General features: G+C 60.0%; 6 protein-coding genes across 14 annotated transcripts in view; 3 read left to right on the top strand and 3 right to left on the bottom strand.

Moving 5' to 3' along the window:
* The window catches only part of PRICKLE4 (prickle planar cell polarity protein 4), a 9,590-nt gene extending 6 nt beyond the window's left edge, over positions 1-9,584 (bottom strand). Inside the window, exons 1-11 of the mRNA XM_071817930.1 lie at positions 9,445-9,584; positions 8,214-8,373; positions 7,781-7,864; positions 6,718-6,975; positions 3,008-3,178; positions 2,710-2,817; positions 2,499-2,636; positions 2,206-2,406; positions 1,760-1,946; positions 1,269-1,580; positions 1-1,001 (exon numbers count right to left, since the gene is read on the bottom strand). The exon at positions 1-1,001 is cut by the window's left edge and continues 6 nt beyond it. Of these exons, the coding sequence (XP_071674031.1) occupies positions 511-1,001; positions 1,269-1,580; positions 1,760-1,946; positions 2,206-2,406; positions 2,499-2,636; positions 2,710-2,817; positions 3,008-3,178; positions 6,718-6,975; positions 7,781-7,864; positions 8,214-8,373; positions 9,445-9,584 (2,250 nt within the window). The 3' untranslated portion in view covers positions 1-510. The remainder of the gene's footprint in view (positions 1,002-1,268; positions 1,581-1,759; positions 1,947-2,205; positions 2,407-2,498; positions 2,637-2,709; positions 2,818-3,007; positions 3,179-6,717; positions 6,976-7,780; positions 7,865-8,213; positions 8,374-9,444) is intronic.
* On the top strand, positions 9,335-19,517 carry FRS3 (fibroblast growth factor receptor substrate 3). 3 transcript variants are annotated; one of them, XR_010652688.2, is made up of 8 exons: positions 9,335-9,541; positions 10,607-10,741; positions 10,935-11,023; positions 11,540-11,726; positions 13,666-13,827; positions 14,403-14,560; positions 14,922-16,430; positions 16,560-19,517. XR_010652688.2 is itself a non-coding variant. In XM_065854590.2 (7 exons), the coding sequence occupies exons 2-7, from the start codon at positions 10,732-10,734 to the stop codon at positions 15,843-15,845; spliced, it is 1,530 nt and encodes a 509-aa protein (XP_065710662.2). In that variant the 5' UTR covers positions 9,335-9,541; positions 10,607-10,731; the 3' UTR covers positions 15,846-19,517. The 3 variants fall into 3 exon arrangements, 2 of the variants coding, with proteins under 2 accessions (XP_065710662.2, XP_071673726.1); XM_065854590.2 differs by having other exon boundaries at positions 14,922-19,517; XM_071817625.1 differs by lacking the exon at positions 9,335-9,541 and adding an exon at positions 9,875-10,098 and having other exon boundaries at positions 14,922-19,517.
* PGC (progastricsin) lies at positions 16,619-25,908 on the top strand. The gene is given in 11 exon segments (XM_065854649.2): positions 16,619-16,697; positions 19,665-22,332; positions 22,334-22,434; positions 22,702-22,840; positions 23,278-23,395; positions 23,967-24,085; positions 24,398-24,597; positions 24,742-24,864; positions 24,944-25,088; positions 25,333-25,431; positions 25,586-25,908. Coding segments are annotated over 10 exon segments (1,266 nt in total). The 5' UTR covers positions 16,619-16,697; positions 19,665-22,263; the 3' UTR covers positions 25,739-25,908.
* Positions 25,909-28,003: 2,095 nt separating this feature from the next.
* TFEB (transcription factor EB) lies at positions 28,004-42,496 on the top strand. Of its 3 annotated transcripts, none has more exons than XM_065854616.2 (9): positions 28,004-28,105; positions 37,222-37,466; positions 37,542-37,796; positions 37,885-37,965; positions 38,631-38,751; positions 38,961-39,017; positions 39,432-39,507; positions 39,606-39,753; positions 40,090-42,496. In XM_065854616.2, the coding sequence occupies exons 2-9, from the start codon at positions 37,272-37,274 to the stop codon at positions 40,522-40,524; spliced, it is 1,368 nt and encodes a 455-aa protein (XP_065710688.2). In that variant the 5' UTR covers positions 28,004-28,105; positions 37,222-37,271; the 3' UTR covers positions 40,525-42,496. The 3 variants fall into 3 exon arrangements, with proteins under 3 accessions (XP_065710688.2, XP_065710686.2, XP_071673765.1); XM_065854614.2 differs by having other exon boundaries at positions 28,024-28,105; positions 37,197-37,466; XM_071817664.1 differs by lacking the exon at positions 28,004-28,105 and adding an exon at positions 31,697-31,711.
* Positions 42,497-60,962: 18,466 nt separating this feature from the next.
* On the bottom strand, positions 60,963-77,801 carry MDFI (MyoD family inhibitor). Its single transcript, XM_065854743.2, has 6 exons — positions 77,585-77,801; positions 76,796-76,916; positions 74,238-74,325; positions 65,466-65,639; positions 62,535-62,789; positions 60,963-62,120 (listed from the first exon to the last, which is right to left on the bottom strand). Exons 2-6 carry the CDS (start codon positions 76,862-76,864, stop codon positions 61,864-61,866), a joined length of 843 nt encoding a protein of 280 aa, XP_065710815.1. The 5' UTR covers positions 76,865-76,916; positions 77,585-77,801; the 3' UTR covers positions 60,963-61,863.
* A 2,056-nt stretch (positions 77,802-79,857) lies between these two features.
* Positions 79,858-134,854, bottom strand: FOXP4 (forkhead box P4). 5 transcript variants are annotated; one of them, XM_065854737.2, is made up of 17 exons: positions 134,639-134,854; positions 115,313-115,517; positions 108,608-108,697; positions 101,210-101,332; positions 99,387-99,473; positions 95,276-95,423; positions 94,588-94,792; positions 94,199-94,303; positions 91,924-92,011; positions 89,956-90,045; positions 89,289-89,490; positions 89,110-89,186; positions 88,800-88,901; positions 85,107-85,228; positions 84,916-84,982; positions 84,631-84,797; positions 79,858-84,413 (listed from the first exon to the last, which is right to left on the bottom strand). In XM_065854737.2, the coding sequence occupies exons 2-17, from the start codon at positions 115,499-115,501 to the stop codon at positions 84,269-84,271; spliced, it is 2,007 nt and encodes a 668-aa protein (XP_065710809.1). In that variant the 5' UTR covers positions 115,502-115,517; positions 134,639-134,854; the 3' UTR covers positions 79,858-84,268. The 5 variants fall into 5 exon arrangements, with proteins under 5 accessions (XP_065710809.1, XP_065710810.1, XP_065710812.1 ...); XM_065854738.2 differs by having other exon boundaries at positions 89,962-90,045; positions 134,639-134,852; XM_065854740.2 differs by lacking the exon at positions 108,608-108,697 and having other exon boundaries at positions 134,639-134,853.
* Between the last annotated feature and the right edge of the window lie 206 nt (positions 134,855-135,060).

Here is a 135,060-nt window from a genome sequence, read left to right as displayed (position 1 = left end):
TCTCAGCTGAGCTTTATTGGAGCATCGTCTGCATCCCCTCCCACCCCTCCCCCGCTGTGCCAGGGGCACAGGCTCCCCCAGGGCTGGAGAGCATCTGGCAATGGTGCTTGTCCTTCCAAGAGGTGTCCCAGGGAAGGCTCCGGCCCTGGCTGCCAGCACCCCTCCTGTCCCATGGGTCCCTGCAGCAGGGCCATGCAGGCAGCTGCCCTTGTCTGGAGCACCCGCGGCTGCCCCCCCGTACGTGGCTGCTCTTGGAGCTGCCGCCTTGCCCGAGGTGGGAGCCCCGGCGCGGGCTGCGGCTCTGGGCTCCCTACCTGCTTTACCTGTTCCTAATTGCAGGGGAGGCCGGCAGGAATTGCAGGCTGAGCTTTGCCAGCAGCCGCCAGGGGGAAGGATCCCAGCGGCTCCCACCAGTCTTGGGCTGCGTCCAAAACGCACTTGGAACACGGTGAGACTGCGGCAGGACCCGGCAGGATGGCAGTGCCGGGCGAGGACCCCCTGTCCCCTCCGCTAGGACACACTGCAGTGTTTGCTGCTGCCCCACGGCTTCGCCGTCCTGCCCACAGCCCTCCCCGGGGGCTCCCTGCCCAGGGAGCTCATCCCAGGCTTGGGGATGGGCTTCCCGAAGAAGAAACCCTCCTCCTCCGAGTCTGAGTCCGAAGATGAAGAGCAGGTGGGACACCAGGAGTCATCCTCCTCCGTGATGTCCTGCAGGTCGATGTCCTCTGGCCATGGGCCGTGTGGGGCAGGGCACGTGGATGGGAAGTGTGGATTCCCATGGCCTGTGGGTGTTCGGGGGTCAGGGCCCCCCAGAGATGTGTGGTTGAGGGCTCCAGGCCCACTGGGACCCTCTGTGCTGGGCTGGGGGGCAGAGGGGTCTCCAGCCGGAGGTCCCAGCATCCCTGTGTGTGCAGCAGCATCCCTGCTCCGCTCCTTGGCTGCCCCGCGGTCCTCTGGGCTCCGGAACGCTGGATGCATGGATGCCTGGTCCAGAAATGCATCTAGAAGAGGGAAAACAAGGCTGGGTGAGGAAGGGGAAGGCTGAGCCAGCTCTGCCACAGCCCCTGGTGCAGGGACAGAGGGGTGTACCCACCAAACCCCAGCTGCCAGTGCTCACCCTCCCGCGGGAGGCGGCTGGGGGCTCGTCACCGCTGCCCCAACCCTGGGGTGGGCTGTACCCATAAAACACACCCCATAAAGTACCCAGGGGACAAGCAGAGCTGGGTTGTGCTCCCACACCCCCCTAGGCAGAGCAGCAGGATCCCTACCGGTCCCTTCCCCGCGCCGCCTGCAGCCCCCGGCCGCCACGGTGCCGCCCGTCCCTGGCGTGGTCCTGCCCGTGGGGCCAGCTCGGGGTGTCGAATTGGGGGACGGGGCTGAGGTGAAGGCCGAGTCCGAGGAGTCGGAGGTGGTGGAGGACGCGTCCCGTCCCAGGCTGCAGGTCTCGGAGCAGAAGAGGCGGCCGCGGCGGCAGACGAGGGGCTGCCCGCGCAGCGGCTGGCGGCAGCGGCTGCAGCAGAAGCAGGCGGCGCGGGCATGCCAGCGCAGCCCTTGGTGGGTGGCCTCCTCGCTGTCGACACCTGAGGGGCAACCTGGGGTGAGGGGGAGGCTCTTCCCACCGCCCCGTGCCAAAAACCTGGCCCCCGCAGCGAGCCGCGGGGCTCTGGCTCCGCAGCGCTGCCAGCCCACGTCCCACCTGCCCGGGTGGGGATGTCCCGCTCTGCCCTGCCCTGGGGACACGGGGACAAGGGGGCAGTACCGATGGGGTCCCCGCAGGCCTGGCAGGGCTCGGCAAAGAGGCTCTCGAAGCAGCTGCAGCAGCAGGGCCGGCCGCTCGTCATCACGTAGCGCTGCCCGCGCAGGGGCACGTCACACTCTAGGCAGCAGAAGTGCTCCAGGTGCCAGCGCCGGCCCTCCGCCTCGATGCACTCCTCCATGAAGATCAGCTGCAGGGGGAAAAACAACCCGTCCTCTCATCCTTTAAGCACCCAGCGAGAAAACCCGTAGCCTGGAGGACGCTTTGCTGTGAGGAGGAGTGAGGGGGAGCCCCCGTGCCTTGGCACGGGCACAGGGCTCTGCAAGGCTCAGAAGGAACTTTCCTCCTGCCCACCACAGCTCTTGATGCCTTTGCAGCCCCCGGCCAGGCACAGGAGCTTTAATCAACAGCAAAAGGGGGGTGAAAGCCTCTCCCCACTCAGCACCCACCTGGTCGCAGGAGGCACAGCGCGGCCGGAAGAGCTCGGCGTGGTGCCGGCCGCAGTAGATCCTCCCGTCCTGCTGGAAGTAGATGAGGTCGACCAGGGGCTGGTGACAGAAGTGGCAGGAGAAGCAGGACGGGTGCCAGAACTGGTCTCCCAGCCGGGATGCTGAAATCCCTGGGTCGCCTTTGTTCAGCCTTCTGCCGCACTGCAAGGCAGAGGGACGCGGGGTTCGGAGTCCGGTTGGCTTTTGGGGACAGGTCCCCACTCAGGAGTGGGTGCCTGGGGGGGATGTCTCACCTTCTTGCAGGGACAGCCATGGCAGGGACCTGGCACGGGACACGCCAGCCCCTGTCCCAGCGCCTCCCGTCTCCGTCGGGCGCTGAACGCTCGGAGCTGCCTCCTCTCCTCCTCGGCGAGGTCGGGGCAGAACCGCTCCTGCGTGGGGAGGGGGGTCAGGGGATGCTCGGTGGGGGAGCGCGGGCGCAGCGCCCACCCACCCGTGTCTCACATCGCAGTCCTGCGGCGGCAGCTGCTGCAGGAGGGCTCTGGCGCGGAGCCGGATCCTGTCGGCGGCCGAGACGGGCTGCGGCGAGCGGCTGCCGGGGCTCAGCAGGACCTTGGGGTGTTGCATGGAAAAGAGAAACACCAGCAGATTTTTAGGGGGATTAAGCTGCATCGCTCGAGGTTGCTAAAATGCATTTCATTCTGGGGTGCTGGGCTGCAGGTGCCACCCATGCATGGCACCCACAGGGCTGGGGGAGAGCAGGGAGCGAAGGGAGCCCTGGCAGAGCTGGGGTGCTGCCCACCTCGGGGGGTGCGGGGTCTGCGGGGGGCGCGGGGTCTGCGGGGGGCTCCGGGTACTCTTCCAGGGCACAGCCGGAGTCGCTGTCGGACGAGGCCGGCGGGAGGCCGGTGGCGGTGCCGCAGGGTGGTGCCTCGTCTCGCTGGGGCCATGCGGGGCTCGGCCGGGACATGAGCTGGGGAGAGAGCGGCAGAGCTGCTGAGAGCCGGGGGAGCAGGGTCCGCCCCAGGACACGCGTCATTCCCATGGCAGCGGGACAAGCAGCCCCTTGCCCACCCCAGCCAGGGTGATGCTCGGTGCCACCACAACCTCAAGGCTCTCAGTTGAACCCCTGCTGAAGGCCACGGGCTTTTGGATGCTGTTCCTTTCTCTGCAGGGGTGATAAGCAAACCCACCCCAAGGACATGGGTGCTCGGCAGGGCAGCGGTTTGTCTGCAGAGCAGGAGCAGTTGAAGGGATGGTGATGGAGAGAAAGACCCTGGGTGTCTGTGCTGAAGTTGGAACAGGTTTTTGGGAAATAGCTCTGGCCATTCTCTCGCCTGCAGCAGGAGATTTTCCCGGCTCCCGCCAGCCCTTTGCCGGCACGGAGAACCCCTGGTCTGGTGGCCAGTGAGCAGGGCCGTGGGAGGAGACCGAGGTCTATCCCAGTTCAGTGGAAAATAATTTATTCCCCTCGGGCTGCTATTGTTCTGCCCGGAGCGGCTGTTCCTGCTCGGGCAGCCAGCTCGCCCAGCCGTCCCCATCTCGCCTGGCTAATGGTTACCGGTGGAAACCCGGCCGGTCCCGTCCCCTCCTCCCCACGCCTCCCCACACCATGCTTTCCACCGCTCGCTTCCTTCCTGCCTTGGCTTTCCACAACACAGGCGAGATGGTGATGGGGTGGCTCCTGGGGCTCCCTGGACACCGGCCCAGAGCCCAACGGCCTCTGCCCAGGTTTCCTGCCCTGGCATGGGGAGTGAGGGTGGGATGTGGGTGGGATGGGGCGGAGCCGCTGCTCCAGGGGACAAGTCCCAGTGCTGCAACCCAACAGCCCCAGGACACCCCCGGATTCACCCCATACAGTGCCCACTACGGACTGATAACTGCTCTGGAAAGCGTTTTATACAGCAAGTGGCTTGGCAGGAGTTCAGGCTGAGGTGGTGGTAACCCCCAGGTCCTCCTGCATCTCTGCCACCACAAGGACCAGTTCATCCTGCACTGGGATGGTATTTCTGCATGTCTGGTTTATCCCCTGGCCAGCACCAGCACCTGCATCCCCACTGCTCCCACTAAACAGCTCCAACACCCCCAGCTCAGCCCCTGCTCCCACTGTGCTCCCGCCTCCACAGCTGCCCATTTTTGGGGTGCTGCAGCGGGTGGGAGCAGCTGGGGCAGCTCAGGTTTCCCTGCCACGCACCTGGGTCAATGATTAACGCTGCAGATTGGCTGATCAGCGGGAGAAAACAAAAGCACTGCTTGCTCCTTCCTGGGGTTTGGGGTCTGCCAGCCCTGGGGTTGATCTGGAGAGGCTGCAGGGGGCTTTCAAAGCTGTGCTCAGCTCTAGGACCTGCACCGGATGGAATCATCTGACCCAGCTCTATGTAGCCACAGTCCTGGCCTTGCTGACAGACCAGTGTACCTGGGGATGCTGCCTGGGGACCTCCGTGGGCTCTGTGACCGGTCCCAGCTCTGCTGCTGCCCTGTTTGGCCGACACAGGTCTCCTCTTTCCCCCCCCATGGGAGGCAGTCCCAGGCCGTGCTTGCCTCATTAAGCCTCCAACCTGCATTTGTTTAATCTGCTGGGGCTTTGCTGTAATTAGAGCCCTCAGACGGACTCAGCAGAGCTGGGGGTGCCCGTGTGGCCCCAGCCCCATGGCAGGGTGCACAGGGCACCTCATCCTAGGGACAGGGAGCCCAGTGGGTGATGCTGGGGGAGAGTGGAGGGCAGGGCTGCTGGGAACCCATGGGCTGTGCTCAGAGCCCAGCCCAGCTTGATGTGATTATGCCGGCTGGCAGCTGTCTGGGCTGGAGGCAAGTCCCTGTAATTAGCCCCAGACGGTGACAGTGGTATGTGCCTCCCATGCTAAGGAGCCAGGCAGCCCCAACAGGTCTGTCTCCTCTGCTCCCTGTCCCCTCTTCCTTCCTGCCATCCCTCCAGGCACTCCTGCTATTGCCCTGCAAAAGGGGTACAGGGATGCTCCCCGCCTGCCAGGCTGCAAACAGCCACCCCGGCTCCGGTCCCGGCACCGCCTGGCTCAGTGGCCCCTCAAGATTCCCCTTCCTACTCTGAGCATGTTTCCCACAGTAGCTACAGCCCTTTGCAAAGTGGTTGCATCTCCTGGGGTACAAGAGGCTAAAATTCACGAGAACATTAATCTCATTTGGCTCCCTGGGAGCAGCCCCCGTCTCCAGCTGGCGTGTGTGGGCTCCCAGCCCTCTCCTGCCAAGGTCACACATTAACTTGCAGCGCAGCTACCCTGGCCCATTCGCATTCATGGCAGCTGCTCCATTTCCAGCATGGCCAGGGGCTGGTTGGCACCTCCCCCACAGCCTTTTGGTTTTCTTAAGTCACTTCTCCATCTTACAAGAACCTGTTTCAGACCCCTCTAGCCTATATTTCAGGAGCACCAAACGCCCCCCAGCTCTGCAACCCTGAGGAAACACAACAGTTCACCATCACCAAAACCACCAGATCCCCTTTCAAGCACCCAAAAGCACCGGCAGCTTTCAGAGGTGCAGCTCTGTGTTCACCACCTCACCCACAGGATAACCTGTTTTTGCTTGAGCTCCTGTCAACACAGCTGCAACGAAGGTACGTGGAAATAGAGACGAAGAGCCAGAAAGATGCATCTTTTCTGGGGTGAGATAAGCTGAGGTCTGGCAAGGCGGGCCCGAGCAGCTCGTTCTGCAGCGCAGCCCAAGCCAGGCTGCCCCAGCTGGAGCCTCTCGGGAGGGACCCCACGGTGGCTTTTGGGGCTGCGGTGGCACGAGGTGCAGCAACGCTTGGGTGCTGCTGGCTGGGTGCAGCCGTCCGTGGGCTCACGATGTGGAGGGACAGGGTCAGCACAGCGCCCCAGTGATGGGGGGTCCCAGCATCCTGCTCTACCGTATGGCATCGTGTTGTCCATGTCACCAGAGGGGACTGTGGCCAATGCCGTGGCTTCTTTGCTCACTGTGGAATGTGCCAGTGCTGCAAAGGGCTTTTCCTAGTGTGTTTTCCCCCATCCAGAGTGCACAGGCACGGCCGGCTGCCCGGGCTGGGAGCAGTAACCCATTAACCCGCCCTAACTCAGCCATCCGTACACGGTCGGGTACAAACCGAGAGCCCCCCACCCACCCCACCTGCTCCCGCAGCCACTGGATCCCATCCGGCACGTCAGTGTACGACGGGGCCCAGCCAACTCCAGTGGAAACCTCCATCGCCAACCCCAAAATACCCCATTCCTGCCAAATCCTGGCTGGCGGAGGGATGGCTGAGCCAACACTCCTTCCTGGGGTCCCGAGGGACACGGGCAGCCCTGCCTGCCCCGCCAGCCCCCTGCCCGCGGACCTGCCCGCACCGCAGCGGCCGCACACCCAGGATGGCAGAGTCCGGTAGGATGGCGCAGACGCCGTCTCCTGCTCTCAAGAGACGTTTTCCCATAAACAAAGACCGTAGGGGCAGCAGTACCACTCTGCTTCCCCCATTTATTTCTCCCAGGACACCTCCAAATCACCCCCTCTCCCCCGCTTCACCTCCTCTTCTCCTTGCAGCAATTCCCAGGTGGGGATTCTCCAGTGTCCCCCCCGACTCCCAGGCGCTTTGTCCTGCAGCTCCAGCTCAGCGCGGAGCTCGGAGCTGCGGCCCCGTTCCCGTTCCCAGCCGCACGTACCTGCGCTTTCCCCGCGCTCGGCTCCGCGGGCTCCGCCGCTCCGCGCTGCGCCGGCCGCTCCAGCGCCGCCGGCCCGCCCCGCTCCGGAGGCGGCGAGCGAATGGAGCCTGAGCAGGGGAAACTTTGCAAAGCGAAAGGAAAACATCCAAGCTCGGGCAGGGAAACAATTATATTATTTTTCCCTCTCTCTCTTTTTTTTTTTTCTTTTTTCAGCCCGCCTGCCCAGGAAACCGGAGCCGTGTCAGCCAGGGTCCTAATTACAGGCTTTTTAGCCTAAACCTACAGAGACAGCCAATGGCAGGGAATCCCAGCGGCGGGCAGGGAGGGGAAGAGCAAAGGATGGCGGAGGGGGGGGCACGTTAACCCTACAGGGGACAGAGCTCTGCGTGACATCTGTTTTTCTCGCCACCTCTCATTTTCCGAGCGTCCGCGCCCTTCCCTCCATCTGCGGCTCAGTTCACCCCAGGTGGCCGTTTTGATGACTTTTATGATCCACGCGGTGATTTATTTTCCTACGTAGATCAGAAAGAGTTGAAGCTTCATGAAAGAGGGGAAGTGTCATTACACCCCAATTTAGAGGTGGAGAGACTTTGGCTGGGCTCTCACAAAGGAGTTAGCCAGGGGCAAGTCAGGATGTCCCAGTTTTCACAAGTCCTGGACACCTGACGAGGCTCCTAAAAGCCATTTAGAGGCCTTGGCTGAAGCAATTACCCTTGAGCACGAGTCAGGGCAAAACCGATCAGAGTCTCCAACACAAGGCAGAGCGTTTTTGTTGTATCTCACATGCCATAAAATTTTCCTGCCTGATGATGTGGCTTTGGAGTTAGGCACAGCCACAGCATCTCCCAAAAACCCATATCTGCGGGGACTGGCCCACATTGCTGCCCCCCGCGTGGGCCGAGCAATTCGCTGCCCAGGAACCGCACCTTGTTTTGGGGCTCCCTGAGGGGTGCGGGTGGCTCGTGCGTTATGTAGGTCCCTGGGACCAGGGTCGGGACTGCAGTGTGAATCTGTGGGGGTGGTAATTTGTCAGAGGAGGTGGCCAGGCTCCCCAGCAAACTGGTGGCACTGCCAGGAGAGGCCATGCAGGGCTGTGCTAGTGCACAGCTTGTTGCACTGGTGGTTTATATCTCTTCAAAATCACCCCCCGGGCAGGGAAGGAAGCAGGAGGAAAAGGAAATGAGGCAGATGAGCATCTCTGCAGGGTCCCGCTGGGGCTGCTAAACCAGCGTCGCAGTTCCCCAGGGACCCTTTAAGCTCTCAGATGTGCGCTGGGGAGGTTAATCCGCTGTTTGGCTTTGGTGGGAGGTTGGTCTCCACAGCTTTATCTTGACCTGTTTGCTGCTATGGACTTTGTACCTGCTGCTGCCTGTGCTCCATGTCCCTCTGCACGGCGGAAAGATTAATGGGCAAAGTCCTCGTTAGGAGACCAGCCAGGCACAGGGACTTGGACTGGACAGATGGGTCACTCAGAGCTTTCCGAGGAGGGACCAGCTGCCACTCCAGTGGAGCCACCGCCCTGGAAATGCCACAACATCCCCCACGGGCACCGGGTGACTGTGCACGTGTGACGGGCAGGACACTGGGCTTCTCTGCCGCCAAAACACCGCCAAGCAATCAGCACGTGGCCGGCAGCGTCCCCACAGAAAGGGCAGGGCTGCAGACTGCGGCTCGGTGACTCGGCGCTGGAGCAGACTGGGAGCGTTCGCGGGTCTCGAGGAGCCAGCAGCCCCTCCAAACCCACAGCTGGTGTCCAGCAGCTCTGTGGCGTAACAGCGCGGACGGGATTGTAGTTGCAGAGCGTTCACAACTGTAAAAATTGCAAGTGTAAAGATGACAAGTGTAAAATCTGCAGCCCAGCCTGACTCTCCTCGTGGCCTCCCTGTGGTCCTGCTGTGCAGCAGCCCCTCCACACGCACCCAGAGTCTCCCAGGGACTGAGTCTGAACACGGGCCACGGGTGTTATTGCTGAGCACGTGTCAGCGCTCAGGAGCGCAGGGGCCGAGTTGGGACCCCGTGCAGCCCGACTGGGAGCAATCGAGGGGGTCCAGGGGTGCAGCCGCCTGCGGGACCCCAGCACTGAGCTGCCATGACTGTGCTGGTTTAGTGCTCTGATACTGGTGAAACTGGGGCAGGTGGTGTGCAGGGATGCTGTGGATGGGGGGGCTGGATGCAGGAGGCAGCCCCCAACACCCCTTCCTGCCCCAGACCCCCCAGTCCCCTTTCACTGACCCCCTAGAGCATCCCTCCACCCCAGACCCTCAAATCGCCCTGCAATAAACTCCCCAGTAAAACCTCCTGCCCCTCGCTCCCCCCAAACCTCCCGCACATTGTTTTCCCGCCCCCAGACTGTTAACGAGGCCACGCCCCCTATACGACCACGCCCCCTCTGGCCCCGCCCCGCACTGGAGTCGCTGCGGACCCAGCGCGCCCCCTGGCGGCTGCGCTGCTCCGTGTTTGGGTCCTCCCAGCCCGAGACGCTCTAGGCGGCGACCGGTGGACTCGCTGCTCCCGGCGGGCCCGGCCCGGGCTGGGGACGCTGCGCTGGCGGGGCCGGACCCGCTCCCGGTCCCCGAGCCCGAGCCCGGACCCGGCGGGCCGGGCAGGGGACGGGCCGGGCCGGGGGCCGGCCGGCAGCGGGGGCCCAGGCCTCAGCTCCCGGACGGCGGAGCTGGGCAGCGCCTCAGGTACCGACCCGCGGCCCGGGCCTTTCCCCGGCACCGCTCGCATGGCCCCGGCCTCCCTCCCGCCTCCCTGTCCCCGCTGTCCCCTCGCAGCTCCCGCCGCCCCCCGCTACTCCCCGGGACTCGCCCCTTCCCCAGGGCCCCCGGACGCACGGGCGGTGCGGGCCTCTTCGTCCCTCCGGCCCCGTCCTCCCTCCGGCCCTTCCCGTCGCCAGCAGCCCCTCGGTGCCCCCGGCGGCCCCGCTGCTCCCCGGTGCAGGCGGGGGTCCCGGTGGGTCGGTGTGGGGCCGCGGGCACTTCCCGCCGGGTGTCCCCGTGTCCCCGGTCAGGGCTGTCCCGGGGGTCCCGCCGGGGCCTTTGGGATCAGCTGGACCCTCACGGTCAGTCCGGGTTTAGGAGAATCACACTGAGGGGTGCTCTGCAGGCTGGGGGGCTGGGGAGAGCGGAGATCCCGGCTGTGGGGTCAGGAGCACTGAGCTGGGCCCAGGAGGCTGCAAAACCCTCTGGAGGGTTTGGTTGGACTGGTCGAGGCTCTGAACGGGCAAAGAGCCGTGGGAAAGGTGCGTTGAGAGCGCTGAGCAGGCGACGGAGCCTCCCGGGGCTCTGTGTCTGCGAGAAAGGGATGGCACTAAAATATTCAACAGCGAGGAGCAGCAGGAAGCCCTGAGGGAGTGCTCAGGGATCCCACTATGACTTTTTTCTCCTTGTTTGTTCAGTTCTGACCATAATAACTGTTGGGGATGGGCGACAGCACCCCAGCCGAACCCCCTCAGCGGTTAGACAGGTGTGGGCGAAGGGCACACCAGGGGGACAGAGGAATAAAGAAAGAGGGGGCAAAGGTGGCAGGTTCTCTACTAGATTTTTAACTTTTACTGATGGAATTGAAGAGATGTGAGTGGGAGGGCAGGGACAGAAGAGGACAGGGCCCCTAGTGACCAGATTAGATGAAGCGGAGAGGGATCTGTTGCTAAATTATAGATCAAAGCCTGTAAGGTCAGCGGGGAGTAAATCCATACTGAGTCTAGAAAACTCTTTTTTAAATTTGTTTAATTGTATTTTCCTTGTCAGGTGGAAGATGGGGCAGTTTCCCAGCTGTTTTAGGTGACTCTGACACCTGGTCACCATGAAGTCCCGAAGGAGATAGAGGGACAGCGGTGGGAATTTCTTCTCACTCCTCCAAAAAAATCCAACAAATGCCTAATGGTAAGAAAGCTGTTGTTTTAAATTAACCTTATATTGCATGGCATCCATTAATAAAGGAAGGTATTGAAGAGCTTGAGATCCAACCCCCCTGGGCCACATGCAGGACACAGGCTGTAAATGCTGTGTGTTTGGAGAGGGTGGGAGGAGCTGGTTCCCAGACCTGATTGCCCTCGGTTTTGTGTCCCCTCTGCAGGGATTGCCTCTTACGCTGACGTCATGGGGAGCTGCTGCAGCTGTCTGTGCAGAGACAGCATCCCCGACAACCATCCCACCAAATTTAAGGTGAGTATTGCACCCTCCTCTGCATCAGAGAGGCTGTGACAGCACCGACAAAGCCCAGCATGGGTTGGATTCCAGGTGTGAAAGGCAAGAAAACCTCTGCTCTTGCAGAGGAGTCTTTCGCTTGGTAAGATTTGCAAATAAGTTACTGTTTTGGTGATGGTGGTTTTTTACTTTCCTTTCCTTGAGCAACCTCTGCTGCAAATATGTTATTTGCAGCAAAAATTTGCACTGAGATTCAGCTTGAGTGAGGAAATGGGGAACTGGAGAGAAACCTTTTATTGCTCAGGGCTGTGTTCCAGTGTCTGCTGAGACGCGGCAGCGGAACTGCCAAGCGCACAGTCTCCAGGGCTGCCGGCTTGGCGCCTTCTGCCAGCAACAAATTCATGCTCCCCGCTGAGAAAAAGGCATCTCAGTCAGCGAAGGGGGAATCCGTGGGAGTTACAGTGTCTTTGTGGGTGGGGTTTTTTTGATACCAATGCACCAAGTCTCCTGACGTGAGCTCCGTGGGCTCTGCAGGTAACGAACGTGGACGATGAAGGTAACGAGCTGGGATCTGGGATTATGGAGCTGACGCAGACGGAGCTCATCCTGCACACGCACAAGCGCGATGCCGTCAGGTGGCCCTACCTCTGCCTGCGCCGCTACGGCTACGACTCCAACCTCTTCTCCTTCGAGAGCGGCCGGCGCTGCCAGACGGGGCAGGGTGAGTGTGGGGGCTCCTGCGGGAAGGAGCTGCTGAGCTTTCTGTTCCCCGGCAGCCAGAGCGAGCTGGTGCTTGTATCTTCCCATATTCCTGCTTTTAACGAATCAACAGGTTCTTTAGCGTCTTCTGTTCCCCCAGAACACCAGAGCATGCATGCACATATAGTTAATAGTCCTGATTAAAACGCTAATGAGAACAACATCATGGCTCAGGACCTGGGCTTAAATTTAATGGTCTAATTTTGCTAGTGCGTCGCTGCTCATGAGGCAATGGGTGAAGCAGGCTCGAGCGCTGGATGGGGCGTATTTAGTGTCAGGGAGGGTGCTGGTGACACTGTCGCTCCCGACCTCGCTGCGGAGCGATGTGCAGCTGTGGCAGGAGGGGCTGCCGGACTAGAAAGTGCTTTTTGCAAGCTTGGAGCTTTGTTAAGCACCTTTTAAATCCGGGGATAAAGCAAAAGGGCAACACCGGCACCTTTTTGCAGGTCCCTCTTCGGGTTTGCCTGTTCCACAGAGCTGCCCAGCGCACGTCAGCAGCAGCGCTTGTTTGAGCACACTTGGTGTTCCTCACCGCGTTTGTTCTGCCTGGGTTAGTGCAAGTTCTGCTCCACGCTCTGCGTGTTGTGTCTGGCAGCACGTTGTAACGCAGAGGGGAAGGAGTTTTCCTGATTTTGTGCAGGGGGATGCTGTGCTCACCGAGGGAAGTGACTCACCAGGAGCACATGCCAAGTCATCAGCAGCGCTGGGAACAGCCTCCAGTTTTACAATGGCGCCTGTTCGTTCCTTTACCAGTCTGTCTCTCTTGCTTTTAAAGAGCTGAACATTTCCTTGGCATCCCCATCCCTGGGAAAAAGAAGTTTGTTTCCTCATTCTGTTAACGTGTTTGTAAACTCCTCCTTACCCAAAAGGGCTCCACATGACTGTTCAGTGTCTGTGTAAAGCGCCCTGCAAATCTGTAGTGCCGTATGCTCCTTTTTAATATTTATGAAGTGGAGTTTTCCTCTCCTGGAGTCGTGCGCATCTCCGTTGCCAGCGATGGGCGCTGCTTGCCTCTGGTTTCTGGTTTGCCTTTTGCAGTGATCAGAATTCTGCCCTGTGTGTGTTTTGGTTTTTTGTTTGATCCAGGTAGAGGGCCTAAAGCAGCACCTTCTGCTCTTAATGTGTTGCAGGATTTTTAGCAGACACGTACTTACTCATCAGTCTTAACGCAGACAGAAGTGAGGGGGAAGGCATTGTGTTCTGATCAGTTTTCTCCCTTTCTTGTAGGATTTTTTCAACCTAGTTAATTTTATTGGGCGGACTCCTTCTGTATGCTGCTCCCGACTTTATATAAGGCAGACGTAGCTATTTTTTTTGGCCAGAACGTTTAAAACCTTATTCTTTGGGGTAGCAGCGGTTGTTGCCATGCCGTTCTCGTTGCTATGGCTTTGTGCGTGTGTGTGCGTGCCAGTTTGGGATTGGTTAGCTCTGCTTTGGGCTGCTCGCTGCCTAATTCCACACATTTTGGAAATAGGGTGCTGTCCCTCCCTCGTGTGCGTGCTCCGCAGGGCCCAGTTCAGCTTCGAGCAGTCACTGGAGAGACTTTCCCCAGTAATGAGAACTGGAGTGCATACCCAGTGAGTTAAAATAGAATATGAGAGATGAGACAAGACTGGATAGCCTGGCCTTTTCACACCTCTGCTCGTGCAGGATTGGCGGTCATAAGATAACTGGAGTGCTCGCTGTTTTCCTCGTCCTAACGCCCCGTTTGCTCAGACGGCTGTTGTCCCACTGTTTTTCTGTTGATGCAATAAGCCACTGACTTCTTGGTTATTCACCTGTGGCTTGTGGGGATTGATTGTGTTAAACACAGCAAAAGAAATCCAAATTGCCTGTTCATTTAGAGCCGAAAATTACATAAACTCTGGTTGAAGCAGAATCGCTTTCTTGCTTCCGTGCAGGGATTTTTGCCTTCAAGTGTTCCAGAGCAGAGGAGATCTTTAATCTGCTTCAGGACCTGATGCAGTGTAACAGCATCAACGTGGTGGAAGAGCCTGTTGTCATCACCAGGAGCAGTCACCCCTCGGAGCGGGAGCTACCCCGGGCCCCCCAGGCACCCAACAGTGAGCCTCCTCCTGCGGGAGAACTGGGGGTGACACAGAGCGGGGGGGGGTGGCTGCGGTCACGCGACTGAAACTGCCCCTTGCAGCCCCTGCATCTCTCCCGTGCGCGGCCTTGCTGCTCACCCGGTTCTTTCTGTTCGTGTGTGCCCTGTACAGCGTGTTTATTTTAAGGTCCCACTTGTCTGCGATGTTCTATTTTGTTTCCAAGGAAATGACAACAAAAAGCCCTTCAAATAATCCACCGAGGTGTCGCCCTTCGGTTGGTTTTCACCTGGACCGTGGCCAAGCGGCCTTTTTAAGTAGCACCTACAAGGATCAGGTGGTTCCGAGAGGAAACCACATCTGGAAGAATGCGGGTTTGCTCAATTCCTGTCTCCATTAGAAGTGATACAAATCAATTTAAACAGGAGAGCCAAGCGCTTCTATTGATAGGAGATATTTTGTGGTGGGATCTTCCCCAGACAGGCTGATTGTGACATGCAGGGTGCAGTTCAGAGCCCACCTTGCTGTGAAAATGAATGAACCCTCGTACCAAACCGGCGCTCTGATTGTTTTCTGTCCCGGTTCTCTCCCAGGTCTGGGTTACGCTGTCTCGGGATTTCCCAATGGATTTCCCAGCTTCCCCGGAGAAGCGCTGTCGTTCTCGGCAGCCCGGCAGCCCTCGGTGAGCAGCCTCAGACATTCCTCCGTGGGCGAAGACTCTACTCACGCCCTTATTGGGCCCGATGAGCAGGTAAACCTGCGTCTCCTCAATTCTGCTCTTTGCAGGCAGTGAACAAGCAGTTTGTTGTACTGGGAGTCCTGCACAATTCTACATTTCTCTTAATTGAGTGATCCTCTTACACTGTCATATCTTTTTTTCCCTGTTTTCCTTCATTTTGCTCTTGGAGACTTCTGCTCCCTGGCACTCACTACAACAGACACTCTGTCGAGGCCGACGGAGATGGCTGCTTTGATCCACTAGTATTTCCGTGGCAATTATTTAACAATTATTAAATGAAGAATTTTCCATTCCTGTTGTTTTCTCAGCTGGTGGCACCTGCTTTGCTCTTGTCTCTTCTCCTTTCACTGGCCCTCTGCTTCTCTCCTTGCAGTCGCACACCTACGTCAACACGGCCAACGGTGAGCAGGAGCCGAGGGGCCGACACTGTACGCACTCCTTGCCTGAAGTCCACCCTCCTTTCCCCCCTAGGAACCGCAGCTGCTCCCTCGAGGACCGCAATCCCCAGGTCTTCCTGCAGCCGGGGGAGGTTAAATTCGTGTTAGGTCCCACGTCCAACTACAGACGCATCTGTCAGCAGCACCATGAGCGCAGGACGCACTTCTGCCCCCCCAACAACAACAACAACGAGTGCGAGGGGGAGTGCCCGTCGCCCCAGTGCGTCTATGAGAACGTCAACGGCTTGCTGCCCCCCAGCACCTCTTCTCTCTGCCGAGGTGGACGCTTGAAACTCAGCCGGGAGGACACGGGCTTATCCGGCTGCTCCCACCGCAGAACGGCCTTGCTGCACTATGAGAACTTGCCGTCGCTGCCGCCGGTGTGGGAGTGCCAGCCGCTCCGGCACGGCGAGGAGGACGCGGGCGTGGATGTGCTGACACCTTCTCCCAGCGGCTACTCGGAGGCTGGTGAAGAAGAGCCCCTGCAGAACTACATGAACTCGGAGAACGTGGCGCTGCACGGGGGCAGCGGCCCGCGGCGCAGCAGCTTCTTGCCAAAGCCTCGCCGCGGCTGCGTGCCCAGCGTCTTCAGCTTCGACTTCCCCCGGCCCTGTCCAGAGCAGCCGCGCCAGCTCAACTACATCCAGGTGGAGCTGGAGGCCGAGCCGCGCAAGGGACATCAGAACCCGCTGGTCCCCCGCGTCCCCCCTCCTGCCACCCACGACGCCCGCCGGACGGACTCCTACGCGGTCATTGACCTAAAAAAGACAGCGGCCATGTCCAGTTTGCAAAGGGCCCTGCCGAGAGACGATGGGACTTCGCGGAAAACTCGCCATAACAGCACTGACCTGCCTCTGTGAGGGGAACGCCAAGTGCAAGCGCCGTGTCGTGGCTTCGGTCCCTGCCCTTCAGCGTAATTCCATCCCCCCTTGCCTCTCCTTCCCCGTTCGCCCCATTCCTGGTGTTTCGGGATGGCTCCTACAGCTGATGTTGAGGCTGGTCTGTCTGTCCATCTGCCCCTCTCCATCTCTCCCATGTAGTTTGTTTTTAAAGCCTTGTGGGATATTTGAGGGTGCTGTTTGAAGGTTGAATCTCTGGTGAGAGGGGCAGGAGGTGTCGGCAGGAGCGCAGGTGCGGCATGGATGCAGCTCCGGGTTTTGCCTTGTGGTTTCGCCGGTCTCTGCTGATGGAGCTCGTGCTGCGGTCTTTCCCCCCTTGACTCGCTCCTTTCTCCCCTCTGCACTGTTACCGATTTTCTTGAAGCACGTAAAAGCTTTTTGTACTCCCGTCCCTTTCTCAGATTCAGTTTAAGTTGGGCAGTTCTAGAAATCACCAGAGGAGGACAGAGCCATGGGCACAGACACTGTGATCACATAAACCCCATTTCCTGAGGAGACCTCGCTTTGAAAGAGGAGGGCAAGACCGCAACTGTGAGAGAGTTTGAGGTAGAAAACTTTGATCATACCGTATCTGGTTTTGATTTTTAATGGTTCTTTTCGGTGGCTGTTCAGAAGTGTTGTCTATCTATTTATTTGTTTACTTATATATTTATTAAATGTTCTTTTGCACCCCAGTGGCAATTGCCAAATCCGGTGCCAATACGAAACCCATACTCGCTGTGGCTCGCTCCTTCCGTCCGGAAGACAGATTCGGCAGAGGTTGGCGGCTTTGCTGAGCCGCCGTTGGGGAAAAGAGCAGCTGTGAATCGAGAGGTTGGTTTTTATCTGGGACTGAGCGTCACAGGGTGGGTGGGAATGGCCCGGGAGCCGTGGGTGCGCGAGCGGAGCTGCCTGGAGCCCTATCAAAGCCATTGCTGCACCCACGTGGCCGCCTGGGTCCACCAGAAACATTTGATGGGTGTTTGGGGTGAATGCGCAGTTTGTTTCCTACAGCTGCGGCCTTGGAAGGGCTGAGTTTCAGCTCTTGGGTGTATTTGTGGCCTTTGATGTGGATTTTTCTCTGTGGGTCGGGGCTGTCAGGCGGGTGGGAGGTGCTGCCTGGGCTCTGTGCCCCCTCCCGCTGCGGGACGTCCCACCCCCCGCTGCAGCTTCCCCCTCCCCGGCTCCTCTTCGCCATTAGCAGGGGTTTCGAGGGGACAGGAGCGCTCGGGGTCACTCTGGCGTCCACCTCTGCTGTCTGTGTTCTTCATCTCCTGTCCGTCCAGCTGCAAACCGCTGCTGAGCTCCTCATTTCCGAATTGTTGAAGTTTGGCCTTCTTTCTTATTTTGATGCTGTAATGTATTGAAACGTGGTCCTTTGAGGAGCAGGGACACGTGCCGTGCCGTTCAGAAGAAGTGACGGGAGTATGAGTAATGCCAAGCCTGTGGGGGTAAACATGGATTCCTTGGCTTGCCGTTGCACTCTAAATTCAAAGTGCACCACATGCTCAAAATCCCTGCTTTTGCCTTTTTTTCTAAGTCCTTGTGCATGTCTTCCGTTCTTTTTTCCACTCAATCCTTGTGTAATCTGTAAGTGAAAGGAAGCAAAACTAATATATTTTTATATGTATACCAAATGACTTTATTCAAAGGACAAAAAAATCCAACAAGTAATAGGTCCCCGTAAATCTAGCTTTCATTTAGGAAAGGGAGAGAATAAATCATTTATATTAAAAAGTGCATTAAGCTTTAAATAAACTGTTGGAATAAAGAGTTTCTGAGCTCTAAGTGTCACCCTGGGGCTCCCCCAGGGCAGGGCTCCGGGAGCCTGGGGTGAACCTGCCTGAGCTGGGAAATGCAAAATGCTTGTTCCCCTCTTGCCCCAAAAAAGGGCAAAAAGAATGAACCGGACCATGGAGGAAGAGGAGAGGGCCCTTCCCACCCGCGCAGGGCTTGGCAGGGTGGTTTAAAGGGAAGATGCTGGGGGCGCAGGTTGTGTCCGGGGAGGACGAGGTGATGCTGCGGCTGCTGCTCGGCTGTTCTTCATGTCCCAGGTGCTGTGGAAGTGCTGGGAAGGAGCGGAGCCGTGTTCGGACACAGGCGGTGGTTCTGGGGGCACAGGGAACAGAAATGTCACTGTGGGCTTTCTCCCTGTGTCACAGCCCCGGCTGGGTCGCCGCTTCCTCTAGTGGCCACGTTGGAAATGGTTTTGGAGGAGAAACCAGGACTGGGTTGAAAGACAGGACATCGCAATTCGCATTTTCTCGTGCCTTCAGCTCCTTGGTTCAGGTGACGGGCAGGAGGGATCTTTCCTTGTTAGCGTTTGCTTTGGTTGGAAGCCCTGTTTGTGCAATATGCTGTGTCTGTGGCACCTCGTGAACTGTCGCGTTTGCTCAGACAAGTTCTGAACGAAGCTGTGGGCAGCAGGAGGCCGCTGGCCGGTCTGTGCACTGCGCGCTCGCTGCGCTCCTCCCACCACGTGCCAGACCGAAGTTCAAGGGCCGACTCGCTAGGCAGCCACATCCAGGCAGTTTCAGTGTCTTAACCTGTTTGAGTGATTCTTGTTTGAGCTTTGAGTTCATCAATCAGAATTATTCCCTGGTGAATGCATAAATAGATCTTTTACCCTTCCCTTTCCCAGGGACCTGTTGGTAGGAAAACAGCTTCCCCCAGCCCTCAGTTGTCTGTTATCGTGGGAGGGTTTTTCATTTGCTTTTTAACCCATTTTACGTGTCTGCGTTTCCCCGGGGAAGGAGGCTGCAATGTCAGCTGTACCTGCCTTACAGGGCCAGGGTGGCAAAGGAGAGCCTGGATGGTGAGGGCTAGGGGATCAGTATTTCTGCAAAGAGACTCGAATGTGTCAGTCCTTACTGAAATATTGTTATTTCTATTACTTAAGCCATGCTGTTCACTGGGGCTAAAACACAGAGCTCGGTATTAGAGCCATCTGTTCTCAGCCATTTCTCCCCAGGTCTTTCCTCTGTCCCTGTGCGATGCTTCTCAGCCCTCTCGGGTGGTGTCTTGACTGTGAAGTGTCATTAACCAATGATCGTTAATGAACGCATTGCCTAAATTTAGCTCCTGGGAGGGCTGCCATCCTTCTTTCTGGGAAGTTTGTCTTTCCCTCCACCTTGGCCGGTCTTGAAATGCCGCGCACAGGTAGCAGAACAGGTTTACATTCCTGTACTGAACGGGGCGAATACATTAGTGGAAATCCTGAGAGCTTTGAAGCTGGCAATTACAGGCCAGGCTATGGAAAAGGCTAATTGTAAAGAAGGGAGTTAATTTGTTTTCCTTCCACAAGTGGATGTGATTTTGCAGTTGGAAGGCGCAGATGCACCCGTGTTATCTCCAGCCCTTCTCCCGCGCGGTTCTCCGTGTTGTTCCTTGTGCCGGTGTCTTTGATACTGAACATTTCTGATGCGGTAGAAGAACAAAGGTGCTTCGGGGCTGTGGCCACCGGGGTTCGCTGCTCCGAGCAGGGCGTTGATCTCGCTGTGTAATTGCTTCTTCGGGTTGTTTCTGTGGAAATCCATTCCGCCCCTCGTTCCGTCCCACCGAGGTAACCTCACAGGCGAGGAGCGGCAGCAGCGCTCGTGTCCGACCTTACCGTGCACCACGAATGTATACAGAATAAACCGAGTATGATGATCGGCCCGTGGTCCTGTCGTTTGTGTATGCTGCAGGAAAACAATGGTCGTTTCAAACCGAACCGTACTTTTATTTGAAATGGAAAGGCCAGCAGGCACCAGTTGTCCTCACGCAATTCAGGCTGGATTTCTTGCAACCTCTGTTTTCCAGGTCTCCCTCCCCTGAAGGAACAACGTCTCTGTCCTTCTGTGTTCTGCCTGGAGCAACAGTTGCTGTGTTCCACCTGGCTGGTCCCACTGCAGAGAGCCTGAACAAAACAGAGAAGATCATCATGGAGCGGCTGATCCCCGCCCTGGTTTGGGAAGTTCAACGTTAGACCGAGTGCCCAGCAGTTCATTTCAGGAGCCGTTCTCAGGGTTGCCTGGGAAAGGAGGAGTATTTAGATTAAGGTGGCTGGGAGCGGTTCATCTGCGTAATACAGCCTGTGTTTTGGAAATAAACCGCTGGAAGCAGCTTGGGCAGCACGGGGCACAGGGGACGTGTGTGCGGTTCACACACAGCTGCGCTGGCCACTGCGCCATCGCGGCTCCCACCGCCCGGTCTCAGCTGGAGAACCCGCGCAGAGAGCCGTTCTGCTCCAGGCAGAGCCTGCAGAGCTGCTTCAACTGAACCACACCGAGCAAGGTGTTTAAGTGATGAGAGCGTCCAATGGGGTTTGGCACCTTCAGGAGGGGTTTGGGCTGGCGCGGTGCTTACAAGAGCAACAGGGAAGCTCCTGCCAGCCCCATGTCCGTGGTTATTAAGCTCCATGCTGCTGTTTGTTGAGGTGAACAGCAAGAGCAGGTGTCTGGGGCAGAGACACAGGAACCGGGCTGGTAAATTGTCCTGGCGTCGGGACCGGTCTCTGTGTTTTTGCCGTGGGTAGAGGGGAACCTGGAGCAGAGCAGGACGTTCAGGGTGACGCCGATGTCCCGGGCAGGTGTCTGTCCCGGTGGTGTCTGCAGGCAGGACGGGGCTCTGGGCCCCGGATCACGTTGCAGAGCCCGTTTCTAACCCTGCAAAACGCTCTGTCAGAGCTCCCGGCCTTCGGGAGACGGTGTCGCCCCTGCCCTGGCTGTTTGCTCTGCTGGAACCCATCACACCAACAGCTCCCAGCAAACCTGGGGTCAGGAAGCGCCAAAAGTGGAATCCGTGTGTGTGCTGTAGAGGGCACCTGATTCCTTTGTCTTCCGACAAGGCCGAGCCCCCGTGGGGACCTGCAGATAACACTCGCTGTATCGACGTTTTGATAACTGCTCTTTGCTTTCAGACAGAATTTGCTTTTTTTATCCAATCTTAATAAGTTGATCTTCCTATCAATCCTGCTAGCAAACAAGATAATTGCTTTATTATAGTCTCCATATCCACCAAAGGACACGCGCACTCCCCGCTGCTCCCGAGGGAATAAAATCCGTCGACATGGGATGAGGACAGTGACAGTGACAGCGGGGCAGGTGAGGACAGCGGGGACACCAGCGGGGCCAGGGGAGCTCTAGAAAGCATTTCATAGGATCGCAGAACGGTTTGGGCTGGAAGAGACCTTAAAGATGACGCAGTTTGAACCCCCCTGATTATTTTTGCCTGGCTCCCTCCTCGCTGGGACGCGTCGCTCCTGAGCTTGGACGAGCTGATCCTTGAATATTAACCAGAGTTTTGGGGCCCCTCTTCCCTCCAGGGCTTTGTCCCCTGATGTTCTGCCAAGCGGATCCCTCGAGAGGCCACATTTGCTCCCTGAGCGCCGGGCAGGGCTTTGCTGTGCACCCTCCTCGCTGCCCGCGGGCCCTGACCAGCACCCCAAGGCTGCCCCGGCCCTTCAGCTCCTGACTGCAAACAGCTTGCTCGGTTTCCTAGAAAATATTCAAGTTGTGACCGAAAATATTTTGGTCCATTTGCTAGAAAAATATTTGGGTTATAACCAAAAATATTTTGATCTGTTTGGTAGAAAATATTTAGGTTATAACTGAAAACGCCGGGGTGTTTGTGGGCAGTTCGGGAGGTCTGTGTTTGCCGTTCACTTTTTTCCACAGGAAAAAGAAAGCGAATGAGGAATTTCCTGATTTTCTGGGCTGGTGCAGGACCCGGCGGTGGGTTCAACAGCCCCATGCAGGAGGAACAGCACCTGCCTTTCAACGCAGGATGGAGAGGGAATTGGTTGCTTCAGGAAATTATTTTTAAAATAAAATAAAAGATGGGATTTCTGTCTAGAATAGGATGGAAGCAGGAGCAGGATCGCGGTGTGTGACGTATGGAAATGAGCAGTACCCGGAGGAGAGGATGCTGAAGGACGGGGAGGCTGATGGAGAGCTGGGGGAGCACAGAGCAGCACAGAAACCACCGCTGGGGAAGCACAAGGAGCCCCTGGGGTTGGGGAGCGGAGCCGCAGCCCCAGCCCTGGGAAAGCCCCAGCGCCCGCGTCTCCATCCCTGCTCCCGCCAGAAGGTCCCGGCCGGGCGGAAGAACCGCAGACAAGAGTCTGACGCGTTTGCCATCCCGCGCCAAAAAAGCCGCGAGCGCCTTTGTTTTGGGCAAAGGTTTGAGGCGGTTTTGACGAACACCGATAACGCCCCAGCGCGCTGACGTTGTGGGTCACTCCTCTCCCCACGGCGATAAGAACCGGGCACTTATCGGATGGTAACGCTTTGATCTCGCTACCCAAGACGTGTGCTGCTCTACTCTCACCTGAGCGCCTCGCTAAGGCCACAAACTCCTCGACATCCTCCTGGCCCAAAATACAAAGAAAGCCTTGAAGCCGGGGCTGCGCGGGTTGGTAATGGAAAACGGAGGTCAGCAGATAAGCGGGTATAAAAACGGGGAGCCCGCGCAGCTCAGCCGGCTGCTGCCGTCGCGGAGAAGGCGCTCGGGGAGCCGCGGGTGACAACTGCAGCATGAAGCGCCTGGTCCTGGCCCTGCTGTGTGTGCAGCTCTCGCAGGGGCTGGTGAGGTGGGTGTTGCAGCAGAAAGCACAGGGAGAGGGTGGCTAACGGCCCGGCTGCAGCTGGAACGCGCACGGGCTGCCCCGCGTCCCCAGGGGTGCTGCCCACGTGTCACCGGGGTGACTCCAGCATCCTGCATCCCGTGGGGCCGAGGGGACGCAAACAGCAGCCGAGCTGAGGGTCCAAAGGAGCCCAGAGAACTCGCTGGAAAATGCTCAATCTTGCTGTGCCACGTTCTTCGTCGTTTTGTTTCGTTTTGTTTTTCCTCCGTACAGAATCAAGCTGAAGAAAGCCAAGTCTATAAGGGACAAAATGAGGGAGGCCGGTGTGCTGGAGGACTACCTGAAGAACGTTAAATACGAGCCAGCCAGTGAGGCCCAAGTTGCGTATGAGCCGATAACCAACCACCTGGATGTGAGTCCCGGCTCCCCCTCCCGCTGCCTCCCGTCTGCAGAGGGATCTGTTCACCCCGAGCCTCCGGGAGTGAAAGATCTGCTTTTTTCCATTCTTTTTTAAAGTTTAGACTTTAGAAAAGTTCCCCCCACCCAGCACTCAAAAGCGATGCTTTTCTATAGGTAAGAAAAGGCATAAAAAAGAGAAATATTTAATATTACATCTTTTGGGAGAAAAAGCAAGGTGAGAGTTCATTTCGTTCCTGTCTACTTTGTTACGTGCAAGAGCGATCCTGGCGTTTCCCAGCACTGGGGACGCTGGTGCGGGGCTGGGAGGCGAGAGCCTGGTCTGTGCTGCCCCGTGGCCAATGTGGCTGCCTCTGTGGCCAACGTGGCTGCCCCCGTGGCCAATGTGGGTGCCCCTGTGGCCAACGCGGCTGCCGCATCTCTTGCCTGCAGTCCTCCTACTTTGGGGAGATCAGCATCGGGACCCCGCCGCAGAACTTCTTGGTGCTTTTTGACACCGGTTCCTCCAGCCTCTGGGTTCCCTCCACCTACTGCCAGAGCCCGCCGTGCTGTGAGTACCGCAGCCCCCCGAGCCCCCTCGCCGGGGAAATGGTGATGCCAGACCAAAAATGACCCCGGCACGCTGCTCGGGGACAGCGGCTGCCCAGCCCCAGCTGCTGCCTTGCTTGGGAAGTGCAGAGCCTGGCGTGCCTGGCTAACGAAGACGGCCAAACCACTGTGGCCATCGTGGGTGTCCCCAGAGCGCAGAAATCGCAGGGGTTGTGCCTGAGCTTTTGTGGCCGGGCTGAGGGGGAGCTGCAAATGGTGGAGCTGATGTCCCGCTCCCCGGCAGAGCCCGTCGATGTAACTCGCTGCTGGCGATGGGGATGCAGCTGCTGATGGCTTTGCTCCCGCTGGGCTGTGATCACAACAGCTGTTCCCTTGAGGGATGCGGGCAGAACTGGGATGCAAACCCTGCCTTGGAGAGAACGGTGAGAACGGCCCGTTCTGCTCTTCACAGCCCACTCTCTGCCAGGGAAGCCGCTGTCCCGGGCGCTATCCCGACAGAGCAACTGGCACCGAAATCCTGTGGGGGCCACGCCAGCGTGTGCCCAGCAGCTTTGTCCTCTTCTCTCACGCAGACAATCACGCCAAGTTCAATCCCAGCGCGTCCTCCACCTTCACCAGCAGCAACCGGACCTACAACGTCTCGTACGGCAGCGGCGCGCTCACGGTGCTGCTGGGCCGCGACACGCTGAGGGTGAGCAGCCGGCCTTGACTTGCACCAGGGGACGCTGAGGTTGGATCCGGGGAACAATTTCTTCCCCAAAGGGCTGTGGGCCATTGGAACAGGCTGCCCAGAGTGGAGTCACTTGGGCAAACCAGGGCCTGAGATGGGCAGAACCCCTATAAAGTGGTTATTGCCACCCAGCTTTGTTTTAACCCATTTCCTGCGTATTTTCCCAGCTGCCTGGTGATATTTTCAACAGCTGTGACCTTGAACTGTGCTCTTTGGGCTTTCAGAGCATCAGCCCAAGCATACGGGCTGACCTGGTGTCTTGTTCCCCTCCAGATCCAGAACGTCACGGTCACAAACCAGGAGTTTGGGCTCAGCAAGAACGAGCCAACCCAGCCGTTCTACTATGCGGATTTTGACGGGATCCTGGGGATGGGCCACCGCTCGCTGGAGTCGGGAGGGATGGCCACCGTGCTGCAGGGCTTGCTGCAGCAGAACCAGCTCGCCCAGCCCATCTTCAGCGTCTACTTGTCTCGGTAAAACCCTGCCAGGGACCTTTGCACGTCCTCTTGTGCTCCAGTGTCCCCCTGCCTGTCCCCATGCAGATTCGTGGGGAATTCGTTCCTCACTAGCCCATTGCACTGATTTACCAATCTCTGCTGCTGTAACTGTTCCTGCAGCGAACCCGCCTACAACTATGGGGGAGAGCTCATTCTCGGGGAAGTTAACACTCAGCTCTTCCGCGGGGACATTCTGTGGGCAGCGGTGACCCAGCAGCGTTACTGGCAGGTGGCACTTGACGAGTGAGTTGTGTTTGTACCTGATGGGGACAGGTTCAGTTGCCAGTGGGTGCCCGAAGTGACGCCCTTCTCCCTGTGCCAGGTTTGCTGTCGGAGACGTGGTGACGGGCTGGTGCAGGCAGGGCTGCCAGGCCATCGTGGACACGGGGACGTTCCTGCTGACGGTGCCCCGGGAGTACATGGGCAGCTTCGTTGAGGCCGTGGGTGCCCAGCAGACCCGCTATGGGGTAAGTGCAGGGGATGCTTTGGAGGTGCCCGCAGAGCAGTGGGGACACTTGCAAGGGAGCCAGAAACTGTGGGCTTGAGCAGATCCTGCAAAACTCAGGTGGCACCTGCAGAGCATGTTGCTGCAGGTGTGTCAGGGAGGTGACGTGGCACTGGCAGGGGACAAAGCGTGTGTTACCCCACATATGGGGGTATCTCTCCTCTTGCTCTTCCAGCCATAACCTCCTCTTCGCCCTCTCTCCGCAGTATGAGGTTGAATGTGATGAGATCCAGAACATGCCCACCATCACCTTCATCATCAGCGGCGTTCAGCTCCCGCTCTACCCCTCCGCCTATGTCCTGAACGTATGTATCGTATCAGCCGAGCAGCTTCCTCCTGCTGAGTCCTTGAGGGCCGGGAGAGGACCTGGCTCCCCCTGACCAGCAGCGCTGCTCTCCATCCCTGCTGCTGCCCTGGGGCTCGGTTGGGGCTCTGACTGCCCGTTGTTCCCCCCTACAGAACAAAGGCTACTGCATGCTGGGGGTCGAGGCCACCTACCTGCCCCCCCAGAATGGGCAGCCGCTCTGGATCCTGGGGGACGTGTTCCTCAGGGAGTATTACACCGTGTTCGACATGGCTGACAACCGCGTTGGCTTCGCCCCGGCGGTGTAGAGGAGCGCAGCAGCAAATCCAGCCCCTCTCCTGGCCACACGCACCACAGCCAGCGTTGCTGGAGCACAACAGGGTTCCTATGGACCTTTATGTCCCTTTACGTGCCTGTGTGGCTCCCCGTCCCTCCGGGATTTCTGCGTAAGGGTGTTCTTACAGTCTCCTGTTACAAATAAACCCCAACATCCCAAATTGTCTCTGACCTTCTGAGTTTGTTGAGTGATGCCTGAGCACAGAGCGACACGTTGCGTGTCTCAGCTGCTCTTTCTGCAGCAAGGTAAGTGCCGCGATAACCTCCCGGGCTGATTTCTGCCAAGTCAGCACGGGGAAGGCGGTGGGGACGCTGTCCCTGCACTGGTGCAGAGCTCAGCATTGGTGTTTCTTGCGAAGGGGTATGACGTGTCAGCTCCACCGGGGGCTGCAGACTTGGTGCAGTGGGAAGCAGGCGGCTGCCGTCCCCCAAAGCGCAGCCTCTGTGCCTGCGCCCGCTCCTGTCCTTGTCGCCAATGAGGGACAGGCCCTGAACGTGGGTCCTCACCTTGTTCCTGCCAGGGCTTTGTCCCAGGCTGAGCCGCTCGGCCGAGGGTAAAGCAATGGGACTGGTCGGTCCCCACCTCTTGCTGGGAATCGGGAAACCTCGTCAGAGGTGCGTGTGGGAAGCGATTAATCTCCACTGTGGCTGGATAAGGTTTAATAAAGTCCTGTGATTAAGTGAGAGCGGGAATATGAAGCCAGCTTAGGTGAGCCATGACATTCAAATGACCCCTAAATCCTGAAATGGGGCTATTCAGTTGGGTAAAACAACAGCCAGAGTATCGGGAATCACCATCTGTAGCTGAAGGGGACGGGGAACACCTTGGCCGGGGGAGGCCTGGGCAACACTGCCTTTTCCTGGGCTCCAAACTCATTTCTTAGAAGCTCTTTATCATTGGAGCTCATTATCAGATATATTAATAGCTCTGTCATTTCACCAGAGAAAGGACACAAACTCCTCTGTGCTTTGTGTCAAAACATTGACACAGGCTGAGCGCAGCGAGGCGGGGATCAGACAGACGGGGTAGCAGGGACGGCCATCGCTCCTCCCTGCACAATGGGGAGGTTTCGGAGAGCCGAAGCTGCTCCGGGAGGAAGGGACAGGTGACAACCGACCATGTTCTTGCTGGGCTTTGCTCTTCACGTTGCTCCCTGCAGGGTCTGTCCAAGCAAAGGCAGATCCACCGGGATGTGGGGGGGCGGGAAGGGGCACAGGGGGTTTTCCTGAGCAACTCTGGATCCTCGGCACCCTCCTCCTCCTCCTGCAGCATCGCTCAATCTTCCGCGTGGCCAACAGCGGAGTTGGCTTTGCCCTGTCACCCTGGGCGTGCTGGGGCTGGCTGGGAAACCAGGGTGACCAGGAGAAATTCAGGCTGTAGCAAGTGCTCAGCAGTGGCCCAGGGACCCCAGGGCTGAGCCGGTGTGGTCGCTGGAGGCTTCAGAAACCAGTTTGGAGCAGGATGTGCAGAGACAAGCTGCGTGTGAACAGCTCTCAGCTCATCAGGGTTGGGGGAATTGCCCAAACGTATTTGCAAATAAATTAGGGATTAGAAAGTGCCATGCAAAGACACTCAGGCTGAGGAAAACACCCTGGTTTTCTTCTCCAGGGGTAAACCTCGCCATCGCTGCAGCCTTGAAGGATGGGGGATGAGAAGGAAGGGGGTGGTGTGCCTGGGTCACAGCTGTGACCAAAGCTGTGACCGCACAGCTCCCCCAGCAGCTGCCAGACCCCAACAGTCCCATCTGTACCTCGAGCAGGCACACGCTGCTCCTGCTCCCACCACCCTGCGCAGCTCCAGGTCACTGCTGACCCTGCACGGCTGCAACGGGCCTCTGGCACCAGTGCAAGGAGCTGCATGATCCTGCTGCAAGGGGCTGCACAACCCTGCTGCAAGGAGCTGCATGATCCCAATGCAAGGAGCTGCATGATCCCAATGCAAGGGGCTTCATGACTTTGGCGCAAGGAGCTACACGATCCTGGTGCAAGGGGCTTCATGGCCTTGGCGCAAAGGGCTTCATGACTTTGGTGCAAGGAGCTACACGATCCTGGTGCAAGGGGCTGCACGCCCCACCCGACACCCGCTCTCTCGTCTCGCTGCGGGGGCGGAAACCCCCCCATTTTTGGGGAGGAAATCCCCTACCACGAAGTGCAGCTGTGGCCGAGGGGGGAACTACAAGTCCCGGCAGGCGCGGGCAGCGCGGCCCCGCCGGCCCGGCAGCTCCCGGCGTGCAGCGAGGCCCGGGCGGGGCGGGCGCTGCTGCCACCCCCGGCGCGGGAGCAGCGGGGCCGGCCCGGGCGCTCGGTCCCTTCGGCGATCCCCCCGCCGGTGGCCGCCGGTGAGTGCAGCGGGGGGGAGCGGGGCCCGCGGCTCGGAGCGCGGCCGGGCTGGGGGGTGGTGGGGGCTCCCGCTCCTGCCCCGTCCCGGGGCGCTTGGACTCGCAGCCGTGGGGTCGTTGCTTTTTTATGTTTTTCTTCTTTTTTTCCTTCTTTGCTGTAAATAATAAGGATCCCCCGCCCGCCCCCGGGAGCGGCCCCTGCTTGCAGGAGGTTCCAACCCGGCTGCCGAGCTTGAGCGGCTGGTTGAGGGGTCGGGGGGCTCCGGCAGCTTGGCCGGGTGTCCCCTCCGAAAGGCCGGGGGTCCCAGGGGCTGCGGGCCCCCGGCAGCCGGGGGTGACTTGCTCAGGTCGCCTTTACAAGCGTATCCCCCCTCCCCCCCCCCCGCACCGTTTACGCGGTGCGTGGGGAAACTGAGGCACGGATGCTCCGGCCCTCGGTGCTGACACTGGGAGCGCTGGGTTTGCTCGAGGGTTTCCGTGAACCCCCCCGCCCCGGCTGCAAATCCTTGCCAGCCTGGGGGTACAGGAGCTGGCTGCTCCCCAACCCTTCTGCTTTTGGGGTCTGCAAAAGGCAGGGGGAGGGTTGGGGTATCCCCGTCACGCAGCTTTTAGGGGGTCGCCAAGAGGACCCCCCCGTCCCAGCCTGCAGCTCGCTCCTCCGGGACAGCAGGAGTTTGGCGGGGGCACAGGAGGGGGCTGCACCTAACTGCCAGCCGCCGATTAATTATATTCATGAATTAATTGCAAAGCAGGAAGGGTTACGCCGGCGCTCATACCCGTGTCCTCTAAAGCTTCAGTGAGTCAGATGATGGGGAAATTTCCTTAAAAAAAAAAAAAGTAAAAGAGCCAAAATATGGTGGTTATTGTTGTGCTTTTCTAAGACAAATAAATAAGCCCGTGCAAGTCCGAGGACAAGCAGGGCCTGTTTCCAGGATCGCAGCGCTTCTGTGCGTTCCTGGCCCTTGGGGCATGGGGGAGTTTGTGATTTGGTTTTTATGTAACAGCAGAGTCGAGCGGGCAGCAGAGGTGTGGGCTTCGGCGGATTTGATTTCCCCTGCCGTTTCTCCTGCCATGTTTGCTCGGCTTCATGCACGGCTGCTCGCCCGGCCGGGGAGGGAGCGGGGCTGGTTCCTCCGGCCGCGGGTGCCGGTGGCGGCTGAGCCTGCGCTCCCCTGCACCCGGGGGATCCGGCCGGGAAAACCATCCCGGGGCCGGTGGGCCTGCGGGAGCTGTGCTGCTGGAGCTGCTAAACCGCCCGGTTCCGGCGGCAGGGTCGGTGCCGATGGCCGCGGTGACGCGCGGGTCCCGCTGCGTGGAGGGCGGCCGGCGTGTTTTCCATGGATGCGGGTTTGCCTCCCCGGGGATGCCACCTTTGCCTCCTGCCCTTATCAGTAGGAAACCACTCCGGGGTGGAGCTGGCGGCAACGGGGCGACTCCAGCATCCGGGTGTTTGGGATGGAGGTTGTGATTCCAGCCAGGGCTTTTATTTCTTTTTCCACGCTCCACGGCACCGAGTTTATGGCACATGTGTTCCTGGTCCCCCCTGCTGCCACCGCCTTTGCCGTGACGAGGTTTCCCGTTTGCCGGTTTTCGCAGCGCTGTGGGGAAAGGGAAGAGCCCTGTGTGTGTGTGAGCGACAAAGTGATGAATCATCGGAGCAGGGGGGACATTTCCAGGGCTGAGGGTGGGGTGGCCGTGGAGCCTGAGCAGCACAGCCCTGCGGGGACAGAAACAGCCGCTGCAGGGAAATGGGGCTGGCGAGGCCGCGCTGGTGGTGTCCCCCCCAAAAGCACATGCACCGAGGGCAGAAATGTCCTCCTGGCTCCCTGCGGCTCTCCCCGTGCTGGGGGGGTTATTGGGGTGCTGGTGTTGCGATGAATCTCAGCCCTGGATCCCTGTTTCTCCCTCCTGGGGGTGCAGATGGATGGTGGGGAGGGACGGAGCTCTCCCAGCGCTGGGCATGGGACATCCCCGCCGCGCCATGGGACATCCCCGTCGCCTCTGGGCTCGGTCCCTGGGGGCAGCAGGAGTTTGTGCTTGTTTTTATTGGGGGGGGACCTCGAGCTGTGCCCACCAAAAGGGACCTGTTTCGTAACTGCCCCACGTGGGGTTGTCCTGCACCCCGGAAAAGCGGAACCGGCCCCGGGGGGGAGTGACTGGCCGGGGCCGGCTGAGCGCAGCGTGTCCCCGTCCCGTGGCCCCAGCGTGCGCCCGTGGTGACCCGTGGCACCTGTTCCGTGGCAGCTCCCCGAACGTCTCTTTGCTGTGGGTGATGTTACAGGGCACTTGGCGGCTGCGGGAGCCAGCGCTGGGTGTTTCGCAGCCCTTTGGAAGAGGAGGCTGATTGGGAGTGTGACGTGTGGGGCATCCCGGGGCGGCCTTTCTGCGGTGGCATCACCTCGGCGGAGCCTGATGAACAAACAGGCAGCGGAGCAAAACTATACATACTACATTTAAAACAAAAGAAAAAGAGAAAAGAAACCAGATAATTTCCCTGGAGGCGGAGGAGGAGCAGGTGAGGGCTGAGCCCCGCTGACAAGGGCGCGGGGGCCGGCCGGACCTCGCCAGGAGCAGCTTGGTGTCCAGGAGCAGCCTTTGCAGGGAGTCTGTGCCATCTTATTTTTAAACTCTTCTCAGAACTGCTCCAGGGGTTTCGTCACCTTTCCTACAAGTGCATTTAACTCTGAACAAACGCCCGGCACTCTGCAGCCTGCTTAAATCCCTCCTTTAGGTTAATTGGTGCAACTTTCTTTCCAGATAAACCTGAAACGCCCGGGCAGCATCCTTCCCTGCTGGTTACGTTCCTCTTTTTCCTTCCCATACACGCACACTATTGATGAAAGTGATTTACGTCTCGCATAAACAGTTGTGAAGCCGAAGGTTTCCCATCTCCCTGCCCCGGCTCAGCGTTATTCGGGGACTCCTCTTGGGTTGTGAATTCTCCTTTCAGCACATGGCCGCATCTCCAGCGCAGTTTGTGCAGCTGCTGCAGTAGCACCCAGGTGCCAAAATCAGCAGGGCCGAGGGGGCACCCGACCTGGGCACCTTTGGACCCCCCTGCGTGGCACTGGGAGCAGGCAGAGGTACTGGGGGTGCTCCCCGGGGCAGGATCCAGGCTGGGACATCTTGGTGGCAGTGGCTGGCAGTGAGCTTGGGGACAGCCAGGGGAATCTGTGGGGCCTCAGGGACAGGGAGAGCAACAGCTCTGATGTTCACAGGGCTGTTTCCCCGGGGTTTGGGGGGAGTCGTGTGGTGCTGGCCGCAGCCCCCCGCTCATCTGCAGCAGGGTGGGTGCCACTGGGCGCCGCCACCGCTCCTCAGGGACCGCTCCAGGCTGGGGACAGGCAAAAATCTCACCCGGAGGAACAGCCCAGCCCGATGGGATAAACCTCTGGGCTCCTTCATGGTCAAACCGGCGTAACTCGTGCCGGGGAGGCGGCAGCAGCCGTGGCGAGGACCTGACCCGGCTGCGGCGGCACCGTGCCAGGGCAGGGGCTGGGTTGGCAGCGGGGGCTCCCGAGAGCCCAGTTTGACCTTCACGGAGCAGGAAAGTGCCGGACTGAGCCTGGGGGAGAGGAGGGGAGAGCAGAAACCTCTCCTGTGCGGGTAAGCGGCCATGGCCAGGGCTCCCGTGGGCGCGAGAGCTGCTGCCGCGGCCGGGATGGCGACGGGAGAGCCCCAGGGCTGCTGGGGAGCACAAGTCACAGGCTGTCCCCAACTTGTTTATTCCTGGGGCCGGGGAACAGCTGCGGCTCCCATGGCCGGGCCGGCCGCGGCGCTGGGCTGCGGCCACGCTGCGGTGACATGAAATCCGCCCTCAGGAGCCTCCTGGCCGGGCGCTGGGGGCTGGACGCGGCGTATTTATAAATATTACCTCCTTGCAGCAGCACGGGCCCGTGGAGGGAGGAGGGAGGCGGGAGGGGGGCGGCACTGGGGGGCACGGGGCGTCTGCTGTCACCTCGCGCCTTCTGCTCGCAGCAAGTGGCACCATGAACTTGGGGTGCGTGGACCTCAAGGGCTGGTTTTGCTGAGCATCCCCACTTTCCGGGTGCGGTTTCTAGGATTTGGTGGCATGCGGTGCCTCTAAATCCCATCACCATGGTGCGCTGCGTCTGCCCTGCTGGAGCCGAGCTGGGCGCCGGGGATGGTGCTGTCCTGCCCGTTCCCCTTGTCGCTTATTTGTGCAGTTATTAAAAAAAATGACACCCACACCAGCACCCAAGTTGCGTGGAGTTGGGGCAGGACGGGGTTTGCTCTTTGGCCGCGGGTGCGCGGGGCCCCGCTCTCTCCTGCAGAGCCCGTGACCTTTGCCGAGGTGAGCGGGACGTGGCGTGTCCGTGTGTCCGTCCCCACCGCGGCCCCTCCAAGGTCACCCCGCTCCCCTGCTCGTGCCCCTGCTGGAAGGCGGCGCGATACGGGGCTGTTGCTGTTGAACCGCTCGGCGCGGGGCGTTGCTGGGCTGCGCCGTGTCCCCAGCGCCGGCGCTGCCGTTGGCTCCTCCGCGCCCAGGAGCGTCCTTCTGCCCGTTAACACTTTTATTTATAATTGCGGCTGCGGCGGGGGGCGGGAGGGAGGGCAGGCAGGCACTTGTCGGCTCTGTTGGTGCTGTTGGGCTGTGAATTCCCCGGGCGGTCAGTTGGACAGTGATGTTTTAATCGGGATAACCGCCCTGCGGGAAGGGCCTTTGCTCCAGGTGGGGTCCCAGGGGTCCCCCAGCCCTGCTCCCAGCACCATCCCAGGGTGACAGCCTGTACCCGCTGTGCTTGGCCAGGAGGGTGGCGCTCCTGCTGTCCCCCAGCTGTGCCACGCGGGGCACAGGAGCTTTTTGGGTGGAAGGAGAGGCTTTTTGGGCTGAGGAGAGGCGATGCAGCAGGGCTGTGTGTTGTTAAACCCATGCACAGACGGGCTCTTGTGGCTGCACCTTGGTGCCACCAGAACCAGGGGGCTTGTTTATGGGCCCCATTTGTTCTGCTCTGGGGTGACACTGTGACAAGGGACTCTCAGCCCTGGCTCTTGGTACCCAGGAAGGGTCCCTGACGCCTCCCCGGCGAGGCCGGCTTACCTGAGCAATTAGGGGACCGCTTAACCGGGGTCCTGCTGCCATACCAGACTTGCGTTAATGTTTTTACTGTGCTGGATACCTGGGCCGCTTCCAGGAGTTGTATTTAACTCATGGAAGGGAAAACATTTGGCCTCTGACCCAAGCGCCTGTTAACAACACCGCGGTCCACGTTTCTGAGATGCCGGGGCTAAAAACAGTCCCGGTGACTCAGTCTCTCGTTGATGTTGTCAACTGACCCCGGCGTTTTTTTGCCAAGTCCCTCCGCCTTCTCCTTCTCCCTTTCAGGGCTGCGTGCTCGCTGCGGGGAAAGCACCTCTGGGGGGTAAAGCACCTGCCCTCCCCACCTCCTGCCTGCCCGGTGGGTGGTGGGGAGGCCACTGTTGCTCTCCGGGGTTGGGAACGGGGCCATCCACTCCTTTCCCCCCATCCCACCCTCATCCCAGAGGAGCACAGGTGGGATGGGACCTCGGGAGCCTCTGGTCCGTCCCCAAGTGTGACCAACAGTCGGGTTAGATCGGGGTCTCCAAGGATGGGGGTTGTTGTGCTGCCGGGGTTTGGCCACGCTCGTGGTGAGGAATCCCATCCCCATTCCCCGGGTCGGACCGTGTCCCGCTGACCCTTTCGGGGCTGCCAGCCGTGGCACCGCACTGCCCTGCGTGCCGATGAGGATGAAGGACCCTGGCCTTCCTCCCGCTGGGTGCCGGCGTTACCTGGCCCCTGACACTGGCACGGCATAAATCACGGCCACGGTGGCCTTGCCAGGTCAGGGCGAGCGCCCCGAGGGAGCGGGTCCCAGCTGCGCGGGGCGGATGGGTGCCAGCTGCGTTGCTGGCAGGGTGACACGGCCGCGGCTCGCCGGCCCGGCCTGGGGGGGCTTCCCTCCCAGGGGTGGCTTTGCACAACGGGGGTCCCCGGCACCGTGCCAGATGTGTTGGGGCATCACACAGGTGTCCTTGTCATCCCCTGGCTTTGCCATCTCCATCCTGGTTGGTGGCAGCCAGCACTGGCATTGCCATCCTGGTGGGGACCCACTGTGGGTGCCGGAGGAACCCGAGTGCTGCCCGGCAGCGTGTGGGGCTGGGTCTGGCTGCGTGATGCTGAGCACAGGGAGGGTGAGGGGTCCTGTGTGCCACAACCCCTGCAGGGACACGGGACAGTCCTTGTCCCTCCGTGCATTCGCAGGCAGGGATGTCACCGCAGGCAGCACCGCAGCTCCTGAGGGGACGCGATGGGGCACACCCAGCCGGGGCTCCGGCACCCTGGTGCTGGCTGCAGCAAGTTTTGCCACGCGTTTTCTCAGCTCGGCTGCTAACTCGTGTGCTGCAGCGAGAAAAACAAGCAGGTTTGGAGGTTTTTTGCAACTTCCCCCCCTTGCACCCTGCGCGGCTGCTGCTGCGTTAGAAGCAGGGTCCTGAAAATGAGGAAACGCGGCACTGGCGCAGGAGCCGGGCTGGCCCCGGAGAGAAGCACAGAGGAGCTGCGACCTGCTGGCCCCGGCGCTCGGAGACCCCCCTGGCTCTGCCATCCCGCACTCAGGTAACCCCTGCCCTGCTGTCCCCTGTCCCCATGCAGCGGGGTGGCAGCGGAGCCCGTCCCCGGGCTGTGGGCACCCATGGGGCGGCTTTGCGGGTGCCTGGTGGTGTGGCAGCTCGGTGCCTCCGGAGCAGATCTCGGTGCCTCCGGAGCAGATCTCGGTGCCTCCGGAGCAGATCTCGGTGCCGCCGGAGCAGATCTCGTTGTGGAGCAAACACCACCGTGCATCCTGGCCCGGATCGCGGCTCCTGCCCCCCAGCAGCCCCGAAATGGCGGCGGGCGCTTGGTCCTGCCCGGGCTGGGGTGCGCTGGGCTCCCTCGCTGCCCCCACATCTCTCCCCCCACCACGGCATTTGAGAATGAGAAACGAGGAAGGAAGGCTGGGCGGGCGCTTGCTGCCGGTAGCAAGAAGCAGAGCTGTTTTCACTTCTTTCTTCTCCCTTTGCTTTTCGCTGCCCTCTCGGGTATCAATGAGGTGGCCCAGAGCAGTGGGTGGGCGGTGTGGCCCCCACCCTGGTCCCCACCCTGGCCCCCGCCCTTCCCTGGGGTCCCCACTCCCGGCTGAAGCTGCTGATTGATTTTTCCACTCATAAATGGCTGCGACTGGGAAATAAACACCGGCGGGGGAGCGGGACCGGGCAGGCGGCTCCTCAGTGCAATGAGTTTGGGGTTCTCGGCTCTGGGGCTGAGCAGCCCATCGCTCCCCTCTTCTCCCTGCAGCTTTTGCAGGGGTGGGCAGGATGTTGCCCTTGCTCTGTGTGTACGTGTACGTGCCCGTTGGTCGCAGGCAGGACAGGCAGCGGGTGCCCGTGGGCTGCCCGGGGCGGGTAACGCGATCCAGGGGCTAAATCTGGAAACTGCCTCAAGGCGGCTTTGATTTCTAACCCGCACCTGGGCGCAGCGATGTGCGCGGGGAGGAGGCGCTGGGCGCTGCGTGGGCGCAGGGACGCGCTGGGTCCCTTTGGGGTGGCGCTGGGTCCCCACACCGTGCTTTGTTTCTACCCCCCTGCACTCGCTCAGGCTGGGTCCCCGTCCTTTCCCTCCCACTCGCCGCCCTCCCACTGGGGCTGACTCAGAGTGAAAGCAGAAGCTGCTTGGTGTTTTGGGGGGCCGGGAGGAAGCCAAGCAGAACCAGGCGGGTTATTTTAAACCTGACCTAATTTCCCCCCTCTATTTATTGGGCCGGGCTCTGGCCGCCCTTCCCCATCCTGCCCTGGGCAGCTCCCGTCTTGGGAGATTCCCGGGGAGAGGGCAGCGCTCTGGGCTCCCCCTGCCCTTGTCTTCTGTATTTGGGGTTATTACTTCTCCCCCGTGCGTCAGCTGTGATTTATCGCCCCTCAGCCTTGTTTTATCCACTGTGGCTGTCCCCGGTGTCTCTGGGTCCTTTTCCAGGGCTCTGCTGTTGCTCATCTCAAATGTCCCCATGTCCTCCTCTGAGGCCGTTTGTGGCAGCTGTCTTAACGAAGCTCCGATTGATAACTGTCCCAGGCTCCTCTTCTCCCATCCCCCTTAGGTGGGCCACCATGTCTAATTAATTACCCTCCTCTTGCTGTTCAATAGCTGGCTCTTGATCCATGTAATCATATTTCTGTCCATGCTGGCTTGATTTAATTTCCCCCTTAGGAAATCGCGTGGCACTGTGCATCAGATGCCTCGCCGAAACCCCGGTGTGCTGTATCAGCCGTGGCCCCTTTGTCCACAACTACACATTGTGTTTAAATAGCAAAACCCTCCAGATTTGTCTGGTTGTGCCACTGCAGAGCTGTTTGGCTCCTTCCTGTTCCCCTGGCAGCGTTTGCTTTGGGTCCTGTGCTTCACGTCACCTCCCGCCCTGTGGATGCTGTGGGACCCCCGTCCCGCACGGCATCTCCCGCATCCCCATCCCCGCCACATGAAGACCCATCGTCGTGCCCAGGAGAATCTGGCATCCCGGCATCATCTCCCCCCTCCACGGGCCACCGTCCCCTTTGTACGGGGGAACAAGGGCCGTTCTGTGCGGCGCGGGGGCCTCGCACGCCTCCCCCCGCCTCCGCGCTCGCGTGCCGGCCCCGCACAGAAGCCGCGTTGTTCGCCCCGTGCCCAAGCCGCGGTTTCGGGGCGGCCGGGCTGAGGGTTAAACTCTGCCTCCCTGACACCCGCCGGCCTCTTTCCCTTTCGCTCTGCTCCTGGGCTCTGGTTTGTCCCGGCCCTCCTTGCTTTGCTCCGGTGGTTGGGAAGTTGGTGTCTCAAAGCGGCAGCTGGACCCAGCGGTACGTGAGTCCGTGTTGCTGGGCGCGGGGTCCCGGCCTCTCCCTGCCCTCCCTGTCCCCCCGGGGTGCCCCGGCTGTCCCCAGGGAGAGCGGTGACACGGTGGGGAGCTGCGGCAGAGCCATCCAGCTGGCGTTGGGGTGATCATCCTGGCTTGGTCACTGGCTGCTACGGGTGCTCCAGGATGTCCCGCGCCGCAGTTTCCCTGCTGCAATATGCTGTTCCTGATGCGCCATGTCCTCCTCTCAGGGTCACCTCCGTGTCCTCCTCTCAGGGTCACCTCCGTGCCTGGTGGGCGCCTGCGTGTCCCCGCCCCGGTGCACCATGGCGTCCCGCATCGGGCTGCGGATGGAGCTGATGAAGCAGCAGGCGCAGCAGGAGGCCGAGCGCGAGCGCGCGCAGCAGCAGATGATGATGAACTACGTGCAGCAGCAGCGGATGCCGGTGGCCTCCACCCCAGCCATCAACACCCCCGTTCACTACCAGTCCCCACCGCCCGTGCCTGGGGAGGTCCTCAAGGTACAGTGCTGGGGGTGTCCCCGCTCCCTGGGGCCGAGGGGTGCGCAAGGTCCTTGATGGTTCGTGTCCTCGCAGGTCCAGTCCTACCTGGAGAACCCCACCACCTACCACCTGCAGAAGTCACGGGACAAGAAGGTTCAGGCTTATCTCTCCGAAACCTACGGGAACAAGTTTGCTGCCCATGTCAGCCCCGCCAACCACTCTCCCAAGCCGCCCCCCGCCGCATCCCCCGGCGTCCGACCCGCGCACGTCATGTCCTCCTCGGCGGGCAACAGCGCGCCCAACAGCCCCATGGCCATGCTCAATATTGGCTCCAACCCCGAGCGCGAGGTGAGGAGGAACCGCCGGGCCACTGGGGGATGCATGGGGCTCGGAAGCGTAAAGACGCCCATGAACACCTTACACCTTTCTCTTGCAGTTCGATGAGGTCATCGATGACATCATGCGCCTGGATGACGTTTTGGGCTATATGAACCCCGAAGTCCACATGCCCAACACGGTGGGTCTCCGATGCGTGTTGGGAAGAGGTTGGAGCCCAGGCTGCGGGAGGGAGGGTGGCCTGGGGGTCCTGCACCCCCCTGCTTGCTGGGATGGAAGTGACACGGAGGGGACCTGTCCTGCCACATCCCAGCAGCGATGTGCAGGTGGCCTTAGGGACCTGGGGGAAGAGAGGCAGCAAGATCTCCCTTTTGCAACTACAAGAGCCAGTTCTTCAGCTTCTTTGCCTCTTTAATGGCAGTTGGGAGCCCTGAGAAAAACCCAGAGACAGGAAAGGGTGCGGGGACGGACCGAGTGCCCACTGCGGGATGGGGGGACGTTGGTACCGGGCGAGGTTTCCCAGCCAGAAGTTCACTCAGAGCGGCACTGTCTCCTGGGTCAGATCCATACGGCAGCTTGTGCCTCCCAGTGGGATTCATCCTGCCGAGCACTTCTCGGATGTGATTCATCTGCCCTATTTTAGATGCTGGCTGTGGGAGGGGATGAGCTGCGTCCTTTGAAGTCCTGTTTTCTTTGCTACTCTGATTATAGCTGGTTTAAGGGCCCAGGAAGGCAATTACACCTGCCTGGGCTACGCACTCGCGCCCCAGAGGCCGAGCAGCTGGGCTCGAGCCCCAGTCCTGCAGCCCTGGATGGCGCTGACCCGCCTGTCCCTCTGCCTTTCAGCTCCCGATGTCCAGCAGTCACATGAATGTCTATAGCGGGGACCCCCAGGTGACGGCCTCTCTCGTAGGTGTCACCAGCAGCTCCTGCCCTGCCGACCTCACCCAGAAGAGAGAACTGACAGGTATGTCCCCAGGGAGCTGGCAGGTCTGTCCCCAGCCCTGGAGCTGGCAGGTGGTGCGGCGAGCACCGAAGCCGGCTGGGGCTGCTCTGTGCACATGGGCTGGGGGTGGCTCTAGGGGGTGCTGGGGTGCTCTGACACCGGTCTGGGGTGCTCGTGGGGCGAGATGCAGATTTGTCCCCTCTTGGTGATGTTGTGGGACTCTGTTGCAGATGCTGAGAGCCGGGCCCTGGCGAAAGAGCGCCAGAAGAAAGACAATCACAACCTGAGTGAGTTCGGTGCTGCCTTTCCCTCTCCAACCCCCCCAGCCCTTTCACCATCACTCTTCATCCTCGTTCCCCTTCCTCCTGAGCTGAGTCTCCCTTCCTATCCCACCTCACTCCCTGGAAACACCCCACAGCCCCTGCCATGGCTCTGCAGAATGCCCACGGTGCAGGAGGGACCCTGTTGTCCTCATTAGCACTGGGGGAAGGTCAGACCGACCAGGGCGATGGACTCGAGCAAAGTCCCGAAGGCTTGGTTGGCCCCAGAGGTTTCTCACCCTGAGCTCCGGGAGGGTCTGGCCAGGGCACGACCAGCCCCACGTCCCAGGAGCAGCAGCGTGGCCAGTGGGACTGGGAAATATTGAGCTGCTCCTGCTCCTGCTGCCTCCTCAGCTCCTGCCCTCTCTTCTCATCTTGCAGTCGAGAGACGGCGAAGGTTCAACATCAACGACCGCATCAAAGAGTTGGGGATGCTGATCCCCAAGGCCAATGACCTGTACGTATCAGCAGTTTCTGCTCTTTGGCGGAGCAGTGGTGAGGGACGCGCGTTGCTGGCGTGCAGGTGACAATCTCTTTTTCCGTCCCGCACGGCAGAGACGTGCGCTGGAACAAAGGAACAATCCTGAAGGCGTCCGTGGACTACATCAAGAGGATGCAGAAGGACTTGCAGAGGTCACGAGACCTGGAGAACCACTCGCGGCGTCTGGAGATGACAAATAAGCAGCTGCTGCTCCGCATCCAGGTGAGCGTCCCCGTGCTCGTCCCTCCCTCTGCTCCGCTCCGGCCCCGCGAGCAGGTCCCTCCCGTGCTGCAGAGGGGATGCCAGGGGCTCTGCTCCCTCTTATGGCTCTCAAGTCCCCGGGAGCAAAGTCTTCAGACAAACGTCTGAGGTTCAGGTCACCACGGCAAGTGTTGTTGAGCTCTGCATGGGACACCATTTTCCATCCTTCATCTCATCCATGGGCTCCTTCCCTGTGAGCTTCTCGGTCCCTCTGTCCCTGCCACTTCCGTCAATGCCCATGTGCCGTGTCCCTGTGCATGACGTCCCCAGCAAAAACCTCCCGCGCTCTGTTGGCAGGAGCTGGAGATGCAGGCGCGTGTCCACGGGCTGCCCACCTCCTCGCCCTCAGGTGTCAACGTGGCCGAGCTGGCTCAGCAGGTCGTCAAGCAAGAAGCCAGCGGGGACGAGGGGACACTGGAGCCACTGCTGCCACCCCCGGACCCCGAATCGCAGCTGGTGTTGCCTCCTGCACCCCAGTCTCCCTACCACCAGCTGGACTTTACCCACAGCCTGAGCTTCGACGACGGCTCCCGCGGCTTCCCAGACAGCCTGGAGCCCGGCCACAGCGCGTCCTTCCCGGCCCTGTCCAAGAAGGAGCTGGACTTGATGCTGATGCAGGACACGATGCTGCCCTTGGCCTCCGACCCCTTGTTCTCAGCCATGTCCCCGGAGGCCTCCAAGGCCAGCAGCCGCCGGAGCAGCTTCAGCATGGAGGATGCCGACATGCTGTGACGAGGAGCTGCTCCGTGCTGGGGACGAGGGCTGGACCGTCAGGCCTGGTCAGTGGAGCTACAGGGCGCCCTTCTCGCGGGAGGAGCCCGTTCTGCCACGCACTTGAGTGGACTTAGGAAGACCTTTTCTCTATGCAACGGGGGGCTCGGATCGAGGCGCACTGGGTACCGCTGTGTCTTACGCAAGCTTTGTTTTGCCAAGAGCTGGAGCGGACCTTCTTGGTTTGCCGTGGTGTTGGCCTGACTGCAGATTCCCCAGCCCGGGAACGTGATCTCGGCTGCTTTGCCTTTCAGCGAAACCCTCCCGGACCGAACCCCTTCCCAGGGTGCCGGCTCAGGGCCGGAGCAGGCGGGAGCCTCCATGTCCCTGGGAGGAGAGGGACGATGCTTTTTGCCTGCTTGCTGCCTCCTTGCCACCCTGCTCCAGGAGCCCACGTCCCCAGCGAGTTGTCCCCAGCAGTGGCCTCCGAGCCCCGCGGATGCTTCACGGTGCCAAGTCCTTCACGGTTCCTCCCTCCTTGGCACAGCCGCTGCCTCCGAGGGTCACAGGGCAGGAGGGAGAAGAGGTGTTAATTGGAGCAAGTTAATTCACAGGGCACCGGGGGTGTTTTCCAAATGGTCTGAGGCTATGAATTCGCATTGAGGACTTCGAGAAGAGCTGGGATGGCGTGTTGGATGCTCAGTCAACCTCTTGTTGTGGCCCCCACCTTGTGGGGGCACCTCCCCTGGGGGTTCAGCAGCACCCACTACCCCAAAACCAATCGGCTCTGGCCAAGGATGGAGTTTTACACTCTTTTGGGGGGATACTCGTTGATGTCTTGTCCCGTATCTGGGCAGGAAGGTCCAGGCTCTGGCCAGGCCCCAGGAGATGGTTTGTACCAGTTGCCAAACCTGAGCTGCCGCTCGCTGCCTTTGGCTCATGGGGTGTCTGCCCGGTGTCACCAACCCCAGCCAGGATGACTCGGTGACAGGGACGTGCTCTGGGCTCTGCGTCATCTTCTGCCTCATCAGCCTGGCTGGCAGCGGGGAGGCAGCGGGGCAGGGGTGAAGGACGCTGTCCCGCATTAATTTGTTGTAAAGCGCAGGAAGGCTGGGGGGAGGAGACCCCTTTGTGATCCCACACGATAGTGCGGTGTCGCCCCCCCGGCTGTGGGAGCTGGGGTTGGATGGTCGGGAGCCCATCGTGGGGATGGGGGTCACCGGGTGCACCCCGTCCCGGACCAAGGATGGGGGATGTTGTGGGGTTGGGACTGCGAGGGGAGAGCCCAGCCAAGGAGGGACAAGCTCACTCTGTTGTAGCTGGATTTGGGATGACGAGGTGGGGGCAGCCCCAGTGCCCCCCACACAAAGGTGCCTGTTGGATGTGAGGGTGCGGGGAGGTGCAGAAGGTGGGGAAAGAGGGGGAAGGAGGAGATGTTGGGGTGTCCCTGGGGCAGGGCAGGCTCTGGCCGCTGCCCCACATGGGCAGGGAGGGGACTGGGGGAACACGGGGGTTCACCGGAGGCCTTGGCATCCTTCCTGCGCTGCCGTTAGTGCCTGTAGAGAGAATAATCCCTGGCAGGGCAGCAGCAGCAGCCCGTACGCCGCGCTGGGCACCTGTAGCTGCGGGCGATCTGTGGAGCGCGCGGGGGCTTCGGGGCAGGTGTACGGAGCCCCCGTTCCCCTGGGGTTATCATGGCTGGAGGTGGCCGTGCTGGGCCGGCGCTGGTGGCACACGGCCCGTGTGGGGCACTCGCCCCGCTCCTGGCACCGTCCGCTGCTCATCACGAGACCGAGGCGCCTCCCCAGCCCTGAGTAAACAGTTGTGGATTATTGTTATTTTTTTTTAATCTTTTGGGGTTTTTGTTTGTTTTATTTTTTTTTTTAATGCACTGTGCTCTGATTTAAAAATTTTACTACTGTTTTATAAATAAATGTATAAAAGAATGAACTGGAATGGAAGAAGAATCATTAAAATATATTTATTTACAACATCCTGGAGCGTTGCAGCGTGAGCCGTTTCTTCTCGTCCCGGAGGAGGGAGGTGCATGGCATTCCAAGCCTGGAGGTTGGGCTGCAGCAGCATCCCCATCTTAGAGGGGAGCTGCCCTGGATTTGGGGGGTGCTTGGGGGCTCACTTTATTTGTGCAGGAAGACCTGGCTCAGTTGCAGGGGGAAGCGCTACTGTTCCGCTCATTCCGCCTGTCCCAAGGCACTTTGGGGTATTCAGGGTCCCTCTGGAGCCGGATGCTTTGGGCGGGTTCATGCTGGGCACAGGTGGGACTTGTCAGGTGCTGATCGATCTGTTGATTGCTTAATTACTTAAGGGGCGTGGCCCCTTAATTAACAGTAGTCACAAGGCCCCAGAGAGCAGAGCTGGAAGGAGTTGTGTCCCTGAGCATGCTGCCGGGGTCAGAGTTGCTGTCTTGGTCTGTGCTGGGTGGCAGTGGAGCATCCCAGGAGCTCAGGTGTGTTCCTACCTGTGGGGTGGCCCGTGGGGCTGAGTGGGGGCTTTGCTGCCCCCTCCTCGCTGCTGGGGCTGGCTCAGCATCACCCCTGGGTGCTGCAGAGCCCCTGGGACAAGCAGGGGAGGGGCGAAGTGTCCCCCAGCTCCTGCTGCAGCTGGGCCCCTCCTGCCCAGTGCGAGCGAGGGGAAAAGTGTCCTTGCAAAGTCTCCTACCTGGCAAAGCTCCTCACTCGGCACATCTCCAGACCCTGCCTGCGCCCCTCTGTTCCCGCTGCCCCTTTGCTCCCCTCTGCGATGGTGTTAAACACACACATGCACAAAAGGAAAAGAAACACACCTTAAAATAGACTTCCCAGGCTGGAAAATCACAGGGGCTAATCTTGGAAACTTTATTAAAAGGAGAAAGAGGGAGGAAAAAAGAGTGTGAGGAAGCTGTGGGGAGAGAAAGAGTAAGTAGTTTCAGACACTTAAAAAAAAAAAAAGTCCCTGATTTGATTTATCTGGGGAGTGTGAACACTAAATAGAGAACAACGCCTGAAGTGTGAATTATTTCCTATATTAACACAGAGAAAAACTGATAGCCTTTTCATGTCAAGAGAATAGCGCGGAGGGGAGGGAGGGGGGAGAATGACATTGTTCAGTCTCCGGGTTTGCTCACTCTTTATCAGACTGAGATCAAAATTTATTCCCAGGATGAGGCCTGCGGCCCAGCTGAGGCCCTAGAGATTTTTAAGGGCCTAATTAAGAAAACAGGATGAAAATGGCGAAATAAGAGGGCAATTTACTTCTTGCAGAATAGGGAGATCAAATCAACTTATGAGCAATTAATGTGCACAAGGAGAGAATAAAGGGATGCCGGGATATGGTAGAGGGCCTCATTTTAATGACATGCTCTGGTGTTGGCATAGAGGATTACTCTGAAGGTCAGATGTAGATTGAAACGACCTTGCAGATTCTTAACCCTCCTTCCAATTAACAGAACCAACTCAGAAATGCAAAAGACCCTGGCTTGGAGCACTGTCATCCCTTTATGTTCAGAAAGGAGAGGGGGAAAAAAATTATAAAGGAGAGAGAGGACGAAAGGGGGTTTCCTTTGCTTAAACAGCAGCTGCTGGAGATGGGCGCTGCGGCGGGCGGGAGAGAAGGGCTCTTAATTACAGTCTGTGAGCCACCCACGGAAAAGAAATCAGTGTCAAGGCTTCAAGTGGGATATAAAAGGGAGGGAGTGTCGGCTGGGGCTGTGGTGGGGGTGATGAGCTGTGGCTGGGCTTTGCCGGTGGGGATGGACGGACCAGGCAGCGGGATGGGGACCGGGCAGCGGGATGGGGACCGGGCAGCAGGATGGGGACTGGGCAGCGGGATGGATGGATGGACCGGGCAGCGGGTCCCTGCTGCTGATGCAGCCCCTTGGCCATCGCACCGTGGGGAGTCCTCGCCTCTGTCCCCCGCCCGTGCCGTGCTCTCTCACTCCCACGGAGCCTGTGGCACCTTTACCGCGCTGCCCCACGCAATATTGTGGCTTCGGAGGAGGCGGCGGCGGAGGCGTCGTGCGCGCCCCGGTCCGGGCGGGGTCCCGGCGGGAGCAGCGAGGCTGCACCGGGGCTGAGCAGCCGCCAGAGAGAGCCAGACCGTTGCCGGAGAAGCGGGGGCTCCGGGGGGGCGGCTCCCGGGACCCGGCGCTCACGGAGCCGCTGCAGCCTCGGGGGCAGGAGCCGCCCCGTACAAAACGCAGCTCTCCCGGGAGCTGGTGCTGGGGTTTGTATGTCCCCGAGAGCCCAGAAAATCGTTTAGGTTGGAAAAGACCTTTAGGATCATGGAGTCCAAGCTTAACTCAGCGTGTTATACTGCGGCTGGTGCCTCTGTGAGCAGGAGCATCTCCCACTTGCCCTCTCAGCATCCCCGCACCAGGGCTGCTGCCCCATCTCCCTCTTTGAGCTGGCTTTGGGAAACTCGGGAGGGTTAAACGTACCAGGCTGGCTGGCAGAGGTGCTGGGCGGCTGCTGCTCTCTGCAGGGCATGTGCTCAGCATCTCCCACAAACCAACCTGCTGAGTTTTTAACTTCCCTGTGCGTAAAGTGCCAGGAAAAGCTGGGGGAAGGGAAAATGAACCCCTGGAAGAGGCCGGGGGTGACCTGGGCTGGAGAAGAGCGCAGGGGCTGTGCGATTGGGGTGATGAGCACAGGGCCAGCACCCAGCTGGGACAGGGTTGAGAGCCCCTGATGTGTGGGGACAGGAGCTGAGCCGCGGGCACCGCGCTCTCCGGGAGGATGCAGCTGCGTCCCCTTGGGCTGCTCCATGTGAAAGGTCTTAGGCCTGGGTTTGGTTTTGTTGTTTTGTTGAAAATGGAGAACGGCCTGAAGAGAGCTGGGACTTGCCCAGCACCATCCCTATAGATGTGTCTACAATCCCACTCACAAACACTGTTGGCAAATCATTTCTGGAGTCCCAGAGAATTTTCTACAAGAAGTTTTCTTGGGGAAGGCAAGAACCTTTAGTAAAACAGAAGATGGGCTTGATCCCGAAGCAAGAAGGAATGAGCACAGCCCAGCCCAGTCCTCAGCTCCTCTGGAGCAAGATGCTCACCCTAGCAAGGGGACCCTTCCCCAGAGACCGGAGCAAAGAGCAGCGCAGAGGCAGCACAAGGAGTGGGAGATGGCACAAGTGGCTTCCCCTGCTCTGGCCCAAGGCATCCATGCACAGCTCCACGGCATCCCTGGCATGGGACCAACCAGACCTGCAATCTGGAAGCCATCCCCTGTCTCGGTGTTGGGCTGTTGCTGAATTTTCCTTCTTCCCCTGTCTCCCTTCATTTCCTTTCTGGCTCTTGCCGCAGCTCCTTCGATGGGTTGAGCACTTCGGCTACTCCTGCTGCTCCTTCCCCACCTGAAGCCCTAATCCTCCGCCGGTGACGTCGCCAGGGGTTGTTGTGGCAACGGTTGGGATGAGGTCAGGAGGAAGGGATGGCTTTTTCAGGTGGGGGAATACGCAGCGTGACAGCCTTGGCTTGGACAAACCAAAGCAGCTCTTTGCAAGTAAATCTTTGTGTGTAATAAAGAGGGAGAGACTGGAAAACCTCTGATGCCTGTCCAGGAATTGCTTCCAAAGAGAAGGGGCTAGGCTGGTCCCTGGTTGAGTCCCTGGCTCGGAAGGGTTACTCCCTGGATGCATTTGGCCTGTTGTTTTTCTGTCAGCAGCTTTTTAAAGTTGTGGGGTTGGGGAGCCCTTGCAGACAGTTTATCGGCTGTTGGGGTCTGTTGGAGCAGCAGGAATTTGCACCCCAAAATCTCCACCAGAGCCAAACATCCCTGCGCTGCTGGCGGGGCTGGGACTGCTGCCAACCGGAGCCTTGGCCTGCGATACCCGATAGACTTGACGGCAGCAGCCCAGCTGGATTTTCCATGCCCGATGTTGAATTTACAGCGCCGGATGCTGGAGCATTTGCTGGCTGGCTTGTTGGAGCATGGTCTTGCTGAGAACAGAGCAGCAGAGCCCCGTCCCTGCAACCAGAAGAAGGGACAACAGGCACTGGGAATGACAAGAGCAGCAGCTGCAGCAGCAGAAACCCGGGAGCAGCGGTGCTGGGACCCCTGGGAGGGCCAGGCTGGGATGAGCAGCACCCCGTTCATCTTGGTGTCTAGAAACCCCATTGGAAATGCACTCCTCTCGTGCTTGTGCCACACGGGCACCCCAGAGGAGTCACTGTGGACATGCTGGGACCCCTTCTCCCACCAACCTGCACCCCAAATTCTTGGCAATCAGCTTTCCCGAGGATGCTCATCCTGGGCCACCCCACATCCTGGGCTTGGGATTTGCTTCCCAGCTGGGATCAGGGGACTGCAGGGACCTTGGGGACACAAGATTCCTTGCCCCAAGCCCCTTCAGGGTCCTGCTGGGGGTTTGTCTGTCTCCCAGGCCACCATGGAGTCCTTTCACCTCTTCCCCCACACTCCAGAGCTGGTTTAATCAGCTCATAGTTTTCGTTTCATGCCTTTCTCTCTCTCCTTTTTTGAGGGGGCAGTGAAATTTATACAATATTTAAGCAGCATAGTGGAGTCCTGGAAGATATTATTAATGTAAAAGGGACAGGCTGGAAATGCACTTGAACCTGGTTACAATTAGAGGGTGATTTTTCTAAAGGTCAATGAATTCAGATAATATCCACAGGGGGGAAAAGAAATTTAATACCTTTTTAGTGAATTAATTAATTATAATATTATATCGGCTTGGGGTTCTTTTCCAGAGTGATTAAGGGAACGATCTGTCTTCGGAGAGGCTGGGGGAAGGCAGCGGGCGCAGGGAAGACTGACAGAGGGAAGGGAGAGAGGGGGAGAGTTTAATGGGAGAATAATGGAGCCTTTTCTTTCCTTTAAAAACTTACAGTATTTCCAGGCCACACGGCCCCTGCCTGCCCAGACCCTTTCCCTGCAGTCTCTCCAAAGGCTGTTGCAGGGATTATTTTGTATTTTTACCTTTCCAAAGTGGCTTTGGATGCTTTAGCAGCTCAGATACCGGACACGGCGCGGGGGTGGCCGGACCCTCTGTGGTAACCACATCCCTGGTGCCACCAGCACGATGGCCCAGGGCTGGAAAAGGGCTTTGTGCTGGGTCTGTGTGAGGGGACGCGGGGTCCCCAGGAGCCATCGAGAGCCGCGGCCCTGGCACGGTGCTGCTCCGGGCCCCAGCGCTGTTGCTTTATCTGCAGCCTGAGCTCAGGCTGGAATTTACACTCTCTGCTAATCCAGCCAGCCCCAGAAATTAATTACAGTCTTGTACATAAAAAATTAACATAACCTTTCTGGATATATGTTCTTATAGTACAGGAGTGGGCTGGAGTCCCACAGCTGCCTGTAATTGGAGCTGCTTTTCTTCTAATTCTTCCCTTCTCCCTGTTTTTTAAAGATGTGAACGTTTGAAGTCATTAATCACAGAGGCTGGTAGCTGGTGAAGTTTAAGTGGTTTGTAGCTGTTTGGTCCTGGCACTTTGCAGGGAAGGGGCAGAGGAGGCGTCTCAGCCACGGAGGGCGAAGGGGTGTGAGGAAAGGGGTGCCCATGTTTTCCTTGCATCTCCTGGCACGGGTGAGGCACCAAAAACCTGGCAGGGAGGTTATTGGGGCTCGGCTGCAGCAGACATGGGCTGCAAGGTCCTTTGCAGAAGTTGCTCTGCAATCTCCCGTGGGCCCCATGCCGATGCGATTCCAACAGCCACTTTTCCCTTCAAATAAAGGCAACTTTTCCTGGGGGCCCATGCTGTGTTTCCACTCTTCTGCAGAGCCACAGGCTGCGAACACCCCAGCCCAGCAGGTCCTGCACTGTCCCAGTGCTGCTGCTCCCAGGGAAGCCTTCATCCCGCAGCAGCCTCCCTCCTCCTCTTCCTCCATTGCCTCCAATGGGGCACAGCACTCGCCGGGCCTTTGGGCACATCTTCTCTTCCCTCCTTCCCCATCTCTGCTCCTTAAAACCCCACCATCTTTTATCAAACCAGCCCTTTCATTCCTCTTTCCTCCCCCCTCTGCCACCTCCACCTCCCTCAGCCAGCGACTGCTGGAGAGAGCCAGCTCGCTCCCATTGTGCTATCTTTGGGTCCTAAATTAAAATTTATGACATCTTGAAATGAGCAGTGAGGGTAATTTTGCTTCTGAGCGAAGATGCTAATGAGTCCCCTTAATGGCGTGAATAAGGAGTTGACGGGTCGTGTGTCACTTTGCGCAGACCGTGCTGGTGGTGTAATGGCCGCAGTAAGTGTCTGTAATTATACCCTGTCTCGCTGTATTTTGGCAGCCGTTGTGGGAGAGCAGGCGGCTCAGCCGCGTACAAGGCGGGGGGGAGGGAGCGGGGAAGGAGGGGGGAAAAATCCCAGCACCTCCTGTGCCTCCCCCGTGCTCCCGGAGTCCTCGTCCCTCGGCCCGTGCGGTGCCGCGCGGTGACTTCGCTGGGCTCAGCTCCGGCCGGGAGGAGGGTTGGCCACGGCTGATTTGAGGATGGGATGCTCCTTGTCCTGTCTTGTTTTGTCCCCTTTAAAACAGGGTGACAAACCCACGTGTCCCCAAGACCTGTTGGACCCATGTGTGTGGGGCAGCCCTGCTCAACATCACGGGCGATATGGGCTCTGTACTCGCCAGCCCCAAAACGTGGGGTCCTGGCTCTGGGGAGCAGACGGGGGGTCCCCTCCTGTGGCTGGCACCGAGACCCCTCGGCTATTTGGCTCCTTCCTTCGCGTCTCCTTCCTGCTCTGCCATCACCAGCCACCACCTTGGGCTCCCTGGGGATTCTGGGGACCCTTTGCTATCTCATTTTTGTGGCTCTGGAGCTCGGTGAAGTGGCAGCTTTGGGCACAGCCCCATTGAGCAGCGCTGGTCCCAGTTGTCCCCTTGGGGACACGTGGTGTGGTCCAGCTGCTCTGCCACGTTCTGGGCTGGGAGGACACGTGTTTAGCTTCGGGCACAGATGTGCCCACGGGCAAGTCGTTGTCATCTTTGGCGATAGCAGGGATGATTATCAGAATAAAAGCATTTGGGTGCACGAAGTATTGCCATTGTGGGTGCTACACGCTCGCTTTTAGAAGAGCCTGGGAGCTCCTTGGAGGCGAGGAAGCTGCCTGTGCCCGGGCTGGGGGAGCGCGGGCTTGTCCAGAGCTGCTCAGGGCTGGCTGATGCTGAAGAAAACCCCAATGGTGCTGTGGTCCCGGCACCGTGGTCCTGCGGGTGCCGGTGCTGCCGGCTCCATGGCCGGGGTGCTGGAGGCTCCGTGCCCACCCGGTGCAGCCCGCAGATGCCGGTTCGACACAAGCCCTGTCCTGGTGGGAAGCAAAGCTGTGCCGCGTCACCAGAATCAATACAAGTGTCTGTTACAGAGACACGTGGCAGCGTTTTAAGGACAATATCAATAAACTCGGGAGAGCCGTTCGCGGGCTCCGGCGAGGGCTGGCAAGCAGCGCTCCCCGCATCGGCAAGATCATGACCATTGAAATATTGAAGTACTTGCATATAAACTGTGCTTTCAAGTATTTTTGACAAGGGTACTAATTAAATCTTAATTGACACTGCACTAATTAGCTTCTTAATTACATGGAACCACATAATTAGCAGCACGCTCTGTGCTAATTGTTAATTAGGAAAACCAGGCTTCTCCCTGTCCCCCCCCATCCCTCCCCTCCTGTTGTCGCTTTTAACTAAAGAGCCTCTGGTGGGAGGAGGAAGAGGAAGAAGAGGGGAGGAAGCTGTGAGCCCTGGCTGGGGTTGGTTGTGCTCCCAGCGCATGGTACTGGGATGATGTGTGTCCCCAGCCACGGGGTGGCGTCCCCAGCCACGGGGTGGCGTCCCCAGCCATGGGGTGGTGTCCTGTACCATGACACGCTGTGCCCAGCATCCTCCTCTGCTTCTCCCAGCCCCAAAAGCTGCTCCAGCAGCAGCCTGGCCGCCCTATCCTTGCAGCGGGAGGAAAATCAAACCCCGAGGCTGCGGTTTCACAGGCCTTGCCCTCTCTCATTTTTTTGGTTTTAATTTTTTAATAGTGAACTTTTCCAAGAAATCCAACAAATGGCTTAAGAGCTGCTGTGGAGCTGGTCGTTCCCAAGAGCCCGAAGGAGCAGGGTGCAGAGCACAGTGCGGCCAGGACGTTGCAGCCCCTGTTTGTGGGGAAGAGGTGGAGGGGAAAGGAAGAGATTTGGTTTTCACTGGGGGAGAAGAGGAGGAAAAGAAAAGAGAGAAAAAAAATGAAGAGGTGAGAAAATTGTTCACATTTGACAAATCTTTCTAATTAGGGGCCAATTATGTCCTCAGATTCCTAATTGGGATTCCGGCAGGTTTTCAGGCTTGTAGGGTAATTACAGGCTCGTAATTCTATTAAGATGGAAATTTGGGAGAAATACCTTATCATAACATTTAGATTTTGCCATCTGTGTTGACGGCTGCAGCTCGGGCGGGAAGGGGCTGCTGTCCTCCTGGAGCCCCATCCTCAGCTGGTGCCACCGGCATCGCTGCGGGCAGAGCGCGAAACGGGGACAGAGGGGCCTGAGCACCACCTCGGTCCCCTAGAGATGTGCTGGGGTCCCCAGGGTGCTGGGGACATGGGTTGAAGTGGAGATCCCTGGGCTTTGCTGGGACAAGAGGGTTGGATGTTGTGTGCTCCATCCGTGCTCTGTCCTCTCTGAGCATCGCCTCCGTGTTTCTAACCCGAAGTAGCCACGGCAATTGCTCTTCATCCTCCGACACGCAGGAGGAAAGAGCTCCCTTAGCTTCCAGGTTTCATTTGCTCCGACCTTGATCTAAGTGCAAAATCGGGGAAAAATAGGGGTGTAAAGTCCCTTTTGTAGGACCCAGAAAGCAGAAAAGGGCTCAGGGCATCCGTGTTGCTGGGGATGGGGCCGGCGGGGCCGTGCCGTGGGGCAGAGGTCACTGCGTGCTGGCGCGTCTGGTTTGGGTCCACACCAAAATTAGGGGAGAGGGAGAAAACTAAACCTGGACTTTGGGGAGGGTGCCGTGGGTTCACCAGGATGCTTTGATCAACCCAGACAAAGCGTTTTGTGCTGGTTATGTTGGCTGGTAAAGAGCAGGGCCCTTCCCCTTTCAATGCATGGAGGAAAAGCACTTTTTTTTAAAAAAAGCACCTATATATTTTATTTCAATAATTACAATTTTCTTTTTTCCTTTTCCCTGGTACGTTTTTCGCAGGTGCTGTCCGATGTGACCCAGGTTGACAAGTGGCCAGAGCTGCAGACAGAGTGGCTGTGGGGACACAGACCCTGGCTGTGGGGACCCCCTGTGCTGTCGCTGAGCAAAGCGCCCGTGTCCCACGGCTCACGCATCCTCACGGCAAAGCTCCCACGGGGGACGCTGTAATCTGGGCTTCCCCAGCTCACTAACACTAACATATTTTCCCCCTGACTAACGACACCAGCCGCAGGTGGCTGCTTTAATCTGTGTTTCTGGGTGGGAACACAGCTGCTTCTGGACCTGCAGATTTCTAATAATGCTAAAAAAAGAAAAAGGGAAAAAAAATAAAGAAGAGAACCCCCCTCTTCATAAGAGTCTTGTTGCCTTTGATCTTTTGTGTGAGGCCTCTTATCGGGACCAGAGTGGGTTTACACGCTGGAAGATAGGGGAATAATAAGATAAGCTGCAGCCCCGCTCACCTTTGTGTGCCAAAGTTGATAGTACTGGGAAAATGTTTACTGGGAGACTTTGGGAGGGAATTGGTCCCCAGCGTGGCTGAGAAATATGATTGTTTAGCATGATAATTGCAGGGTGGCGGGGTGGGTGTCACCCCAGGGCGGGTGGCAGGGAAATGTTGGTTTGCTGGGAAGCCCCGTGGCTTTACCAGTACAGCCCGTGGTGGGGTGGCAGAGGGGACTTCTTGTTATTGCGGTGCCCAAAACCCCTAATGAATGGCCCGATGTACCAGATATTAAAGCACTGAATTATTTGGGGGGATGAGTGGGGAAATGGAAACACCAGGGGATAGATGAACATCCTTGGGGTGCTTTGGGGGTTTGAGCATTGTCACTGACTTCAGCAGGAGCCGGAGCATCGCGGTGCAGCCGGAGCATCGCGGTGCAGCTGAAGCATTGTGGTGCAGCCAGAGCATCGCGGTGCAGCCAGAGCATCTTGATGCAGCGGAGCATCGTGGTGCAGCTGGAGCATCGTGGTGCAGCCGGAGCATCTCAGTGCAGCCAGAGCATCTTGATGCAGCCGGAGCATCGTGGTGCAGCCGGAGCATCTTGATGCAGCCAGAGCATCGCAGTGCAGCCAGAGCATCTCGGTGCAGCCAGAGCATCTCGGTGCAGCCGCAGCAGCTCAGGGGAATCATCCAGAGGGGACAGAGGCGACCCAGCTGTGGGATGGTTAAAACCTGCTGGATTTCTGCCAGCTCCGCCAAAAGGAGTTTCCCAACTCGTACAGGTGCCAGGAGGAGTTTCCCAACAGCTCTTACGGCATCTCCAGATGTCCCTTGACTGCTGGGCAAGGACATTGCTCCCTCCCGGGGACACGGGGACTGAAGGGGACCATTGGGGGCCGGGAGCCTCTGAGACCGGGGGTCACCCAGGAGCAGCCCCCGCCGCCCGCTGCCGCGTAATCGCTTTCTTATTAATCTAGCTTTTTATTATTATTATTATTGTTATTATTATTAAACATCTCTCTTCTCCCAAATCATCTCAGAACCCTGGCGAGGTCCCTGGTAATAGCTCCATAAATTTCAGCCATAAAAAGTAATGGAGGGAGACAAATGAGATAATTAGGAATAAATCTTGCCGAGGTCTCTATTCATCAACATCCCCCAGAACCGACCAATATTCCAAATCATTAGCAAAGCCCGTAATTAACAAAGAGCCAAGGCTTCCAGCGTTAATAAAGCTCGCTCAACTCTATATTATCAGGTAGCGGCTGACGAATCAGCCCTGTTAATATTATGGCCTTTGTTAAGGATCTTCTTTCTCTCTCTCTCTCTCTTTTTTTTAAAGCTAAAAACCCTGTGTCATTTTTTTTCCTCTTCTGCTAAATTTTAATTAGATTTTGCATGTGCATCTGTAGAGGGCAAGTGAGGGGACAAAGGGACAGAGGTTTTTCTTTTATACTTGTGGATACGGGCAAAAGAAGAACCTGATAGATATTTTTTTTGGTCTTACTACTATTGTTCATTGCTCCGCACCTCTGACTCCTCCACAGGGAGAAACCCTTGGGGCTGCTGCCAACCAACAGCCAACGTTTACTATCCTGCCCCTTCCCTAGAGCCTCGGGATTTGGGAAACGCGCACAGGCAGAAGGCGCCAGCTCAACCCCACACTCTTGTCCCCCCATTAGCCCCAGCACCTCTCATTTGGGTTAGGAGCAGAAGGAATTGGCCTAAGAGCAGAGCCAATGCAATGATTGTCCATTTCCATCCTGGCTTAAGAATTATTATGTGTTTTTTGGGGTTGCTGAAGACCAGATGATCCATGTGGTCCTTTCCAACCTGGTGTTCTCGTTCTATGAACAGTATTGGACAGATACACAGCAGCTGCTTTGCAAGAAAGTCCCTTTTAACCGCAGGTGCGCAAAGGTTTATGTGCCACAGCATTTTTTTGTGCAAATGGGGATATCTCTAGGTCTGGTATGGAAAAGTGAGAGGTTTAGGAAGCTGAATAACTTCCCGTTTTAGGCTTGGGCTCACCAGCTCCCCTAAAATGATTTCTGTTTTGGCTCGGTGCTAGAAACTGCTGCAGATATAGCCGTGTAAAATCTTTGTTAATGCAATGAGCTCCTCCGGATGCCACTGAGAGGAGCAGATGCTGAGCATTTCTGCAACAAAAATGGGATGCTCACGTCTTCATTTTCCACTCGAGGAACGAAGCAGAGGCCCAAGGAGTGACCACTTGGGAAACGGGGCCCAGAGCCAGCGTGGAGGGGAGGCTGGGCTGGCCGGTCGTCCCTTCGCTAGAGGGCAGCATCATGCCAATAAAAATTGCCTTAAATCTCCGTGCTTTTGGATTAGCCAGGTGGGAGCAGCCAGAGCACCTCACACCTTGGGCAACCTGGCGCGGAAAGCGCGGGGGCGGACGGGAGGGGGCAGCCCAAAAAGCCAAAATTCTGTTGCCAAAAGCAGCCGAGCTGGGTGCAAGGGGCAGATTCTGCTTTCGGGCTTGGGAGGGAGCGGGAAATGTGCCCAGGGCTGGTGCAGCCCCGCTCCGCCGGATTTGTTTGCAACATCTGGAAGCTGCTTCCCAGCGGTTTTGCTGCCCAGCTGATGTGCGGCAAGGGGAGAGCAGCTCCGGGGGGGCCGGAACAGGGTTCCCCGTTATTGCAAGGAGATAAAAGGTGGCTGGACAGCAGCACATGTGGGTAATCCCAGCCTAGCTGAGCCGCCGTGCCCCGCCAAGCCTGTGTGCTCAGCACAGCGTGTGTTGTGAGAACGCCCTCCCCGCTGCCAAAATCCTGAGCAAAATAACCCGACATGTGAGAAGCGCATCTCCCCTTCCTGGTGGGGCTGCGCGGGCAGGCACCCGGCAACGCTGGGCGCTCAACACGCTTCAAAACTCAGAGCCTTACACCAAAAATAACTCCATTATCCTTCATCGCTCCAGGAACTCGGCACAAACAATAATGCACATAGTGCCACTGGGCTGGTTTAGGAAATATATATATGGGTAAATATATAAATATATACACAAACAAATGAATGCATAAAATATGGATCTCTGTAAATATATAAAAATACATACACAACAAATGAATGCGTAAACATGTATGTGTGTGTAAATATATAAAATATACACAAATGAATGATTGCATAAAAATATGTATGTGTGCATATGTATATATATGGGGGGGGGGTGTGTGTGTGTGTGTATATATATGCACGCACACACACACACACGCATATGTACATGCATGTGCATATATATATATATGTATGTACATATATATATGTGTGTGTGTGTGCATGCATATATATATACACACACACATGTACATGCATATATATGTATATATGCATATATATGTACATGCATGTGCATATATATATATATATGCATGTACATATGTGTGTGTGTGCATGCATATATATATATATATACACACATATGTACATGCATATATATATATACACATATGTACATGCATATATATGTATATATGCATATATATGTACATGCATGTGCATATATATATATGCATGTACATATGTGTGTGTGTGCATGCATATATATATATATATAATATACACACACACACACACACACACACACCCCCCTCCGTATATATATATATATATATATATATAAAAATATATAAATATGTATATATATATATATATATACACACACGCACGCACACACACAGAGTCAGAAAGGCTGTGCAGCACACAGCAGGGTCTGTCTCTCACACACACGGGAAGCTGGAGCACCTGGGTCACCTCCCGGTGGCACCGCACGGGGGGAGCGGGGGGTGTGCGCACGAGGCCCCGCACGTACCTGGGAGTGAGTGAGTGAGTGAGCGCGTGGGAGGCGCAGGGCTGTTCGCCCCGTCACGCACGTGTGCGCAGCGGGTGCCAACTTTCCCTACTTAGCAGGGACGAGCGCTTTGGTCTTAGAAGAAAAATGGTGCCACTTTTTTCACCCTATAACTCACTGGGGCTGTTCGGCACGTTTCTGTGTGGGGTTAAAGGTAGGGCTGAATTTTCCTCCCAAAATATTCCTGTTAATGGCTTGCAAATGTTGGCATCCCCGGCGGGTGCATGCACATGTGTGTGTGTTGGCTGCCGGCGCTGTCTCACACACAGCAAACTCCCCAGCTCCCAGATATTTAAGCTAAAACTCCATCTCCTCTCCGGTTTCAGCCGCGTTTTTAAAGAAAACAACTCCCACCGACTGCAGCAGGAAATCACTATTTGGGTTTATGAGGCACCTCTTCCTGACGAGCTGTGCGGAAAAGACTCTGCTTGCTCTGCAAGGCAGGTATCGCTGTGCTGGCATTTGCACGCCAGCCCCTGGTATTGCACACCAGCCCTCGGCGTTGCACACCAGCTCTCAGCATTGCACACAAGCCCTTGGCATTGTGCACCAGCCCTTGGCATTGTGCACCAGCCCTCGGCATTGCACACCAGCCCTCAGCATCATGCACCAGCACTCGGCATTGCACACCAGCCCTTGATGTTGCACACCAGCCCTTGGCATTGCACACCAGCCCTCAGCATTGTACACCAACCCTCAGCATTGCACACCAGCCCTCAGCATTGCACACCAACCCTTGGCATTGTACACCAGCCCTCGGCATTGTACATCAACCCTCGGCATTGCACACCAACCCTCAGCATTGTACACCAGCCCTTGGCATTGCACACCAGCCCTCGGCATTGCACACGAACCCTCGGCATTGCACGCCAACCCTCGGCATTGCACACCAGCCCTCAGCACTGCATGGCCAAGAGGGACAAGGTGACATTCCAAAGCCACTCATGCAACGGCTGCCGCTTTTTTCTGGCAGGAAAAAAACAACATGCTTGAGCTGATGGGGGCTCGTAACAGCTCTGTAGATGAAATAAGGTATGAGTTAAGGTGTTGAAGGCATAAGAAATGTTATTAAAATAAAAGCATATGAGCCCCAGGGGCCCATGGGTCCAGCTGTGCATCCTGGTTTTGTCCCTCATTGTGTCCCTCAGGGTCTCGGTGTTTCTCTGGGGACAAAGTCCTCGCCTGTCCTCTTTGCCCGGGTCTCTGTCGTAAGGGTGATGGGCTCACCGGGCTGCTCAGTTTCCCTCTGCTCCTCCCCAGGCACCAGGAGAGGGTTAACACGAGCGTTTTTCCGTCTCCAAGTTGGTAGCAAGGCAGAACGTGGGGATCTCTGGTCTCCTTGGGTCCCGGCCTCCAGGGCTGGCTGGAGGAGCCGGCGCTCGCAGGCAGATTGCCGTTTGGCAGCAAAACCCTCCGGCACTTGCCAATTCTGCACCGCTTCAGCTATCGCCGAGCTCAGACGGCTTCTGCACCCCCTTCCCTCGAGACACAACCGCTTTCTGTGTAATCTCCGCTGGCGACAGCAGCGCGGAGCCGTCCCCCGTCCCCCACCAAGCTCCCGCTGTCTCTCGTGCAGGAGGCTGAGATGTGACAGTGCCGTTGTGACACTTCACCTCGGTCCTGACCGTCCAGGACACAAACTGGGTGCTTGTGCCGACACACGCACCGGGTTTTTCCTTCAGCAGCTGCTCACGCTTCTGGCAGGTTCAGGATCAAAGCAAAAATCAGCTCAGAACAGATACTGTCAGATGCCAAGGAGTGGGAAAAAGTGATGCTGCTGGGCCTGTGGCCTCAAGCTGGGTTTTGGGGAAGGGTGAAAGCGAGGAGAGGAGCTGGTGGACCCGAAATGTTAATTCCTTCCAGCTGTTGTTGGTCTGGCAGGTTCTCAAAGGAAGTTTAATAGACTGCAGTCGTCTCCCCTCAGCCCGTCCCCCCATCGGCGGGCGGTGCGGAGCCAGCCCAGCAGAACCTGGGATTACATGAGCCGCTGTGTCTTCCAAAGACCTACTTTGAGTTTTTTCCCATTGGCTTCGAAAGTGTTTTCTGGTGCGTGTGTGTGTGCGTGTGCACGCGCGCGTGTGTGTGTGTGTGTGTGTGTGTGTGTGTGTGTGCACGTGTGCGATGCCGTCACCCCCACTGCCCCCGGGACTGCAGGGAACGAGAAGGGCCAGTCGGGATCCAGTGGGGCTGGTGACGGGCCAGAGCAGGAGCAGGGGACTGACCGGTGAGGAGGAGGAGGAGGAGGAGGAGGAGGAGAAGAAAGAGAAGGAGGGGGACAAAGACGGCAGCATGGGCCTCCTTGCTGGAGCGCTCCCCAGTCCACCGTGTGAACTTGGGAGGAAACAGGATGAAGAAAGTATTTGGAGTGGAAAAATAAAAATCCTCTCCCTTGTTTTATCGATTGCGATTGTGGACAGAAATAGCTCGGACTGTGGAAAGTATCCCCTGCCCAAGGAGCAGAGACACAGCCAGGCTGTTGCGATGCAGGGCTTGTCCTGTACAGCATCCTCCTGCACCCACAGCACGTGGAGAAAGAGGGTGCCCAGAAACCCCCTGGCAATGGGGTGCGGTGGTCCCGAAGCAGGAGGGTTCTCCACCGCCTGCTGTGGCTCCCGTGTGGCTCCCAAGCCCCGTGCTGTACATCCCGCCGTACGCTGGCTGCACCTCTAGGCACGCTCAGCAGGGGAGCCCGGCACCCTGGATGTGGCCCCAGGGATGCCCTGGCAGTCTATTAGCAATTAGACAATAAGCTCCCATCATTAGTAAATCCCATGACCCATCCATAATCAATCGCCAGCAGAAAGTGCGGGAAAGGCAGCACCCATGGCAGCCAGGTCTGCACGCTACCCGTCCTGGGGGATCCTGCCACTGAGCTGCTATAAAACAGGAACAACAGAGCAAGGCTATTTTGGGCATCTGGGGCATTCAATTAATTTTAGCTGGTTTCATTGGATTGTTTCATGTAAGACACCAAAGCAAGAGCCAAGGAAGGAGGGCAGGAGAACCCAGGGTGCCCAGCACAGCCCAGGCTGTGGGGCCAGCAGCCACATGGGCGCAGTGCTACAGCTCCAAGAGACCTGTAAAAACCAAGTGCTGGCAGGAGAGTAATTAGTTAAATTGGAGCACATCTGTTGTTAATTAATTCCCAGGCAGGAGGGTTTAACTCTTGCCTTCCCTGGTGGTTTGCAAGGTAGATGGCCAGCATCAGCTTGCATCCAGAGGAAGACTTGAACTTTGTTTTTCAGGCCCTTTCCAGGGACTTGAGTTGCTCTGGGCCATCATTCCCACATCCCAGAATCATCCCTATGGTTTCCAGGAGCACCCAGGACGTGAGCGGAGCAGCCGGCACTGCTCAGGGCAGTGAACGTGCCCCAGGCTTGGGACTGGGTCGGAAAAACCTCTGGCTTTACCCGTCAGTGCCCTGAGCACTGGTGGGACCTCTCGCAGGGTGGGTTTGCAGAGCATCACGCTGTGGGGCTGAGCGGCGCTCTCGGTAGCCCTGCACCGGCAACTGCTATTTTATTTGTGTTTTCCAAAGGCAGCTGTCGCTAAAGTACATTTGTAGGCGTGAATATCACATACATCCAGCAGTACAGCACGCTCTGCGAAGAGCCCGGCTCTGCTCCTCACCTCCCTGCTCTGCCTTGCCCCAAGGCTCAAGTCCTGGTGAGGGGACAGAGCTGCTGCGCGTGGACCTGGTTCCTCTGGAGCAGCACTAAGGGGCATTAAAAGAGCAGATGAAATGGAGGTGAGGGAGCTGGGTGCGTGGGGTGCTGAGGGTGCACGAGGTCTGTGCGACACCCTTCCAACACCAGGACACAGCCAGACCGCAGAGCCCTCCTGCGCTGGGGCAATCTGTTCGCCATTAAGAGACTCCAGCAGCGCTCGTTACTGCCAGCTCCAACCTCCCTAATTAGCACCGCCAGTGAGGCCAGGCTGGGGAAGGCCAGCGCCTCCGTCCCTCCTTGCCAAGGATGCAAACGGGCTGGAGCAGAGCCTCAGGAAAAGCTCCCGAGCGCCGGATGAGGCCCCGGTCCATCCATCCCGGGGTGGGCAGCAACGTGCATCCCGCCCCTGACCCTGCTCTGGGGCTCAGCCTGGGTGGCTGTGCCAGGGCAAGGGCTTAAAAGCCCGAACCCACCGCCCCAAATCCTCCTCGCCGTGCGTGGGCTGGAGGAAGGCTGCCCACACCATCCTCTTCCCCTCCTTGCACTTGCACTGCGCCGGGCTCCGACCGCCTTCAGCTCACCACTAAAAATAGGCTTCATGGCTGAAGAGCAGTGCTGGAGGGCAGGCAGCCCAGATCCCAAACCAGCCTGTGTCGCCATGACCAACTGACCCATTTGGCCTCAGTTTTTAAGTATTTTTCCCTCCTCGTTCAACTTCAGCCCAGGCAGCAGCCTCGCCAGGACGGCCCAGCCCCCAAGGGGCAGGGGATGCTGGCTGGGGCTGCGCTCCCCTACGGGCACAGCACGCACAGCCGGTGGCCCCACGGCAGGGCTGGGAGGTGGCAGGAGTGCCCAAGCCACCGGAATGCAAAGGACTGCCAGCTCCTCATACCAACCTCTGCCTACCCCAGCGCCACAGCCGGGAATCGGCGTCATTTATTTCCTCCTTTAGCAAAGTCATGTCCCTGGGGCAGAAGCAGCAGCTCGTGGGTCCCGCTGCAGGACAGAGCCCCGGGAGGAGCAGGGGACGGCGCTGCAATGGGACCAGAGTTTGTCCCATGGCTACAGAACGCCAGAACCTCGACCCGTCCCGGGACTGAAGGACAGGGAGTCCTCAGGCATTTCCTCTCCTGGGACAAGAACCAAAGCACGAACACCCTGGGGCTGCCACTGAGCTGTCCCACGTCCCCAAGGCCAAAGGAGCCCTGCAGTCTCTGTGACAGCCCCTGCTACCCGTGCCTGCAGACAGGGGGTGCCGGCACAGGGTTGGGGTCACGGCGCGGCTGCGAGCAGCTCCCCCCGGGCGTGCCCTGCGGAGCACACGATGCAGAAGCCATGGGTCAGAAATGAAGAGAGACCTTTATTTACAGTAACAAAAAAAGGGACAAAAAAAATAAAACACCATGACACTTCCCTCCCCATCTCCCCAGCCCTTCAATGGGGGCACTTCCCACCCCCACCCAGCCATGAGCCCACCCCAGGGCAACAAGACAGGGGCCAACAACTGCTGAGGGTCATTTGGCACCAACCAACCCCCGGGACACAAGCAGGGTCGGTGACAGCTCGGCACGGCTCCGGGTTCCCCCTGGCCCTGGCTGCAGCCTCACCGCAGGGACCAGCGAAGAAAAAGCTGCCCGGCTCGTGAAATGGGGCTGGGCCAGGCTGGGGGTATTGCACGTGGCTGCCGACCTCAGCACCGAGGAGGGGGGGCTGGCAGGATGCACCCCACAGCACGGACCCCGCAGCCTGGCTGAAGGCTTTGGCATCTCTGGGTACCTGGGGGGCTCAGGCTTGGCGCTGTCCTGGGGTGAAGAGAATGCTCCAGGCCGCCCCCGCGCAAACCAGAGCACTGTCCTGGGGCAGCAGCAGGACAGGCTGTCCCCAGCGCTGGGATCCTGGGGTTGCACCTGCGGGCTCTGCGGGGTGCGGGGGGTGCTCCTGCTCTCGGCTCAGGCGGCAGGAGGCTCCCACGACCCCCAGTGGAACAGCGAGGTGTGGGGAGGAGGTAGAGCACTGACGGGGTGCCAGCCATCCCCGAGCTCCCACAGATCCACCCCTCCCCAGGCAGGACCCCAGCCCGGCTCACCAGCTCCCAGGATGGGTTTGCAGGGGGGATGTTGCTCTCCTCCTCCGCCAGGCTCAGTCTTTTGGCATTTCACACCTGGGTGTCCCCACCGCTGGCTCTGGGACCGGCTGGACTGGGGGGGACCCACTGGGCGGCCCCCCGCCAAGCGCAGCCCCTCAGGAGGAGAAGCAGAGCCCGCAGCACTCCATGCAGATCTCCAGGCAGTCAGCCGACTCGCAGCAGGCGTCGATGATGCCGCAGTCCATGTCGCAGGGCAGGTCGCAGTCCGCGCACTCGCCCGAGTTGCAGCAGCAGCAGCAGATGCAGGAGTCCTCGGAGGTGCAGGAGCCGCAGGTGGCACAGTCCAGCACGATGTTGCAGAGGGTCAGGAACTCGCAGAAGAGGCAGGAGAGGATGCAGTGGACGCAGCAGTCTGCGGAGGAACAGCCAGAGAGTGGGCTGGGGGGGACACTGGCACCCACGGGCAGGCCGAGTGATGTGGTGCCCAGTGGACGGATGCTCAGCACCCCCATACAGGTGGAAAACCTCCCTCAGGAATTAATAGAAGGGATGGAAAGTGGGGCTGGGAGCCAGGCATTGCTCCAGGGACCTTCATCAACACCCATGGACATGCCCAGCTGCCTAGGATTGCCCAGACCCCCATTTTGGAGGACATGAGATGCCCCCAGTCAGCACCTGTCCTGCAGAAGGCTCCCAAGGGGAGCTCTGTCAGTGCCCAGATCTGGGGGTGCTGAGGGGCAGATGCTACACGAGACACCCCAAGGGATGCTGAGCTGGAGAATGGCTGGGAAGGGTGTCCCCCCCACTACCCAGGGAAAGCCAGTACCTTCCTGCGCCTCAATAGGGATGTGGGACGAGGCCGACTTGGAGCTGCCCTTGCTCTTCTTGCTGCTCTGGCTGTTGATGGAGTGATGCGACTGCAGCTTGCGCTGGGGCTTCTGGGCACTGGGGAGGGGGCGGCAGACCCCATTCCCCGCCCCCCCGCTGGCACTGCCCGGATCGGGCCCCTGCCTGGCGCCGTTCTGCAGCAGGTGGGTGCAGGGGCTGGGGGGCTGCGGGGCTGCTCGCACCTGGGGCTGGCCTGGGGGGAGAACAGCACGTTAACCCCCCCGAACCCTCCCTGCAGACTGGGGGGGAAACATGGGCCTGGACCCCATCATCAGACAGGAACCTGGTCCCAGCAGAACACGGGGTGGCTGCATGGCTGGGGAGAAGTGATGCTGACAGATGTGTGGTCCAAGAGCATGGAGATGGAAAAGAAGATGCAGAAGAGGTGGCTGGAGGGAAGGAGGCTTCAGAGAGAGGAAGAGAGACGTCCCCACACTGCTGTCCCTCTCTCCCCACACTGCTGTCCCTCTCTCCCCACACTGCTGTCCCTCTCTCCCCACACTGCTGTCCCTCTCCCCACACTGCTGTCCTTCCTTCTTCCCATATCCATGCAGTGGATGAGAGGACTGGGAACCAGCACAAGTGAGAGGGGAGTTGGAGCATCCATCCTCCTGCCACAGCAACACCGACCAAAGCCACAAATAAAATCCTGCCTGATGGTCTTTTGGCCAAATTTTGATTTTCTTCTCCAGAGCAGTAAACAAGGGATGATTCAGGCAAGAGGCTCGAGGGCAAAGGCACCTCCAGCCGCTGGGAACAGGAGCTGCTTTCTGTGCAGGGCAGGCACAGGGTATGGGGTGGACCCGTGGCGGGGGGGGGCACAGACGGTCCCTGTCCTGCCCCCTCCCTTGCTGGCAAAAATAAAACAGATGGAGGTTAAAAACAACCAAAAGTGCATGGGCCCAGCACCCAGCTCTGCCTGACTGAGCTGGGCTCAGCGTGGGGCGTGAGGCTTAACCGCGTCCTTGGGTGAAACGCTGCGTCTTTGATGTGTGCTGCGAACTCAAAGTAACTGGAGCTGAGCAGGAAGAACAGGTTGGAAGCCAGAGAGGTGGGAGAAGAGCAGAAAGGAGACATGGAAAACAGGACTTGGATAAAATGGGATGTGCTCTCCCCCAAAAAAAGGTCCTGGGGGGAGCCGGATTCCCATGAATCCTTCTCCAGCACCCTTGACTGCCAGTACCCGCGTGCATGCACCGAGCCAGCACCAAGCAGCATGGGGTGGCACCAAGGTGACCGCGGTGTCCCTGGGCAGGGGCCCTGGCAGCAGCCAGCCCAGCAGGGTCCGATGGCAGCAAATACTCTGCAGCACCGAGCGCTGGGTTTCTCGGGGTGTCTGCAGCAGCAAGCCGTGCACTCTCTTCAGCGTTCTTCATTGCGCTGCATTCCTCAGATTAAACTGTTTGTAAATCAAGATCACGCTCCAGCTCCAGCAAGTGGCAGGGAGAGGCAGCCAGCAATCCCCCCTCCAAGACAGGAAAAATAGCTTCCATTTTCCAGGAGAGCCTTCAACTCTCAGGAGCCCAAAGCTTTTCTAAAAGAGACAACTTCAACCTGAGGCTTAGGTGGAGCAGGGTGCCAGAGGTGATGCTCTGTGGGGATCTGCACCCCGTTTCCCAGGGAGGAGAGGGAAAGGAGGGGGTTCCCTGCAGCCAGGCAAGCCCGACGGGGGTGTCTGCGCTCCCCCGGCCCCGCTGCCGCAGGCTGTGCTGGGGAGGGGGCTGCGGGGCCGCCCCACGCGGGTGCAGCAGGCTGCAGCGTGACTCAGACCTGCAGAATGTCTGTGGGCAGCCGGCCCAGCTCCCAGATGCTCTGCAAGGGCTCGAGCTCTGCTCTAGGAAACGTGCGCTCTCCTCGCTCCGCGTACGCTGTCAGCAGCGCACGGATTTCACCGTCCCGTCCTCTTCCCACCCGCCTGCCCGCTCTGCGGAGTTTGCAGCCTTGTTCCCACCCTCCCTCTCCCCGCTGGGAAGCATCCATCCACTTTACGCCCCTTGGAAGGGAAAGCTGCACGCTCGCCTCCAACAAAAGGGGAATGGCTCACGTGTTAAGGGGCAGCCTGGGAGCAAACCCCTTGGATCCAGGCTGGAGGCCAGGGAAAGGACGGACAGTACGGCTCCCGGAGAGCCTGCCCTCCCGTCTGCCACATCTGCCAGCTCTGCTCTCCCACCCATGCAATGGGAAACGGAGCAAGAGCACCCTGACCCCCAGCTCTGCTCCCAGCCCACCCCGGGGTTTCTCCCGGCGGGGGCACCGGGAGGTTTGCAGCAGCAGGAGCGGGGAGGTGCTGCTTGGCTTCACCGCTGCCTCCAGCAAAACCAGAGCCGCAAGCGCAGCCCATCCCATCCCCTGCTCACTCGGGCTTTGCACCAGCCTCACCCTTGTCCTGGATCCGCCGAGGCAAGGGCTGTCCCAGCGGGAGGCATCTCCTCCCTTTGCTCCAGCGAACGGCTGGGACCACAGAGCCCGTTCTGCCAGGGGGCTCCTCTCTCCCGCTGCAGCTTTGGGGGATGCTCCACCCCAGCAGCCAGCTCCTTCCCCCAGGGGGTCCCAGCAGGACCCCAACCTGACCAAGAGCTCCTCCAGCCACCCTCCTCCTCCTCCAGCCCGTCCCAAGGACGAGGGAAGCGAGAGGCATTGCGGCGCTCCCGGATGCCACCCTTCACTTTCCCGGGCTCCTGGTGACTCACGCTCAGCTAAAGCCTTTTGCTTTGATGTGGGCAAGAGCAGAGCACGGAGGAGACGGCTTCCCACCATGGCTGCCCGCCTTTTTAATGCGCCCTGCTACTGATTAGGCGGCAGAAGCCCAAAGCATGGGCACCCATCGGTGTCTGGAGCTGCATGTGCCATGGCAGGGGGAAACACTCACATGTCACAGCTTCGGGAGCACCGGCGAGCTCCGGACAGGGGGCCTTCGTCAGGATTTTTTGGGGCTCATCATCTTCCCGGGGTTTCTCCTTCTTCGGCGCCGCAGGACGGGCGGCCGGCCGGGGCTCTGCCGATGGCGCCGGCCTCGGCGAAGGGCGCGAGGGCTCACCCGCCTCTGCAAGAGAAACGGGGCTGGAGCTGAGCGAGCCGGGGTGCACTGAGCTGTGGGCAGAGCCCCCAAACCACAGCAACCCACAGCACAGCCCCAGCTGCTGTAAACGGCGCCAGTTGGTGCTCTGGGACTCTGATTTTGGGCATAATCCATCCAGGCATCCCCACTGCTTTTGCAGCCCAGAGCTCACAGTGGGGGGGAAGAGCTTGAGCCCTGCAAGGGGTCCCGGGTGGCTGGGGATGGGCATGGGGGCTGCGTCACTCTGCAGCCGCTCACCCCGCTGCGACACCAGCAGCTCGGCGGCAACCTCCCAAAAACCTTCCTGAGGTCCCACATTCCTTCTCTTAAAAACCAGAGGATCTGGTTACACACAGCAGCTCAGGCTGGGTTTTTCATCCCCCCTTCCCATGAAAGGGCCACTGTCCTCCCTGCAGGAGCCGGTGCCACCTCCCCTCGTGTTCCAGCTCACTGTGGGGCAGCAGCAGCCCCCGCGGGACCCCCTCGATGGGGCAAGCAAAACCCCAAACAAGAGCCGTGTTCTTCCTCACGGGGATCAAGCCAGTGCCACACACCCCCTTGCAGACACCCAGCGAGGAGAAAGCACAACCTCCTCCTGAGCCCATGGGGGGGCGTCTGGGGGCTGTGGGGTGTCCGGGGGGCTGCGGGGTGCTCAGTGCGATGCTGTGCTCCCCCACCCACCGCCAGCCCCCTCCCCACCGCTCCATCCCTCTCCTCAGCACCCGGAATAGCAACCACTTGCACAACAGGGGCTGGACCGCACTTTATATAAAACTAAATTATAGCCTGGGCAAAGGGAGGGAGCCCGAGGCCCCGTAATTACCCTGGCTATAACAAGAGGTCCTACATGCGGGTGGGCAAGGGCGGGTAGGGGGAAGAGAGCCCTCAGATACTTCGTTATGTTCAATATAACAAGAGTCCTACAAGCAGGAGCCAGGAGGAAGGCAGGCGGCCCTCACACGTGTAATTATAGGGACAAAACAAGAGGCCCTACAAGGGAGGTGGGGGGACCCATCCACACCCCGGGGTTGGCAGGAGCCGGGACACGCTGCGAGGGGCTGCAGCCAGTGTGGGGCGATGCTCGCGCAGCTCCCAGCTCCGCTACGCCCCGTATGTCCTTTTGCCTCAGTTTCCCAACAGGACCATCCTCTTGGCTCTCCCCAGGACACTGAGCCAGCTCGGGGTACCAGAGCTCCTGCGACAGGGGTGTGCTGGGGGGGGAACCCCATCCTGACGCACAGCACTTTTGCAGGGGAGGCAATTTTAGGGCTCAACCAAGGGAAATTCAGCAGCTCCAGCTGAATCCTGCACAGCAACATTGGCTCCAAATGCCAAGCAGGGTGAGAACACATGAGCCCCAGAAAGGAGAAAACTCATTCCCATGCCCCTGGCAAGCCCAGGGCAAAGCAGAGGAGGAGAGAGCAGGCTGTCATCTCCCCAGAGGTGTTTGCGCATAGGTGTGGTGTATCGGTGAATAATAACCACATGGCTGCAGCCGCGGCCTCTGTCATGTCCCAACCTGGACCGCCCTGAGTCAGACCTGCGCCGTTTAGTCAGCACCTGATCCAGAGTCTGTTAAAGCCAGACGTGAACCCAACGGCTGAGAGCTCTGGACCCAGCCCTGCAGCACAGACTCCGGGGGGTGCGGGAGCCGTGTGGATGGCGAGCGTGCTGGTCCACTGGCTACTGAGACACGGCTCGTTTTGGCTGTGTCCACTTCACACATATAATTACCCTGCACAACAAGAGGTCTCACACACAACCACAGCGATGCGGGGAGGAAGATGGCAATTAAATTAACTCCCACTGGAACAAGCTGGCCAGAAGAGAGACAAAAATACACAGGAGAGAAATGTGGGTAAGCTGGTTCCTTCCCTGCCTTGTGCAGCCCCGCGTGCCCTCACCGCTCCGCCAACCCTCGCTTTGGGGTACGAAGCCCCGGGAGGGGTTCCTGCTCCCCAAACCACGTGAAGCTGAGCAGAGAGGGCAGAGCGAAGGGAGGAGCAGATCAGCCCTTGGTAAAATAGGCCGGAGAAATGAAGATAACATAGCACAGGGAGAGAGACTCGTGTTTTCTTTATGAGAACAGAGATAATAAGGCATTTAAAAATAATAAGACAGGCTTCAAGAAATCACAGTGCTGCCGGAAGGTACGAGAGATTAGGAAAGGCGATATACATGGATCTACTTTCTTTGCCTCCCGGTTGCCAAGCCCTGGAGATGCACACAGGTCAGGTTTTCTGACTGTTCTGCTTATTCACAAAGTCCAAATCCACCCGTGGTAAAAGCCCCAAGAAATCAGTGAGCTCCAAAGTCCACCAAGCTGTCCTGAGCTGCAGCTTAATGCAGCAGATCCGCCTGGGATCTCTGCTGGATCTGTCCCTCTTATCTTATGGCCAAGTGCGCTGGCTAAAGAGGGAGAGGTCTGGTGGCAGGAGATGGCCGGACGCCTCGCGCGCTGCCACGTGCCCGTCACCGCTGCCCCACGCGGGACAAGGACACCTCCGGCAGCCAGCGGCTAAAGCCAGGCTTGGGCTGATGAGCTCAGAAGCAAATCCCAGCTCTTCAGCAAGCAGCATGTCAGGATTAGGTGGTGTCAACCCATTGCAGAAGGGAGGGAGAAGGGTGTGGATCTGAGCTCTCCTGCACCCGAAGAGCAGGCGGATCCAACGCCGCGGGTCGCAGCGCCTGCCGGGGTGGGATGCTCAGGAGGGTCTCTCATCCCCCCATCTCTCTCCCTTTAATCCCCCAGGAACCGCTGGTCAGGGACGAGATAACGTCGGATGGGGACACAGACACAGTCTAGCGAGGCGTTTGCCATTAACAACACGCCACCCCGCAGCAATATTTAGTTTGGGAGTTTTCTAATCTGTTTTATGCAGATAAAACAAGCGTGTAATCTCTCTCGGTTTTCCCGTACGTGCTGCCCGGCCCAATCAGGTGCCTGTCTGACCTATTCAAGGGATATTTTAGAGCTCGATTAAGTGGTTTCAAGTGCAGAAGAGATGACACTGAGGCAAATCCTTCCAGTGCCATGAGCCAGGCTGGGGGAAAGGAAAGCAAAGTTCTGGTTTGAAAGTTTGCTCAACTGGGAAAAATCCAAATGGCTTATTTACATTCAGTCTGAAATTAATGCACTGAAGTGTTTTCAGATGCTGTGATATTCAGGGAAAGGAAAAGGAGGGCGGAGGGGAAGGAGCAGTGCCCGGGACAGACCCAGCACAGCTCCGCGTCCCTCCCGGCGAGCGTGTGCCCCGCGTCTCCGCTCACCTGGGCACTGCTGGGGACAAACAGCCCAGCTCTGGGACAACGCGGAATCCGGTCAAAAATAAAAATATTGGTTTCTATGAAAAGTTACTTCCTAAACGCAAAAAGGCAAAACAAAGCAAAAAAACCCACAAAACCCCAAACAGCTTGCCAGCCTGGGAGTTGTTATTATTTGTTATTTATAGCCGTTGGGTGGGTAGGAAGAGAAGAATTTCGGGCTGGCCAGACAGGTCAGGACCAGCATCTATCCAGCCCATCCACACGCGGTGTTTGACCTCAGCTGAAAGGTCAGGCGGTGACAAAAGCCCGGGCTCCAGGTCTGGGGCGCAGCTCCTGTGCCAAGGTGTCCCTACAGACCCCATCACCCAGAGGCCCTCGCTGACGCAGCCGGCACAGGAGGCACAGACCGACCCTCACGGCAGAACTGCTCCCCCTGAGAGCAAGGACACGGGGATGCGGGGACAACCCTCAGGAATGGATTTCAGGAAAAGTAAGAAATAAAGTCACAGCGAGGCGGTGCAGGATGAGCCCTGCGCTGGCCAGGACAGCAAATCCCCACGCCGAGCAGCCTGGCACGGAGGAAGGATGCAGGAGATGCTGCCGCATCCCAGGTGTCCTTCAGGACCAGCAATTATCCCTGAAGCCTGGAAAGCAGCTAACGTGATGCCTATCAGATCCAAGGAGATTCTGGGAATTACAGAGCAAGGAGCCACACCGCCATGCTCGGGAAAATTATGGAGAGCCTAATTAAGGACCATGCCAGTACAGTAATTGTGTAACCTTACGGGGTCAAACCAGCACAGGCTCTGCCAGGGAAAATTTGTGTCTTTCTAACCTGCTAAGAGTCCTTAAAAAAAATTAATTGAAGAGCAGATAAATGTGAGCTGGTGGACATCATTATTAACGAGAATAACAATTTGCACTTATGCAGCACCTTTCATCCTGAGACGTACCCAGCGCACAGCGCTGAGCCAGTGCCCAGCACACAGCACCCAATCTCCGTGTATTTTACATCAGCACAGCGCAGCCTTAAGATGCTGTGAAGCGGAACCTTATCACGGCTCGGCCCAGTGGGGAAACTGAGGCATTTACCCAAAGCACCATCCCATGGCGATGGAGCCCACAGCTTTGCAGTGCTGGGGCTCAATGTCCTGCTGGCCAGGCTGGGGTTTCTCCCAAGCACAGACCCCAGAGCAGCTCGGGAGGAGCTGCAGCTGCATGGGGTGAGGCGGGAAGCGGCTCCTGTGCCACGGCGGGCTCGGCGTGCGCGGCGGCAGCGCGCCTGGACGGCAGCACGGCGGCGAGGAGGCAGCGGCTGGAGCGAGTAATTGCTCCTGGAGCCAGCGAGCCGACCCGCTTCCTCACGGTGAAGGAGCCGCTGGGGGGAACACGCTGCGCCGGCGGCCCTGGCACCCAAAGCAGCCAAACCGGGCGAGCACCGTCCTGCCCTGGGCACAGCCCAAGGAGCCGGCGCCGGGAGCCGCCTGCGCACCCATGGGGAGCACCCAAAAGAGGATGGGACTGGGGGGAAAGCGCTTCCCGAAGCTCCTGCCCGTTCCCTGATCCGCCCCATTGCAGAGCTGGGGATGCAGCCGTGGAAAGACAGCAGGACGGCACTGGAGGAAGGGGGGATCTCCCCCCAGGCCAAACATCAGGTTCACCAGGGCTGCCAAAGGCTGCCGGAAGATCAAGCGGAGACGGGTGAAAACGTGCGTGCCCGTGGCTGCAGTGAGCAAAGCCTGAAGGGTGGGATCTGGGGAAAAACAATCCAATTATCCCATCCCTGCTGCTAAGCACGAGCTCATTTCCACCAGTACAACCCTGGGCAGCACATGGGGGGACGTGGGAAGGGGCCGCCGGGAAGGACGGAGACGGCTCCATCCTGCACCAAAACCCGCAGCCTGGGCTCTGGAACACCAGAACCAGCACAGAAAATGCCCAGGGGCAGCTTGTGTTTCTGCAGCTCACCAGCAGGCGCTTTCCAAGGAAATTCAATAGGGAGCTGGACCGGGGTGCTGGGCGGCACAGCCCCGCAGGGCCTGCTTTGCTTTGCTTTGCTTCACTTTGCTCTAAAACAGAACCATCTGAAAAAAGCCAGCGAACTGCTTTTCTTGAGTTTTGTTGTTGATGTTCAAAGAAAAGAAAAAAACCAAAGTATTTTCATAAGCAGACGAGAAATCCTGAAAGAAAAACAGAAATGAATCTTTTGGGCAAAAAGTCTTTATCTGGCATTTTAAAAAAAATGTTTATTTTAGGTTTGGGGTTTTTTGGCCCCTTCGCACTCACAGGATGTTTGTGTGCAAATCTGCAAGCAGCTTCACTAAAATCAGTGCTAAGACAAGCAAAGGCCCTTTTGTTTCAACCTTGCAGGGGGTTGTCTTTGTTCCTGCCCCCCCTCCCAGGGCAGGACTGTCCCAGGAATGGGTACCCGAGTGCTGGTGGCACTGACTGCCCAGCCTCCCCTGCTCGGGGCACCCATGGGTGCTCTGGGCCCCGGTGTTTCGGGCGAGCGGGGCAGAGCACACAACAGCTCCCTGCTCCGGTTACACCTCGGGGCAAACGCTTTGGAAACAGGCAGAAATAATTAAAGAAAAAACCATAGCGTGAGAGTGTCCTGTCCCTGCCCCCCCAGGCCAAGAGCTGCGGAGCCTCCGGTGCCCGCGGCCAAGCCGGGACACGCACACGGAGACGGGACATGGAGGGGGACATGGAGGGGACCCCACGCAGCAGATGTGGGTCCTGCTGGGAAGGGAAAGACGGGAGGTGGGAGCGAGCGGAGTCAAACCTGAGCGAAAGGCTTTTCTTCTGGAGGTGGATTTGCCTCCAGCACCTTCACACCAGTTTCCTTCCCATAGGGAAAGTTCCTCTCCCGCTGTCCCTGTTCCCCCTCGTCTGGCTCCCCCGAAGGAAGGACAAAAATAATGTCACCAGCCAAAGGGCTTTCTGTTTTCTCCTGTTTTCTGATAATTCTGCCAAAAAAATAATGATACCCCCCACACTCCACACACGCAGACAAGCGCCTGTTCTCCCGGAGGCTCCTCTGCAAACCACCTGGGGCTATTTCAAGGGTTTGGTTGGGACCGTCTGTCCCGCTGGGCTGGAGGAGCCCGCGAGATGGCGAGAAACCAACTCCGGGCAACGGGCTCTGTCTGGGGCTGGGAGATCACACCAAGCAGGGCAATGCCAACCTACCCTGCCCACGACGCAGCAACTTGGGCCAAACCACTCCGGCACTTCAGCTTCCCCATTTATTTCACGGGCTCGGTGTTTTGGAATTATCTGGTCTAATGTGCAAAGCATCGGAAAGGGAGAAGAGTAAAAATTCCCAGGCTCCGTGGTGCGTGACAGAGCCACTGGACGCTGCCCAAGCGATAATGGCTCTGCACCGAGACGTCACGAGGCCAAACGAGCACGAGAGACAAACCGGACCCTGTCCATTCATTGCTCACCGAAAAAGAAAAAGAAAGAAGTGGTGTGAGTAAGAATTCAAAGCTCAGGATGTGGAATCAAAGAGCTGGTCTCTGAGACAGGCCAGGGATATTCTCCTGGCACGAAATTCAGCCCCCAGAGCTTGGGCAGGAAGAACTGGAGGGTGTGCTGGGACCCCCGGCTTTGCACACTGTGAAAGGGGGGTCGAAAGGACGTGAAAGGGGTCCAGTTCTGCTTGGGTTCACCCACCACGGGTCCATGCTCCCCCCGGGAAGAGCTGGGGAACAGGAGGGTGGGAAAAGACGCAAAGCCTTTTCTTTCGACACATTTAACAGATCTCTAAACTACTTTTTAAAATAACCCACACTTGCTCTTACAGCAGATAGTGCACAGCGCTCCTCCTAACCCGGCCTGGCGGCAGGTTCCCATGCAAAAGCTTTTTTGCACTAGGTTCCTGCATTAGCAGTTCACGGTTTCCCGCCTGGAAAGGAAAGTGGATGGAAGGAAATTCAGAGAAATAAGCTCTGCACAGCCCCTGCGCCGGGACGCGGCCGCAGCAAACGCAGCGTCAGAGTCCGCCGGGAAGCAGAGCCGGCAGCATCCAGCTGGAAAAGCAGGGGGAAGAGAACAAGAGGATGTATTCTCCAAAAGTTGGGCCCAGCCGCGCTGCCGGCCAAAGCCAACACGGGGAGCGATGCAGCTGTGCTCAGCTGGCGTCTGCGCCGCCGTGCCCGCGTTCGCCGCAGCTCTGCCCGCTCTGCCCCTGCCCGGCAGCCACTCTGGGAGCTGCTCCCCGGGCAGATTTGGCCCCTTTGTGCCGGTCTCCCAGCACAGCACCAGCGGGATGTTTCACCTCTCGCCATCAGCTTCCTGCTCTAGGATTTTTTTCTCTCACATCTGGACTTTTAACGCAGTTTCCGCACGTGAACCTTGGCAGGGACCGACCAGCACCGGACACCGGCACAGGTCCTCGCGTCACAGGCAGAGCCACCGCACATCTGGACAACCGAGGGGCTCAGATCTGCCCCTTGGAAAAAGAGAGGATCCCCCAAACTTTTCCATCCACTTCTGCACGGGCTGATCCGGGCCCCACGGGGAGTCGCTGTGGGGTGGGGAGGGGGCGCCACCACCGCCAGCCCCGGGCTGCAGAACAGCCCCCGGCCCCTCACTCCCGTCCCTCGGGGGTTTTAAGCCCGGCTCGCGCTGGCCCCGCGCCCCGCCTGCCCCGCGCACTTGGCCGGGATTCACAAACTGCTGCAGAGTTTGTGCTCTGAACTCCCCCCGGGGCCGCCGGCACCAGCTGCGCTCCCCCCGCCAGGCGCAGGACACGCACACGGACACGCACACGCACACGGACACGCACACGCACACGGACACGCACACGGACACGGACACGCACACGGACACGCGCGGCCCGGGCTGCGAACACGCTCTCAGCCGTGCACAAGCGCGGACACACGGACACACACTCGGGCACACCCCCCCCCACCAGCCGAGCACACAGAGCCACGCACACAGCACCCCCGGCCATCCGCCCCCGCGCACATTCCACCACACGTCCCGCCACCCACAGCCCCCCAGCCACCCACGCACACTCCGACACCCCCCCCTTTCCATGCACAGTCTGCAGCACTGCACCCCCCGCGGGACACCCCCCAGCCCTGCACCCCGCGGCCGCGCACCCACAACCCCCAGCCCGGCACCCCCGGGCCCGGCGGTGCACCCCCCAGGAACTGTGTACACACAGCCCCCAAGCCCCCCCAGCCGCGCACCCCCCAGCCATACACACAAACACGTACAGACGTCCCCCGGCCGGGCACCCCCGGCCGCGCACACCCCCCCCCCCCACGTCCCCCAGCCGTTCCCCCCGGCAGGAGCCCCGCGTACCTGGCGGCGGGGCCGGCTCGGCTCGGCGGGGCTCCGGGCGGCTCTGCCGGTGGCTGCTGGCCTGGGACATCGGAGAGGGGCACGGCGGCTGCGGCGGGAGAGAGGCTGAGTGCGGCCGGGCCGCCCCCCGCCCCGGGGACGGGCTCACCTGGGGCCCCGCTCAGCCCCGCGCCCGCCCCCGCCGCGCATCCCCCGGCCCCGCCGAGCGCCGGCCGCGCTCCCCCCGCCGCTCCCGGCCCCGCCGCTCCGGCGACCTTTAATGAGTCGGTCGGGGGCGCGGGCTCGGGATTGGGTCTTTTTCTTTTTTTTTTTTTTCCCAATTCCTTAAAAAAAAAAAAAGGCTGCGAGAACAAACAAACAACCGCCCGCGGCCGCCCCGCCGAGCAGGAGCGGGAGAGGTTTCTTTTGGGGGACGGAGCAGAGCCGGGGAGGGGAGCGGTGCAGGGCAGGCAGAGGTTGGTTGTTCCCAGGGCCACCCTCGAAATTGGGGTTTCTCAGCTGTGCTGTGATTCCGGCTCAGTGGTGGGTTTGCCCCCCGAAAATCCTGGGGGGAGTAATGGGGGTCTGGGAAACACCCACCGCCCTGCTTGGGACCCTCGGTGGGGGCTCCAGCCCGTCCGCTCTGCACCCGGACAAGGAAGCAAAGAGGGTGTTTTTATTCCCGACTTTGCTGGTGCGTCCTCAGGAAAGCCTCTGTCTCACCCACGCCTCCCTGCCTCAGTTTCCCCAACTGGTAAATGAGGTTTGGCTCCTCAGGGCGATGCCTGGAGGTGCTGGGGTAGGAGGTGACAGCGTCGTTGCTGTCATCAGCCCCAAAGTGACGGTGCGAAATCGAGGTTTCGAGCAGTATCAGCACGTCCCAACCTGGTGTTCACGCGTTTGCTCCAGCGCTGTGTCCCTGCACGGTCCCCATGGGGATTCATGTGGGACCCTGTGGGACATTTTCAAAGCTGTTTTTATAACACCACCATGTTTTCCTGCATGTAAAAAGCCCAGCATTGCGAAGTGTACAAAAAGAGGCTGTGATCACCCTGGAGCTCGGCTGGAGCTCGGCTGCCAGCGTGAGGCTGGAGCTGAAGCGGGGGCAGCGCGGGGCCGGGGTCACCGTGAGCTGCCGCTTCCCTTGGTCAGCGCTTCCCGGACACGCCGGGGGTCTGGGCAACAGCTCGGTTTTGCAATGCAAAGCTACGGCTCCGGGTTCCCAGAACAGGGCTGGACCCACGGGACAGCCCCGGTGCCTCCCCCCATCTCACTGTTCCCTGCCCGCTGCTGCCACCCGGGCCGGCTCCTGCTCTGCATGTGCAGCGTTTGCTGTGGTGAGGGCTAAGGGGAAGGCACTGAGACATCACCACCGTGGCCACATGTAAAGGAACTGGGTTGAGAGGGGGGAAACGACATAGTCTGGGGCACAAAGCGGGACTGGTGGGAGCCCGGTGTGCTTGGGATCCTTCAGAAGCTCCAGCCTGAGGCCGGTGAGGGGCCAGACAGCCAGAGAGGGTCGTGCAAGACCTCAGGAACTGATCTGTTTAAAAACCAACTCGTCACTACAGTTTGTGCCTTTTAAATAATCCTTCCAGGGAGAGCATTCCTGTCCACACCCTTCAGCGACCATAAAATCCTCCTGCTGGAGCTGCATCCTCCGGGAGCTGCCAGGCGCATCCTGCCCGCCCGGCTCTGCCGGCGCTGCCTGGCACAGCCCCTGCGCGGCCGCTGGGGAGAACAGGGGCCTGACACCCCCAGAGCCCGAGTGCTCCCTGCCCGGGCGCAGTGGGTGCGCGGGGGGCAGCGCAGGGTGCAGCATGGCGTGCAGCATCATGCAGGGCCCTGCGCCCCCCTTCCCGGCCGCAGAGAGCGTTTGTCCGTGCATCATTGTCAGCGAGGGTGAAGCATCCATTGACACAGCGACACCCCGTCCCTGGGGAGCCACCCTGGCACAGGTCACCCCACCAGGAGCCAGCGACTGGACCATTTCCTTCACCTGAGGCGGCTCCGCTGGTCGCAGCCCTGGCAGGACCCTGCCGGCCTTCACAAGGGTTCATTAGAGCAGCGTCCAAGCACGGGGCCGGCGGTGCTGGTGACGGCGAGCGGGGCCGCGGGGTGTGCCGGTGTCGGTGAGTCACACGGCGAACACGCCAGCCCCACGCGCTGCCGCTGCACATTCCTCCCTGTTTACCTGTTAAAACACCCGTGAGCTGGGGCAGACGCACCCTCGCTCCTCCCGGGGCCCCACCGGACCAAGGTGCTCCACGTAAGAAGGACCCAGCGACCCCGTGTTGCCTGGAGCCCGGGGAAGGAGGGGGGCGGTGGTCTCGGGGGGTGATGCTCTGCCTGGGGGGGACGGAGCAGGACCGCGGGTGCCACGCGGCTGCACGGACGGGTGGTGATCAGTGGCGCTTTGTGCTGACAGCTCGTCCCCGTCACCCAGCTGCCCCGGCCCCAGCCCAGCCCTCCTCTGCCACCTCCTCACTGCCTCCTCCCATCGGGATCTCTCTCCTGTCTCACCCCACGTTCATTCAGAAGCAGGAGGCAGAATTTGGCAAGGCCCAGCCTTCCCTGACCTCTCCTTGGTGCGCTGTGTCACAGGGACGGTTCAGCATGTCACCGGTAGCATCCGTCACGGGCAGCATCCGTGGGACGAGCGGCTCAGCTGTCCCCGCTGCCACTGTCCCATGAAGGGCCCTGGAAAACAAGATGTGCTGCTGGTTCACATCGCTGCTGCCCAGCGGTGATGAACCAGCGCCCAGCTCCATCCACCCCTGGACTGGAACACCCCAGGGACGAGGGGAGCAGGGGGGTGCCAATGGGTCTGCTGAGGTCTGTCACGGGGGTTACAATTTGCTCAGTGATGCTGAGCACCCAGCACACTAAGAGCGTTTTCCACAAAAACAAGCATTATTTTCCCCCACAGCATTGTCCCCTCTAAAGAAAGTTCCCCGGAGCAGCTTTAGCAGGGCGCTGGGCGGGCAGGAGCGGGGCTGGGGACACCCCGCGGTGGACGAATGAATCCCGCAGTGATCACACCCGGGCTAATCCTGCGCTGCACCGGCACCGCTGCACGGCCGGGAGCTGTGGGAGCCGGCTGTATTTTGGAAAACAAGGCCATGTCTGTAGGTGTGGGACTGCCCTGACCCGCATTCCCAACCCCTGGCACCAGCCACCGCGCCGAGCTCCTCCGCAGCCAAAGTAAACCCACCCCAGTGCTCCCAGTGCTCCCAGTGCTCCCAGTGCTCCCAGCTCCCGGCCGTGGCTCGTGCTCCTTGGCTGGAGCCGGTCTGGTCCCCATCGCCCCCGGGGCCACAGTTCCCCCCGCACCCCGGAGCTTAAACCGGCTGAAAACCCTCGCTGACCTTCCCGGCTCCGGTGAGGATTTAGCGCTAAGCCTCAACTTTGCAGTTCAAAGGGGGTTTTGCAACATTCCCGGCATTTATCCCTCGGCAAACCCTTCGCAGTTTCGAAAGAAAAATAAATAAATAAGAGAAAATGCGTGCAGTCTGAAAACAAAAAAGGCCCAGCAGCCGCAGGCCGCGGCGCGGTGGCCCCGCCGTGAATGGGGCTGCAGATCCCGGCCGCGCCGCAGCACAGAGCCGCGCTGTGCAGAGCCGCGCTGTGCAGAGCCGCGCTGGGCAGAGCCGCGCTGTGCAGAGCCGCGCTGTGCAGAGCCGGCCGTGTTGGTTTAGGGTCCCGGCCATCACCCCCGGTCTGTGGAGCGTAATCACCCGTAATCACCCGTCGCTGGGCGCACACAAAACCTCTGAACAAAACAACCTCCTCACACCCTCCTGCGCGGGGCGGGCTGGGAGGCAGGCGGGGTGCTGCCTTTGCAGTGAATGACCCCACTGTTCTGCATTTTCTGCTAAAAGATTTGATGAGTCACGAGCTATTTCTGTAAATAATAATTAAAAAAAAGGGAAATGGACATTTAAAAGAAAAAAAAAGAGGGGCCCCACGAACGCTCATCTTTCGAAGATGGAAAAATTAAAGGCTTCCCCCTCCCCTGCGCGCTGCTCCGTCCGGGGGCTGCGTGCAAGTGCTGCTTTGGGGGGCAGCAGCACAGGAATGGTGGGGGAGCATCGTGCTGTGCTCGTTGGGGCAGCCCCCCCACTGCCACCTGCCACGCTGTGCCCGGGGGACAGCGGGGACATCGGCCCCCCAACAGCACTGGGGGGAGCGGGACCTCTGGGGGCATCATCAGGGCCTTTGGCAGGGAAGGGAACTGAGGCACGAAGAAGAGCATCGCCGAGGAGGATACGGGTGCACTGGGGATGGGGACACCCAGCAGCTCGGGGATGGGGACAATGGGCAGCTCAGGGATGGGGACACTGGGCAGCTCGGGGATGGGGACACACAGCAGCTCAGGGATGGGGACAATGAGCAGCTCGGGGATGGGGACACTGGGCAGCTCGGGGATGGGGTTCCCGAGGGGCAGCACAGCGCTGGGTGCCTCTGCCACCCGCTTCTGGGTGCACGGGGTCGCTCTGCACCTCGGAGCGGAGGGAAGGGGGGCCGGTCCCAGCCTCTTCCCCCGTCCCCAGACCGGTTCAGCAATCACACCAGGGACGCTCTCATGGCCATTGCGAAAAAATAAAACAAAAAGTTTCTAGTTTAAAAGTTAAAAGCTCTTTCTCCAAGTGTTAAATCAATCAAAGCCACATGCTCCCCCAAGCCATCGACAGCCGTGCCCATCCGCGAGCCCCTGCGCCCTCCCCGCGGGACGCTGGGGACGGCCCCCTCCGCACAGCCCGTGCAGTGCACCCATGGGTGCTGGCTCAGCCCCGGGGGGCGCCGGGGGCAGGTTCAGCGCCCCAGGAAGCCACCGGCGAGCTGGCCGGGGTTCAAAGAGCCCTGGAAAAGGGCCACTGGAAAAAAGATTAAGCAAGTTTGGCCGAGACGGAGCGGTGGAGGGAAAGGGGATCTAGCAGTCTATTAATATTGGCGGGGGAGCGGTGGCCGGAGCCAGGCGCGGCCGGGCCGCGGGGCTGCGCAGGCGGCAGAGGGGCCTCGCTGCAGAGCGGGGCTTAACAAACAGATTAAAACAGAGAGAAGAGAATTCCCTAAGAGCTGTGGCAAAAGCCCTCTTACCTCCTAATCATTAACTTCTTAATAGTTGTTAATTTTCATTTGAACAGGCTGATGGTAACGGCAGTGAACTTGCAGCAACTCAGCTCGGCCACAGCCCCCAGGAAAACCCTTCCCAGCCCTGCAGGGGCTGTTTGTGAGGAGGAGGAGGGACCGTCCTGGCTGAGCTGCTGGTGCGCTTTTCCAGGGGCCACCACTACCCCATCGCACCCCATCCCACCCCACCCCATCCCATCATTCCCATTCCCATCCCATCCCATCCCATCCCATCCCATCCCATCATTTCCACTCCCATCCCATCCCATCCCATCCCATCCTATCCCATCCCATCCTATCCCACCCCACCCCACTCCATCACCCCCATTCCCATCCCATCCCAGCCGCAGGAATCCCCCAGCCCAGCCGGGTGCTCTGTTGCTCCATCAGCACATGCAGGAAATCGAGGCCTTTCCTGGGTTCCAGGGACGCAGGGAGCAAAGTGTGAGGTTACCAGCACATCTTCTTCTTTCATCAATAACCATACCAAAGCAGCAGCACAGCAGCGTGATAGGTAACTTATTTTATTGCATTTTATAATGCCATTGTCCATACAGATTACATGCAGCTAGACCTACTGTACAAGGGTTTACCGTCTGCCAAAGCAGACACACGGAAGTTCAGAGTACAAATACACAGCGACGCTATTTCCTTTACACAGCGCGAGGGGGGCGGCGGGAGGAAGGGTTCGTTCACCCCCGCCCTCCCGCCCGCCGCCCCCCGGCCCTCGTCCCCCCCAGCGTCCCCTTCCCACCCGGCGCCGGAGAGGACGGAAAAAGGGGAAGGAAAAAGGAAAGGAAAAGGTTGTGGCCGGGCTGGAGCATCCCCAGGGCAGCCCGGGGACCGCGGTGTCCCAGCCCTGGCACCCATCGTGACACCGCGGGGGGTCCCCAAACCCCGGCTCCGGCCTGGCCCTCCTGTCCCCAGCGCTCCCAGGACAAACGGCCATGGAGCGTGTAAACAAAGCAAAACCCCTTTGGTTTATCGCAGGTTCAGCTGCTGCTCTCCCTTCGCCTCCGCTGCCCCCCAGCAGCGCTCCCAGCGCCCCATCCCTCCCAGCGCTGGTTTCTGAGCACCCCGTGGCTCGGTCTGTGCTCGCTAGTGGGGAAAATCATCGGAAAAAGAAGAAAAACACGGAAAACTGAGCAATTCCTTCAGTGGGAGACACCAGAAAAACGCCTTTCCTCAGAGACCTTCCCGGCGGAACCGCCCCGGGGGAAAGAAACAGGCAATAAAACAAAAAAACCCAGAAAAAAACCAAAAAGAACAACTCGTGCTGGTAGGTTTAAACCCAGTATATATATATCTCAGTATATACAGACATACAACTCCGCCACACGTTGCGTTTGGTCCTTTATCCTTCTCCCCCCTGCCCAGCCCGTTTGAGGTAACACATGCAGAATCCTGTAAAATCCAAACCAGAGAAGCTAAAGCGGGGGTGAGGGACGGGGCGCAGGCGGCGCCGGAGCCGCAGGACCTTGCTCGGATGGGACCTCGCTCAGCCGGGACCTTGGGACCTCGCTCGGCCGGGCCGGGCCGCAGGGGGTGAGAGAACGACTTACGTTCCCCCCTGAGTATCAAACCGGGCGCGTTTCCCACCAAATCACCCCTCGTGATTCCTGTTTCAGCAACCGAAGAGGCACCACCTGGAGCCACAGGGCTTTCCAAACCCGTGCACGTGCGTAAAAACAAACCCTCCTTTATATTTATATATTTATTTATATATATATAATATATATATATATATATAGCGCTCTTGTGAGCCAGGATGGCAGCTGAGGACCTACAGGAACGTCCAGCGCGGAGGGGAAGGCGCCAGGCTGGCCCGCGGCGCCGGGGGTGCCGGCGGTGGGGAGTTTGGCTGGAGCCGCGGGGACGTGGGGGCACCCGGCTCGTCCCGGCCCCGGGAGCCATCGCGGGGATCTCAGTACCTCTGGAAAAGCTTAAAAAACTATAAATCACCCCGCAAGCGGGACCCGTGGGGTTGCTGGAGGGGTCGCCAATGCCGGGGGTTTTGCTGAACCATATGCGAAATAACGGGGGGGTGCGAGTTGCTAAGAGATTAAATTTGAAGAGCAGGAGGAAGAGGAGGGAAAGGACCCAGGAGGAGCAAACCAAGGGGAGCAGCTGCTGAAAGACCCCTGGAGCAGCGGGGGCGTCCCCGCAGCCCAGCGAGCTCCCGAGCACCCACAGCACTGGGCTGCAAAACCTCCCCGTCTGCGGAAAGGACGGTGACAGAGGTACAAACCGGGTCACTCCCAGCACACAGCCAGGTCGTTCCCTCCCCAGGGACACCGGGGTGTCCCGGACACGCTGGAGCAGCACGGCGGGTGACACCGGGTGCTGGCGCTGCCCTAAGAGGCACAATTGTCCCCCAGCGGGGACACGCAAAGCAAACACCCGAAGATCTGGGGGGGCAGGGGACCCCGCCGAGAGGCTGCGCCCCCGCACCCCGAGCAGCTCCCCGCTCCTCCCCACGGGTAAAGCAGCAACGTGCGACACCAGCAACACCCACCCGCAGCTGTAAACCTGTGTGAAACAATAACTTAACATCAAATGACTGAAAAAGCAAAAAAAAAATGAAAAAGAGGGAAAAAGAAAGCAAGTAGGGGAAACACACAATGGCTGTGGCCCCCTTGGTGCTTTGGAGGTGCACGGGGACGGGGCTGCACCCGGGCTGTAAGAGGTGGGGTTCAGCCCGGGCAGGGGCTTCGGTGTCCGGCAGAGCCCGGCGGGGACGCGGCGGCTGGAAAACCTCCCCACCCTGACACCGCAGCAGAGCGAGCGGCTGCGGGACACACGGGGCGAGTGGAGACACCTAGCGAGGGCCCGCACGGATCGGCACGGCACCGAGCACGGCACACAGCACACAGCGCCCATGGCACACAGCGCCCATGGCACACAGCACACAGCGCCCACAGCACACAGCGCCCACGGCACACAGCACACAGCGCCCACGGCACACAGCATACAGCACCAAGGGCCCACAGCACCCACGGCTGCACACGTGGGGGCTGCGGCACCAGGTTGTGCAGGATTCTCTGGGTTTGTAGTGAGATAAAAGGGCTCCTTTGCTGCACCGGCCGGGGGTGCTGGTGAACCCCGTTAATGGCCCCAGTGCTGCTCCCCAAGGGCTGCAGCATCCCCCGGATGGTGCCGGGCAGCAGAGGGGCACGGCAGGGGCCTTGCTCAGCCTCACTGGTGGCTGTGGGGGGAGCCAGGGACCCCCCGTCTCTGTGGGCACTGAAGATGCAATGGGCAGCGAGAAGGATGCGCTGGGACAAGCTGAGGTACCGGTGTCCCCAGGGCCAAGAGCCCCTCAGGGACGTCACACAGGGGACGCATGTGGACAAACAAGCTCACAACCCCTGGCTCACAGCTGCACGTTGCATTTTCAACCCAAAATGCAGCTCCAGGATCTGGGACACGGGACTGTGTGCTGGGCAGCGACACAGCCCCTGCTGCCACCATCCCAACCCAGGGATGGGGACAGGCAGGGATGGAGCAGCGCTCTGGGGGAGCCCCGAGCTGGGCTCAACAACGAGAGCAGCTCCATGTCCATCACAGCGAGTCCCCCAGACCCCGGTGCGTGCCAGGACACCCGGATGCTGCTGGTCCCCGGGGCCAGCACAGGACACTGGGAGGCTGCGTCCGGGAGGAGCCAGCGCCGGTACCCACGTCACCACCACGCAAAGAACGAGCAGGGAGCAGAGGGCTGCTTGGGTGTGTTCTTCTCGTTATTATTTTTTTTTGGCATTACTACCATCTGTTCTCCTGAACTACGGACCTTCTGTCTCGAGAAATCTTTTGGTATCTTCCCATCTGGATGCACACACATGCAAAAGGATAACGCAAAGATGAAAGTGGAGCCCTCGCGGCAGCAGGCTCTGCTCGCCGGCCACGGCCACGTTTGGCCACCACGAGGTTTCAGCGGGGTTGGCTTTGTCACCCGCACCGGTGCCTTGGAGCCCCTGCCCGGCTTTGGTGGAGGAACCGGGCGCGTGCGGGACCAGGAGCCACTAGCCACCCCCGCGGGCTGGGGGAGGTGTCACCCGCTGCAGCTGACACAGAGAAGGACGCAGGGACGTCTCCTTGCTGCCTGGTGCTGGTGGCCAGCTGGGGACCGTCATCACTGCTGGGTGTCACCAGCTGCCCCACCAGTGGGGACCGGGGGCCTTGGGGAGGGCGGTGAACCCGGTGTGGGCTGCTCTGCTTGCCGGGGGGCTTAACAACGTGCTGGAGGTGACACAGCCAAGGGGCCACGGGCCCACCGGCGCGCCAGTCCTCATCCTTCCCCAGCCGCGAGACAACGGCGCGAGCCCGACATCCAGGCCATGGCAGAGGGAGGGCTCGCCCCCATTTCTGCTGTTTCTTCCCCCAAAGCTGGGTGGAGGCAGCGTGCGGGCAGGGTGCACAGTCCCTCCTAGTGCAAAACCCACCAGGCACGCAGAGGTGACAGCGGGTCCCTGCCACCGCCTTCCCTCCTGGGCACTCGCTGGAGGCTGGAGCATCGCCGGGAAGAGGGCTTGGAGCTGCCTCTCCCACGCCCACCGCGCACAGGGGAAGAAGGAGGGACCATTTCGGACAGAAACAACCTACCATCCTCGTTCACCAGTCACTAACCAAGGGAGAAGGGGAGGAAAAAGTCCAGCTCTTGGGTTTTTGCTTCTCATGTCGCGGGATGTCCCTGCGGCAAGGGTCGGTCAGTCACCGGAGCCGTGGTGTGGGGCAGTGGGGGGGTGGAAGGGATGCGCCGACAGCAACAGGTTGTTGCACCAAGGAAACCCTTTTGCTTTGTGAAGTGCCTTTAGAAAACAGGTTAACGCCGAAGGTCACCTTGGGGAGGTGGGAGCCGTCGCTTGGTCTCCGGCCGGGAGGGTGGGAAGGGTTTCCCCGCGGTGGGGAGGAGGAAGGGGTCCTTAGGACAAGTCTTCCACCGGTAGCTCCTCCTCCAGGTCCCTGTCGTCAGGAATCGTCACATTCTGGTTGGTGGTGGCCATCAGCGAGACGGGTCTGCTGTCGTCCTCGGCCTCGGCTGGTTCCTCCTTCACGTGCACTGGGTGGCTGTGGGGGGGAAGCCTTCAGCCTCGGGGAGCCGGTCCCACCAGCCGCAACACCCCGAAGTTCTCGCTCCAAACCCTCCCATCCCCTGGCTGCCCCTCACCCGGGGGACAGGAGCCACCGGAGGCAACGGGCAGCTCCTGGTGCGCACAGCGCCACTGTCCCTTACCTCCAACCCCCCCTGCAGCCCAGTGACACCCCTGTCCGCGGCCAGGCTGACCTGTACTGCTGCGGGGACAGGCGCGGGCTGTTGCTGCCGTTGCTGTTGACCTGCTCCACGGTGCTGCTCACGTCGTCGTGGCCCACGTGCAGCATGGCGCTGGCGGAGCTGGTGTTGATCATGGTGGGGCTGTTGAGCAGCGGGAAGCTGCTCTCTGCCAGCGCCGCCTGCGACACAGAACAGCAGCAGCTCAAGGCACAGAGGACACGAGACCACAATGGCAAACGGGACGGGGGAGCGGCGAAGGTTTAGTGCCCCCTGCCAGGGACGGGTCTGGGTCCTTACCTGGTAACTTGCATTAAGTGCTCCGTAACCGAGTCCTGAAATCATGTTTTTGACTAAAGTCGGACTCCTGCAGAAAGAGAGGAAGCGGAACAATGAAGGGCTGAGCGCTCCCGGCCCAGGGACGGGGGCTGGAGCAGCGCTGGGCGCGGGAGCGGCTGCGGGGCCGTGTCCCGCGGGGGAGCCGGACCCACCCTGTCATCTTTGGTGGCCTTCGCTTTTGGTACTCGTGCTCGTCGACGGTCCAGACGGCTCCCTTGACGTTCTCCACGCGCACGAAGCACTTGTGCAGGCTGAGGTTGTGGCGGACGGCGTTCTGCGGGCAGAGCAGCAGAGAGCTCAGCGGCACGGCCCGCGCCCGCGCCCTCCTCCCCGTCCTCCTCCTCCTGCCCCGCGGGTCCCCACGGCTCCGGCCCAGCTCAGCTTGTCCGCAGCCCAGCGCCCGCGGCGCTGCAGACGCTCGAGCATCCCAGCAGCACCGAGCAGGTTCGGGAGCTGAGCCCTGCAGATGCAGCGGGGACACCACCCCGGCCGGACACAGCGAGCTGGGACAGAGCGGGACAGGGGACGAGCCACGCCAGCGAGGACCCGGGAGCTGCAGCTCGCTCAGCAAAGCCAGCAAGTCTTTTTCTTTCTTTTTCTTTCCCCCCACCCTCCCATTTTGGTCCTTTCCTTCCCTTTCTTCTTTACATCGACCATCTTTACATTTCTAAATGTAAAATAAAGAGACGCACACGCAGGCAGACAGTGCAGCCCCGAGAGATACCAGCTCCCTTTTCCCCTTCCAACTCCCTGCCATTTGCTACTGCCCCTATTTCATTACCAATTTTAATTTGCCTCTAATTAAATCCTGTGTATTTTTCCGACTCACTTGCTAATCCATGAGGGAGGCAGGAGGCTGGAGTGGAATCTCTCCGAGCTATAATTACAAAGGGCCTAATCACGCCGGGGCTCTGCCTTTGAATAAATTTCCTTGCATTAAGGTTCTCGGATTCTCTGCCTTGCAAATGAGAATGACCCCAATTTCAGCAACTTGGCCTCCGAGGGTTCTTTTTTTATTTTTTTTTTTTATTTCGAGTCCTGATTCGTGATGAGAGACTAATTCGTTACGCTAAAACATTAACAGCAATTTAAAAGGTCGAATGGGGGCTGTATAAACAAAGGAGCCGGCCAACACAACAAGGCAAAAGGAGACACAAGGACCGAACCCCCCCGCGCTGGAAAGTGTTGGAGCTCCCGGAAACTCCGCAAATTGCACCGCCGCCCCTTTTTCTTTTTAATTTAAGGACAAAACCAAACTAAGCTGGGCTCCTTCCCGTCCATCCACCCACCCACCCACCCACCCATCCACCCACCCACCCATCTATCCTCCAGCTGCCCGCTGGCCACCCCAGTGTCCCTGGCCGTGCCCGGCAGTGCCGCGGTGGCCGTGCTGAGCCGGGTCCCGCGGTGACCGGCAGCGTGTCCCTCGTCCTCAAACCCCGTCCTGGCAGCACCTGCAGAGCAGGGCGCCGCGCACAGACAGCCCGGGAGCTGCAAATCCAGGGGGGACCCCAGGCCCTGCTGCGCTCCCCGGGCAGCGATGGCGCAGGACGAGTCCCCGGTCCCTGCGCTGCCCTCGCACCGTCTCTGTGCGCCCCCCGCTCCTCGCCCGTGCCTGGGGGGCTGGGGCGGCCGCTGCCTTGAACCCCTGTCCCCAGCAGCCAAACACAGGAACTGCCCCGCGCCGGTGCCGGATCCTGCCCGCGCTCCTTCCTCCTCCTCCAAACAAAGCCCTGACTGATGGCACGAAACGTGGCAAAGCCGAAACCGTCCTGCACGTGGTGACGCAGCCCTGGCCCTGGCCCCTGACACCCCCTGACCCCCCTGCTTCCAGGGAACGTGAATTTGCAAAGCCAAAAGTGGAGACACATCCTGACACCAGGCAGGACATGATTCAGCATCATTGGAGCTGGGATGCCCCATCCCTGGCACTGGGTGCTGGTCCCAGGACAGAGAGGTGCCAGGTGAGACCCCCCCAAACACGGGAATCTCCCCCCCGCCCCGGTGCTGGGGGGGTCCCTGCCTCATCCTAACGTGGCTCTTACATTTCCGAGTGTTTGTTCAGTGCCAGACTTGGCTGCTCTGTTTGCTCCTCGTCTTTGTCTTTTCTAATGATGTTTGCGTTGTGCCCCCAGCCCCGCTCCTCGTGCTGTGCTGGGGTCTCCCCGTGGGCCCCCCAGCTCTGTCCCGCCGTGGGGCAGGGCCCGGCTCGGCGCCGCACCCGTCCCAGCCCGCGCAGGGCACCAGGGAGAAGCTGCCCCAGAAATGCTGGTTTTCTGAAGAGCAGAAATACCGTATTTTTCTCCTGCATATCCCCCGCCTGGAACAGAAGCCTGGCCTTGGGCACTGAGAGTTGTGAAATGAATCATCGCCCCCCAGTTTTTTTTAATCCCTGACATCCCTTTTGGTGGTGGAACAGGAGAAAATAAAGGGCAGCAAAAAGGGAACCAAGAGGTTGGGGATGCCCCTCTGAGCCATCAACTGCCCACACGCAGCGTGTGAGCGAATTGCAAAGAAAAGTCCCCAAAACATGCATTCCTTTCAGCCAGTAGAACGGGAGGAAAAAGGCATTTTCACCCACCATTATCTCCTTCTACAGATGGGGAAACGGAGGCACAGAGCGGGAAAAATGCTGTCCCAGATGGCCCCTGCTCTGCCCACGGCCACAAACGTCCTGGGAGCATCGCCGGCTGCAGCGGGCTCTGCCCACGGTGCCCGTCCCTTCCAGCGTGTCTCCAAAGCCGGGGTGTCCCCAGAGCCGGGTGTCCCGGTGCCGGCCGGCGCTGCTCCGGCGCGGTGCCTGCAGTGCCGCTCCCGTGCCATGAGGGGGACTCCAGACCCACGCAGCGACACGGCCAGGACCAAAAATAGCCCAGACACCCCTGCCAGTCCCACATCCGCCTCCCCGGGGACGCTCGGGCGCGCCTGCCCCAGCCGGCACCGCCTCCTGCACTCGGGTGCCAAAACACCCGTTCGTCCACCCAAAGCTGGCTGCGCTGAACCGAGCCCCCACCGCGGGCAGCTCCCAGCTGCAGCAGCAACACATGGGGGCCCTGGGCTCCAGAATAACTGATTCCTCCTTAACCCTTTCAAAATGCATCTCGCTTATTCTCATTCTGCTTTTTAAGCGTTTCCCTGAAGCTGACCCGGTAAACACGTGCAGCAGGAAACATTCAATCAACCCTTCCTGGCTGGGGCAACAACTGCTCCTTCTCACAACCGCCCCTTCCCTCTCCCATGGGTGTTCTCATTTCTCTCAGATTTAGCGATTTCCACACAACCGAGGGGGAGCAGCCCCAGCGCCCGGGTGCTGTCCCAAAATCCACACCCGTCAGCCCCAGCCAGTGCCAAACCACCCCCGGTGCCAAACCCCTCAGCACCCGCCCGTGCGGCCCCGTGTGCGCAGCCGGGCACAGGCACCGCGTGGGGTCTCGCAGTGGAGCCGCGGGTGCTCCCGCGCACCCACGGTTCCCCAGCCACCACCAGTCCCCACACACCAGCACCCGCATCTGCAGCACCTCCTGTGTGCAGCGTCCCTGCCCCGGGTCAGCATTGACCACATTTGCTGTCTCCAGCCTCTCTTTTCTCTGCCCTCCTCCCGGCTCCACTCCAGCCCCAGCTCCACAGAAAGCCCCGAGTTTCTCCAGCGCAGCCGTTTGCCACACCATACTACACCTGTGATGCGGCCACAGTGACCAGGGGATGCATTTTGGGGGAAAAATTTGGGATTTATCCAAAAAATCATTTCCTGTGACACCTCAGAGCTGTGCAATGAACTGGTCTGGTACCACAGGTGCCACATAAGCTGAAGCATCTCCTGCAGCGCCGAGCGGGGCTGCTCTCACCTTCCAGGTGGCCGTGTTCCTCCGGAAGTAGGCGAACATCCGCGTGAACCAGTTATAGATTTCGTTCAACGTTAGCTGCCTGTCGGGGGTCTCCAGGATGGCCTGGAAACCAGAGAGGGGACAAAAGCATCACTCACAAGCCCTGTGGGGTCTGACACCCATCCCGCGGTGAGGCACGAGGGGCAGAAATGGGGGTACAGCGGGTGTGGGGGCTCCCCCAGGACTGAGAAAGCGGGGAACAGCACGGCTGTGCCCTGCGGGCAGGTCTCGGGGTGCGGAGTTGAACCCTGTGCCCTGGGGAGCCACTCACCTGCCGGATGAGCGAGGCGTACGTGAAGGGCGGCCGGACGTCCGCGTTTTTGTAAAACTCGTGATTCTGTGCAAGTTCTGGAGAGGGGGACAAGAAATGTGGAGGCAGGGGGTGAAGTGACCCACTTCGGGAGCCGCAGCTGTGTGATGGAGGGTGCGGAGCCCCATCCCCGAGCTCACCTGAAGATATCGGGGTGCAGAACTTCTCCGAGTTTCTCCTGCGGATGGGTCCCACGTTGTGTAGGGTGGAAGAGCTGATGACGGAGGGGCCCTGCCGCAGGGGGGTGATGGGCGCCGTGGCGGAGGTGGGGGGATGAGGTAAACCGTCGGGGAACGTGTCGGAAGTGCTCTTGGAGAGGGTGGCACTGGAGACCAGGTTCAGCTGCAGGGACAGGAGGGACGGAGGGCAGGTGTGGGCGCCGGCACAGGGACGGCAGGGGCTGGCAGAGCCCTCGCAGCTCCGCGGGGCTGAGCCGGCTCGTGCCGCAAAGCAGGAGAGAAGGGTTGGAGCGGGGGACTTGCTGGGCTCAGCAGGGATGCGATGCAACCGCGGGAGGGGATGCAACAGCAGGAGGGGATGCATCTGCTGCAGTCTGAGCCCGCGGAGCAGCGCAACACGCCAACACAGGCTGCCTTTCACTCCTGATGCCTTGTCCCAGCACAAGGGACCAGGCTACCTGCGCCGGAGCGTGCGCAGGGCACGTCCATCTTTGGGAGCCCATCCAGCTGGGCCAAGCAGGGCCGTGGTGACCATGCAGAGGGCACGGAGGGGACGGCAGCCAGTGATGAGGGCGAGGGGGGGAAAGGGGGCGGCTGTGGGGTGTAGGAGGGCAGGAGGGGTACGCACGCTTACAGGCTGGCTGAAAGGCTTTGGCTCTGAAGGTCTCATGTGAAGATGGGCCATCATCGCTTGGAGACGCTCGCTCTCCTTCGCCAGCTGCGGGAGGTAAGAGGCAGAAGAGGTGCTCAGGAGGTCAGACGGCCGTGGAGGTGCCCAGGGCCGGGGGAGCTGCCCACCGAGCCCCCCGCCCTGCCTGCGGGCAGGCGGCATCTCCCGTGTCCCCAGGAGCCACCTCCTGCCACCGCGGCGGGACCGCGGCTCCGCGGGGGCTCGGCACCCATGGCAGGGGACACAGGTGCTGCTGCTGCTTCAGCTCCATGTGTGCAGCCGGATGAAAGATCTGTGATGGAACAGAGCCTCACACGTCCCAGCCGCCCGCTGCAGCCCTCGCGCTCCTTCCTGGGAGCTCTGGTCCCTGTGCCAGCCATGCCCGTCCCCTTCACCCTCCTCCAGCCTCTACCGCTTCCTGCTCACCCCCTGTCCATCCACCCATCCCTCCGTCCGTCCATCCATCCACCTGGACATGCAACATCGCTTTAATTGCACGCTCCTGCCTGTTTACTCCCCGGAGTGCGGAGAAGGGTGAAATATTCACTGTGGCACCAGGAGAGATTTTGAGCCCGGCGGAGGCGATGGGATCTGACACCCGCTCTCCTCCCGTCACCTTCCCTTTCCACCAGGACCCCTCAAGCTCGGGGCTCGGCCATGTCCCCGGCTCCCCCCAGCCAAGCCCCGTCCCCGAGCGGGCGCTGGAGCCGGGCAAGGAAGGAGTTAAAGCAGGAGCCGGAGCGGAGTTTGCCGCAAGTTTGGAGCAGCTCGGATGCTTTTGCGCTGTCGTGGTGCTCATTAGAGCTGACAGGTCTCCCCTCGTGATGCAGATGCTCTCCGCCGGCACAGCGGGGGCTCTGCGCTGAAAACTTTATAATTGGTAGCTCTGGTGGCAGGTTCTCCTCTCTGCACACACAGCTTTCTGCTCACCCTTCAGTTGCTTTTTTCCTCTCCCCTTTTTTTTTTTCCTTCTTCCCCTCCTCTCTTTAAGCCCCAGTAATTACTTCCAACCTCTCGCCCTAGCGAGGGCTGGGGAGCAGGATGCTTCCCACCCAGGAAGGTTTTGCTGCGTCTCCCCCGCTCCACAGCCCTGTTCCTGTCACTGTGGGTGCCGCCGAGGCTGCCCCACGCCACGTCCCGCTGTCCCCAGGGCTGGCATCCCCGCGATGCCACCACCGCCACGGGCACAACCGCGTCCAGCTCCTGCCAACCCCTGGCCCACCCCCCGGGCACCCTCACCAGGGGGGTCTCGGTGTGCGACCCTCTGACAGGGACCCCTGCCCTGTCCCACCTTCCCCCTCCATGGCTTTTAAGTCCCAAGATGAAAACCCTCCATTTCCTCCCATTTTTGCCCTCCCTTCTCTATTAACCGAATTACACACGGCACGCTGGGGAGGCCAAGATGCTGGGAAAAGCACTATTTAAAGAACTGCTTTTCCAAAAATAGCACCCTGAGGCTGGGCTCCAAAGACACTGAAGTAAGTGGCCTGATTTCCATGAAGCCCAGCAGCCCTGTGGCTCCGGCTATGGTGGCACAGCCGGGCACGAGGGCTGGGGCACAGGGACTCATGTCCCGCCTGTGGGTAAACCCCACGGTCACATGTGGTTTCCAGGTCTGTGCCACCTCCTTGTACCCACAGGGCCGCTTTGGGCAGGAGGGGTGGCTTGTCCCTTCCTCCCTCCAGCCCCAGGACAATTGTGCAGGGACGCTGGTGTCAGAGGGGGAAATAGTCTGAGGTTCCTCCAGGTCTTGATCCCCTATTTGGGAAGGAGGGTTAAAATGAGCCCCCATGGCACTGGGGGATCTCTCTGGGGGTCCCTGATTACTACCCCCCTCCTGCAGCGAGCAGCCGAGACACGGCACGTGGAGTCGGAAAGGAGGCAGCTTTTCAAACGCGTGCCCTGTGGGGCTGGGGCCGTACCCACCTGTATTTCCAGCTGCTGTACCACTTGCATCTGGACTCGACACTGGGCTGTGCTGCGGTCGTCAAGTGCATGTTCTGTATTGAGGTGTCTGGGGAGAAGCACACGGGGGGTTACGCCTGGACATGCCCAAAATGCTGCCCATGCTGGGGATGCCCAAAGCGCGGTGAGCAGAAGGGAAACTGAGGCACAAAGGCAGCCAAGCAAGCTGGGCTGTGCCTGCTCCCCAGGCCTGGGCTGCAGGGCGGCCGTACAGCCCCCAGCAGCACCCGGGTGTTCAGGAGGAGCCGCTGGTTGATGGAAAGTCCTTGAGAAGGGCAGGAGCTGCCCGACCTGAGGAGCAGGTTTCCAGGACAAAGGCGGCTTTATGGGGATTTACTTACACCCTCTGCGGAAACCCCTGAAGGCAGAGGGTGACATTTCCAGAGCGCTCCTCATCCTACCGCTTGCGTGCCTCATGTTTACAAGGCACTTTATGTTTAAAAAGCACCAGGACCTTTGGTCCTCGCCGCCCTCCCTCCCTCCCAGGGAGGCAGAGGCCATTGGTGGGTGACAGTGCTGGCTGCAGGGACACCCCACATCGCCTTGAGGGGTCCTCGCCCCCAGACCCAGCAAAGCAGCAGCTGGGGGTGCAGCCAGGCCTGACCGTGTAGCCCTAACTGTGTAGCCCTGACCATGTAGCCCTGACCGTGTCGCATGGCCGGGCTGTGTCCTCGCTGGGGTGGGTGCAAACACGGGGGTCCTCACCGGAGGGGGACAGGTCAGAGGGGGTGCAAACAGCAGCAGGGCCACCCCAGGGACAGCCCAAAAGGTGGCACCTACATGGGGAAACACGCAGGCATTCCAGGGTCACGGGTCAATGTTCTCCAGGACTAAGACTGAGATATTTTTGCCGGATGTCCCAGGAGAAGGTTCCCCAGGAGTGTCTGCCCTTGGTCTGGATGTGGAAGACGGCAGGCGTCTCGCCCGGCTGTTTGTGAGAGGCTTCCAGCCCCAGCTTGCACAAACAAGTTTGGTACACGGACCAGGTGCCAAGCCCGTGTGTGAGCGAACCCCGCAGGGCTGCGGACCGAGCGCCGCTCCTCTCCCCGCTTCTACCGGGAAAGGCCATCGAGAGCCCAGGCTGTGCTGAGCGGGACCAGGGACGGCTCCCACCAGCCCTCGCAGGTGATCAGAAACCGCTGCTCAGAGGACGCGCTGCCCCTTTGCGCCCCGGCGCCGAGGCCTCCTGAGCTGAGGCTCAAGGCTCGGACTCAAAGCCGGGCCCAGGCTGCAGCTGGGCTCAGCCTTGGGGAGCTGCAAGTTTTCTGTCTGTCTGTCCTACACCCCAAGACATGCTCACGTTGGCAAAGAGGGGAGAGGCAGATGGGACACAGGGACCCTCCAGGCCTGGCCATCCCCAGATCCAGCTCCCAAAGCCAACCTCGCTGATCTGCCCCACCATGTACACATGCCCGAGAGGAGATGCTGTATCTGGGTTCACCCCGTGAGTCAGAGGAAGGCGGACGCAGGCGCCTGACTCATTCCCTCGCTCAGTCACCACCAGGCAACGCTCCTGCGGCCTCCCCAGGTGGCCTTTGCACCTCCTCCTCCTCCTCCTCCTCCTCCACTAAGGTCTCTGCCCAGCTCCGTCCCTGGAACGGGAGGCTGGTGTGGTCCGAGGATGCTCCGCTGGAGCCACCCCAAGCACATGGCAGCAGATGGGATCACTTCTAAAAACCCAAAATCTCGTCAAAGAGGAGCGAAGCGCACGCCGGAGCATCTCGGCTGTGGCGCCAAGCAGACAGAGAGGCGGGGGGGAAGCAGCAAGCAAGCCCGTCAGTTCCTTCTGATGTCTTTGCTAAAAATCCTGGCTACAAAGAGATCTAATTGCAAATGAACTAATTAAGTAAACCTCTGACGAAGCGTGAAAACAATTTGTTTGACCCTGACGCTAGCAGAGGGCTCTTCGACAGCAGAGTTAATCAGTCAGTGCCGGAGCCCACAAGCAGCATCAGCGGGCGGCCGCGCTGCCATCTGCTTCCCCCCGCCTTGCCCCCCAGGAGGGAGCTGCACCCCCCTGCCTGCTCCTGCCCGCTCCGGTGGGTCTCTTCTCCTCCCACAATAATCCCTGGTGTTTTCTCCTTTTGCACAGGGCCCCCCAGCTCTAGGCGGACAGACTTTGGGGTGTCTGGCCCTGTTTCAAGGTCTCCCACCTGCCAGCCCCATGCTGTCCTGGTCTGAGAGCGTGGGCTCTCCCCGAGTGCAGAAAAACCTCCCCAAAAAGGGAGAAACTTACTTGACAAACTGTCCCAAGTCCTCACAGAGGGTTTCGCAGCCAGGCCACTTGCACTCTCCGTGGCCGTAGAGCGGGTGGGAGCTGGGGGTCTCTTCATGGGAAGAGCTGCAGAAGAGGGAAAAGGACCATCAGAGAGGCAGTTGTGATGCTCCAGCGTTCCCATGCACAGGGCCAGCCCTTGGGGACCCACAGGAGACCCCACAGCGATGGCTCCATGTCCTCCATGGGCACATGGGTGCAGCAAAACAGCAACTGGACTTGTTTATGGGGTAGGCAGAAACCCCCCAGCCCTCCCAAGCCTGTTGCCAGCCCCACAGGTGATGGATCCCGGCCCCTTCCACCTCTCCAGGGGTAAAAACACCAAGTGCCAGGGCCCGACCCGGCTCTACCTGTCCCTTCTCGGCGTGTGCATGGTGCTCTGTCCATTGGGCAGAGGGTGATGGGAAATGGGAGGCGAGACCTTGGCGGCCGAAAACGAGGTAGAGTTGGAGGTGTTGGTGGTGAGGTCGAGACCTTCCTGCTTGATGCTGTCCTCGACGGGCTGGGCGGCCGTGACCTCCTTCCAGAGCTGCTGGAGGTCCGAGGGGCACACAGCTGCGCACGGGGAGAAAGCACCGGCCGTCAGCGGGACGAGGGGCAGCCCCCGCGGGCACCACGCGCTGGCGCGGGCCCCCACGGGCCCTGCCCGGCTGGCACAGCTCAGCCCCACAAAGCTCAGACTGTGCGCTGGGAAATCACCCCCAAAGCTGGGGGCAGCCCTCTGTGCTGGCACCTGGCGGGGAAAGGCTGCACGGCCCCATCGGGCACCTCAAAACAAGGCGCCCGCAGCACCCAGGGAGCCCCGCAGAGCTGTCCCAGCAGGGAGGGGACCCCAGCCCCCGCACCCCTGCAGGGGCAGCCAGGGCCCAACCCTGCACCCACCCCAGCCCCAACTCGCCCAGGCTGCTCCAGCCATTAACACCATTAGGCCCCAAACTTTCAACAGGCGCAATCGGAAAAGCAGCGGCCCAGCCCCCTCCCTCACCCGGAGCTGCCGCCGCCGCGGCCTCCCCAGCGCAGCCCCCGCAGGGTCCTTACCTTGGGGCAGGGTCTGCAGGGGCACGGTGCCCTGGCCCGGGGGGAGGCTCACCAGCCCCTGGCGCTGCAGGTTTAACAGGTGCTGCTGCTGGAGCTGCTGCATCTGCAGGAGCTGCTGCTGGAAGGCCAGCTGCTTGTTCCCTAACGGCTGCCGGGAGACAAAAGGGAGAAATCAAAGCGTGTTATTTCCAGCCTTGCAGCACAAACGGCGCGGGGAGGCCGGGCCCGGCGGCGGCGGCCGGGGACGCCCGTGGCGGTGGCACCGCGGCCGTGGGTGCCTCTGTGCTGCTGCCAGGGCCTGTGCCCGCGCGGCTCGCGGCGGAGCCGGACGGAGGCTTTGATCTGTCGGAAGAGGAGGGGAAGAGAAGGAAAGGGGAAGGGAAAAATAAAGCGCTGAAACGAGAGGGAGTGAGCAGAGCTGTGGGCTTGCTCAGAGCGGAGATCCAGCTCTGCCTGCGAGATGGGAGCTGGGAAACGGTCCCTGTTTGCCAAAAAATGGCCATTATGAGCCCGTTCTTGGTGGGGGACAGAAAACAGTGATCTGCAGGGGGGCAGACACCCAGCACTCCCAGCCCCGCGCAGCAGTGTCGGAGCCCCCAGCCCAGCCACAAACACCCCCCCGCCGGTGGGCGACTCCCCCACCCGTCCCCAGGAGCCGCCGCGCACCGACCAGCCCTAAACTAGTTAGGCAGGACAGGTCCCCTGGGAGGCACCAAGAAATCCATGAGAATTAACTGAAGGGGAGAGAATTCAATTAGGGCTGGGGACAGGCAGCTGCTAATGCGAGCCGGGCAGGAGAGGGGAGCTGCCCCCGGCCTCATTAGCGGGGCCGGCGTCTCCGTAACCCCGTGAACCCCTCTGTGCGCAGACGGGGTGTGCGGGGCGAGGAAACGGGCTGGCGGCCGCCCGGCCCCGCCGCGGCGGTGAGAGGTGCCAGGGCCCCCTCGGTAAAACACAACAGCCGAGCCTGTGCCGAGGCGCTTCCCCCCATCTCCCTGCGCTCCCCACCGGGGGCACTTTGCAGCCCCACTGCTTGGCCAAAGAGAAGTATTTTCACGTCCATGTTCTTAGTGGTGAGCGCAAGAGTTTTGCGATGGGAAACGTCTTTTCTTTTTCAGTCTTCTGGCTGGGTCTGAGCATCATGGGCACTCAGGCCCCAGTGAAGCAGGGATCCCCGGGACCTGGCGCAACCCCAGCTCCTGCTCTCCATGATCCCTGAATTTCAGCCTTAGCACCAACATCTCTCCTCAGCCATTGCCCCACAAGCTTTGCTCGGCTCCTCTCCCCTCAGAAAGACCCAGCCTGGCAAATACCGGCTGAGTCCTTCCCAGAGGGGATCCCCAGCCCCTCTATGTTAGGGCTGGATCCTGCGTTTGGCCCCCACCCCCATCCCGGTCCCACCTCCCGTCCCCGCGCGGGGGCTGGGGGTCCGGAGCGTCGCCCGCGCCCGCCGTACATTAGACGCAGATGACTGGGTGCAGCTACCGGGGTAAGAGCCGCCGTCACTTTGATTTATGAGCACATCAGGAGGAGTTTTGGCGTGACACGCGGGACTGACAGGAGCAGTTCATTAAGCTGACATGGAGGTTAGGCGGCAGGCAGCCCCCCGCGCCACCCCCTCAGGACGGGGACTGCCCCCACCATCGACTTTGGGGGCACACGGAGACCCACCGGCCTCACCCCAGGGGATATTGGGGTCTCTGCACCTGGACGCTGGGCTTGGAGAGGCAAAGAGCTGGGAAGGAGCAGGACGGCTTTGGGAGGGCAAGGGGCTGCCTGGAGCCGTCCCAGCCCTGAGCTGCAGCTCCTTGCACCCCCCGAGCCGAGGACGCTGCTGGGGGTTGGCCGTTACACCCAATGCAGGAGAATGTCCTGGGACAGGCTGGGACGTGCTGCAGCTCAGCCCCGTCCCGGCGGGATGCAGGACCAGCCGTCCTGCTCGGCCCCTTCCTCGCACCCCCGCTGCGGCGCAGCTCCTGGCGCCCCCCCGCATCCTCTGGGACAGGATGCTGCCGACAGGCGCTTCCGACGCGTTTCCATCCTCCGCGCTCCCTCTTTTCCTGCTCTCCCCTTCCCTGTGCCGCCAGGGACCTCCAGCCGCGCCGCTCCTGCCGAGATCTGAGCTGCTGCTCCGCGAGCTGCTGCTCCGGCACCTTCCCCGGCGCGGTGGCGGCACAACACCGATCCCACCTGCCGATCCTCCTCCGCGCTCCCAGACAAGCCACTGCCTTACACTGAGCTGAGTCCTTGAAATCGAGCAGAGAGAGCAGAAGGTGCTCGGTTTACAAACCTCGCAGTGGGGCCGTAATTAAAGACCGCCCTGGCTTTCCATGAAGGAGCCGACTGCAGCCACGGCTCCGCGGTGGCATCCCCGGCACGCCCGTGCCCGCACTGCTGCTCCCGGCAGACACGCTGCTGCCCAACACACGCTTTGTCGGTAGCAGCTGCCTCAAGTCACAGGGTGAAGCTGACCCCACAAAGCCTGGCCGGGGGTTCTGGGGACGGGAAACTCTGTGGCAGCGACTCGTGGGGACCCTCTCACTGGTTTTTGGGGCCATGGGGTGGTGATGCTGCCGGGAGCTGGACACACACCCCTTTAGCACCATGTAACGCGCCTTTTCCCATCACCGGCCACTCAGACTTCCTTAGCGGATAAATTTCTCATCTCCTCGGTACCATTTAATTAAAAGTTAACACGAGCTTTTTAAACCAGGAGCCCGTTAAGCAAGCCCTTTGTTAGAGTTTAATTATATCCCTGTACGTTGCTGCAATATAACATCGCCACGGCCAAGAGGAAAGTCCTTGAGGAAGCTCAGATTTATGCCTCCCCCGTTCCTGGAGCACGAGCAGCTACTCCAGCTCCTGGAGATGGCTCCGATAAGCCTGACCCCGCACACGCCACGTAAATACGCCAACAACCCGCAATGAAAGCCTGGGTCAGAGCCTCTCGAAAGATCGAGTGGGTGCCGGCCCGACCCCGAGCCGCTCGCGCTGCCCGTTCCCCCAGCGCGGGAGCGTGTCGCTGTCACCCCCCCTGCAGCCACCCCAACGTGCAGTCTGGGCTTAAACGCCTGCTTTCTCAAAAGAAAGCTGAATCTTTAAGTGCTGAGAATCAATGAGTGCCAACCAGGGTGCTGGATTTCAGGAGGGGTGACGGCAGCGAGCAGCCCCTGCACCCCACTCCGCCGCTTGTGCTGCTGCTCGGCTGGGGACACGTCCCGGGGAAGGACGCCCGGTGAAGAGGACACTGACACCAGACCGACAGCAATGAAAATACCATCCCGGTGGTACCACCTGCACCCATCTGGGAAGAGAGAGGAGCAAAAATATACAAAGAAAAGGACGGGAGTGCTGCTGTCTGCCCATGCGACACCCCCAAAACTGAGCGCTGCTGATGCACAACACCTCGCAGGGCATCGCTGTGGGAAAGGAGAGCAAATCCTGTTGTGTAAAGGGCGTTACACAAGAGTGATGCAAGCACACCGGGATAAACACTTCACCATGCAACCACCTCCCCGGCAGAGGGCCCACGGCTGCCCCCGGGTCTGCGAGTCCGGCAGCACCCCCGTCCGAGCGCCTCCCGTTGGAAAAGCCCTTGGCGGCATCCCCGCCATTTCACGCAGCACTGGGGTTTCACAGAACCGCCTTTCCTGGCAGGAAAAGCCCCGCTTGGTGCTCCTGCCTGACCTGGCCCAGCCTCCTCTGCCCCACCGCGAGGAGCGTTTGGGGAGCCCTCGCTACGTCCTGGGGGGCACCAACCTGCCCCTCCATTCGGGGAGGGTCCGGCGGCTCTGCCAGCCCACACAGACTTCGCTGCTGCCCATGATTTCTAGATGTGCCAACAAGGACGCGGCGCTGAGAACAGGGCAGCTCGGTGCACGTGTCAGAACACAGACAGGGAGGAGGAGGAGGAGGAAGAGGAGGATGAGAAACCCCAGTGTCCGGACCAACTGCCCTGGCACCCCCAGGAACACGATGCCCCCATGTCCCATCCCCACTGGCTCCCGACTGGCTGCCCCGGGTGCTGATTCACACACCCCTTGTTTTGTGCTGGTCCCCCTTTGATTCGGAGCCAGATCTGATGGCCCAGAACCCGTTGGCGTGAGCTCACCTCTTTGGGTTGCTGCTTTCCGGCTTGCTGCTGCGTCAACAGCTGCAGGTGAAGCTGCTCCTGTTGCTTCTTGTAGTATTCCTGCAGCTGGGAGGGCAGGAGGCAGGGACGGGGGGGACGGAGAAACCGGGATTAGCAGCAGAAACACCCGCTCGCGTCTCCCTGCCTGCACGGCCCCGCGCCCAGTGCCGCGCTTTGCCACAGCGCCTGGCACCGAGCCGGCAGGGCACGCGGGATGAAAGCGCCTGCCCAAAGAGCCAGGGCCATGGAAAAACCCTTGGAAAGACGCTCCTGCGGGCTCTGGAACCGAAAGCAAGTGAAATTCCCCAACAGCACCAGTACCAAACCTGCTGGGTTTTAATGGCGACCGGTTGCCCTGGGTTTCTGCCACCAGCGCCAGGGGAAGGGTCACAACCCCCAGCTCAGTAACTCCTGTGCATGCCGGGGATGCTGCAGCCGTCCTGGGGCGTTTGCTAATGGGGGATGTGAAACACCGGGAGGTGGGTGATCCCGCGAGAGAACGGGGCCCAGGTGCTCTGGCACATAACCCAGTGTGTCAGCAGTGGAGAAACCCCATTCTCAGCATGGTGGGACCCCAAAACACCCCTAGCAAAGCTTGTGAGAGCTGGCGGGCTCTTGGCTGGGAAGGCGCTGGGAGCAGCCACGGCCCCTGGTCTGTTCGGTGCGACCCCGTGAGTCTCGGGGCTCATCCCCCTTCACGGGCACCACGGGAAAGCGCAGGCAACCGGCTCCTCGCAGCTCCCGCTCCAAACAGGGCTGGGCAAAACAGAGAAAAGCACCCCAGCCCCACAATGGGGCACCGAAGAGGGTCCCAGTCTGCAGGAGCAGCGCCGGAGCTGCCGGCATCGACGCCAGCTCTCACCCCAGCCCTAAATAAACTGTTGGTGATGGATCTGCTGCGCGCAGGGGGGCAGAGGCACCGGGAGGTCAGCGAGACCCGCAGCCCCCTCCCGGGCACCCGCACCCGGGGCTCAGGAATGCCCCTGGGGATGCCGGGAAGCCTTTATCAGCGCGGGGCTGACAGCGCTGACAGCAGCAACTTTGCTTTTTCTGTCGGCGAACAGGTTTGGAGAGCCTGGGTGTTTACCCGAAAGCCAATCACAGCCGGGTCTCTGCAACATGGTCGAGCGAGGCTGCGGGAACATTGGGTCAGGGGTGAGAGGTGTGATGTTTGGTTTTCTTCTGGTGGAGAATGTGAGCTATTCCGGCCTGGGTTGTTTAATTTGCAGTCAAACGTGTTTCTTTATCCGGCTCCAAAGAGGCTCGGAGAAGGACCCACCCAGGGTAGTGTTTACCCTTTGTTCTTTCCCTGGGGCCAACCTTGAATCCTTATCAGCCTATTTGGAGTAAACAGGTACTGGAGGCAGGAGGAAGGGTGTGGAGGATGCTTGTGGGATTTCTCCCGCTCTCCCTCCCGCCGGCCGGAGGTGTTTACCCAAGCAGACCTGTTTTGTTTCGGAGCTGAGCTTTGTTTTTTTTAATTCTCCTCATCTGTCCTCCATCCCCGTTCCTTTTACATTTGACGGAGCGCTCCGGAAAAGCCGAGCAGGGCTGTGAGAAACAAACCCTGGCTCTCAGGCCTGGACTTACCCCTGAGCCAAGCACCTGCCCCAAAGCGCAGCTGAGCCTGCCCAGCCCTCCCCGGGCAGCTCTTCCCACCCCCTGGTGCTGGGGATCCCCAAGGAAACGTGGGGAGAACGCAGGAGCCCAAGAGGAAAGGACCCATCTGCCTGTGCCCTGGGCCCCGCAGCGGCCACGGGCACCGGGAGCAGCCGCGCGGCCGGGCCGAGGCGCAGCGGTACCTGTTGCAGCATTATCGCCTGCTGCTGCTGCAGGAGCGCCTGGAGCTGGGGCGGCGACAGGATCTGCTGCATCTGCTGCGGCGTGATCATCTGCGGGGACATCATGGCCACGGACACGGGGACCTGCGGAGGGGAAGGACACGTCAGCACTCCAGTCCCAGCCCTGGAACACCCTCCCCAAATGCCAAGGAACCCACAGGTTCTCCCAGGGCCTCCCCTGTGCCCCTGTCCCCTCGTCACCTTTGGGCGAGCCCGTGGCCATCAGCCCGTCCTGGCGCGCTGAGGCCATCACTGGGGACATGGTGATGGCACAGAGGTCCCCGTGGTGCAGCCGGCACAGGGACAAGCTTCCTAAACCATGAGCTGCCCTCCCCCTCAGGGCAGGACGCTCTCTGCCCGCAGGCGCCTCTTGAAACACAATTTAGCTGGAGGAATTACGAACCCAGAGGAGCCAGGTTCCAAACCGCAGCTCCCTCCCCTCCTGCGAGCATGGGAAAGGTGTCGGGCACCGCTCCTTCCCTCGGCGTCCCAGGGGATGCAGAGAGAGAAACGCCAGGGGAAGCGGGGCAGATACCGATCACCCAAATAACTTTGCAAAGCAGATCATGGAGAAAGAGGTTACCGGGTTTTCCATCAAAGCTTTACCTCCAGTTGACACCGGTAACTCTCGTAATTACTGTGCCAAGTGCAGGGAGGGCAAAGAAAACCTGCTGACCCCAGGCCCTGCCTTTGGTTATCGCAACGCGGGTCCACACCCCGCGGGAAAGCGCCGGGGAAGGTGTTGGTGATGGATCCCAGCCCCGCCAGAGCGACGCTGCCTCCCCAGCCACGGCCACCCAGAGCTGCCCCGGCGCAGCCCGCCGCCCATCCCACCCCAGAGCCCTTCCCGAGGCTCTGGTCAGGGTTATGGCCCTGCCGTGATCTAAGAACCCTTGCTGGGTGCTCCCTTTTCCAAGGACAGCAGATGACGGTGGCTGGTTGGAGCAGGGGAGCCGCTGAGCCACCGGCCACCAGCAGCCTCGGGCTCCTCCAGGGGACCCCCAGAGATGGCAGCTCCTCGGTGTGGGGGACATGGCAGAGCCTGCACCTGGTGCAAGCCAAGGACCCAGTTTTAATCCAAAGTGGATGACTTCTCATCCCCTCTCTGGGACCCTCAGCAATGCCCTGACTCCCCAGCCTGGACCTGCGTCCCCTCCAGCCACTCCGGTGGGACACGGAGCAGGGACAGGACCCGTGGTGGCCCGTGCAGCCCAGCCGGCAGGGCTGAGCGCACTGACCTTCAAGGGAGATTGCAAAGGCTTATCTGTTTGCTCAGGCATTTTGCTGGAGGGCTCAGTTTCATTTGTTGCAGGTGATCCCCCTCCAGGTGCCTCTATGTCAGAGTTATTGATTAATTGCCGCATGTCCACACCCAAGGGCCGTGCTGGGCACTTTCGGCTGTCCCGGCTGGGCTGGCGTGGGGGGCTCGGGGCTGCAGGAGCATCCCTGGCAAAGAGCCGCATCCCTGCCGGGGCTCTGGCGCTGCCGGAGAGCCCCCCGCACCCCAGCCCGCACAGAGCTGCCGTTTGGGCTCTCAGGTGCTCGCAGCCAGCTGTGCAAAGCCCTGGGCGAACATCTGGGCAGGAGGGAGCTGGCGAGGATGGCAAGATGAGAGCGAGCGGGTGCGCGCCCGCTCGCTGGGAGCTAAGCGTCCTGCTAATTTCCCTTTGCCAATTCATCAGCTGGCAACGTGCTCGGAATGAGAGCCTCTAATTAATTGCTCATCCGCATCCCCCATCCGGGCGGGCTCCCCGCCCCCACCGCCGCCGTGCGGCCTCTCGTACACGTTTGCTGGCATTTTCAAATCGGAGGCATCCTAATTACCGGAGAGTTATAACACCTTCCATTTCTCGCCCAGCGGACTGACACCCTGTCAAGAGCAAAGAGAATTGCCAGAGGTTTTGACAACACTAATTGCCCCTATAATCTAAAAACACAAAGGAGAGGCGATCAGTCGAGAGGGCCCCAGCTCTCGATCCGACACGAGGTTTTCACAATGTTACAAGAAAACAAAAGCGACGCTTTTTAGAGTTTGATGGCTGCTAACAAAAGCAGAATTATATTTTCATACAACCTTTGTCTGCATTAAATGGCTTTTTCTTCCGCGCTCGGATGCGGAGCTGACACGGGGAAATGGCGGCGGCTTCGCGAGGGGCGAGGTGTGAACAGGGCGAACCGGTGCCGGCTCCTGCAAGAGGCGATCACCTCCTCGAGCTCCCATGGATGCCGAAGCCACACAAAGAATTTCCCTCCGGTGTGGAAAACATCTCCCTCCTGGCTGAGGTTTCCAGGGCGGGCAGGAACTTTCTTTGGTAAAAGGGGAAATTCCCGTTTATGGCGAGTTTTGCTCCCGCTGCAGCCACTCGTGCCCAGAGAACGGACGGGCTCCGGGCAATGCCGCCCCAAAGTTCGATCCAGGCAGGCACGGGGTCCAACGCCAACGTGAGAGCCAGGACACGGAGCAGCGCAGCACCAGGGCTCAGCCTCTCCATCCCCATCGCCCTGCAGCAAAGTCCCTCCCCAGCCCCAGGGACGCTCCTGGCACCCAGCACATCCCCGGGGCCGCGGGTCGCCTGGTCCCGGCCGGCACGTCACGAGCTGGCATCTGCCAGACACCGAGTCAGGAAGGGCTTGACTCACTCCCTGGCCGGCTGCCACTCCGCAAAACTGCTTACTAACAGCTTACTAACAGCTCCGGCTGCCGCCCAGAGAGCCCCGGCGCTGCGGCTCCGCGCCGCATCTCCAGGGGGTGATTTTCCGGGCGGCCTGGCTGTAATCCCCCGTGCCAGAGGCCGGGGCGGGCGCGGATCGTCAGGCAGCGGGTGGAAAACCAGACGGGTATTACGGGGAAACTCTGCGCTCAGCGTGAGCGCAGAGCAACCCTGCCAAAGGCGGCTGAGCGAGCAGGATTTGGCCGGGCCAACGCAGCAGGATGGGGGAGCGGTGCTTTTAGTTGGATTTTTCTTAGTTGTTTTTTTTTACGGGAAGCGGATTGCAAGTCCCAGGCACGAGGCAGAGCGGGGAAAGCCACGGCCCGACGCCGGCCTTGGCTCCGGGAGCGCGGGGCTGTCACCGGAGGGACGGCCGCCCTGCTGACCCCGGCACAGCGGCCCTGGCGCAGCGCGGGGGCCGGGACGTCCCCGTCAGCCCGGGGCGGGTGGTGAGCCCGCGGTCTGCTCAGCCTCGAGCATCCCCGTGCTGACCTGCAGCGCCCAGGCCGCGAGAGCCGCTGTGTCCCTGCTGCTACAGGACGGGGCACCTCCAGCTCCACACCGAAAACCACACGTCAGCCCAGCCCTCGTCCTTCCCCGTCCCCGCTGACCAGGGGGCTCCGGCATGAGCAAACCCCCCTCGGCGGGTGCGCAGCAGCTCCTGGGGTGTTCGTGTCTCACAGTCCCCAAGGTGCCGCACATTCTTGTCTCTGATCTAATCTTGGGTTTTAAGTCCCAACGAGAAAAAACAGCAAACATGTTTGTGCTGTTTTTCTTTTTTTTTTTAAACACCCTTTTCAAATCCAAAACCAACAGAAACAACCGAGGCACTTGGCGAGGGCGGCCGGGAACCAGGAATAGAAGAGGAGGAACAACCACCACCAAGAGCAGCTTTGGTTCTGCTGTCTTCAGGGGCAGGGGATGAGCAAATTCCCGCCCTGAGCACCCACAACAGCTCGAGCAGAGCAAACCTTTCCCAGCGAGTCCAAGCAGAGCTCGCGGGTTCATCCACGGGTTCATCCCATGGGTACATCCACGGGTACATCCATGGGTACATCCCATGGGTACATCCCATGGGTACATCCACGGGTACATCCCATGGGTACATCCCATGGGTACATCCCATGGGCACATCCCATGGGCACATCCATGGGTACATCCATGGGTACATCCACGGGTACATCCCATGGGTACATCCATGGGTACATCCACGGGTCCCCTCCTGCTCTCAGCATCCCTGGGCGAGCCCCGAGCTCAGAACATCTGCAAGAGCTTCAAATGCCGGGGTCGGGCACGAATCCCACGCACACCCGTGTCACCCCCACCAGGGACACACACCTGCTGGGTGGCACAGGGCACCAAACGCTGCCCAGCCTCCAACTCCACAGCACACCTGGACTGTATCGAGGTGGGACAGAGACCACGGGCCAAAACCCGCCCAGGGTCAGAGGAAACGCCCAGATCTGCAGAGGAGCTCCAGCTCCATGTGCCGGGTCGGGCTCTGAGGCTGGGGGGTTATTTATGAAACCTTTGAACAGCTTTAGCACCAAAGGAGTAGCTGCCGGGGCGAGCAGGCGCCAGCGTAGCTGCGTGGAGGACGACCAGCCTCTGATGCTCAGCCGCAGGCAAAGCAATGGAGGAATCAACCCCTGGATGTGCAGCCCAACGTGCGTCCTCGTTAGCACCGCGTGCCCCGCCGGGGAAGCGCTAATCGCACGTAATTCGAATGCGAGTCGCTGGGAGCTGAATGGGGGATGCATGGGCAGGGGGACGGGGCTGGAGCACTCGCTGCCCCCCATGAAACCTGCGAGGACTGAAGCGGCTCGCCCGCTCCCCCGTTAGACCCCACAGAGCCTGCAGGGCGGTGGAGCGGGACGGGGACGGTGGCAGTGACGGGGCTACGGGACGGGGATGGCAGCAGCGACGGGGCTACGGGACCGGGCTGGCGGCAGCGACGGGGCTATGGGACGGGGACGGTGGCAGCGACAGGACTACAGGACGGGGACGGCAGCAGCGACGGGGCTACGGGACGGCGGCAGCGACCAGGCTACGGGATGGAGACAGCAGCAGTGATGGGGCTACGGGACAGGGACGGCGGCAGCGACGGGGCTACGGGCCGGCTGGGCCGGGCTGGGAAGGAGGAGGGGGAGCGGGGACAGATGGCGGTGCCAAGAGTTCAAATGGAAAAATCTAGCGCCGCGCGAGCCGAGACGGACGGGCTGCTGGATTTTTTCCTGGAGAGGGAACGCAGAAGGGCTGGTATTGATCTGTCTTCATTACCCATTTCACTCAAGTTTCAAATCAACAAAATACACTTTTCCGCTCCGCTGCCCTCCCCAGCGCAGCAGACAAAAGAAAAGCAATTTCCCGCAGTTTGCTCCAAACTCCTCTCCCAGTTCAGGGGCTCTTTAACCTCAGCAAGTGGCTCTTGCCGAGGGCCGGGAGAGCCCGGCTCCGGGGCTGGGCTGGGAGCCCAAAGGGCACCTGTGATCCAGCGGTGCCTCCAAGCCAGAAATGGCCCAGCGCCCAAAACACGGGGCACAGAGTCCTCGCTGCCTTTGCAAACATGGTCCTGCACCTCGTGCCACGGGCCCCCCAATACCGGCAGCATCTCCCTGTGCCAGCGGGATCCAGCGCAGCAAAAGTCCTTGCTGGCATCTGCCAAGTTTCTAATGGTTTAAAAGTTGCAAAGAAATAAAACCACTTAAAGATGTTTCGGGGTGGGTTTTTTCAGCATCTCTTCGATGCAGCTGCAACCGGAGCGTCAGCTGGGGGCTCTGCACACACACCTCCGGGCGTCTGGGGGCTGAGAGAGTTCGGACTCAAAACCCCAGATCCGGCCCGAGCCAGCAGCTCCTTGTTTGTTTTTAGGAGCACGCCGTTACCGATCGTCGTTAATATTCCCGCTGGCTCGGTGCCCCCCGAGCGTCCCGTCCCCATCAGCGAGGTGGCAGGGAGCTGCACACACATGGTGTCAGCAAGCGCCGGGGACTCGCAGCGCTCCGGGGTGTTGGGGGCTGCAACGGAGACCCCGGTCCTGCTCTGCTCCCCCCAGCCCAGAGCTGCTGCGCCAGGACCCAGCCTTCCTCCTCCTCCTCCTCCTCCTCCTCCTCCTCCCGCCGTCCTGGCCAGTCTCACCCACACCCCTCTGCCGTTAGATAAACTTCCTTTCAAAGGAGTCTGCTTAATCCCCTATCTCCCCGCGGTCAGATCCCGCTCCAGCTGCCGGCCGGGCCGCGGGGCCGGGGGGAGGAAGAGGCCGGTCGCTGTGAGTTATGAGCTATTTCTGACTCACGTCTACAACTTTCACAAGTTCTTTTGCAACACAAAAAGGGAGGAGGGGGGAGGAAGGCAGATCCAGCTCACTCCAGCAAAGCCGCCGGCCAGATGGGCAGGGAGGGGAGAGAAAACAGCGGCGAAGGGAGAAGGGGATGACGGTCGGTGAGCGAGCAAAGCGTGTGCAGTGCAGCCGGGAGCAGCGCGGCAGGGGCAGGCAGGAGGAGCGCAGGCAGGAGCAGCGCGGCGCAGGCAGGAGCAGCGCGGCGCAGGCAGGAGCAGCGCGGCGCAGGCAGGAGCAGCGCGGCGCAGGCAGGAGGAGCGAGGTGCAGGGACACGCACCCATGGAGGGAGTGAGGCGCTGGTTACCGGAATGTGACTTCACCCTCGCTGCCTTTGTCCTTCGCAGACATTTTCCATGCAGCGACTGCGTTTCCTTCCTGCCAGCACCGCTGGAAAAGCCGCCTGTTCGTGCCGCGGGAGCCCTGGCCAATTCCCGCTGCTCCTCCCCAGCCCGTGAGCCCCGGTACCGGCAGCCCCGGGACGGCACTCGGTGCCGGCTCAGCCGTACCCCGGCGATTGCCCATCCCAGCCCCGGAGACTGCCCGGCCCAGCCTGGCACAGGCAGGACCTCCAGCTCTGAGAGCGCTTGTGCTAATTACTTTCCTTTGTTAATTAAACCCACGTGGCTCTAATAAGGTAACCTGCTGTTCTCCGATAAATTTAATTAGCCTGAGGGGAGAGCCCCTCTGCACAGCTATTTAAATTGTCACTTCCCATCGCGCGGGCTTTGCTTCTTTCTGCCTCCCCCTCTCTCCAGGTTCAAACCCCTCTTTGCCTCTTTCTGCCCATTTGCTGCCCTTTCTTTCGGCCAAGGGAAGCAAAGGGGAGGCTCCCCCATGCCTAAGGCACCAGGATGCCACCAAGGGTGCTGCACCCACCCAAAGCCCCATTTTCCACCCCACGTGGGCCTTGGTCCCATGCCAGCAGCTGTCCCCATGCGGGGGGACCCGCTCTGGCCATGAGGGCCCATCCCGTATCCAGCCCCACTCACAGCACCAGCACCGACCTGGGGAACTCTGTGCCTCCCAATCCCAAATGCTGTCCCAAGGTGCGATGGCACATGGTGACCTTCTCCCCTCAGTCCCCACCCCTTCCCACCACATCAGCACACAACAGGGACCACAACCCCCCCACCAAAATAAAACAAATTTCTGAAAGTTGATGGGAAATCGAAGCCTTTGTGGGCTCCTGGGGGGCTTCGGCCACCCTGAGGATGGAGGTGACGCGTGTCTGCACGGGCACTTTCCCGCGGCACCGGTGTGCAGCCGAGCCCTTCCCGAGCAGGAGGGGATGGGGGAGCGGGGCTCACCTGCACGGCCGGCTGCTTGCCCTCGGTGCTGCTGGGGGAGCTGAGCCCCGTGGCCTGCTGCAGCAGGAACTGCCGAGCCACCTGCAGAGCCTGCAAAAGAGACACAGCGGGTGGGCGGGAGGAAGGCTGCCCCCTCCTCCTCCTCCTCCGGGCACGCTCCCCTCCGGCTCCCCGGGTGCGATGCACAAGGAGGGCAGTGCTCCCCGATGCTCCCCATGCGCGCTCTCCTGCCACACCGGTATGACCAGCACAGCCTACCACATGGGACCGTGGGGACAACCCTGTCCTCTTCCAGAAACCCCCACCCCGTTTTCAGCAAATCACCAGCTCCAGCATCTCGGTGCCTCTGGCAGGTGTTGGTTTTCACGGGTCATCCCCAGCCCCGGTGCTGCTCCCAGCCCCGCTTCCCCATGGGCTCCTGTGTTTCACCTTTAAGGGATTTTTTTGGTGCATTTCTAACAACCAGGCCATTGTAGCCAGGCTCGCGTTGGGTCCAGGGTCAGCGCCCGGCCTGGCGCTGCTGCCAGCGGCACACGGTTCCCCGGCTGTCATCACCCGGCCGTAAATCACCCTCCCGCCTTCCAGGAGCGGCCGTTCGCCCCGAGAAAGGGCCAACTTGTTAATTCTCCGTGTTTCCAGCTGTAAAGAAGAAAGCCCCCAGCCCCTGTGCCGCCTTCTCCAGCCCTCCCTGCCAAATCCGCTCACGAACCGGAGCGGTGTTACCGGAGCGGCGTTACCGGAGCAGCGTCACCCGTGGTGTGGATGCAGCTCAGCACGCAGCTCCGCTCCACTTGCCTGTTTAACCCCTGCAAAGCAAGGAGCACCCCCGGTGCCCTCAAACAGGGCACCCCCTCAAACAGCATCACGGAGCCTCGTTACCTGTGGTTTAACCAAAGGTCCCATGTTGTGCCCCTCTCCGCCCGGAGCTGCCAGGGAAGCGCATGCAACAGATGGAAAGCAAAGGACACCCCAGATGTTTCACATGTTTTCTGTAGATAAATCCAGCCAGCCCGCTCCATGCCCATGGACAGACACCACTACAAGTGCTCTTGCACGAGAGGTAACGTTAAAGTTGCTGCTGAATCTGTGAGCTGAGGGCTGAGCAGACGCACCCTTACTTATTTCATTAATAAAACCTTATACTTTCATAGCAAGTGACCCAAACCCAAGAGCTGCAGCCCACAAGTTTCAAAAGCAGACGGGATCCTAACGTTAGTCTCCTATGACAAATCGCTGGGGCTGCACCCAAGGGTGCTGCACCCAAGGGTGCGCCCAGGGCCCATCGCCTCTTCCAGCGGCCGGGGATGCTCAAAAACTGCACAACCACTAACTGGCAACAAACCCACTTCATCCAAATGACTGAAAAATGAAACCCTTGGGGCCAAACGCGGCGATTTGCTGCTGGTGTGAACTGCGGCGCGAGTCCCGGGGCCGGCGCAGCCCCAGCGCTCGGCACGCTCCTCCGCGGGCACGTTATTCCCTGTTATTAACGGTAATAGATGTGCATCGGTAATGCGAACACAAAAACCATGTGACAGTTATGACAGCTCAAGGTCTGATATTTTAATTACTTTCTGAAATGAAAACAGTAATTGCAGTTAAAAGCCGAGGGTGGAGGAATCCACGCGGCGGCTGCGTGCGGCAGGGCCGGCCGGCCCAGGGATGGGTGCTGGGCCACAGCCGCATCCCGCGCGTGCACGGCGGCCGCCTGAGCCTTCGCCACCCTTCCACGTGTCTGTTTGACGGAGCTCTGCGTGGATTTGGTTTCTGCGCGTGCAACACGTGAAACTCCTTCGGTGTTTGCACAGCCCAGCTCGCGGAGGTGACCGGGTGAGGCAGGACCCTGCCCCAGCCCCGCAAAAGTCCCTGCAGCAGGTACGGAAACACAGCCAAGGGGAAACCAGGAGAGAAACAAGGGCAGCAGCCCCGCAAAGTGCCAGGCAGCACTTGTCCCAGAATCTCCCTTTCTGAGCCCGATCGCCGCCTGGCCAGCGGGTGCCACCGCGGCCCCGGCCCCGGCCCCGCCGCCCGCCCCGCGCCGCCTCTCAGCGGGGAATTTAATTCACTCCCCGCTGGCTCTCTCACTTTGTTGTGCTCTGAAGCACGAAATTACAAGATTTACAGGAAAAAAAATGACATGGCCTTACAATTGCACACGGGGGCCTCTCCGGCAGCGCCCCAAGCCGCCCCCTCCTCCCCGCACCCAGCGGCTTCGGGCTCGGCCCGCGCTGCAGGGGCGCTCGGGCTGGCACAACCAGGGCTCCGCACCTGCTGCACAACGCGGGGAGACCCCTGAGAACTGATCTGGGGATGCAGAGCCCCCCGTTATCTGCGTTTGTCACCCCAGCCCCAGGGACAGCACCAGCGGGGCGGTGGCGAAGCCTCCGCGGGGTGCGCGGCACAACCTCTGCTCAGGGCTCGGCAACGTGAGCGCAGCAGGAAGAGCTTCCCCGTAGGAGCGGATGGGCTTTCGCCTCCCGGCTCTGCAAACCGCAGAGAAAACGATTTAAACAAGAAAAAACTGTATCCTGCTGCATGGTGTTATTCAAGAGTCATTAGCATGTTACCCGTAATTAGGAACGAATGGGTTGTGTCAAATTCATCATGCTCCTGGATGGCCCCCTTTGATCAGCAAATTATCCCATTAAAAAGTTTGTAATGTCTCAGGCACTCCAGCAGGAGCTGGTGCTGGTCGGCTCTGCACCCCAGCAGCAGTGCGCCCGGGGCCAGGACGGGGACCCAGGGACGGGCACACGGGAGCACGGGGACGGGCACACGGGAGCACGGGGACGGGCACACGGGAGCACGGGGACGGGCACACGGGAGCACAGGGACGGGCACACGGGAGCACGGGGACGGGCACACGGGAGCACGGGGACGGGCACACGGGAGCACGGGGACGGGCACACGGGAGCACAGGGACGGGCACACGGGAGCAAGGGGATGGACACGCGGGAGCATGGGGACTGGTACACAGGAGCACGGGGATGGGCACACGGGAGCATGGGGACACCACAGCTCTGTCTGAAAGGCCTCCCCAAAATCCAACATGCAGGGGAAAGCCTGGCCCAGGGTGTTTTCAAAGGACCTCACTCTAGCGGGTATTTCACTCGATGAGGGCGCAGTTTTTAATTCCGCCCGGAACCGCGGCCCAAAAACAGCCCAGGGATTTTCCACCTGGATGGGATCAAAGCTTCGCACGGGGTTTTAACCTCCAGTGAGAGAAAAGCCGCCCTAAAATTACGTTAAACCAAGAATTTTGCAAGGAAGCGGCCAGAAAGATCTGTGAGGAGTCTGTACCGTCCCTGGTGCCTTTGGGAGGGCAGAGAGAGGCTGAGGAGGGAGGAAAAAATGTTAAAAAAAAGAGGTTTTTTACACTAACCTCAGAAAAATGACATCGTCACATTCCAGAACTGGAGCCGTTAAAACAACACACACACGGGATATTTTTAGATGGATATTAGCGGTAAATGATGCCATAGTGAGCAGCACTTCCACCCAGCCCAGCCCTGGCCCTGCTAAACCAGAACCAAACGGGCAGGAGATCCAAATTAACACCAACGACTCGACTGCTCGCGGGAGGGCAGGAACACAGCAGCGATCCCACGGGAGCTCCAGCTCCGCTCTTAACCCCTCAGACCTCGCAGGCGAGGGGTTAAACCCCCTCCCACTGACGTGGAACACACCCCACCCCAGGAAAAAACCTAAAAATAGGAGAAAACCCCCCTGCATTCGTCCTCAGTAAAATACGAAATATAAATCAAGGAACCTAATAGAGAGATGAGTTTCACTTAAGTGCTCCAGCCTCGTTTTTATCTTAAATACCCTAATAATAGCAGATTACACAATATATTTGAGATGTGATCACATGTTTTACGGAGCGGTGTCTTTCCTATGGCAGAGAGTGTCTCTCCTCCCCCCCTCACACCCTCCTGCAACCACCAAAAGAGTCCAATTCGCTGCTTTTTTCAAGAAATAACCAAAATCTTGGTTTTGCTTGAGAACCTGACATTTCTTTGGCACACGTCTGCAATAAACTGCTGGGGTTTGTTACAGTAAATCCAACGCAGAACAAGGCTGGAGCAGCTGGATTTTCCAGGCGGCTCCTTTTCCACGGGACTGCCCGTTGGGAAGAGCCGCGGTGCGGCCGCGGCTCCCGGGGGCTTTCCCAGGACACCCCCGCTCCGAGCACCCCGAGCCCAGACCCCTGCACCCTGGTTTAAACCCAGCTCCGGGATTTGTGCAGGAATTGAGGGAAATGTCAGAGAGACGGAGCAGCCCCGGGTGGGCAGCGCAGCCCCAGGTGCGCAGGGCACTCAAGTGATGCCCAGCGCGGGAACCCCCGGTGCCGCCCTGCTCCCCAAACCGGAGCACCCCCCGTCGTCCCAGCGCAGGGTCCCGATGCCCCCGTCACCCGCCGCCCGTTTCCTGCCCAGCCGAGGATTCCGGGGGGCCAGGGGCCGGTCCCCGCCTTAGAAACTCCTGAATGCGGCGGGGCCCTTGCGGCGCGGGCGCAGGATGTGGCACGCCGGAGGTCTCGCCGCGTTCCCACAGCAACGCGGGCAGCCCTCCCATGCCCCCGGCCGACCTCTCCCCTCCGCCAACCCCGCCACAATGCGGGCGCGCGCTATTCAGGCTTTTCAACCCCATCCCGCCATTGAAATCCAGGGATTTAACCCCAACGCCAGCCCTGGGGCTGGGGGAGAGCCGGGGAGGGGGTCTCCTTTCCCCACCCATCCCGCCGGGCTCCCGCTCCCCTCCAGCCTCTCCAGACCACGGGACGCTCTGAACTCAGATCGGGACGGACAGAGTGACAAAAGCTGCGGTGTGAGGGCAGAGGGGTTGGTGCCACAGTTGGAAACCTCTGTCCCAGCCTGGCACTCGCGTCCTCCTGCTCTGGGGACTCCCCAGGGGCCAAGCAACAGCCTGGGGGTTCCCTGAGCACCCCACGGTACCCACACCTCCCTGCAAACGAGCCCCGGGGCTGCCTGGGTGCACCCTTTCAAAAGGGTGAAGGCAGAGAGGCTGCAGGCACCCAACAAGGTCCAAACCAGCTCGTTTTGCCAAAAGGTGCAGAACCAGCGGAAAGCGAGGGCAGAGCACGTGCCCCGGGAGCAGCAGCGCCCCAGCAAACCCCCACGGACACGGGGCTCCAAGCCACTGGTGGGGCGGTTGAGTGGTCCCCACCCCTCCAGGCTCCCTCATGTTAAACAAGGATTGAGCACCAACGCTGCAGGAGCTGCGGCGGAGCTGGGATGGAGAAACTGTCAGACGGGAACAGGCAGTGGTCCGGGAGCCCGCGAACGCTGGATGCTCCCGAGGACGGTGCAAAGCCTTCATAAAGCACCTAATTGTGCAAAACTCTCTATATGGGGACATTTATTCCTGACCCCAGCTGGTGCTCAGCCTGTTCCCTGAAGCATGAAGATTAATAGTCTTCAGGATGCTTCTTTTTTCGCCCCCAAGGTGCTGTCATTGCAGATGTCATTTGGTTTTTGGAAGTTTACCAAACCCTCCACCTTAATAGCTCCACATGGCAGTGAGCTTCCCAGGTTAATCACCCCGGGAACCCAAAAGAAACGCAGAAGGGTGGCACCCAACACGGGCCGTGCCTCGGGCGGGATTCACCGGGTGCGCTCAGGGAGCAGCGTCCGCAGGGCTGAGCCAACAGCAGCAGCGCTGGGCACTGCAAAAGCCCCTTTCTTCCTTATTTTCCAGAGGGGACACCCCCATTCCAGCACCACACCACCCACCCCCATCTGCACCGCTTCGGCCGCACAGAACAAGCGTTTTCTGTCCCCCCGTCTCCGGGTGCTGCTCGGGGAAGCTGGGGCTGTCCCGGTGCGGCTGCGGCAGGGGTGACTCGCAGCAGCATTACACGCATGATTACCCTTCAGATCAGGGGAACAGGGGCTTAACTGCGTGAGAAACGGCTGTTATTCAGGTAATGGATTTACAGCACTCACTACTAAAGTATCAGACACAGCAATTTTTTACAGCTTTCACGCTGGAATTTATGGCTTAGGGAGGCGATCTCCATACGAAGCAGGGATCATTGCCTTATTTAGTATCTGAGGAGGAAAATTTATGTTTTTGCCAAAGTTTGTTTTGAAAGGTAACCTGCGGGCCCCCCCGGCCCCGGCGCGCACGGTGCGGGGTGACGTGCGCTCCCCGCGGCGCACAAGGACGGAGCCGTCACACGCGCACGTCACACGCGCTTTATGCCACGCGTGCGGGCTCAGTCCTTCAGCTGAAGGCACCAGGAGCCCCAGAGAATGAGGGGCCGGCTCTGGTCACCCCCCTGCTTAACCAAATACAGGCTCAGAGGAAACCTGCTCCTTGTTCTACAGCCGACGGGTCTTTGCGCTTTTCCTGCGCCGTCTTCCCTGTCGTGGGGCCTGAGCAGGCAGACCCGCCAGCAGGCAGGACCTGCCCCCGAATGCAGCCGGTACCGGCCCACGAGCTGCACGGGGGACGGGCTCCACCTCCCAGGGATGTGCACCCCGCAGGATGGGCACCGGCGCTTTGGGGCAGCGCTTGCACCCCGGCTTCAACCGGGATGAGCTGTGCAACCCATCTCCCACAGCAGCCCTGGGGATGCGGGGAGGCTAAACTGGGGTGTCTGCCCCCAAACCCTCGAAGGCCCCGCTCCCACGTTGCCCTGTGCCAGGCCGGTGGGAGCAGGACGGGGGCCGTCCCTCCTACCTGCTGCTGCTGGAAGTGCAGGAGCTCCACGGGGCTCATCTCGCCGTTGGTCTCCCCGCCGGCGGCTCCTTCGCGCCCCCCGGCCCCTCCGCCGCCCCCGCCGCCATCGGGCTGGTTGCTGAGGCTGCTGACCCCGTTCTGGCTGGCAGGAGCGGAACGGATCGTCTCCGAGGCAGATTCAACCATCATGACTTGCTAGCAGGACCTGGGGAGGAGAGAGCAGAGTTGGCAACCCCCGGTTGGCGTCCTCACCCCCGGGGGTCTGGCAGGTACACGTGGGGACGGGATGTCAAACCCCGGCCAGTTTTAGCCGCGTTCAATTTGCTCCAACAAGTAAACGCGTGGCGGTGTGAGCTGCCATGGTCTCGCTGCCAGCCCTGTGCAGCGAGGGGCGAAGCAAGTGCAACCCGTCCCTTAGGAAAACACCGCGCTTTCAGCTTTCTCCCAGCCTGACGCACGACACGAAACCCCAGGAACTCAAGCATTTTTCACAGAATTGCAAAATATTTCACTTTGAGAAGCTGGAGATGGCAAAGCTGAAGCTCCAGCGGGGCTGCGCACCAAACACACGGAGCCCGCGCCACATATTTCACCATGAAAATCTCAACAAAGTTGACACATTTCCTCAAAGGCTTCAGCTCCCAGCAAAGCAGCACGAGAAGTCAGCCGGCAGAACGTTTGCTGCGCGGTTGAGGAAAAGCAAAGGCACCGCGGAGCTGGACGGAGCAGAACGAGAACAGGGCAGCGCTCCAGCAAACACCAGCCGGGGAACCCCCCTTTCCCCCAGACGCTCCATGCCCTGCGAGGACCGAGCCGGGTCCTGCGCGCTTCGATCCGCGGTGCAGGGGCTGAGCCCCAACCAGCCCCGGCGCGGCGCCTGAGCCCCGTGCGGCCAACGCCAGCTCCTGACCCCGCGCCCAGCGGGGGAAGCACCCGCACGGGAGGGACCCCCCAGCAGCTACGGGGGTTGGGTTTAAACCGCTAAGACGAAGAGTTCTTGCTCAGTTGGGTTTGATTTGTCAGCTGTAAATCCAAGGGTCTCCTTTCCAGGAGAAACTCCTGGGTTTCGGGCTGACAGCAGAAGAAACACCCATGTCCAGCACCCAAACCGGCCGAGTCCGGGGCTGCATCCCAACCACATGGTGTGGGGGGACACCGGGATCCCCCGGAGCCCGGGGCCTCCCCCTGCTCCCCAGCACACACTCTGCTCTGCGGAAAAGCAGGACGCGGGTTTTTACGGCATCCCTCCCCATCAGCAGGTACCGCGGCGCGCTCGGTGCTCCCCGCTGCGCGCTCGGTGCTCCCCGCTGCGCGCTCGGTGCTCCCCGCGGCGCGCTCGGTGCTCCCCGCTGCGCCCGCAGAGTTTGAAACACAAGGGAATAAAGGAACGGGGACAGGGAGAAGAAATACTGTGTCTCCCTTTTTCTTCTCTTTTTTTCCCCCCATCTTCCCCCCCAGCCCCAAAAGACAGAAAGACAAACCGCGAACAACATAATTGCTGAAATGTGGCGTGTAATAATAGCTATTCAGAAGCTGATCATTCATATTAAACAGGGTGAAGCAAGCTTCTCATTTGCATGTTTGAGATTATATGCATTTCAAAAGTCATTTCCGCAGGGTATATGACTGACATTAATTCCCAGGCGGAGCTGCTGGCTCCCTCCCGCAGCCCCGGCGCCACCGCACCCGCACGGGGTGACACGAGGGTGACACGAGGGTGACACAAGGGTGGCACGAGGGTGGCACGAGGGTGGCACGAGGGTGGCACGGTGGTGGCCGTGGGACGGCTCAAGGTTAGCGGGTTTACTGGTGCGGGGCTGCTGGAAGCGCAGGAGCCGGGACGGGCGCGCGGCGGCCGGAGCAGCTTCCCGAGGAGGGGCCGGGGCAGGACGGGACGTCGCCTACAGATGCTGGAAGAAATAAAACACCTTTCAGCCTCAAAAACGAAGTTTTCTCCTTCCCCCCGCAGATGTCAAACAAGAGCCTGCAGAAATATTAAATTATTGCCGTTGCTTTTCTCGTTTTCCTTCCAAATCTCCGCCGCCTGCTCCGTGTTGGGCGGGCGGCCCCGCGGGGAACGCCGGGCTCCGAGCGTCCAAGGCAGCGCCACGGCCAGAAACTCGGCAGCATTCAAAAGGGATCTGACTTTTATACGGAGAACAAGAATATCCAGAGTTACAACAGGAAGTGTTCAAAAAAACTTTCTGGAAAGGATATAAAACTTTCCTGGCTTCGGGGCACAAATCGAAGCTGAACTCTCGGGAACTGGGAGGAAATCTCTGCTGTGGAGCTGTGACCCTGGAGCTGTGACCACGGGCTGGCCGGGCCGGGCCGGCCCCATGGGGCAATGCCGGGACCCCGTGGGGCGATGCCAGGACCCCGTGGGGCAATGCCGGGACCCCGTGGGGCGATGCCGGGACCCCGTGGGGCGATGCCGGGACCCCGTGGGGCGACGCCGGGACCCCGTGGGGCGACACCGGGACCCCGCGCGGGACACCCGGCCAGTTGGGCTCCCTCTCCAAGCCCAGTAAAACTCCGCTTCCCGCCCACGAGCCCAGCGGGATGCTGGTGCGTCCGGGTTCCCAGCGCGGCAAGGGAAGTCATAAAAGAAAGTAATAATAATAATAATAAAAATATTTCCATTCATATAAAAGTTTTACAAAACCTTAAAGAAAAAAAAAATAAAGGCAGTGTCTGCAATGTTCTGAAGTCAATTTAAACTGGGAACGAGCCCTTCTGCAGGCCGGGCTGGTCCGGACGCTGGAGCGCGCGGGGAAGCGCGAGAGGCGGCTGCGGCGCACGCGTGATCCCGCGCAGCGCAGGGCTCCGCCGCACCCCCGCTCCCGCTCCCACCTGCGCCGCTTCAAACACGGGCAGCAGCTCCGGGAGGCTCGCACGCCGGCACCCAGGGGTTACCAGATCAGACCTGCCCCCGGGCTCCGCGGCAGGGCCCGTCCACACAGCAGCAGACACACCGGATACAGCACAAAAGGATGGTTCTACTTGTAAGGGGAGGGGAGGAGACCCCTCTAATGGCAACGAGCAACAGAAGCTGCACAAATGGATCGCTAATTGCCATTTCAGACTTAAAATCGCTTCACTGAATAAGCACTCTGCCTTTTTTTTCACCATTACTTAAACGCACACCTTTGGCAGGACAAAGAAATGGAAACACAGAATTACCAATGCAGTGAAGAATCTCCCTGCTTTAGCAGCACCATATGGCAATGAGCGTGTATTAATTACTGTTGCTTCCTAATTAACAATTGCTTCACGCGAGCAGTAACGTTTCCCTGACAGCCCGACTCGCCGCTCACCTGTACGGTGCACACGCCATGCCGAGTCATCAATTCAGTTTTATTGACGCCACCCCCCCAAACAGCCACCATACCAGGGGTTTCCAATTAACACCTCCACACTCTCTAATTAACGCAATTAACAGACTGATGGATGCCCAGAGCTTCCCTGGGAGGGAGGGTGTGGATCAGCGGACGGGGCTCCCGCTGTGCACACGTGTGTGTGTGTGTGTGTGTGCGCGTGCGTGTGTGTGCGTGTGTGCCTGACATGTGTGTGTGTGTGTGTGCGCGTGCGTGTGTGTGTGCCTGACATGTGTGTGTGTGTGCGCGTGCGTGTGTGTGTGCCTGACATGTGTGTGTGTGTGTGTGCGCGTGCGTGTGTGTGTGCCTGACACGCGTGTGCACCGAAGGACGTGGAGCCTTCAGGACATTCAGCATTTACAGAGCAATTTCTCCCCTAGAACTTCAATGAATTTTGGGGCATCCACACCCCCCGAGGCGATGCCGCTTCCCCACTCGTTCAGCTCCGCAGAGCTACAAGAAAACAGCGCTTCCAGCGCTCGGGACACGCAAAACCAGGTACAGCCAAGAGCACGAGCTGCCACGGAGCAACTGCCTCAACACCTATTTTAGCCGCTTCTCCTATTTTTGAACACCCTCAATACCGTGGTCCTCAGGGGCTCCGTAACTTCGGGCTGCCCTTCCCGGGCCGCCGGCAGGACCGGCGCTGCGTGTGGACGCAGTGTCACAGGTGTCCCCTCCCCGCTGCCAGCGGGTCCCTGGCCCCAAGCCCCTGTCCCCATCCCCAGTTGGCAGCAATGGGTGCCCCTTGGCCTTTGGTTTCCCCAGATGCAAAACCGAGAGCATCCCCATCTTGAAACCACCACCCGGGAGGGAGGAGGACGAGCAGCGGGGACCACGGGTGGGAAAACGCTCCCTCCACATCCCCACGAGCCCAGCGAGTCCCCAGCGCTGAACGGCGCTTTGCGAGGGACAGCACAGAAGACGCAGGTGACACCGCGCGTTTGTGAGCCCCCCGCTGCTGTCACGCTCCGGAGGCTTTTTCCACCCTTCCCACCACATCCCACCACAAAGTGGTTTTCCAGACGCTTCCCCGCAGTTCCAGCCTCGCCAAGACCCACGGAGGCACAGGGCTCCCCGCGGCACAGCGAGGGCTCTCGCTCCGGCGCAGGAGCCAGACGTGCCGGCAGCCTCTGCCGCGGGTACCGGTGCAGGACGCGGGAGCACGGAGCGAGCAAACCCAGCCACGGGCGCTGGAAGTGCCGCGGATGCTCCTCTGCGCACCGGGAGGAGGTGAGGACTTGATCCCAGGCACCGGATCTGCTCCCAGCTATGGAAAGTTGAGCAACCTGCCCGTCCGGATCCAGCACCGCCGAGGCTTTAGGAAGCGGCTCGCTAATCTTAAAAGGCTTTGGCTTGAAGAGAAGCAGCAGCCGGGATTGCTCAGAGTGGCTTTTTACCCTTTAATTAACACATAAACACATGGAAATGTGGAAAGGGGATTAAAATAAAAGTCTGGGGGAGCTGAACCGATCTAGAGCATTACCGTAAATTAAGAAGAGATTTAAGGAACCAAGGACTGGCTAAGCCCGGGCACTGCTTTAATGGGATCTCACCTCTGGGCGCTTTCATCTCCCTCTTTCATCTCGCTCCCAGCGACTTCTTTGGGAAGAACCAACCTCCGGGCGCTCGTCCCCAACGGCAGGCAGACCTGTGCCCTCCGCTCCGCTCCGCGGTGCCGGCACCGCCCCGGCCGCGCTCGCGGGCACAGCGACCGCCAGGCAGCGCAGAGCTCCAGCCGCTACGCAGAAGCCAAGCGAGAAACACCGCAGCGAGGTGTTTTCCTCCCCAAATGGTGGGTCACCCATTCGAAGAGCCTGGAGATCAGTAAGGGAAGTCTCGGGGACCGCGCGGTGCCGGTCAGCAGGATGTGGGGACACGGCCCGGGTCCTGCCGGGAACACCCGCCTCGCCGACGCGGCTCCCTCGGAGCATCCTTGGCTCTCCGGAGCTCACACCAGTGAAGACACCTCGACCGCATCCAGCTCCCAGCGCCCAGCCCAGCGAGGTGTCCTGTGTGGGGACACGGGCACCCCGGAGCCGGCAGCCGTCCCGGTCCACGCCGAGCCCCGCGGGCAGTCGCGCCGCGGGCTGGCCGGACACGCCGGGCCGGTGCCGGGCACGCGCCGGGCGCTGGGGCCGCTGCTCCATCCTGCGCTTCCCTCCTTGCGCTCTCGAAAAGATTAAAAAAAAGAGAGCCCCACTCCATCTCATTAAGAAAGTAAACACAAGAGCCGTCTAAGTGTCTAATTAAGCTTCTAATTAGTCCCTGCTTGTTACTAATGCAAATTAGATTACGCTGCTTAACTACAGCATGTCCACAACACCCTTGTTAATTGCGGCCTTTTGAAATTAAATTACTCCCTAATTAGCATATCAAAGCCATTGATTCGGAGCCAGGAAAGATGAGGGCAGGAGGAAGCCCAACGCCAAGTTTTGTTAATCAGGGACGTCTAATTAAATAGTGACGTGGTGCACGGGGGCTCCCGCCTCGCTGCTCGGAGCTGCATGTGTGGGCCCGGGGGACCCTCGGTGGGTGCCGGTGCTGCACCTGGTGATGGCACCGCAGCTGTGCCGGAGCATCCTGGTGGGTCAGGGGGCAGGGGGAGCGTCCAAATGGGCTGGGGTTCATGGGGAAGCATCCCGGTGGGTTGGGGTGCAGGCGGAGGGTCCCAATGGGTCGGGGTGCAGGGGGAGCATCTGCACCCCAGCAGGTGGAGCGAACAAGGCTGGGGTCAAAGCCCAAGCCCCAGGAACCCCCACGGAGCTACAGTGGCTCCCGCAGCACCAGGATCGGGCCCTGGCAGCGGGGACAGAGGTCAAAGCCCATCCCAATTTCCCATCTCCAAAAACTTGCTTTTGTTCTGCCCAATGTGTTCCAAATGGGAACTCAAAGGGAAAACAGCCCTGCAGCCCATGGGAACAGGGTCACCCCCTTTCGCCAGACCCCACAGAGCACCCCAAAATCCTGGGTACCACAGGTGGGAGCAGAACAGGCACCCAAGGGAGGGCGGGCAGGGCTGGGAATGGGCAATGGCATCTCTCACGTGTGGGACCCCAAATCCAGCGCCGCACTGAACCCCTGGCTGTGGGGATGGACAGGACAGCGCGTGGCATGGGGGGGCACCAAATCACCCCAGAAAATGATCACCCCAGAAAATGCACCCCAGTCACCACCAAACCACCCCCCCCAGCACCTCAGTCACCACCAAACCGCCCCCCCAGCACCTCAGTCACCACCAAACCACCCCCCCCAGCATCCCAGTCACCACCAAACCGCCCCCCCAGCACCTCAGTCACCACCAAACCACCCCCCCCAGCACCTCAGTCACCACCAAACCACCCCCCCCAGCACCTCAGTCACCACCAAACCGCCCCCCCCAGCACCTCAGTCACCACCAAACCACCCCCCCCAGCACCTCAGTCACCACCAAACCGCCCCCCCAGCACCTCAGTCACCACCAAACCACCCCCCCCAGCACCCCAGTCACCACCAAACCGCCCCCCCCAGCACCTCAGTCACCACCAAACCGCCCCAAACCCACAGCGGGACACAAATAACAGGGGAACCAGGGAGGAGCCTGGACCCAAACGTGAGCAGGTAGAGCACCAAGGAGAGCAAGAATGAGCAAATGCCTCGTTTCTAAGCTATTTCAATAACTCCATGAATGACCCAGTTCTTTACATTTTATAACTTTTCCTTTTTTTTTTTTTTAAAAAGTTGGAAAGGAAAAAAAATCAAGGGATGAAGATTGGAAAAGTTTAATAGAGGGAGAAAAAGTCTATTAGAACAAAAAAGCAGGCGGCCCGGCTCAGGGGAAGAGCTGAAATATGAAAGAAAGGAAAATCACTTCTCCGGCTGCCGAGCCAGAACCGAGAGGAGCGGGGCACTCTCCGCTGAAAAGAGGGAGATGCAAATGAAATCTCCCACATCCCCGCCGAAGAAAGGAGGAGGCCGGGCCCCGGCCGCCCCGCCAACTCGCTCGAGCCCCAACTTCGCGTCTCTCCCCGTCTCAGAAGTTATAGGAAAGAGGGATGAGAGAAAGGAAGGAGAAAAGGGTCCTTTATACAGAAGAACTCCAGGGAACGGGGGAGGAGGGTGGGGAGAGAGACAAAGTTTAATTCATTTATTTTATGAGATGAGTAAAAATAATATATATTAGAAAAAGGCAGTTTTATAATGTCGCTGTTTGGCAGCAGCAGCGGAGCGGGGGGAAGCGCTCAGAACAGAAGGGCCGGCTCCAGCCCCCCGCCGCACAGGCCTCTCTCCCAACGAGATTCAATTAATTGATAACAAGAGGCATCAAATTAATTTTTCAAGGATGTTAGATTTTGATGAAGGAAAAAATCTCTCTGATTTTAATCGGGGCGGCGTTTAAAAGGCATAAATGAATATCCCTTTCTAATCATCTGAGGCGCCGAGGAAGCACCAAGCGGTTAACGTGAAAATTCAAATCGTTTAATTAGGGGGGGTCGGGGGGGCCGAGGTGGGGGAGGGGACCCGGGCTTTGCTGTTTAAAGAGCTTTATGAAGAAATTATTTTAAAATTATTTCTTTCAAGCATCCGTGCTCTTCGCCCCCACCCCGAAACGCACACGCACTCGGAAAAACGCGGCTCCGAGGTTCTCCTGAATAGAGACCATTCCCATCACGATCTAATTAACAAAAATGCTAATGAATAAGGTGGGGAAAAAATTCATAGGGAACAAAAAGATACTGCAAACTCCCAGGAAAAAACCCAAACAGGAGGGAGAACGCGCGATTCCAACACACACAGCCCGCTGCCCACAGCGGCCCCAGGGACGGCGCTGCAGGGACGGGGCTGCAGGGACGGGGCTGCAGGGACACGGGGCTGCAGGGACACGGGGCGTCCTCAGCACTGACGGTTGCACACACACACGTGCACGGCTGCACACACACACACGTGCACGGCTGCACACACACACACACACACACGTGCACGGCTGCACACACACACATGCACGGCTGCACACACACACACGTGCACGGCTGCACACACACACACACACACACGTGCACGGCTGCACACACACACACACACGTGCACAACTGCACACACACACACACACACGTGCACAACTGCACACACACACACACACACACACACGTGCACGGCTGCACACACACACATGCACGGCTGCACACACACACACGTGCACGGCTGCACACACACACACACACACACACACACACGTGCACGGCTGCACACACACACACACACACACACACACACGTGCACGGCTGCACACACACACACACGTGCACGGCTGCACACACACACACACGTGCACGGCTGCACACACACACGTGCACGGCTGCACACACACACACGTGCACGGCTGCACACACACACACACGTGCACGGCTGCACACACACACACACGTGCACGGCTGCACACACACACGTGCACGGCTGCACACACACACACGTGCAGACATGCAATGTGTGCACGCCTGCGCACACGTTCACACACACCGCACACCTGCACGCACACTGCGTGTTTGCACACAGGTGCACGTGTGCACGTACATTGTGCACATGCTTGCACACACACTATGCATGCCTGCACACACACACTTTCGCACGCGCACATTGTACACGTTTGCACACACACTTCTACACACTGTGCATGTTTGTGCACATACACGCTCGTGCACACACGCTTGCACGTGCACACACGCTCCTGGACATTGCTCCAGGACCCCGCGCCAGCACCTGGGTCCATCCCACAACTTCACACCAGCAACTTGCAAAAGCTCCTCCAGCACCTGCCTTGCACACACAACATGCTCTGCACACGCGACACGCTCTGCACACACCTTGCACACACAACACACCATGCACACATCTTGCACACGCAACACACTCTGCACACGCAACACACTCTGCACACGCCTTGCACACACAACACGCCCTGAACGCACCAGGAGCTCCCCTGCCCGGCCCCTTTGGGCAGAGGGAGGAAGGGAACGACCCGGGGTAGGTGCGGGACAGACGGACCAGGCCCGGGACAGACGGACCAGGCCCGTGGAGCCATGGGTGTGAGCGACCCGGTGCTGGGACAGAGCCCCCAGGTCAAACCCCGAGCGAAACTTCCCAGCTGAGTCTGCGTGAAGTCAGGCTGGACATGGCTCAAAGTCTCTTCTGGCCTTTAAATCATCTGTAGGGCAGGAAAACCAAGCCACGGTGCCTATCGAACAGGAGGGAGGAACTCGGATGCCACAAGTCTTCCCAGACTCCGTCACGTTTGCACACAAATTCACCCAGAAAATGCTCTGTTTCACATGCTCCCTGCCGCACACTGATGGTTTCTACCGCACATCCCATTTCTATGCAGGAAGGGCCCGGTTTCCATCCAGAAATAACGCGGCTCACAAGGAGGAGACGAAAAAAGGCAGCAGGGGGGAGAACTACCCTTGGGCACTTGCAAACTCCAGGTTGAGGTCCATTCCTTTGCATCCAAATCAGAGGCCAGCACAACCCCAGGCCGGCTCCATCCCGCAGCCACACGCCTTCAAACAACCTTCCTGGTTTTAATTCTGCAGCTCGGCTCCATCTCACACGGATTCAGCACCTCCCGCTCTGCCCAAGCACCCGGCAGCCCCAGCACCCCCGGCAAACTGCACCCCAAAGACAAACCCACAGCCCCAAAGACAAACCCACAGCCCCAAAGACAAACCCACAGCTCCGACATCTCCACCTGGAGCAGCGACTGGAGCAGCACCAGCAACCCCTCCTGCACTTTCTTAGAAGCTGGGAAGCGGCGCTTAGCAAAGAGAGGGCTGTGCCGGGGCCTGCGCTGGGAACGGTGATGGGCACAGGGCCACAGCGTCACACCGGGGATCAGGAAGGTTCATGCAACATTTTGGGCATTAGGAAGAGGCCAAGGCTCGGAGGGGAGGCACGGAGCATCCCTCCAGCCGGGGAAGCGTTTTTCCCCATGCAGACCCTCTGCTGAAACCCAGAGAACGCCAGAGTCCCCTGTGCTCCTTCCCCGGATGCTCGGGATAAGCGGTGCTCATCTGCACGTCCTCGTCACTGTTCAGTGTCCCCTCCAGCACCCTTGGCCGGGGAGTCCGGCACAGTGACCCAGTGCACCCAGAGCTTCCCTGCTCCCGGCGGGACCGCAGCACCTCCGTGGTTTCGGCAGCACAGGGGGGTGATCTGGTCCCACAGCAGCATTCCCAGGTCGCTCTGATCCATCTGCGCATCCCAGAACGCACACCGGGACACAGCACCTTCCCGAACACGGGCAGCACATCCCGGCTTTATGGATGGGGACTGGGCTACGGAAGGTTCAAGCGAATCGGCAGAGGTGGTGCAGCAAACCTGTGGCAGAGCCCATTTGCTCCCCAATCCCTGCCCAGCCCAGGTGATGCCTCCCGAGGGCGGTTTGATCCGGAACACGCTCAGCACAGGGTGCGCGGACACCAGAAGCCACCAGCACCTTCCCGCTGGCGTGGGACAGACGGGTCCGTGCAAACCCAGGGGTAAGTGCCACCAGCCAGTGCCACACGCATCCTCACTGCAGAGCACGCTTGGGAAAACTGTGGGTTTTTCCTCCCTCCATCCCTCTTAAAAATAACCTGCATTCTTTAAACGTCAGTTGATGATTCCCCATCGCAAGCTGCACCACCCCACACCTCGGCCAGGCCCGCGGGCCCCAGCTCTGCAGTCCCAGGAGCCCACGCGTGGGTGCTGGCGCAGAAAAGGGCTCGAGGTGCCCGGTACCCAGTGGCTCTGACGGGTCCCTCTGCCCGGGGAGAACCCACCGCCGGCCCACGGGAACCCCAGCCAGACACCCCAGCAGCTGCTTTCTGTAGCGGGGATCCCAGGACCCCGGCGCAGGCCCCGCGTGGCTCCGGGGGTGCCAGGAACGGCGTCCCCGGCTGCGGCACACGCGGCAGCTGCACCGCGGCTGGGCCCCCGCCGGCTCCTCCGCAATCAGGTCACGTCATTTTTCCGCATCTCCCGCTGAGACAGGGTCACACACAACCCTGTCCCCCCGTCCCCAAAGCGCATCCCCCAGGTGGGGAGCGCATGCTCCATCATCTCTGGCTGTAGGAGACAGTGACATGGGGTCTGTCACTGGCCACCCCACACGTCAATCCAGGGGACGTCCCCCTTCCACCCCAGACCAAAATCATCACATCACATCCTCTCTGGGGGCAGAGGACAGGGCTCCGTCCCTCTGTTCCTCTCCCAATAGCCCAAATCTACAGCTGGAAACTGAGCAGCACCAACACTCCCCAGCGCAGCATCCAGCGCTCCGGTACGGCCGGTACAAGTGACCAGATGGCATCGACCTTCCCCGAAGCCAGCGCCAATCCCCAAACGAGTCCCCTCCCCTGTTAAACTCCATCTCACTGCATTTCTAAACGGACCAGCCTTTTCATCCGGGAAGATTTTAAACCCACCAGCTCTATAACCCAGTGACCCGAGGGAAATGGCTCCAGCGCTGCTTTTGCCAGCCACACGGCCGGCGACGCTGGTGTTCGTGCCGGTGCCGTACCTGCGTGGTGCGGGAACACGGCGGCGTTTGATCCCTGGACACAGCTGCTCAACAGCCCCGAAGTCTGACCCAGATTTGGAGCCGCAGCTCCACTTCCCAGGGAAAAGGACATTTGTTCAGGGCTCAAGCCCAACGGCATCAAGGGAAAGGCTTCAAGAGGTTGTGAAACAGGCCCTAAAAGCAGACTCTGCCTCGCTAGGTATAAATAACAACCTGGTTTGAAAGAAAAGCGTGAATAACCTGAACAGAACGGTGCTGAGCGGGGAACGACCCCGACCTGCCCGCTGCATCCCGAGAGCCCCGAGCAGCCTTCGGAGGCGCGGGAGCCACCGGGGGCAGGACGACCCCGGACCGGCACCGGGGGGCCGAGACAAATCGGGAGCGATGGGACGCGCAGCAGCACCCTCCTCCTCCTCCCCCACCCCACGTTTACCCGCACGGCAGGGGACAAACGCCCCTTTTGTTTTCCAAATGAGAAATCGTGTCGATTTTGAGGTTTTAATTTATTAATGGTGAACATCTGTGCCAGGCGGAGCAGGCGCAGCCCGGTGCGCCAAACCACGCTCCTGGCAGAGCCGGAGCCGAGCGCAGGGCACAGCGCACGGGATGGGGAGGGGAGACCCTCCCTGCCCCTAAACCAAACCACAGCCCGCCAGGGCCCTGCTGAAAACGCCACGTAAAACCGGCACCGCTCTGGTCAGGGAGCGACTTCACTGTGGGGAAAGCAGCTGGGGGTAAAAGCAGAAAATGTAAATACTTTGGAGACAACCTCGGATAAAGACGAAGTTGGGGACACACAGAAGTTACGGGACACTCTCCCCACTTTATTTTCTCTCCTTCTATTTCTTAACAGGCCCAGCGACGCTGTATTTGTATTTGAGATCAGTTACCCCGTGCTCCAGGGCCTTTCTGCCCCGGTGTCAGGTCTGGCTGCCTCAGGAGGGATCGGCTGAGGAAGGACCAGCCCCGTGGGGGACACCTGGGGTGGCCCGGAGCATCTCCCCCATCTCACCACACCCCTGCCCCACCAGCCGGAGAGGGACAGGGATGCAGGGCCACAGGATGGCCAAGGTGTCCCTGAAGCCTCATGTCCCCATGGCGTTTGGGGACAGTCCTGCAGGCAGGAGCATCCCCCAGAAGCAGCCAGGACGCTGTGGCCCGAGCAGAGTGGGCTGTGCCAGAAACCACATCCCGCGGTGGCCGTCGCAGCCGCCGCACCGTGACCCATCACGACACGTGGGACCGGCAGCCGACGAGCGACCCCGCGCCAAGGAGCGCCGGCGCAGCCACTGTGCGAACACGTCCCCAAAGTCACCGCGCAAACACCCCCGCTGACCGGCAGCTGCGCACAATCCGCAGGCACAAAACCAAAGGCGAGGGGCCGCCAGGAGGAAGGGACATCCCGGGCAGACGGGATCCCGGCGCATCTTTCGCTCCAAGTTAAATTTTGCATTAAGCAACCCACCTCGAGCCTTCCTCCACTGTCCCCCTTCCCTAAGGTGCCGTCTTTCCCCAAGCCCACGGCAGCTCCTGTGAGGTGGTCCCCAGCCTGAACTCGCTACGGGCGAACAGATAAAGGACAGTGCCCAGCTCACAATAAGCTGGCAAAAAGAAAGTCACTCACCTAAAATCTACGGTTTGCGAAATAATCCAGGACTCGGAGGACGCAAGGGAAGGGCCGGAGGGTTTGGGTCAGGGCTCCGGCGGCTCCCGGCCCTCGGGGCAGCTCCGCAGCGCGATGCTCGGCCGCCCTGCCCTGGACGTGCTCGCTCCCCGCACGGCACCGTTGGTGTTTTATGCCTTTATTGGCCTCGGCGCTGTTAAATCCCACTAGATAAACCCGGCTCTGCCGGCGACCTGGCAAAGGTGTGTTGAAATACGGTGTTTCCACACCGCCCGCTCCAGGCGAGCGGCTCATCCCGGGTTTGCTTAAACGGGAGTATCCGTGCCCGAACAAATACACCCCCCGGGACAGCACCTCCTGGGCCGCGGAGCTGCCGCACAGCCCTGAGCACACAGCCCTGAGCACACAGCCCTGAGCACACAGCCCTGAGCGCGTCCCCATCGCTGGGCCTTCCTCCCTCTCCTCCTCCTCCAGCCCGGCCGCTCTCCCGGTGCCACCTCCGCCAGAGCCGCTCACGGGGAGGAGGTTTGGCCAGTGAGGCAGAATAAACAGCTTCCAACCGCCGCCAAACCGGGGCCCCCGCGGGAACTTTTTCCCCCTCTAGTACCTTTGTTTTTTGCATCTTTCCGTGGGTTTGAAATTAATCTTCAAAAAAAAAAAAAAAAGAACAGTTTAATAACGGCACTTGTCGCTCCGGACAAGCACACCCAGGAGCCCCTGACAGCGCCGGCCGCTGGGACCGGAACGCATTGCCTCCCACTTTGCACACACTCCCTTATTTTGCTAAAAACCACTCATGTTTTGCCGCTGACCGGAGCCGGCGGCACGAGGGGCCGTTCCGCTCAACACACAGCACGGGACCATTCGCCGGCTCACCAGGGCACTATTGAGAGCCGGGAGGCAAACGTCGCCCAGGGCCGGTGAACCCGGTACCCGCTCGCTTCACCTGGGCAGAGCTGCTCTCAGACACAGGTGTTGGGCTGGGTTTTTTGTTTCTTTCTCCTTTAAAATAACAAAAGGAGGATCCCAACTCCCCGCGCCAAGCGCTTTGCACACACCGGGCTCGTGTGTGCGGGTACCGGGTGCCGTCAGCGCACACATCGCAGGCCCTCAGTGACTTCCCGCCGGCTCCGGCCCCGGTCCGATCTCTCCTCCAGCAGGATCTTTCTAAACCAAGCGTGCGGACAGACGGGTCCGCCGTGCGGACAGACGGGTCCGCGCTGCCGACCTCCGCAGGGAGCAGCTCTCCTCCTCCTCATCCTCCTCCTCCTGCGCTGCTTCTGCCTCCCAATTCTCCCCTTTCCCCGATGCTGTTCCACTTGCAAACACTTTTGTCACGGGCAGCCTGACCACCAGCACCATGTTTCCCCACAGACCTGCCTGTGCGATTGCCAAAAGGGGGTTAAATTAGGAAAAGTTAAAAAAAAAACCCTCTTTGCTGTATTTCACACAATGAACACTTGCAGTGGGGGGTGGGGAATAGGAAGTTTTCCAGGCTGTGCCCAGCCCCATTCTGATCTGCGAGTTGTATCTGACTTCAAAAGGTGCAGCGCAGGCAGCAAGGGGAGGGGGAAGGTTGTGCCGGACGATAAAAGGTGACCCAGCCCTGCCCGCTGCCACAGCCCCGGGGCCGTGCCCCAGCCAGCAGCCCCAGCAGCTCCTCTCAGGTGCATCTGGTCCCCAGGGCCAGCGCACGGAGGGTTCTACATCTCCCGAGGAGAACGATGGGTTTCCAAGTGCATTTGCAGTCTGCGAGGTGCCCCCCGCCCCGTGTGCCCCCGCGGAGGAGCTGGAAACCCAAGGAGACGGGACAGGAAATGTGGAGTTCCCAGCTCCAGGGGCGGCAGGTGACGGGGGGCAGGGGGCATTTCGGGAGCTGCGGTGCAGAGGGGGGTGGACCCGGGATGGCCCCGAGGAGCTGGGACCCCCGCACCCGGGGAGGCGTTGGGTGTGAGCAGCGGGAGCATCCCCACAAAACCCCCCCAACCACCTGCGGCCGCAGCGCGGGGCTCTCCCTGCCCCCAGCCCGCCGGCGGGGCCGGGGATGAAGGGCAGAACCCCCCCAGCTCTCCTTCCACAAACAACAGAATTTCCCTAAATACTTCCGCCTCCCAAACCCCACTTCGCAGCGGAAAAGCGACGCAAAGAGCCATAAACGTGTATTTCTTTTAAAGAAGCGAAAGAAAAGCCGCGGACTCTGCGCTCTCCCGCCTTTCCCCGGTGGGAAGAATGAGCCCGTGCGGCGGGGGCTCCGATCGCCCCCCACCTCGCTGCCACAAAGCAAACCCAGCGCCGCACCTCTGTTCCCCGCCCCCCCCCCCCCGCAGCACCAGCGAGAGAAGAGGAAAAGGGGGAAAAAACAATAAAAGGAGAGAAAAAGCTGAAAGGCTGAGCCTCCCCCCGGCCCACCGGAGCCACAGCCGCAGCGGCTCAAAGCGTCCCCTCCCCGGGCAGCAAAGAAAAGCTCCCAGATCTCCGGCAGCAACTTCACAAGTGAGTGCACTCGCATTCCTGCCGGGTTACGGGAGAGAAAGGGCGCGGGCCCGCCGCAGATCTTTTGGTGTCACGGATTTTGTACGGTGCACAGATTTCTTTCTAAACGTGTCCTGCTCTTCCCTTCCCAGCGGGGCCGTGAACCCCCAGCGCCGTCCTTCCCCGGGCAGGAGCTCACGGGCTGGACGTGCTGCTTACTGCTATCGTTAATTATCTTGTTTTTCAGTATCAGCCCCTTCCCCACCTCCCTCCTCCCCCCAGCAGCAACTTCAATCCGTTTTATTCCGTGTCGCTGAGTCCCAGCCGTCCATGCACCGCACCCCTTCCCTCGCCCCAACCGGCGAGCGGGGGCACCCAGCGCCCCCCCGGCTCTGGGACCCCGTTGGGTGCCACATCCCCGGGGTGCAGGGGCTCGGGGGCTTCTCCCGCCGATCCCATCCTCCCGCGCTTCTCCCTCCTCCGCCGGGTCCGACTTGGCGCTGCGGACGGGGCCGGTTCCTCCCGGCGGTTTGGGCTTTGCTGAGGGATCGATCCGGATCGTCCCCGTCCCAAACACCCACCGAAAGGAGCTGGGGATGGGGGGGAATCCGCAACAAACCCACGCGACACCTACTAAATGAAAACTACAAAAACCCAGGGAGGTCTGAAAGGCTCGGAGCGCGGTCTGCGGGAGCGCTGGGGGCTCTTCCCGGCACCACAAAGGGCTCCAGAGCCTGGACAAAAGCTGCCCGGCCCCGCACCAGCGATCCTGCCCCCTCTCCCCCACGCCCCCCCCAGCGCGAGCCCAGCAACACAGCGGGGCCAAAAATACATAAAACGGGAAATGGATAGATTTTCCAAATCTGATTATTTTCACCACCCACACACCCACCCCGGGGGCTTGTTGCATTTTTTGATGGACTTTAAGGTGGGGTGGGAAATAAAAAAACTGATAAATAAACCAAAACAAATTAAGAGTTGGATTTCAGAAGAGCCTGAGACTTCGCTGCGTTTCACTGGGAACACGGGAGGCTCGAAGGGAGCGCGAACACCCAGGACCGGGTCACACACACGCTGGGCTGATTCAACATCCAACGCCTGCTCTCAGCACAACGCATTTCTCGCGTAAATTTTTAACGCACAAGAAGAAATTTGTAAAAGTAAATCCTACTTCTGGTTTGGGTTAAAAACAACCCAGCCTTTTAATACAGAAACTAATAACGTTTTTATTGTATGCCCCACGGCTCTACAGTGCTCGCGGAAAAGCGGGGTCTGAACGCGGCGCTGAGCTGGTTCTGAGTGCGGCACAAGGCGACTCTCCGGGCATCGCGATCCCCAGCAGGACCGGCGGGGATGGAAGAGCCGCCCGAACCCGACCAGCGATCCTGGGGAGGAATTCGGACACAAATTCCTCCAGGACTATATTAAGAACAGCAAAATAAAGAAATTCCCAGTGCAAGTTTTGGAAGCAGGCACTTCCCAAGCACCACTCGGAGCAGAGGGGACCTCGCAGGCGCCTGTGAATTATCCCTGCTTTCCCCTCCGCACACTTTATTCGTGTTTAAAGGCGCTCGGGAGGGACGGGGCAGACGGCCCTTTGCGTATTTTCTTTCAAAAGGGGAAAAGAAAAGAGAAATAAAGAATCACTCCCAAATGGAAAAAGCAAAACCAATTAGGCTCCACTTGTTCTGCCCTACGCACACCTTCGGAACGCGCCTGCCAACTCAAACCAGATTTCCTACCACCAAAAGAAATATTCAGAGCAATCTGCTGCTAACGCAGCACTTTCTGAAGCGCCTCTTCTCTTTTAGTGGGAGAGAGGGGGAGAGGGGAGATGAGACAGAGGCGCGTTTGTTCATCACCCAGACAAGGGAGACGGATCAGGGAGAAAAGAAATAGCCGAGAAATATGTGAAGTTTGCCGGGGCCGGGAGAGCATCTCGCAGGCAGGGCGGACGCGGGGCCGGGAGCGGGATGCGAGCGGCTGATCGGAGCTCCCGCCACCAGCCTCGCTAAGCCATCTGTACCCAGGAATTCCTCAGCTCCCAGAAGACGACAGCTCCATAATAAAAACTCTTTCCAAACACATTATTATTACCCATATTCTTAGCAGCGTCCGAGCCAGCCCGCGGAGACCCCCCGCAGGCAGTGGGTGTCGTGGCGTGGATATAAAGATCCCCCCAAACTCTAGGGAAAACACCCCCAACCTCGCTCCCCTTTCAAACAAAGACACCCCGAAGCCTCTCAAACTTCGCGGCCAGGTGAACCGCGGGCACGGGCGAGATGCGGGACGGGCTCCACTGCAGCCGAAACCCCCCTTCGTCACCAAACCTGCCGGAATCGCTCGCGAGTCCCCTCCAGCTCCATCCGAAGCCGCGTTTGCCCGGCTCTCCGCTCATCTCGCAGTCTGGGTTATTATTTTAGACACGCGGAGGGTTTCCCAGGACGCTGCGGAGCGATGGCCGGGCTGGCTGCAGGTTGACGGAACGGCGGCTGCTGCTTCTCCCAGCAATTTCAAAACTTGGGCCTGACTTACTGATTTATCTCGGAGGAGGCAATCGCGCCGCTGGGCCGCTCGGCACGGAGCGGAGGGGCTGGGGCCGGGTTGAAAGCAATGGGGGGGGGGAAGGAAAAAAACAACAAAACAACGACCCAAACCTCCCAAGCAGGCGGCATTAAAACAACACCGCTGGGGAGTAAAGAAATATCGGGGGAAAAATAGGAAGCACCAACAAAGGAAGCGCGGGGGCAGCCGCGCTCCCCCCGGCGCGAAGCCCCTTTCTCGGGTGCTGGACCCCAGCGCGGCTCCGGACCCGGCACCGGCAGCGCGAGTTTCCCGGTGTCCGACCCCCTCTCCCCGAGGGGGCTGCGCCCCCCTCCCCTCCGCCGGCCGACGAAACGCCCCGGGGGGCGGCGGAGACCCCCGGGCACGCGGAGCCGGGGGCGGGCTGGACCCTGCACGCAGCGGGACCCCCCCGCTCCCCGGTGCGCACCGAGCTCCGGCCCCCCCGGGGCCGCCCGCCGCCCGGCTCCCCGAGCCCCGGCCCCGCTCCCTTTGTCCGGGCGCCGCAACAAACTTCCGAGCGCGCCGCGGTCGAGCGCGGGGAACGGAGCCGCCGCGCTCCCGGGGGCGACGGGGACACGGGGACACGCGGCCGGCGCCCCCCGCCCGCCCCACACCTGCCGGTGGCCACGGGGCCGGGGGGGGCGTCCCGAACCCCTCCGCCGGCAGCGGCTGCGGCGGGGGCAGCGCGCACTCCAGCCGAGGGGAGCGGGGACACGCCGGACCCTCCCGCCCGCTCCCGCTCCGCTCTCACCCACCTGGTCGCGCCGAGCGCCGGGGTCCGCGGCGGGCATGCGGCCGCGCCGCCTCTCACCCGCCCCCCCGCCTTCCCCAAACTTCCGACGGGGCGGCCGCGGCGGGGCTGCGCGCTCAGGAGCGGCGCGGCATGGCGGGGGCTCCCGGGCAGCGGCGCCGCCGCCCCTGGCGCCCTGCGGCGGCTGCTGGGCGGCGCCGGGCCGAGTGCGCCCGGGCCGGCCGGGCCGTGCTGCCGCTCAGGTCCGGCTCGGCGCGGCGGCGGCGCGGGCGCGGCGGCGCGGGGCGGGCGCCGGCCGCCCTACCATAGTTCCTCTAAAGCAGGTGCAGCCGCTTTCCCCGCCCGCCCCCCCTTCCTTCTCCTCCTCTCCCGGCGGGCTGGGGGCGCACACCCCCTGCCCGCCCTTTTTTATTTTTTTTTTGGGGG

The sequence above is a fragment of the Patagioenas fasciata genome, chromosome 21, assembly GCF_037038585.1.
Source record: "Patagioenas fasciata isolate bPatFas1 chromosome 21, bPatFas1.hap1, whole genome shotgun sequence".
Classification (NCBI taxonomy): domain Eukaryota; kingdom Metazoa; phylum Chordata; class Aves; order Columbiformes; family Columbidae; genus Patagioenas; species Patagioenas fasciata.
The sequence above is the reverse complement of the archived record's forward strand: the minus strand, read 5'-3'. Positions and strand labels throughout refer to the sequence as shown.

What these genes read in the sequence shown, in the direction of transcription:
- FRS3 (XM_065854590.2), top strand. An exon ending in GCGCTGCCAGACGGGGCAGG is followed by an intron (nt 11,727 to 13,665) that starts GTGAGTGTGGGG and finishes GCTTCCGTGCAG; the next exon opens with GGATTTTTGCCTTCAAGTGT. An exon ending in GGCCCCCCAGGCACCCAACA is followed by an intron (nt 13,828 to 14,402) that starts GTGAGCCTCCTC and finishes GTTCTCTCCCAG; the next exon opens with GTCTGGGTTACGCTGTCTCG.
- TFEB (XM_065854616.2), top strand. Translation starts at nt 37,272, where the DNA reads ATGGCGTCCCGCATCGGGCTGCGGATGGAGCTGATGAAGCAGCAGGCG. An exon ending in CCAGAAGAGAGAACTGACAG is followed by an intron (nt 38,752 to 38,960) that starts GTATGTCCCCAG and finishes ACTCTGTTGCAG; the next exon opens with ATGCTGAGAGCCGGGCCCTG. An exon ending in AGCTGCTGCTCCGCATCCAG is followed by an intron (nt 39,754 to 40,089) that starts GTGAGCGTCCCC and finishes CTCTGTTGGCAG; the next exon opens with GAGCTGGAGATGCAGGCGCG.
- MDFI (XM_065854743.2), bottom strand. Translation starts at nt 76,864, where the DNA reads ATGCTGCCCGTGACGGATGCTACCGGTGACATGCTGAACCGTCCCTGT. An exon ending in TGCTCCCGAAGCTGTGACAT is followed by an intron (nt 62,790 to 65,465) that starts GTGAGTGTTTCC and finishes TTCTCCCCCCAG; the next exon opens with GCCAGCCCCAGGTGCGAGCA. An exon ending in CCCTATTGAGGCGCAGGAAG is followed by an intron (nt 62,121 to 62,534) that starts GTACTGGCTTTC and finishes GTTCCTCCGCAG; the next exon opens with ACTGCTGCGTCCACTGCATC.
- FOXP4 (XM_065854737.2), bottom strand. Translation starts at nt 115,501, where the DNA reads ATGATGGTTGAATCTGCCTCGGAGACGATCCGTTCCGCTCCTGCCAGC. An exon ending in GCAAGCAGCCGGCCGTGCAG is followed by an intron (nt 101,333 to 108,607) that starts GTGAGCCCCGCT and finishes TCCCCTCCGCAG; the next exon opens with GTCCCCGTGTCCGTGGCCAT. An exon ending in CACTTAATGCAAGTTACCAG is followed by an intron (nt 84,798 to 84,915) that starts GTAAGGACCCAG and finishes TCTGTGTCGCAG; the next exon opens with GCGGCGCTGGCAGAGAGCAG.